The 110,482-nt window shown below is 41.0% G+C and overlaps 1 protein-coding gene and 1 long non-coding RNA gene across 2 annotated transcripts; both read left to right on the top strand.

Annotated features, from left to right (window-relative positions):
- Positions 1-4,909: 4,909 nt before the first annotated feature.
- Positions 4,910-58,232, top strand: LOC117819468. The gene is made up of 3 exons (XR_004632553.1): positions 4,910-5,096; positions 7,182-7,234; positions 58,174-58,232. It is a non-coding gene; the product is annotated as an uncharacterized LOC117819468 (long non-coding RNA).
- A 9,669-nt stretch (positions 58,233-67,901) lies between these two features.
- On the top strand, positions 67,902-108,207 carry ank1a (ankyrin 1, erythrocytic a). The gene is given in 48 exon segments (XM_034692857.1): positions 67,902-68,029; positions 76,071-76,172; positions 79,185-79,283; positions 80,563-80,661; positions 80,941-81,039; positions 81,213-81,398; positions 81,555-81,653; positions 81,733-81,831; positions 81,928-82,026; positions 82,250-82,447; positions 82,535-82,633; positions 82,721-82,819; positions 82,942-83,040; positions 83,269-83,466; positions 83,578-83,676; positions 83,766-83,864; positions 83,966-84,163; positions 85,203-85,301; positions 86,005-86,103; positions 86,691-86,789; positions 86,879-86,971; positions 87,103-87,175; positions 87,353-87,373; positions 89,615-89,745; positions 89,931-89,993; positions 90,933-91,048; positions 91,144-91,368; positions 91,465-91,619; positions 91,705-91,913; positions 93,575-93,776; positions 94,012-94,108; positions 94,281-94,441; positions 94,444-94,508; positions 94,599-94,727; positions 95,112-95,231; positions 95,321-95,351; positions 95,354-95,404; positions 95,500-95,574; positions 95,903-96,034; positions 96,142-96,276; positions 96,279-96,296; positions 101,421-101,919; positions 101,921-102,067; positions 102,273-102,621; positions 104,879-104,903; positions 104,906-104,961; positions 105,289-105,441; positions 107,829-108,207. Coding segments are annotated over 48 exon segments (5,880 nt in total). The 5' UTR covers positions 67,902-68,002; the 3' UTR covers positions 107,883-108,207.
- Positions 108,208-110,482: the final 2,275 nt, after the last annotated feature.

Genomic DNA, 110,482 nt, shown 5'->3' with positions numbered 1-110,482 from the left:
AGCTAAATAATGGATCGTGATCCCCTTCGAGTCTACATCCTGAGCATTCTGTACCTGTGCCCTGGAGTTAAAAGCATGTATTTGGACCAGAGGAGGTGGAGTGGGTAGATTGTACACTATCAATGAAGCTTTCAGAAAATAATTTCAACATAGTACTGTCAACATTATAACTTCAAAGTTTTCTTAAAAGGTATACACTGTTGAGCTTTTGCAAATCCTGCATCAGTGTTAGGGTTCCATGTCAAATTTTTTTCAGTAATCATGGCTAAAATTCATTCTTGACCTCCTGCACAACTTCAAAGGTTGTGTTCATGATTACAGAGGCAGAGAAAGATTATTTCCAAATCAATGGTAATTTCTTTAGTTTCATCATGTTTAAATCAAACAGTTGTCTCACCATAGACGGCATTTACACACCACAAACATTTAATTGAATTGTAAGGAGTGATAGCTCTTGGTAAAGAAGGCTATTACTGTCTGTAACTTAAACAAATTAGGAAGGTCAACCAAAGATGCCTGTCTATTACCTGCTGTGTAAATACAGGTAAAATCATGGGTATTGTAGTGGGCGGAAATCTAAAAACTATCCAGGGAATCAGTAGAGGAAGGGAGACATCGATAGACCTGAAATCACAATGCTACATATATTTGATTTTTTCTCTCTAAGTTATAACTTTGAAAGTAAAGTAAAAAGCAAAAAAGGCAGAGGGTCTCTCTGAGTCCCCTCTCACCCCAAAAGTAAAAAATGGTTTAGCCCACCCCGCAATAGGAATCATCTCACAGCAGTCAAAGAGTCAAGTGAGTGATACTGGAGCGCCATGTCAGCACCCCCCCCAAAAAATTAGGATATCAAAGAGAAAGAAAGGAAGGAGAATGAGAAAGAGCAGGCTAGGGAAATAGGTTTTTAACTAGTTTTGTTTAAAAAGAAGGATGAGCACAACTCACCCAGTTAAAGAATGTTGAAGGCTAATACCAACAGCTTCAAATTAGGGCAGTCAGATCATATTGTAGTGTCTACTGAAGGATGACTTGCTTCTGAATTAAGCCAAGAGCATGCTTTTGAACCATTATTTCACTGGAAAATAGTCAAACCTGAACAAGTAGGCCTTTCAAAGCAGCACAGTGTGGTGCCGCCAACGCCTTACAATGAGGTGGCTGCTGGTTTGAATAGAGGTGGGGTTCATCTGAGAGTGGATTCTGCTCACTGAAGTCTGGCCAGTGGCCACACTTTAACCATAATGTACTGAAAAGTAACTAAACCTGAACAAGTGAACACTGACAGACAGCATAGTGATGTGATGGGTAGAAGTGCTGCCTCAAAGTAAGAAGGTTGTTGGTTCAAAGCTGGTGCTGTCTAACTAGAAGGGGGTATAGATTGGTTCCTCTGGGATGTAGCAAGAGTGAAGTGAGCCCGCATTGAGAGTGCAGGGCGAGTACAAGGATAAGGCAGAGAGAGTGAAGAGATGGGTACAGTGGCTTGTAAGTAAAACTGACTCATGTTTTTACTCTTGAAAAAGTACTCTGATTTCATGTAACCTGATTACAATAATACTTAAACAGTACATTAAAGGTCACTGACTGACTTTGATTATATTCAATTTAAATTCCTCATACTACTAATACAACTTTTGAGGCTAAGTTTGATACAAGATGAGCGGAGACTATAAAACAGTTTTGTTTTTTCAGCTGTAATAGTGCACCTCTCTTTACCTTGGTGAATGTAAATAGATAGTACTATATAAACATATCACATTTTTTCTTATGTTTAGCGATTCCCAATTGTCAAGATGTTGCACAAAAGTTAGTTATAAATAGCTTTTCATGGTGTCTTAAGTGCAGTGGATGTGTATTATACGTAGATACTGGGATCAGTGGCGTGTCCAGAGGGGTGTATTAGGGTCGTTCTATCAAAATGGTAGCTTCCTGTCCCTGCATTATTCACTGGAAAAACGCTCATAAGTGTTGGACAATGACACAAAATATATATGTTTTGTTGTAACCGAAGAGTGTTATTGTTATTAAACCATAAATATGGTTATATTTGAACTTAAATTAATGTTTTTCTCATTTTTTAAAGACATAATACAAATTAAAGTGTTATAGTTATTTAGTATATACTTTTAAAGATAAAATTGGAGCTTAGTGTATTAGTGCCCGCAAATGTGACTTTGAAAAACATCTTTTGTAAGTCCTTAAAGAATTAAGCTTAGAAGAGGTATGCCACTTTGTCATGTTTTTTTTTTTAAGTCAAAAGGAATATAACATCTGTTTGATACTTTAATGAATGTAGGTTGTGAAGACAGAAAAGGGTAAATGTCATTTATTTGTAAGTGCACTGGCCACCTCTGCCTATGTGAGAGCCTCAGTTGGGCCACCCCGGTTCAAAAAGTTCTGGGCACGCCCCTGACTGGGATATGATGGTGGGCCCAATGGATCAAGAATTCCTGGTGAAAACCCTTGGGTAAAATAAAGCCAGTCTGTGGCGCTCATTGTCAGTTTTTACTTATATAACATTCATGTCTTTAGAACTTTTTATTTATTTCTTCAGTCTTCGTTGAAGATAGAGTAAGATATTTGTACCTTTAAAATAATACCGTTTTAAACCCAGTTCTGTCTCATAGATCTAGTAGTCTGTTGAAAAGGGACTTGTTCATGTCGCGATCTTTCTCTTCCTCTTAGGTAGGCTACATATTGACAATTAGCCAAATTAAAGGAGGTGGGGATGTAATTTAGGCCAAACTCCGTATTGGCTGTTAGTGGCGCTCGGCGGTGTGAGTGAAGAAGGCCTCGCACTGGTGGATTAATTACAGCCAGGCCGCGTGACAGAGGTGGAGGCTCTCCCGGTGCTGTCTGCTGCCGACTTGGTGGGAAACCCAGCCTAGCTAAATTGACCCGGCTTCTGTAAGGCAATCCATCACGCGTGGCCCGAGTGGCCCCGTAAGAAACACATTATTCAGAGGTAAGTTAGTTAACCACTAGCACTCCTCCATTCATTAATGCTATAGAACTCCTGTCTGTCCTGTGAAATAGTTGCGGTGGACAAATTAAATCAAAAGGCAGCTTACCCTGAACCTAGTTTATGGAAAGCTGTGTTTTGTGTTTTATGGTGGCTTTGCCTGGTGTTTTTATGTTTTACTCTTAACCTCCCTCGTGGCCTCCAAGTTAGAAGGCCAGCGAAGCTACATAGTAATCAGCTATACGCCCCATTTTCAGTCACATAGGCCCAAATGAAACCTCTATTTCTCAGTTTGAGATGAAAGTCATTTCCCCATAGGCCTACTTTTAAAATATACCCTATCCTGTACAAATACAACATTCTTGTTCCATTAATCTATCTTTCTGTGATTATAAAAGCATTACATGCAACTTTTATGCCACATTTCAAAAGACATAAAACCAGGTTTGAAAATTCTTTCCTGACATTTTGTCAAGTATCAGGCAAGCCAATTCCTTAAATTGAGAAAGATCTGAACAAGTGCTGTAATCCCTGTCATGTAGATGTTGTAGTTTTGGTCAATCAAAGTAACATAAAAAAAATCTTTATAAAGAGAATACACCTTTACAATGTGTCAAAAACCACCTTTCCTGATGTAATGGTAGTTCCTCTGAATCCTTTCCTCACCCTGCCATTGAAACCATTACTGCACATAGGTCTGTGTGGTAACTGTCTGTCAGTCTTGTCTGTTGGATTTCTCTTTTCTCATTGCTAACCTTCAGTCAGTAGCAGAGACAGGAAGAACAGTGTTCAGATCAGCTGTCAGAGCAGAGTCTGGGTGTTGCAGTTATGGCGAAGTGAAAGATGGGAGAGACCCGATGACTCTGCCTCTTCACACCTGGTCAGGACCCACATGTGCTTTCACTTGATCTCCCTTACAGATATCTCACAAGAGAAGACGTGTATTAGAATCAGCAGGCAGCGAGGACGTTTTGGTTCCAGCAGGAGACATGATTTCTCTTCCCCAGAGGTGAATTGTCAACCTCAGTCTCTCCCCAAATATCCGGCCTCCCTGTGACTGTTACGAGTGCAGAGATTAAGTGATACTGGGTTTACATTTAGTTGTCACAGTTGAACCCTTTGCAAAGAAAGTTATAGCCGTGTGTGTATGTGTGTGTCCATTATGAGAGTAAGATGTCTGTGAGGGACCACAAGGAGGAAATTTCTGCTTTTCTACTGCTGCTTTAAACAGAAGTGAGTTTTTTTTTAAAACCAAATTAAAATTAAAACTATGGAAACTCTTGTTTTCAGTAATTTTCCTGTTTATGTCAGTTCAAAAACACTGCTCAGGATTATCTTTATTCATGCAAACTACTAACTGCGGCTCCTGTGTATATAGCAGCCCCATATAGCGCCACCTTCCTGTAAAAGAGTATGCTTCAATTAATTTTTCCTCCAGTGTTCTGCATCACACACAGCCTCGTTAGAGTCACACAGTCATTTTCTAAACATTATGTTTTTTTTGTTTGTATCTGTAAATTGAATTCTCGCCACATTCAGTGTTATACTTGTGGTATGCCAGTGGGTAGCAACACTGTGACAACAACCGCAAACAACCATTTCATACACTTCACTGTCCTCTGTGTACCAGCATACATAAATATGCAGGAGGATATCTAATCAAATAAATCCATTCATTAGGAGAGCTGCTGGTATTCTGCTTTTGCATTAATTACATAGTCATACCATATCAATTAGAGAAATCAGGAGATCATGTAATTAAGGTTTAACCAAAAGCAACCTGCTGCCTCTGAGATGTGCTGTGGCTTGTGTTTTGTGTGTGTATGTGTGTGTGTGTGCGTCAGTCCCTAATCTGATCTCTGGTCTCTGACAGGACTCCCCCCTCATCATATCCCCGAGCTGTCGGAATTCAGCTTCTTTTTTCCCCTGTTTTTTGTTTTTGTTTATAGGAGTTGGTGGCGGGAGTGGTGGCAGTGCTTAAGAGGGGGCGTCATATTAATTGTTGTCATGGCGATCAAATTGATTGGCAGGGACGCCTGATTAGAAAGGAGAAAAGGAGACAGGTGGAGGGAGGCGTGCTGTACAAACCAAAGGAGCAGATTGGGACAAAGTGGGGACTCGTTGGGGTGTCACAAGACGGGTAATTTGTGTTTTAACCTTTAAAAAGATACCAGTAATTACACTAACGGTCAACAGGGTCTGAAACTGTATTGACACATGTTCTTGTGTTTTGTTATGACTTAACTGATTTAAATATCTCACAAATCTGCTGTAGAATGACAACAAGTTTCAGAGTCCAGGTCAGAAAATGTGTGCAGGCAGGGAGTGTTTTCTTTTTTTTTTTAAACAGAGTTTAAAATAAACAAAAAATAATTAAATCACATTATACATCTTGTCTTCAAACAACATTACACATTTAAGTAAAGCATTAAGAGTGGATTACATGAAGACATTTACAGTAGAAGGAGAAGAGAAGGAAGAAGAGAAAAATTAATAAATAAATAAAATACATAAAACAAAATAACATACTGCCACCGTATCATACCAAACATCCAAGTAACAAGAAAAAAACAAAACCCAGCTGCCAGACCACTCCCCCCACAGGTTGATATCATGCATATTGCCATAGTAATACGTTTTCACATATCAAGTGCACGCAAATATAATACCTGATAAAAAAAAAAAAAAAGGCAGATTCCGACATTAGGGACTGAATATAAAAGAAAAAGAACAGGATGCTTATTGATTAGCGTTCTGCAGGTTTGACCATTTTATGTCATTTTGTCCCCTCATCACAAGTTGAGTCAGTTATTTCGGTAAATAACTGAACACAGGAGACCACATGTCAATGAAGTGCCTCTCATTACCCTCAGAACCGCACTGATCCTTTCATGAGGGAGGACCCTGAATTACTCCTGATACCACAGCGTAACAGTTGGCGGGAGTGTTTTCTAATGTTTGGCCACCTGTGAGGATAAGATGAATGGAGCTGAGTGGAGGATAGAATAATTCTTATAATGATTGGTCAGAGGAAGCCTTGTGTAAGGGATCATGGGAAGAAAAATACACAGAGGAAAGAGACAGAGGAGGAGAGGAGATGAGGAATGAGAGGAGGGAGGAGTGAGGGGAAGGGAATGGGACCCAGGGGGACTGACACCAGCCTCCGGTCCAAGCCTCCTCCTCCCCTACACTTCCTGTTTCATCTCTCTCTCTCTCTCTCTCTCTCTCTCTCTCTCTCTCTCTCTCTCTCCTCTCTCTCTTCTCTCTCTCTCTCTCCTCTCTCTCTCTCTATCGTCTCTCTCTCTCTCCATGCACCTACAGTAGGTTTTATTAATTCAAAGAGCTAATAAAACAAAGAAAGTTAAGGATAGATATATAAGGTGGTCATTATCCAACATTTATGGTTATGATTAGCAGGGGTTAGCCCAGAAAACATTAGCTTAATTAGAATCAAAGGCTTTGTTAGAGGGAAAGTTTCAGATTGAGTTTTGCACAAGGGTCCAATTACAAAATAATCATCTGTTTTGGCACTGCACAAAAACAGACACATAACCAATAAAACAATATTAAAAATAAATGAAGAATAAACAATGCAACATGTCAGATTAAAACCCTCTAAATGTGTTTTGTGTAACTTGTGAACACAATCTTTTTTGTAAGTCATAAATAAGACTTCACATTACTGCTAACCATTACGCAATTATCTTCTTTTCATTACCATCCCTCAAGAGAGCCATGTTTTCCTATATTTCTTTTACAAAGACACTCGTCTTTACAATTTTTGCATGTGATGTCATGGTTTCAATTTGTTTTAAAGCAATAGACTTTAAGCAATGCATTTTACAATTAATCCCTGATTGGTTCATTTGACTAGTTTATGGAAAGTCCAACATCCCATGCCTTCCTGTATCAAGCTTGTCTCAAATGTTTGCAAGTTTCTCAACTTCCAACATAAACAAAAAGCTATGCTTCTCCTAGAATTAAGAAACACATTTTCTCCGGGAGAACTTGACATAAATTTAATGAGAATTGAGTAAAAATGTATGTATGTGTAATCTGATAAACCACCCAACAATACAGTTCACATCCAGAAAGTAGAAGCTGCCTTATTTTCTGTGTTGTAAAAAGCTCACCGCATGTGTTTGATTGACAGCAATTCAGCAGTAACCCAGGCACATATAAACCTGTCCATCTGATATCTGCTGCAACTCTGTTCACTCCTCAGACAACCTTTGTGTTTACATCGTCTCTTCCTGTGTGTGGCAGCCCAGGTTAAAGGTAATGAATACATCTTTCCTGATATCTCTTTTCACCCTCCTCAGCACATTGCTGGATCCTTAGATATCAGAACTCCTGGGTTTGTCAGATTTTTTCAATGTTACCTGACATGTCCTGGCAGTACATTGCATTTTTTGTTAGAATTTGCAGGGGAAATAAAGCTCTGATTGCTAATTGTAAAACTGTGTGACAGGTGTTTGCCCATGTGATGAGTCAGTGTGCATAGTAGGGCAATTACAGTTTTTAATCAATTGTTTACACACAAATACTGGTCATTGAGACACAATGACCACAACATGTAACCCATGCACCAACCCCCTGAACCAATTCTGCCAAACTGCAAGCACAATTCCTGCTTTACACTCAAATTTCAGTTCTAAAACACACTCTTTTCAAAACACTACACACAATTCTCTGCATTGGCACAATTTTCATGAAGGAAATCTCAGAAGAAATAACATTGTTTTGATGTAAAGTTTCATTTTGCAGGAGAACTGAGGGGTTTTGCTCATTGTGTGTTTTTTGATTTGTGTTAGAGTTCTGAGAATATGAGGCATGCTTTCAGAAAATGTGTGTAAACAATCGAGAAAAACTGTAACTTTAGATTTTGAATGACAGTGTGTTCCTTGTGAAAACACGAGATTTTCTCATGAAAATTGTGCCAAATGCAGAGAATTGTGGGTAGTGTGTTTTAGAACTGCAATTTGAGTGTAAAGCAGGAATTGTGATTGTAGTTTAGCAGATTGGTTCAGGGGGGTTGGTGCATGGGTTACATGTTGTGGTCATTGTGTCTCAAGTGGCCAGTATTTGTGTGCAACACTGAGAAAAACGGTAATCAGACATTTGACACCACATTGTCGTCAGATTACTTGGTGAAGTCATGTTCACTGTGAACCCACTAGATGGCAGCAGTAAGCTGGATATGCATTTTATATTAGATGGTCCCTCGTCTGTTATGGCTTCATGTTTCCGAGGACAACACGATGCTTCCTCTGCATTTTGAGTCTAGACATTCATTCAGTGGAAAGATGTGTGAAAATACCCCAGTTATTATTTTGAGCATTGCGTAATGAGTCATCTCTTTGATTTTTTTCAAGAGGTGTTATATCACTGACTGTAATTTGTTGTTAAGACATGCTGAAAGATGAAGTAGTGCCTCTGGTCTTTTTATTCAGTTGGGACGGAGCAAGCTTTTATTATGTTTCACGTGCTTTGATTGTTGATAGATTGCCTGCATTTCTGAACCTGCAGCTGTTATACTTCACACTTTGCAGATGGCAGCTTCTGTTATTTATGGTTGGAGGCTCAACCAAATTTTTCACAGAGATAAGGAATTTCAATCTGAGCTATTTGTGTACTCTGATTTAAAAAAAAAAGCTGCAGACTCTCCCTCTCCCTAACAATAAGAGTAGAGGGCTGGTATTTAAATTTACGATCACTTGGCAATCCCTTCTTTTTAACAGCTAATTGAGAACAAAGTATCGTTGCCTACACACTGCTGCACTAGCTCTGACAGATCCGCTGAACACGACAGCAGCTACTGTCAATCTGCCTGAGGCCACTGCCATTCCCAGTTGGTATGACAGTATATTCATTGCTGACTCTGCTGCTTCAAGACCCCACTAAACCAATGTTCACACCACCAAGCTAGGGATGGTGCAGTGTCAGTTACGCTCGTAGCATATTTACACTGAGCTCTGGTCTACATACTTCCCTAGATTACAGAGCCAGATCAGATGAGCCTTTTAGATGAGGTGGCACGCTGCCTGAGCCACCGCACCGTGTGGACATGAAGCCTGCCCTTGGTTTGTTACCTGCCATATGGCTTTCCCAATCAGAGCTCGCTCTGCTGGTGCAGTGCCAGTAGAGCGGGAGAGAGGGGGAGTGGGAGAGAGTGAGAGAGAAGATAGATCTTCAGGTCTCTGAGCTAACCTGAAGTAACCTCCTTCAATGGTGTAGTGTCAGGGGGGAAACATGACCGCTACATTTTCCGCTGAAAAAAGATTAACTATAAGTGTATAAAATGAGCACAAGCATTATAATATACAGTATAACTGAGCAGGCCCGACTCATAGCGTATGATTTTATTTAATTTTCTGGATTGTACTTTTTAGTGTTGTTGTGTTGTTTTGCATTAAGTTAAGAATAGATGTTAAAAGAGATATAGCTGACTGTTAGGACGTGGATTTAAAATCATGCAAATCAAGATAGAATAGGCTTGACTGTGTAGTCACACATTTTGAGAAACGAGAGCCAGGAAATCTCGTCAGTTTGCTTCATATGTACTCATCCTTTTTGTTTCAAATCTGTGACTCAACTTTTACCCAGCTATCAAATACAAGTTCACTTTCATTGTGGCCATTAAAACATATGCCTACATGTGATCCCTGCGACCTCTTATCAGAGCAACACTGATCTGTGTAGCCCTATAGTGTTGCTCTATGGACATCTTGTTGCTGCACTGCAGTGATGAGCTCTGCCATGCGTGTACACACAGTGCAACCAGTGGTGGTATATTATAATCAGTTCTATGGATTGGTTCTGATCAGACTACACTTCATAGTCTTGTAAATATGTGTAGGATGTCACTGGTGCTTGTTGTTGCATCTATGATTTAAACTCTGTTGTTGAGGATCATCAGTGAAAACATTTTAACAGCAGATTGTTACCAAGATTGTCATCTGTTACAGAACATGCAGCAAATTTTAATATTCCTCTTCCTCTTCCTTGTAGTACCCCCTTCTAGTCAATAGAGGGTGCTGTCTGACCTGTATTCCTCACCTGCTCAGTGTTTCCTCTCCAATTGATCTTGTGTGACAACTAACCATAATCTGTTTCACGTGGTTAAAAGGCCAGTATTATGATCCTTTGATCCACTTTAAATCACAAAATGGTCCAGAGTATTTATCCATACAGAAGTAGCACACATACAGCAAGGTTTTTGTTCATCACATCATCTCATTTTGGCTCAGAGTGACTAACAGTGTTGCGAAAATAAGTCAGTTATAAGCCATGGTGGATAGTGCACAGGGTGGCACATGCAGGCCTGCAGAATACTGTGTCTCACTGTAGGCTGTGGACTTCTGCCAGCAAACACACTAGAGACTCTCGCAAATATTGAGGGGGATTCAACTTGAGCAGCATAGTAAAAACCAGCAGCACGGTTGGCTGTGTCTGAACAAGGGTTTTTGTTGCTGCTGATGTGTGATGAAAGTAATAAGAGGCATTATTAGCTTTCCTGTCATGATGACTGAAACTCTGATTTAATTATATTTGTTTGAGAATATTCTCCAGACCTGTGCGTGTCCCGCTGTTCTGTCCCTGATGAGGTGGCAGACTAAATTAAGGGAGAAAATGAGAATATTTTCTCAAGAGTTCCACCTGTGGTGTGGGTGTAAATTAGAGTAAAACTGACATTTACATATAAAAATGACTGCCTATGAAGTACATCTCCAGGATTGTGTACTTAGCATTTGTTAACACACAAATAACCTGCAGAATTTGGTTTACAACATATGAATGCTGGTCAGCTGCTAATGTTTCATGTAGAGATGTGTTACTGAATCTTATGGAAAATTTACTGTGTTCCATAGGTGTAGATTGGTAAAAAGGGGTTTTGTTGTTTCTTAACTTAAATAGTTGGTTAAATCTTCAGATTTTCCAATTTACCTTGTTGTATCAACAAGTCTGTTTTCATCTTCCCCTTTGGATTTCTGACATGGAACCAAACTATGGTCTCAAACTATGAAGCCCATGCGGAGGTGTTATAAACTGCAATTCATCGAGAATCTGCTTGAGGCTGGCTGCAGAAACACCGGAAACCACATAGACATGAATGGGAAAAAGATGATCATTGCAGCATTAATAAACATGTTTACAGCCTGGTTCAATAGCTTGGCTCTACATAGCTAATTTCTCTAACGGCACACACTGTACGGGGGGTGAATTTTTTCTAACTCGATGGTTCAGAAGATATTAAGATTACGAGTTTTTGTCCAAATAAGGACATGACTGACTCGACTCCCGGACGGGAACACATAGCTGTTGGCTAGGAGGCTCAAACTCCGCCTCTTTACGTAACACTATGCCTGGTTGATATCCGCATTTCCAATATGGCTGCCACTGTCAATTGGCTTCAAAACAGCAACAGGAACAGATGGGTGACATCACGGATACTATGTCCATTATTTATACAGTCTGTGCCTGGAACGCTGCTTTGAGTTTGTGTTTTCTAAGGTACCTATATGATATATCCAAAACACATTCTATAGGCCTTTTGCCATATATCTATCACAAAATGGTGAATGTTAGCTAACAAGTTAGCTGACCAAAGAAAGGGAAATACATTCTCTAGGTTTGTTGGTGAAGCCTAGATGGTATTTTCACGCTTGGAGAGAAAGACACATAGCAATTTAAGAGGTAATGTGAATATTTTATAGCAGTACTTGCCAACTATTTGCGTCCAATTTGCCTTAACTCTTGTCAACCCAGCCTCACTGGTCACTTGTTGGCAAGAATGTTGGAGAAGGGCAGCCATAGAGGGCAACAGCAGTACAGCCTAGGTGGTGATGTGCAGGGAGAACACATAACAAGGGTGTGAATGAATTGCAGCCATAGACAGTGCAAAGCATGGACATGGTCTCCATGACATCCCCGGTTAGTTTCTGAAGTATTGTTGTAGTCGCCATATTGGTTTAAATGTTTTTTATTGAGGTAGCAATAATAAAACATTCAATGTTACAGATATTTTCCTCCTTTTCAATTAAATGAAGAATAACAAAAATAACAAAAAACATACAAGTCAACAGATGTAGTGAGTAACTAAAAGAAAAACAACAACAACAACATAGAGGAAAAATAATATTCAAAACCACCCACCTCTCCCCACTTCCACCATACCCACCCACCCTGTTGAGACTTTACTTCCTGCCACTCCAAAGGAGGCCATTAATGTTATATCGTAATTAGTTTAGTTTGTTTTTTCAATATATTCAATATATTGAAGAAGGGGAACCCAAGTCTTGCCATATTGCCCTAGATTATTTGAAAGTGAGAGCCGAATTCTCAGTCGCCATATTGGAAATACTGACTCAACCTAACTTTCAGTCGACCTAACAAGAAGCAAAGAGGTGGAATTGAGGCAAGCTTCAGTCTCCTTGCAAACAGCTACAGCGTGCCTGCCTGTCACTCAAGTTAGCCATTCCCTTAATTATGCAAAACTCTTAATTTTGATATCTTCAAAAATAGTGAATTATAAAATATTCACCCCTCTTACATTGCAGAGAATCAGACAAATAAAAAAAATGTCTTTCAAACAAGAGTATAAACATTCTATTTTGCTCTAAAGATGGACTTTTTTGAATGAGGTATGTCTGTGGCTTCAGGTACCTCTGCAGCCAGCCTTGAGTGGACACTTTAGGAACTGCAGTTTTTGGCACATTCGCTTTGGCTTCACATCTCAAGACTTGAGGTTTCTGCTTGATTGTAGCCTGAGAAAATTTACACCAATTCAAGGTGTCTTGCATGTAGGCCTAGCTGCCACTTTTTAATAGCTTTTGTCATATTCATCTTCATTAATAAAACTATTCAGTGTAAAAGATACATAGAGGTGTAGACCAAGCTGGCGATGCCAATTTTGAACAACTTTATCCCTTATCATGTCATTATTGTTCATCTGGCAGTAAATATACTGTCAGCCAGCAGAATCTTATTGATTCATAGTGGGCTAAATAAAAACCCCTTGTGGGAATTTATTAGATTGAACATTTTCTATTCGCTAAGCAGAGCGGTCATGGGTTTAGTCTATAGAATGTATTGTGTAAGCCACATAAGTGTTGGAAAGCCAAACGTTTAGAGTTGCCTTTGCTGACTGGCTGCAGTATAGGTCATAAACCTTGCCTCCCCCATGTTGACAGATGGAACAGAGGTCAAACTGAACATTAAAATACATGTCAAATGATTTTTTTCTCAAACACTGTATCTGTTGTTATAGTTCTTATTGTGCTGATGTATGTCAAAATGATCATTGTTCTGAGAAGTTTAGTTTGATTTAGTTATTTGATTTTAAAAAGATGATTGACTGACAGTAGTGTATTGGAGGAATGGCGAGAGGAAAGAAGCAAACACCTACACAGGAGTTATTAATTTTCCTCAGCCATTTGTGTCAGCTTCAGATCAACACAAGACTCTGTTCTGCTGGCTGAAGGATCTCCAAAGTTCATTGCGTGTTTTGGTTAGTGGACAGGATGTCATGTCAGTCCCACGTCTCTTCCAGCCAGGTCGCCTCTGTGCATGCCTTAGCTGAACCAGCGCAATATGTCAGGCTTCAAAGCTCACAATGGGTGGAAATGAAGGTACACTGTCCAATCTACATACAGTCAATTGTTTAGAGCAATTGGTCACATTCAGTGGGCTAGAAAGGTTAGGTTGTAAGGTTACTGCAGTTACGCTGCAGTCAGACATCTACTGTATATATCATCAACGATGGGGCTTGTCAATTTCAGAGGGAAGGTTGTCGTTATTTTCTGTCATCCATAAGGTCAAAACTCATAAAATGTTGGACTTGGCTCATTTAACTTTAGACAACACTCCAAGAGGTACTGTAGGTCAGTAGCCAAAATAAGTCAGAGCTATACCAAAGCTTGTTAGTATATCAGCGTTTATGTTGTAAACCAAGGACAACTAACAATGAGTCATCAAACAGCACCGCTGCATGACAGGAACTGCAGTTCAGTTTTTGCTAGGGATAGACCGATTATTGGTGCCGATATTTGGCATTTTGACGCATATAGGCATTGGCCCTTTTAAAAATCTGACAGCTGATAAGAGATCAACTTAAAACTGGGGTATTTTTGCTCAAAATTCACTAAATCACGTGGCAGAAATGACACCGTCTGCAGAAACCTTAGCCTAGCTTGTGTTCCATTTCTCCCTGCAGTTTCTCATCACGGGGACGAGCTGAGCAGCATCTGTTGTGTCCCCTACAATTACTAGTGATTTAAAACTCATACAACCCCACTTCAAAAAAACTGAAATACCCCCATAAAACAAAGATAAGTGAAAGATTAACATTTCAGTTATATTTACATTATATTGACATTTTGAAAACTTTATTTACTGTAGAAAACTTTATGAAGCTATTTATTTGTTTAAGTTTTTCATTTCACTTTATTAGACATACTGCTGATCCTGGGAGCTCCCTGCACTTTTTGTTAGAATTTTTAAACAAAGATGTCTATTTTCTAAGATAAAAAACAAACCTTTAACATGTTGCAAATCTGAAAAGCTGTTTAATAAACATATGCTTAAAGGCATTTAAACAAAGTTAAGTGTTGGAGTTTGTCTTACTCAAAATTTTGACGACAATATTTTCCCTATTACTGTAAATGAATATCGGCTCCAAATATCGGTTCTCGACCTTCCTGACTACTAATAATCGGTATCAGTATTGGGCTGAAAAAAACATATCGGTCTATCTCTAGTTTTTACTGATTGTCATTTTACTTTTGTTTACTCTGAAATATCCATGGTAGTGATTACATTTTTAGAAGAGTTTTTTAAATTTGATTTTTCTTATTTCAGTGTTGATGGCTATCGATTAATGTAAGCATTACTGTGAACAACTCAACATTGCTATAAGATGTAGATAGTTTGTAGAAATGGGAACACTTAGCAGTTTTCTAGATATCAGATTGAAATGCTCCCTTGCTCAATCCTCCCATCAGTGAAGCAACAGTAGCCTTGAAGGAAAATAAGCTCCTGTGTTGTGAGATAAGTATGAACCTCCGTTTGTTAAGATGTAATCATCCAAAATGTTGGACATTATAAATTATTTTGCCCCTCTCGCTGAAAACAGAAAGAGTGTTTGATCTTCTCATCTGATACTTTGCAAGAGAGCCAAATTAGGTTTGTCCCAAAATGTCTAAATATTATTGAAGTTGTATTTGTATGCAGGTTACTTGAACTCTACAGTTCAACCAATATTTATCAAGTTGAATTTTGATCAGATTTATCATAGCTCATAAATCTTGGCTAATGTGGCTTAAATAAGACCAAAGAACAGGACTGACACTGACTTGAAGACAAACAGCTCATCCCCTGTCATAAAAGAGTTCCCTCAGAGCATTTGATGAGCTGTTTCAAACCCACATTGTGTTTAGCCTTATTTCAACCTAAATGACTCCAGGCCCCAATGCAAGCTTTTGTGCAGACAGCTGTTTACAACGTCAACACTGGGACAACATCTGAGACCCCCTAGTGTTTCTCAACCTGGGTAAAACTACTCCTCTCCTCTATTTGATTTTCAGGATTTGCTTGTACTTAAGAAAACATGCCTCTGTATCTCTATGAAGACATTTTCTCATCTCAACTTCAGATTGAAGGTTAGTTGGACTCAAGTCTTTCTGTTTCCAGGTTCTTTTTTCCTGGTTTTTAATCAAAGGGATCTGGCTGGCAGGATGTTGGGTTGTGAGTCCTTGAATGCGGGCAGCCAGTTTAACTCAATTAAGCTTTACCTTAGTTTATCACAGAATCACCTCACCATCAAAACACCTTGAATATGAACCAATAAAACCATTAGTGTGATAAAAGCAGAGTGATGCTGGCAGTGTTGCTAAATGTTAACATGCAATAAGACACTTTTTAAGTGAGTGAAGCTGAATGAGATGGATTACAGTGAAGAAAAGGTCCGATCCAGTTTAAAATGACTCTGTTCAGTACTCTAGTGTGCTGTTGGTAACTACTTTGTCGTCCGCAAGCCTCTGATAGACCATTTTAGCCAGTGTTGACATATGAACAAAGTAATGCAAACAATAGATAATAATATATCACTGGCCATAGGAGGCGGATTTGCAGTCAGGTTGTTTTTCAAATTGCACATTGTTCAGATGATGGTCTATACAAAGTGCATTTTCATTTAGTCATAGAATTATATGTAAATGTGCCCTGACTGGACAGACTGACCTTTACCATGCTTTTATCACTCAAAGCTGTATTAATAGACTCTTTAGATGTATACGTGCTACTATAATTGGTTTGCATTAAAAAAATCTGAAACATATGAATGTTTTTGAAATGAGCTAGAGTGCTTGATATTTAATGCCTGTTGTGACTGTACATACATTCTATGTGGATTTATGCAAACACTAGTTTTAACTTCATCTACTTGAGATGATGCAACACCACGTATTTTGCCTGATACACTTTATTGGTCACATGACTGAGTTTTTAACCACATACAGTAGGCTTCCATAGCTTGTCCCTCCTGTCTTTCTCTTTCCTGTGTGTGTGTGGCTCTGTCAGGTCCTGTCCACTGTTTTTAGAGGAGCACTGGAGCGGCTAATATGCTGGCGGGTGCTGGCCTTCACACTGAAGAAAGCTTGGACAGTGGCTGAGCGTTTCTTTCTGCCCCCCCAGGTCCACACAACCTGTCCCTTTGTGTCCAAGACAAGACCACCTCAGTGACAGTCAGTGAGGGCTGGGGGGATCGATCCAATGTAATTTCTAAGGTACATTCCAGTGGTTGTTTAGCTCTGCGTCAAGTGTTTACCCTGAACTGTATAGATGACAAGTTGTGAAGTACTTGAGAAAAAATAGAAACTGTTAATTTGAAAGTTTAATCACAGCAAGGCAGTCTTTATTAAGCTGCTGAGGCTTACCCCAACCAAGCCCTTCTCCTCACCAGTGTTTACATTCAGATTTCCAATTGTGCCAATATCAGGTCTCTCTAACAACAGATATTGTCAAATTATAAATAGACTTGAGTCCTATAGGGTTCTGGTATGTTTTGGCAAATTAGGGTGGTTATATTGGCTGTTTCCAGCTAAGCAGATGTTATATTATTTTTTCGTTCTTATACATTGTTTCCTTACCAACTAAGGGGTATACTACGAAGCCAGTTCAACATATCCAAGATATCTTCTCCTGATCCAGCTTCACTGAACCTGACAAAGGAGATTGCGCTAAACTGTCACACAAAGCTGGTTATCAACATGATGAGTCAATCCAGAATTACCCCGAGTGTGTTCACATGAACGGGGCGGAGAAGGCAGTTTATGACCAATCACATACACGGGCAGACTGCCGTCAGCACATCCACATATTTTTCAAACACTGCACTGTACTGTACTTTTAGAAAAATATGAAGAAGTTAAACACATAATCCAGATTAACTTCAACACAGCTGTGTTTGAAACATGAAGGAAGAACTGAGGGATAAGACAAAAACTGTTTGAATGCGCAAATTACGTCTTATTTCTCATCATTAGTGCAAAGTAACTGATTATAATAAACATTTATTCCCTGACCACGTTCTCTATCTCTGATGTAATCTTGCGTCGTGTGTGACAGTTTTAGACGTAATATTCTAGCTGCAGTCCTGACGGTATCAAACTGAGTGCTGCGGTTAGCCTATAGGACAAATAAAAATGAAAACATGATTCAAAGTAATAAGCACGCACAGTTTTATGTTGAATGCAGGACAAAAACTTCACCTGACTCACCTGTTTTAGACTCGATTTTAAGTATGATGTCTGGAAAGATAATCAATAACTGTCGTCAGTATTTTATATGTAAATTCATACAAGTTGACAAAAATAGTCCTGGCGATCTCTACCCCCTCCCCTCACGATCAGCTCACAGAGCTCTGTGATCGAGCGAGCTGATTGGTCAGTGGGTGGAGTTTTCTACAAACTGATCTCTGATCCGGAACATAACCTGCCCCGGAGCAGGTTAGGAGGTCAGCATGAGTAACCATGGTAATCTACCCAGGTATGGAGTGAACCACCTTCGTAGTACTGAAAATCCAGAGTTAATCCTGAAGTTACCTCCATAACCGCAAATCCAGCTTTGTAGTATACCCCTCTGGTCTCCGTTATTTTCAAGAACAGAGAGGTAAATGTAATTACAATCAACATACTCATTGAGTACTGTGAAAGTGTGTGCTGGTTCAGTAAAGTTTGACCATGAAGATACCTGTATAGATCTGAAGACTGTAATTTTGTCAGTCATTGACTGGTGTAGTAGGACATCATCCTCTGGATTCCTTTAGGTTACACCTCAGAATGCCCAGCTAATTCAATGGCCCCAACAGCTGTGTCAAAATCTGTTGTAAAACTGGCCCTCCATTAGTGAGAGAGCAAGAGTGTAGCTTAGCAGCACCAATCTAGATGGCTAAGCAAAAACCTCCTGATTACCCGTGCAGTCAGTCCCACTGGTGATTCATTTAGGCACATTCCCCAAGAGTTCAATATTGTGATGGATCTCTTGCCAGGGAGCTGTCAGCTCGTCAGTATTTGTGTTTGTGTCATAGCAGGGCCACATGAGCGAGTGATTTGTGCAGCAGCATTGCAGACAGAAGGCAATATCATCAGTCCTATTCATTAGTATGCTGCAGTATATGTGGAGAGAGCTGCTATTAGATCAGGGGAAGCCTTGGCAGGAGAGCAAACCAAAAACAGAACGACTTCAGTTCAGAGATTTGGACTAAAATGAGCAGCAGATATCGAGTGAAAACTGAAAAGATCCTGAAAATATGAATTGTGTTTACATAATTTTACTCTATTCTATTCAGCCCAGAACGGTTCTTAATTTAATTTTCTAAAGAGCTATTTTCATTCAATCAGGCTCAATGACAAGTCATTCAATTGATTACTGTCAGAAAAGAGCTGATATTCACTGGAAGAATTAAAAACGAAAAATCAAAGACTGAAGCAATACAGTAGGAAGTGAAGTTGATCCTGCTTGTCTTAGAACACCCTCCAGAGCAATGCTCTAAAATAAAAGACCAAGATGTGGCTGCAGAAATCTCTAATACAAGCCATTCACCAGCTTCTTTCCATGTGTGTGTCTGTGTGTGTTTGTGTGTACACGTGCACTAAAACACGTTTGATGGCATGTGTAAAGACTTTGTGCGTCTACAGTATCAATGTGAACTGTACGTGTGATGTATAGTGAGCCGGGCAAAGAGAGATGTTAAAGGATATTTTTTGCCTGCGTCAGCAGCATCGCAGGGAGGAGGAGAGGGGGTAGGGGAGGGGAGAGGGGGAGAGAGAGGGAGAGAGGCAGAGCAATACCAGTAAACAGGTGCCGACTCCATCAGCACCTCTCTCTCTATGCACCTCTTTTTCACTGCGCACATATTCAAACATGCATTCTTCATGAGCACAGAGGCCATTTTTACTGTTACACAACTGTTTATAGCAGCCTCTTGTCTTGTGTTGTGTGAAGATCAGAGGGGGAGAGAAAAGCAGGAAAACAAAAAAGTAGTCAATGACGCAAAGCATTTGGTGATGTTATTGTATCTCACTTCTCAGTCCTTGTTATGGAAGTGATATGGAATGGGACCACTTTTTGCTTACAGCCTCACTCTGATACACAAGCACACTGCACCAACATCCTTGCAGGGGTACCAATCCTGTCTGCTGCAGCGCCTAAACAGAAGAGAGGGAGAGGGAGAAGGAGAGGGGAGCGTAGAGGGAGGGGGAGGAAGAGGCAGTTTTTTTTTCCTCATGCATGTTTTAGTTCTCTTTTTTATTTCCTCTGGTTTCCTGGTGTGTGTGTAAGAGTGACTGCATGATTGGCTGCGGTGATGACGGGTTCCCTGTGCAGCCCAGCAATCCTCCACAGATGGACTCACAGCAAGACTATGAGATACTGAGAAATTAAATACAGGAAAAGGAAACAAAATCAATGCAATGTGAGGAGGGAGTGCTGACTTTGATTTAGAGCTGCTCAAGCTATTCCTCAAATGACTGTCAGTTCATCCCTCTTTAATCTTTGTTGATGGGAAGGGTATGCTGGGCTTGAAGCAGAATGCTAAAGCAGTGAATGGAGGAGAGATGCACAGAAGGTTATCAATTGAAAGGAAACCTAGTTTACTGATATTTACCCTGTTCTTATCTTTTACATAGAGTGGTAGCCTAAAGAGGGAGGCAGCAGAAGAATTGAAAGAGGGAAGTGTACGTGAGCGATAAAGAGAGAGAGAGTGTGCGAGCGAGAGAAAGAGAGAGAGAGAGATTGAGAGAGAGAGAGAGAGAGAGAGAGAGAGAGAGAGAGAGAGAGAGAGAGAGAGAGAGAGAGAGAGAGAGAGAGAGTGAAAGAGAGCTCCGCTGCAGTAGCATCCCACAGCAGACGGTGAGGACTGCTGGTGTGTGTGTGACTGCACTGCTGAAGAGGAGGCGGAGGCAGAGGGAGAGCACGCTTGCAGACTCTGCAGGGCCATACAGGAACGCACAACAGCAGCGGCAGCGCTAGTGTTGGCCGGCACCAGGTAGACCACCGGAGGATCTGGACCCACCAACACCGACGAGACCACCGCCATGGCACAAGCGGCCAAACATCTCCGCAAGAACAAGGATTTAGAAGCCCAGTTAGAGCAGGAGCGCAAAGAGAAGGAGGAGGAGAGAGTCAAAAAGAGGAGTCGCTCGCGGGATAAAAAGCGCAAGGTACTGGGACTATTCACAGGTGGGGTGGTCAGGGGTGGAGTGATGAGGGAAGGGGGGGAGGGAGGGATGGCTAGAGAGGGGGGCAGGAAGGTTGAGACGCCCCCCACCCCTCTTCTTTCTCTGTCATGCTAAGCTGTGATCAGGGGTCCCGGGGCACACATGGAAACTCCGTCATGAGAGTGTTTCTACTGTGTGTACACAGTCTCCCTGGCACCCATGTATGTCATGTGCATACAGACACGAGGAAACGGTACAACACACTGCATGCTCTCCTTCTGCTCTATACCTGCTTTATTGACAGTCCTGTCTAAGCCGACCGATAAGGCAGTGTTGTACTCTACTTCTCACTTTGTCTCTGTCTCTCTTCATATCTCTGTCTTGTCCACTCTTTCTGTCTCCTCTCTCTTTGTTTTCACACTGCGGTATAGTGACAGTAAGCAAAATTTCACTACATTACTAATAATCCACAAAGACTGCAAGCTTGCCAGTTTCAGCAACAGCCCGTTCTGATCTCTTCTCAGCTTTTTTTTCTTCTGTGTGGCATTGTAGTGACCGCAGAGCAAAACCTGCAGGCTTCTGTCTGACTGAGATGTCCCAGGCAGAGCTGGCAGGGCTTCTTGTACACCGTAAATCTCAGCTACGCTTGTCAACAACTGCAGGGATGTTTTATCATGCTGCCGAGCATACATTATACCTCGGTAGGATTTTTACTCAACTCATTAATGGAAATGAGTCATCCGCAGATTGTGCTATTGGTGGCAAATTGGTCCTCTGCAAATGAGTGTGAGTCCAGCCGCCCTGTGAGCCTGCACCGTGCCAGGCTGGCTGTAAACCAATCTGATGCTGATGCAGTAGAGACAGTGTTATAGACAGAAACACTGTACAGCTTCCACTTTCCCAGAGAGGGGAGGCAGGGCTGATATAGGGGCTGCTGTAGAAATGAGATTTTTCTTTTTGTTTATCTTGTATGAATAGGACAAAAAGAGGTTGCAAGGTGTATTTGAGCAGAATCAAGGGAGAATGAGAGCACAAGCGAAGAAATGAAAGTATGACTCAGATACCAGGTCGTTGTCTCTTTGAGGGGGTTTGCTCGTCTTTTTTTTTCTTTTGGAGGGTCAGATGAAAACCTCTCATCACAGAAACACACGAATGCCACCAGTCTGTTTATGATGACTGACATGAACCAATGCCTGTGCAGAGATACGTGTGTGTGTGTGTGTGTGTGTGTGTGTGTGTGTGTGTGTGTTTGTGTGTGTGTCTGTGTCTGTGTCTGTTTGTGTGTGTGTGTGTACATTAGGCATGTGTGTAAGTGCGTATTGTGCATGTATGGCAAGATGAGATCTGAGTGAAGGCCTGCAGCTCTAACAGTATGGATGAGGCAGGGATGGGATTTCTGGTGAGGGTACTAATGCAACCCAACTTTGACTGAAAGTGTATGGTTTCAGAGGATCCCATATCACTTACGTAACCATGCAGCTTAAGTCTTTCAAATAAGCTTCCTGACTCTCCTCCAGCTCCCCCTCCCAACCTCTCTTCCCTTTTTAACACCGGCTTACAGCCATTCCTGGTTTCTGGAGCAGATGTTGATGCTGGGGGAATTCTGTCTCTTTATCTCTCTTCCCTGTGCCCTCTTTGTTTCCTCTCAGATGTTTGCAGCAACTTGGTCAAATTCCACAGTAATTATTTAGTTGACTGATTTGTGTGTTCCCTATTTTGCATGCAGGTAAAACAAAAACAGAGGATTTCTTTCTCTCTCTATTCATTGATATACAATTCAATGCCTGCATTCCGGTGGTGGTCCTATTAATGGTCTTGTGTGTAGACCTGCACATCAGGAGTATCCCTATCCTTGTGGAACAAGGAAGGTCATTTCTAAATGTGTTACAATTACATTGGCCGTTAAACTACCATACACATTCTTTTCATACGCACAGACACACTCACACTTTTCTTTCTGCATAATTTTGTGAGAGAAAACCAGGTTTTGTTATGTAAGATTTTTCTGTCATCACTGGAGGAGTTTCTTCTGTGAATCATACACATTTGATATGCTTAGAGTTATACTAAGAAGAAAAGCTCATAACTTAGCTTTTTGACCTTTACATATCTTGTACTGATACTTGTTAAAATTTAAAGTGGATGAGTCATTGATATGGTAACAATAGCAGGAACACATGGCACCTGGTTCAGTTATCTTTTATACAGTGTGTCTTGTGGCCTTAAAGGGTGCTAGCGGACATTTGAGAGAAAAGCTTCACTCCCTTTCTCCCAATAGTTGAATAAACTAAGGTTTTTGCATTTGTTCAAGATTTTACTCATCCTCTTATTGTTTTAATCCTCTTAATCTACTGTGTTTCTACTGTGTCCTGGTGTTGTACAATGATTATTTACAGCCCTGTGGGGACCCAAGCTATGTCTGTTGATAGATGTCCAGAGTCATAAAGCCAACACCTCGTCATCAAAGGGTGAAAGTGCCATTTTAATTGGCTTCATGGTGTAGTGGTATTATACGGCCCAGGTCAGATGCTGAGCAGTGGATAATGTTGTCCTCAAATTACTTTTATTGATGAGTTTGCCCCTCTTGAAAAATGAGCATTGTCAGGATGTGAACAATGCCCTATTGTCCTAGTCAGCACCTATTTTCACCTCATTCTGTGCGTGTGTTTGTGTCTACATCTAAAGTGGTTTACCCGCTGAGAATGTCCCTGAAGTATGACGCCGTGCTGTGCTGTGTTGTTAGACTTTGTCTCGTATCAGCATGAGGGATGAAAATGATAAAAAATGTATCAAGTGCAATTTTCATCTCAACTGTTCACTTTTCAAAGATTTAGAATTATCCCAAAGTCATGCAAAATTTACACTCAACATTTATATCTCTAAAGGCTTTGCAGGATTAAAGAGTGATGAAACAGTGGGAATATTCTTGGTCCACATATTTTCTCTTGTTGTTCTTAACACATTGACCGACAATAGAGCCTGTTGGCGAAATAATTTTGAATGATTTCAGGCTTTTTTTTTAAATATACGACTTGAAAGAAAAACCAAAAATAAGAATAAATGCTTTAAGAGCTAGAAGGATTGCTATTAATGAAAGTTTGGAAGTAATGCAAGTCCAAATCAAACGTTTAAGAGGAAGCTCTGAAAAAAAACATTTCTTTTTTTAACAGCGATACAATTAATCAGTCAGATTCTATGACCATAAAACATAGATCTGATCCTCTTACCAAATGCTTTAGTGCCGCAGTACGTGATAAGTATCTGGTGAGCCCCCTGGGTGTTAAACAAATCCAATAGTCCAATTCAGGATGTATGTTAACGGCTGTATTTTCATGTGCAGCAATATAGATTTCTCTCTGGTGTCATTTGCCCTTTGCTCGTTGAGTTTTCTGTTTCATTCATGCTGTGTGTTGATAAATGGAAATGCATTCAAAGATCTCATGTGTGATGCCAATTAAAAAAGTAGAACTGTTATTGTGCCCCTTAGAGGAGAGCTGATTATTTCCATTATCAGCCTTTTTTCTTTAGATTTGCTTATCTTGGCCAAAGACTTTTTTTTCCACAATCATAGATGACTGAGAATACCAGCACACATTTAAAATTGACAAACTTGATCCAGTGAATACTTTGCTTTAAGTATAAAACATATCAGCTGATTGTAACTGTTGCATGTATTGTTTTTATTTGTTGACTGATCAATGTATTTACTGGTTGAATCAATGTTGCTTGTGGTTTTTGGGCAGACTGCCCAAATATTTTCAAAGATTGCAACAATTATTGCTGTCCACATCAGCTGTGGCTATTTTCTGCTCACAAATGAAACACTTCCTCAATAACAGGAGTTCAGAATAAAGTTGATGCTATTTATACGCAAGTTATGACATAAAATGGTGCAAAGCTGCAGCTAACAACGTTCTCCATCATTTAATTTTACAATATATTTCAATTGAATGCTCTCATGTTGAAAATACATTGTATGCAAGTCTTTTTGCTGGTGAACATGATATCTCAGGAATGCCTTAGGGAGGATGTCAGACAAAAAGATCGACTTAAACTCATTGTTGGACTGATTACTTCTTGGTAGTCAAGGTTACTGTGAATCAACATCTGCCCCAACATTGTGAAATAATTCCTTTGAGCTCCTCTCAAAGAAGTCTGTCAGAAAAGATTCACTTGAAAGTATTCTGAATAATTCTTGTAAATTTAGTGGAGTTTCCATTTTGCCAGACAATACACTTTTAATTTCCAATTAATAATTAAAAAAATCTGAAGAAAAAAGGGAAAAAAATAAAATGTGGATGTTGCAGGACTGTCATTTCCCTGGGAATGGATTAATGACTTATCTGCCTGTGCACTCACACTGTGCCTGGACAGTGTATCCCACAAGTTTAACATCAGAATGTGCACAATAATGACAGAAAAAGGTAATTAGGTGAAATAAGTAGTTTTGGTAATGATGACAAAGATGCATTTTGGTCCTCTCCCCAATACTCTCTCATGGACTCATTCTGCTGTAAAAGTGAGGTTGAGCATGTGGTTTTTTTTAGAGTGAGAGGAGTGGCTTTGATGTATCTTCAGTACAACAAGAGTCTTGACAGACATGGAATTGAGTTGAACTGGTGAAGGCATGCAACATGCATTTTCCTTAACATCTGTCACCATTTCCAAGAGCCAGATGTTTGGTCCATCTAATAATCCCAATATATTCAGTTTGCTGTAATGTAAGAGAGGGGAAAAAGTCTTACATTGGAAAAGTTGAGCCCCTAAAAGTTTAATCTAAACAGTGGAGTATTGATTTTCTTGACCTCTATGTTACTGTATTAATGTAAGTGTGGTATCATCATATGGAAACTGTGTGTCTGATATAGCTGAAGGCTGGTACTGATTCTGTTAAGTCATAGTCAAGGCAGCTGACCCATTAGTGCTGCTGATACTCAGACTCATCAATACAATAAGTCTGGTCAGGATGCACTATGGCTTCTTTACTCCTGTAAAATGGCCGGCACTCTGAGGTGTTGGTTGTTGATGTAGCGGCACAGACTTTTAAGTTCGTAAACAAAACATACCAGGGTGCAGGACTTCAGTAAAGCTTATAATGATTGCCAGTGAACATTGCAAAGTTAACAGTAGTATCAAAGTGCTATCTTTATATGAAGCAGAGGTGGCAGCAATGTATCAGGATTCTAGCCACGTCTCTGTCTACCCTCCAAACTCTCCTACCCTCCCTGCCTAAACAGCAAGCAAAGCCTTTACTAAAGTGTTGATGTCAGAGACAGATTGGTACTGTAAGGCTGTCCAGGTGTTAAGATAATGTTTATGTTTATGTATAACTGTGAGGATTGAGTGTGTCTACAGGTTTGGTGCAGAGGATTAAGTGTGCTGCTGCAGTGACTAAGCCCATCATAGTACCTGTCTGCAGTTCAGCCCTGCGTATCAGTATCCTCACTTTGACTGTTAAGATGTAGCAACAAGCTGCAACTTGTCTTTTTTTCACTGCTGTTTGTGGACTAATTGGATGTATGAAATATAATGTGATAATCATCAATTTTGACCTACTGATTTAAATTTTTGTTTTTCCATTTGACTAGGGTGTTAATGGTCAAAAGTCAAACCTGAAGTTGAAGGAACAGATTTTTCCTGATTTATTTTATCTATAATTTTGAAAATCAACTTTGCCTTCCATAGTACACCTGAGCCAACCTGGGTATAGTGATGGCCACAGCCCCAGTGTGTTTGCAGACAAATTATGACTTGATTACAAGTGAACTACCCCCCACGAACACTTTTAACCCTTGTATTCTTTCACAGGTAGGATCATACTGTAAGAAACACATACGGTGCTTTTCCACCAGAAGTTAAGGAACATTTAGTTCCAGGAACTTCTCTTCAAGGAACTAAATGGTTCCTGTGGCCCTATGTTGTCTACTTCTCCACTGTGGTCTGAAGTCCTGTGAAGATTCCTTCCTGTAAAGGCTTACTTCTGCATCGCCCCTACGCAGCAGGGGCGGATGCGGACATGAGCACTACATACTTGTGCGTCAATGTTTCCTTGCTGTGCAGCAATTCCCCGCCGAAACACTTGAGGGCAGTGTGGTCTCTCTGATAGTTGGTCGCCTGCTTCTGGCCCCGCTACAATCTCCGTTTACTTTTCCACGGCGACTCAGAGCATGTTGTGTTAATCTACAGCTGATACATGTTACTGTTTATCATACAGACATGATTACATGAAGAATAGAGGGGAGGAGATGAAATACACGGCCAATGTGTGGCCAACGTGTGACCAATGTACGGCCGATGAGCAGGGATCCCTGGAGTGCTGTACATTCGGGAAATACAAGCCGCCGAGCGGACCAATCACAGCGCTTGCGGTCCACATCGATTCTACGCGTAGTTACATTTTGGAGCAGATGCACGTCAGCTACTTGCGTAGGCCTCTGCGTAGATACAGGAGCTACGCGAACCTCCGGCATAGGCTAGCCGTCGATTCGACGAAGAAGTATAAATTAGACTTAAGTTGCATGGCTTAACATGCAACAGCTCATGTTTAATATTGACCTTCTTAGGCCACTACTTTTAAAGCTTGAAGTGCAGCTGGTTCTTGTCTTTGTCCTCTAGGACCACATTTGGTTCAGATCATTCTGAAACGCTGTCATGACTCACCTGCTGCTGTTTTCATATAGGTAAAAAACAACTACATTCAACTTACTGCTAGTGAAGGAAGTAAACAGGGCAGACAGACATAAAAAAGAGAAGAGAAGAGAGGAAATAGAAAAGGGTTGGTCAAGTTGCTGTCTGTGTGAGGAGAATTTCTGCAGGTGTGTGGGTGGGCGGTGACATCTTAACAAATCAAGTTGAGAACATCAAGTTGTCACAGAAATCAGTTGATCCTACCGATAAATACATTTTTGATATTGTTGGTGAAGTTCATGATACCCCATTAATGTTAGGCTAGGGGTTAGGGGGAACAAATTACCTAGCATCTGTGCTTTGTTCAGAGCTAGAACAGATGTTTCACCCAGCCTCCAGTATCACTACTACTAAGTCAGGTAATGTATCAAAGGAAACATTAAACACTTCCTCTGAACTTTAACAATCGTGAACAGACTGCAAGATGGGACCAGGATAGTGTGCCTCCAGGCCAGAAGTGGGGGGAGGGGGTGTTTGCAGCCCAGGTGGCCTCGTGGAACCCCTCAGACAGATGACTCAGCAGGCCTGGCATTGGTACTCACTCATGTTGATGGAGCCTGGAATGAGTCTCATTGAGTCCAGCTCCTGGCTCTACAGGAAGTGCTGCTAGGGCAGGTTGGATGGGAGAGGCAGCAGCCTACTCTCCTTTAATTAAAGTGAGAATGGAAGGCACACGTGTGGCCAGTTCCCCCCATTCCATCCCACCTCTGAACCAAGGTGATAGCAGGTCTTTAATTTATGGCCTAACAGCACACCCAGTTAAGTTTATTTGATGAGTGAGCTGAGACAGATCCCCTGCCGAAAAAAGCACTTGTCTCTCGTCTCTGAATTAAAAATATGAGGATAATAAATTAAACCAGAGGAAAATAACTGCAAGCATCCAGCAGGCACTTTCTCTCTGCAGGGTTTCGGCTTCCCTGAAACTCCAGAGCCAGAGGATATTTTTAAATTTCTGATCAGTGGTGAAGATTTCTCACCATATTTTCATTTTTATCCTTACTGCTGTGAATTCATTCTTTTATTTGAAGCCGGTAGTCAAACACGCTTGAGCACCTGCTACTTTTGTGTAATTGCCTCTATAATAACAGGAATCCTGAAAGACACACAATATTTGTTGGTGTGTTTTCTGACTGATGTTTGTAAATAAAGCTGATCCTACACACAGCATTGCAGTGCTTTCAGCAAAGCATTAGACTCCAAAACAGGTTTGTGTAAACCCCCCAAATACTGTATGAACAGTGGAAACATCCATTTGTGTTTGCCTCCCACTGCACAGTCAAATCTATTCATTTGAGATAAAAACACATGAAATGATGTGTCATACTGTGAGGGGCTTCCTTAGATTTCCCTGCTAGACCCCCCCCCTTCATCTTCCTCCCTCTCTCTCTCCTTGGCCGATTGCGCAAATCTCTCCTCCCAATTGTTATTCTAATGGTGCAGCTGTTACGTAACTCCCTGAATCAAGAATTGAGAGATCAGGGTTGTTGAAATGGATCCTCATCATGCCCAAACAAAAATGGAAGACAGAGTGAAAGAGAGGGAAAAAAGGGAGCCGATATCTCATTAGAAGAATTTGAGAGTTTGATATGTCATTGCTGGGCATTTCATTGTGAGAAAAGGAAGGCATTGGTCACCAAACCTGAGCTCTTTCATTTTAAGCTCCCTCTGGCTGATGAGGTAGTAGACAGGACGGGACAGGAGGTGGGATAGGGAGCTTAGTACAGTTTGATGTCCAGGTACAGTGAGTCCTGCTTTGATATTCCCCAGACTCTGCAGCATCCCATAGCTGATGTACGCTAGCTAAGAGCCAATACATGTGCGATCTCTTACTGTATTGATCTCTGGTTTTAACTGTTGTTTAAGATTCTGTGTTTGATATTTGGCTTTAAACCCCATTTGCTTTTTTAATGACTGCATATGATACATATTTTTCATTTAATCATACATAAATGCTGTTTTAATTTGTGCATACGTTTCCCAGAGGATAAATCTGACTTAGATGATCCACTGACTTCTCCTTTTTCCTTCCATTTAGGTTGAAGTTTCAGTTTTTTTGTGAAATGTCATAAAATACTTGAAAAGATTGCAATGAAATTGGGTTTCCTTCAAAATGAGGAAAATCTTACAAGGTATTTGTAATGTTAAGAGCCAAAATACAGATAACCTGTGAGTCAAAAAATCCATATACAGTATGTGAGCATGTATTTTGATCAATTGCGTGTTTTTGTTTCCCTGGTGAGTGTGCCAGCCTACATTTGTATGTGTGTGGGAAGCACCTTATGTGTTTGTGGTAGTGTGCAAGTACTTGGTGCAAAGATGAGCTCTCAGACTGAAGAAAAACAGCCTAGGGGAGGAGAGCGTTAGCAGAAAGGAGTGATGGGTGACCCCAGGGTGACTCTGCGGCCTTTTCCTCTGTATTGAATGACGAGTGTCATATTTATCTGATTGATATGATGATTCCTTATTTTCTGTCCGCCAGAGGAAAGAGGGATAATTCAATTCAAAACCAATAGTACAGTAGGTCATTACAGTAACACAGCTTCACAGCTGTAATTCTCAGTTACCGTTTTCTGAGTGCAGACAGTAGGGAAGGTCTGATTCATTTAAGGCAATGGGCAGGAGAGGAAGGTTGAATTCATAACTGGAGTCTGTATTTCTGACTGCATTAAACCTACATTATCCACAGTGATGGCCTGAAATGCAGTGTATAGGTTATAGCAGGCAAGTTAATCTCTTCAGGGAGGCTTACAGATCAAGTTGTCATCAAGAAAACACGCCTTTTAGGTGATCAATGATGCCTTTGCAAGGAGAGGACTTTGACCTTGGTTGGTGCATTGGAATGTCACTGTACGCCCCCTGATGAGAAACCTGTCTTAGTTGGGAGCAGATTTGTTGAGTCACCTAATCTCTATGTCAAGTGTCATCTCCGTGTCATAGCTTCATGGATCAGTTATTAAAAGCTTTGTAAACCTCTTCATATGAATCCCCTGGAACCAGAGGTGGTGTCACTTTGATTTTCTTCTCTATATGTGTGTGTGATTCCAGTAACAAGATGTACAAACAATGAAGTCAGTCTGCATGCCAGGGAAGAGACTGAGGCTTTGTTTACATGAAAACGGTCCCCTTAAAAACAGAAGATTCTTTCCTTTGCGTTTCAAGAAAATCTGCGGACACATGACCACAGAAATCAGAGAAAGCAAGTATGCGTGCCAGATAAGTAGCTGGCAGTACAACTTTGTAATAAAACACTAATAAAGAAACGAGACGACGGTTCGTATTCCGTTAACTTAGCCTCAGTAGAGTCAGCAGCACAAACACAGCTCAGTAGTCCTCCATTGTCGTTACTATACTCCTACTCGACCTTGGCTAATTGACTGGGAATGTAATTCGCGGCACCATTTTCAGAGGATCCACATATCGCTCATTTAAGCGGTGATGGAAGGGGTTGAATTAAAAAAAAGATACACTCGTCTTCAAAAGTTTGCGTTTAAAGTTGCCCAAAGCATTGTTTCAATGTAAATAAACGGCCAAATGCAACAATAGTGTAACGTTTTCCATTGAAAACAGATCTTGAGAATACTGTGCTGCTCTGCTTTCTAGCCTCCTGAGCCTAATCTGCTCAGGTGTGCTGAATTACTGAGAAGCTCTATCTGAAGACCTCACCTACAGCTACCTTAAACAACGAAAAAGGAGGCAGCAAAAGAGGGAAGACAAAAACAGGCAGGAAGGCAAAAACCAAAGCAATGATCAGCATAAGAGTCATTTGTTAATAATTAGCAAACATGCAGTAAGTGCAGCAAGATTTCATTCTTGACCTTGTTGTATTGGCATCTTTTAGAAAAAAAACATCTTTGCCACTTCTGCAGGATGTGATCTTTTGAACTTGTGCGTTGTATACATAGACTGTATAAAACATGGACGTAGCATCCGTGACGTCATCCATCTGTTCCTGAGCGCTGTTTTGAAGCCAATTGACGGCGGCAGCCATAGTGGAAATGCGGAACTCAACCAGGCAGAGTGTAACGTAAAGAGGAGTTTGAGCCTCTTAGCCAACAGCTTTGTGTTCCCATCTGGGAGTCATGTCAGTCATGTCCTGATGTGGGCAAGAGCTTGTAATCTTAAAATCTTCTGAACTGTGGTGTCATTTTAAAGCTTATTGTTGGAAACTAAACCTCACTAGATCTTTGAATGGATTTTATTGACACCTGACCGTTCCATATAAAAAATATTAGCCCTCTTGGGTCGTGATGTATAGCATGTCAGACATTACAGTGATGAATGAATGGCTCGAGTCCCCACTCAAAATGAAGCCGTTTATCTCACATCTGTGATTAAAGCAAGTGACCCTTGCCACTCAAGTACCTAATTGTCCAAGGTTTAATCTTATTCTGTCCCCAACATCTCTTTTTTCTGTGAGTATATGTGCACACATTCATTAAACAGAGGCACGTGGGTTGTCTTGCGGCGCAGAATTTACTAGGTAGCTGGGAGGACAGTGGTGTCATCCAGCCTCTAATTGGCTGACCCCAGAGATTTCTCTCGTGCAGATGCAGAGCCAGGTGCCCACCCCCTTCTCTTTCCTCCTCCATCCTCGAGCACATTCCTATGTCTCTCCTATAATCAATTCTCCTGCTTCGATAGGAGAAGCAGGGCCACGACTCTTTCCCATGTTCCTCTCTCTGCCGCAGTTACCCTGCTTTATGTTCCAACACTTGAAAGTCAGGCTTTTGATCTCATCATCTCCCTCTCTGCTCGGTCAGTCTCTGAGTTTTTTTTTACTACATACTATGGATCCACAATTGGAAAGGGAGAAACGAGGAAGATTAAGTGAGCAACAGAGAGAAGCAGGAGGAGGGGGGGTGGAGCATCAGTCATTCCGACTCTTGCGGCAGCCTTATGTTTTTCAGAAGGCAGGAGGAGAAAAAGAAAACCTGGAAGAAGATTAGGTGGACATGGAAGATCAATCTCATCACAAGCATTTAGAAAAAGCATACCATCAGAGATGTGTGCAGATAATGTTGTAGCTCCCCTCTTCCTCTATTCTAGTCAGTTTGGATTGAGGAGGGGGACGGTCCTCTGGGACTGTTGCGATATCGACACAGGATGAAGGAGATTCTGCTTGCATGCAGCAGCTTTGCAAGGTCAACCACACCTCGTACACGATCACATGTAAGCACACATGTATGTAGACCTGGCACGAGCACAAATACTGTCAGCCAGCCCTTAGTCAGCACTGTGTCGGCTGCTCTGTGAGAAAGCTGGATGTCGCCACCTAGTGTTTACAAAGAGGGCTTACTATCAATATATGAACACTGACGTCTCATTCTTTATTATTTTCCTCCTGTTTTTTTCATTCCTCTCCTCCAGTCAAGCACTCTGCTGAATGGACTCGTACATAAACCCTCTCTCTGTGCCTGCTTTCCTGCACATTACACATTAACTGTATGTAATTCTCTTACTCAAACGTCCATATTTCATTTCCTGCACAGTCAGATGCTGCTCTGAAAATCCATCTTAACCATGTAGATGGAGTCTGCTTGGTTTAGCATTGTGCCTTCTTTTATAATTTTTTTTCAAACTGAGGATTGTCTGAGGGACATGTTGAGACCAGCACACATATCAGTAAATCATGCGTTTAAATTGTTAGCCGGGGGAAGATCTTTACCACTCCACATTTGACTGCATTTATCATGTCCTCTTTTCCCCCCTGCTCCTTTTCCAACCTACTCATACAAAAGCATGTCCCTCCTCTGCTTTCTCTTGCCCCTGTGGCCACTATTCTTTTCAGCCATTTACCCTGCTGCCTCCCTTTAGAGTCCAAGTGAAGCAGAATATATAGAGGAGCTTGAGGCAGTGCAGGACGGTTAGTTTGCTGGTAATGGAGAAAATATTTGTCAGAGCATAGAGCAGAGTGACTTTGGCTTTAGCAGCCCCTAAGGCACAGATCTTTAATTGCCTACACACACTGGTGGAACACTTCTGCATCTGACATAAGTGTGTGTGTGTGTGTGTGTGTGTGTGTGTGTGTGTGTGTGTGTGTGCGTGTGCGTGTGCGGGAGAAAGTATCCATGCGTGTTCCTCTTTGTATGACCGGATTCCTTCAGGGTATTCTGTGAGACTTAAATAACCTCTGGATCAATATAACTCTTGGATCATGCCTTAATCCTCTAGATTGAAAATAAATGTGTGACAGAGTAACAATAGATAACCCAGCTATGATTTATTTTATGTTAAGATTTTAACTTCTTGTTTTCAGTCTTAATATGTATCTTTGTGAACTTTAATGTAAAGAAGTTAAACAGTGTGCAGACATTCTGGTCTTACAGGTCCAAACATATCCCTGTACTGTGAATACATTGTACACATTATTTGCAACTACAGCAAGTCCTGTTAAAATTTGAAATGTGTCATCCATTTGTTGAGCTGTTACATATTTACTAATTAATAGATTGTAATTTTTTTTTACGATAGCTGATAAATATATTGGATTTTGGTCCTTTTGAAGTTGTGCTAACAATGATGGTTATCTATTTTACTGCTCTCAGACACTTTTAGGCAATCAATCAATCAATCTAAAAACCGGGAGACAAATCTATAATAAAGGTAATCACCTGTCAGTTCCTCTCTGTTTAATGCCGTTCTTCGTCCTGTGAGCTCATTGGTTCAGTTGCCTTGTAAAGTTTATCATTAACATGGTTTCAACTGAACAATTTTACTAGAGGAACAAACGATACTATTATCTATGTCCCTTTATTGTTTTTCCCCTTCTTGCGTTTGTCCTTGGTCAATAGGCTGAAGGTCATGAAAATGCAACTTCCTTAAAGACTGCTGTGTCAGTCATTTATAATTTGTATGACCCTCACATCCCCTGCTGTCACTCAGTTTTACTTGTTTTTGCATTCTTCCTGCTGAGTTGATGAAACTGATTCCACTCCAACACTTACTCATGTCTTTTTTCATCATCACCCCTCCTCACTTTAACACATTCAAGTCTTTAAAACACCTTTATCCTGATGATAGGTGATTTTCAACATGAGTCATATTTTGCAGTGTCTGAACATCATACTGGTTATAATTTTTGATGTCAAAATAGTGCTTTAATTTGATTAATGACAGAAAAAAAATCAACAGAGCTTAATTACACTTCATTACGCTGAATACAACCATACTCAGCAGCTTTATGAACATGATGGAAACACGTGACAAAACATTACATGGCTTTTCATTTTAAATGTTTTCTTACAGGATGGCATCGCCATTTAAACGACATTCATGACTGAATAAATAGTAGACAATCTACCCTTGCCTTTTACTCATTCTGTATCTTTCACAAGTAAACACACTCTGCAGAAACTGAAATACACACAAAGACATAGATGTCCTTTGGTATTACCATACTGTAAATCCATTATTTTCATTTAAAACTATTCTAATGTACTTTTAACTTAAGTCCTGTTTCTGTTTGATAAACTTGTTAGTGGTGCCGTTACCAGTCAGTTTTTAACATTTTGATATGCTGCTTTATTGACAGCAAGCCTTCTCATGCAGCTGGCCTCACTGCCCTTGTCAGAATATGAAAGTAAAATCGTAATAATGTGAGAAGCTGATCTACATACAGCCCACACCACTACTGAAGTTTACTTGTAACTAAGTTTACTCCTTATTTTTTATTGCTTTTTTAAACTTGTGACTCACACTGACTTCCATTCCTGTATGTGTTGAAACTTTTGTTTTACATGGTTTTACACACGAGAAGAATCCTTGAACTTAAGCCTCTGTTATTATGTAATCTGCCCAGAATATCTTGTTATTGTGCAGAGGTGTATGCTTCAGTGTGAATATCTGGCTTTGTGTCCAGCAACCAATTTATATTCTGATGTTCTGATCTGTGGGAAAATTCTTTGTATTTGGTTTGAGATGTTTTGATCTTAAAATAAGCATAGTTTTGTGATTTTGAGTGATATACTAACATATCATAAATCCTGCACTTTGTGTACATCTTATTTGCTACTTGCTTGTTGTATTCCAGATAGTGAATTCTTTTTAGGCAAAGTTTGTTAAATGCAAACAGAAATCTGAACCCTTTTACTTTAATATTTGAATATGAAAACACTGAAACCTGATGCTATGTCTCTAGCACTGGAGATTTTTTCAAACACAGATTTACACCCTCATCGTAGCCTTATTATGAAAGCTGGAGCTTAAGATGACACTGATTCAAAATATTATCTTCACACCTTGTTGAAAAACAAGTGTATTCTCTGTAGCTGTGAGGATTGAAAGGCACTGCACACTCATTCATACATCTGTTTCCTCAGTAAGAAGATTCATAAGAACTCAAAGATGCAGCCAGGCAATACAGCATGGATAAGAGTGAGAACAGTAGCAATTCATGGAGATAAATGTGTAGCCATAACAAAAATGTCCTCGCAGCTCACAGATCATTAACTCAGGATGATGTGATGTAGAATATCAGACTCGGTGTGTTTTGTTTCTTTAAGATATAACATTGATAACAGAGGACATTTAAAGGTTAGGCTGGTCTTAGCTCCCTCTGCTGGTTGCAGCAGGGTCAGTTCTCATTTACATTCTTCTTCACTTTGACTTGGTCAGCATCTAAGAAGGTTGACACCACAGCATGATGCAATCAGCAGGCTGACAGTTGGTTCAAAGATCATCCACAAGACACAGACGAATTCAAAAGACAGTCAGAGGATAGAGGAGAGGAAGTGCTAGGGACGACGCACTGCACTGTTATCACAAGGAATCTGTTGTGTGGTGTTTATTCCAAACACACATAGTCACACATTGCCCCAGATACCAGTGGAATGTGCAACACTCACACAAGCTGTGTTCACACCCGCCTCTCCCTCTTATCCAGTGCAGCACTTCAACGCTGTACCGCAATACTGTTACGCAGAGTCATCAATTATTCATAAAGGATTTCTGCTTTTGTTCAGTCATAGGCTTGATAAACAGAAAAATGGAATTCAACGGGGAAAAGGTTAAAAATGGTTATGATTTTCCAAGAGTCTCAATGACACATTGTATTTAATGAATCACTCTATAAAACCATGCTTACTGTGGATTTTGTAAATACTATTCTTAACCTTGGATTGTGTTATCTAAGAAGATCAGTGAAGGGAGGTAAATCATGATGTACCATATAATCCTGAACCTCTGATTTATTTGTCACCTGGGACACATTTGTCTAATAGGATATAAAGCATTGCCATCTCCCTGCATCTGCTTCATAGGACCAGTGCATCTCTCCATATTCTTTGCATACTTCGCTTGGGTGGTTTCTATAAATAACTACACCGGTGAAGTACATTAAGCAGACCTTAACAGTGTGGGTTATATTAAGTACATTAACATTTACGTTCATTCATTAGGCAGACAATTTGTCCAAAGCAATTTAAAAGTAAAGAAAATCTAAGTCAGAGTAGATCAAAGAGGAGACTTTCAGTGAATCTGCCCCAGCACTCAGTTCTGTGTTCCTCCTCATGCAAATGCCACAAGGCTTGTAACTACAATCTATAGGTGCCTTGCTAATGACTATTTCACGAGTGTTAGATGATACGAAAGGCAGAGAGGGATCGTATTAGGCAAGACAATATTCTCAGAAGTGGTGGGTTCTGAACCTGATCTTCATAACTAAACATTTTCAAAGGTCACAATCAGTGGTGGACAAAGTACACAGCTTCATTACTTAAGTCAAAGTATAGATACTCCAGGTCAAATATAACTCCAATACAAGTGAAAGTTGTTCAGTCAGATTATTACTTGAGTTAAAGTACTGAAGTACTGCTTTTAAAAATACTTAAGTATTCAAAGTACTTTTTAAAATATCTCAAAACATATTTTCACAATACATAAATGCAGTCAAGAATACATAGAAGTACATTCTGTTACATTATGTTTATCTAAAAACTAAAAACCAAAACTTGAAATCTCTAAAAACTATACCATGGAATAAAAACAGCAACTAAGTTACTCCAAGCACAGACAACTTAGTTTGAAATGTTCATCTGGAATGAAACAAATGTTACGTAGCTAAACACGCTTTCTCAGGTTGGACAGTGAATGTTTGTATGTTTGGGCAGAGTGGGAAACAGGGAGAACATTTCAAACGATACATAATATTCTTTATTTCAAAAACCTCTAACACGGGCTGAAGATATGGCCATGGGTGCTCAGGTGGAGAATTAAAGCCATCATTACCATCTCTAAATTAACTGCCTGGTCTGAGTGAAATTTGCTCTGCGTTTTCTCCCTGTTCAATCATGGAGACGCACAATATACAGGTATGACAAAACCACTGAGACAAACAGAACTACACAAACACATTTTGCTGTCTTAGGGATCAGATTTCAGAAAAGAGAAGGACATTCATGAGCTGACTTCAAAGCAGAAGTAGTGAGTAACTAGAGCATTGATAGAAATGTAGTGGAGTAAAAAGTACAATAATTGTCTTCTTAACGTAGTGGAGTAAAAGTAATAAGTTTCCCCAAAAAATAATACTCAAGTAAAGTACAGATACTCAAAAAATGTACTTAAGTACTGTACTCAAGTAAATTTACTTTGTTATTGTCCACTACTGTTCACAATGCAGTGATCAATGAGACAAAGTTGTTCTTTACCTTTCTGGATGACACAGTTGTAGTTAGGACTTTCTGGAATGAACAGGTTCAGTTTTGAGAGGGATTGATTTAAATGTGGCAGTCCATCATCTTCTGTGATGCATCATTAGGGAAGGCCAGGATCAGTGCTGAGAGTCTTTGGTCATCTGGCAGAGTTGGGTTTTTTTCTCCTGGTAGTGGAAACATCTAAGCAAAAACTGTAATCAGACTTAATGAAATGATACATGTTGAGAAGAGCAGAGGATCACGATTTCATCCATGTCATATACCAGTGGCAAAAAAGTGAGTGTTAAACTCTTAAAGTGCCATGCCATTTTGATTAAGCTTTGTGCAGTAGGATTTAAACCAGTGTAGTGCTGTATCACAGATGTCAGTTTGAATAGGGTTGACAGGAAGTTTTGTGGTGCACATTATCATAGTGTCACTGTAACAATAAGTTGCCTCACTCCCAAGGCAGCTGCTGCTTGTTTGACGACTAAATAATAAAAAATATAAAAGACAGTGGAGCAGATGTTTGTTGACATAAAGGGATTTGAGGTTCATTTTCTGTTAAGAAGTGCAGGAACATTTTGGTCACGAGAGGGAAACCTGATGGGATTCATAAGGAAGCCCCACGGCCAAGGATAAGTACGCCTGTCAGACCATCTCCAGGGCTCATGAACATGGACACTAGGCTGATGGGTGGTGCGGGAAATGCTATGCAGAGAAAAAAGACTATCAGAGCAATGACAAGATTTGGGCATATTTTATAGATTGATGCAGTCAATGAGGTTAGCAGAGGACACAGGTGTATGCACCAGGAGCAAGAGAGACACAAATAAGTACTGACTACCTGAGTGTTTTTGAATGTGTGTGGCTGCTTGACTGAACATTTGTAGTAGCTGTCTGCAGAGAATAATTTTAGTGCAGGGTTAAAACATTGAGTCTTGCGTTAAGTGTGTGTGTTTACTGTCAGAGTGGAGACACAGATTGGCGGAGGCAGGTCTGGTACTGTGTGGTCCAAAGCACTGCAGGGTCATGAATGATTTAATGGCAGGAGAGGTGAGCTGCTCCGTCCTGCAGCTCTCAAGATGCACACGGGCATTTATAAGCAGCAGAAGTGATTTATTTTCATGATAGAACCAACTGTTCTATCAATATTCTGAATAAATTGGATTTCTTTACATTTATGATAATGAGTGTTAATGTTCGGCTCCACAAACAGTGCTACTCCTGTGTTTCTCAGCAGACAAAAAGAGATCACTCCTTCAATATCGTGATGATGTTATGCTTCCACATTTTCAGAGTAGACTTACGTAAGTTCCACATACAGAGGAGGAGGAGGAGGAGAAGGAGGAGGATGAGGAGGACCTGTACGCCCATTTTCTTGAGTAGTATGTTAAGGAACTCTTGAGTTATTCTCACTGAACAAACACTTTGTCATTCCTTTATGGTTATGAGTCTCACTGTGTGTGTTATGACACTCCAATATACTGCAGGCAACCCAGTGAGCATGGTCATATACATTCATGAGGACAGCTTTATTCATGTGAAAGGTCATGTGTTATGTGTGAGATCAATTCAGCCTCTCTTATCCCACTTGCTAAAGGATTATGTTAATTCCAGTTTGTCTGCTCACTGAGGATTCAGAGGTTAAAAACACCCTTTACCTAATTTAACTCCCCATTCACTTAATTACCGTCAGTCTGCTCTTGTTATCCCTGGTGATTCCATCTCTTAAAGAGAATGAAATAACAAATCCAAATGTTCCCCAAAGAGCTTGACAGCCTTCACAGTGTATAACACCTTCTGTCCTTAGAGGTGCCCTGGTTTAGTTATGCACAAAGACCCTTTACTACATCAACATGTTTATGTAAAACACAAAGACATTAATCCATTTACTCTCCTGCTCATCTCTACACACTGAGGATTATAATTTTGATCTGTTGATGTTTAGTTCTGTATGACTATTGTTTAAAACAACTTAAAGATATGGTAATGTATAGATTTGTGTTACATATCTAGGTCTGCTGAATGTGAGCAGTGGGGTCAACACAATGCCAGTGTATGCATTTGTTTGTGTTACAGACACAACCTGTAACATTTGAGGCTGTAGCTTCACAAAAGTTAGTCTACACTCAAAACAAAGACACTTACATTGCCACCAGAGGGGTATACTACTGAACTGAACCTGACAAAGGAGATTGCGCTAAACTGTCACACGAAGCTGGTTATCCACATGTTGAGTCAATCCAGAATTACCCTGAGCGCGTTCACATGAACGGGGCGGAGAAGGCAACATGTGACCAATCACAGACACGGACAGTCTGCCCTCAGCACATCCACATGTTTTTCAAACACTGCACTGATATTAGAAAAATATGAAGAAGTTAAACACATAATCCAGATTAACTTCAACACAGCTGAGTTGGAAACATGAAGAACTGAGGGATAAGACAAAAAATGTTTGAATACGCAAATCACCTCTCATCATTAGTGCAGATATATCTGACTATAATAACTCTGTTTATTGATAATTAGATATATCTGACTATAATAACTCTGTTTATTCCCTGACAGTGACCTCTCTCTCTGATTTAATCTTGTGTCGTGTGTGACAGTTTTAGATGTAATATTTCAGCTGCAGTCCTGACGGTATCAAACTGAGCGCTGTGGTTATAGGACTAATACAAATGACAACATGATTCAAAGTGATAAGCACGCGCAGTTTTATATTTAATGCAGTAAAACAATTTCATCTGAATAATCTGACTTCAGACTCTGTTTATATATGATGTAAGGAAAGATAATCAATAACTGTCATCAGTATTTATATATATAAAATCATACAGGTAGACAAAGTGTCCTGCCCGTCTCTTCTACACTCCCCTCGCGATCAGCTCACAGAGCTCCGTGATCGAGCGAGCTTATTGGTCAGTGGGTGGAGTTTTCTCAATACTGATCTCTGATCCTGAGCATAACCTGCCCCGGAGCAGGTTAGGAGTTCAGCATGAGTAACCATGGTTATATACCCTGGTAAGACGTGAACCACCTTTGTAGTACTGAAAATCCAGAGTTAACCCTGAAGTTACCTCGATAACTGCAAATCCGGCTTCGTAGTATACCCCTCAGATGGGGATATTTTAGTAACGGCTTTGCTTGTATACAATGCAAAGCGCAGTGAGCAGTTTTTCACCTTTTTTGATTTGTGCATGTATGACCTTTGTTCTTGTCTCAACTCTCTTAAACTTCCTCAGCAGTATGCAACAGTATGCTTGTTTCTACATTCAGGGGAACAACAAAGTAAAATGTCACCCTCTGCAATGTTGTTATAATTGAATCATTTATGGACAACAGGGTACATACAAAAAAATGCAGACATCACCAGACCTATACTTGTATAGGTTTTGAAAACACATATACACATTTATGTGTATATATGCTCTTTAACGCGTATGGAGCTCTGATGTTGGAACCATAGACTGTATAATGGACGTAGTATCCATGACGTCACCCATCTGTTCCTGAGCGCTGTTTTGAAGCCAATCGTCGGAGGCAGCCATATTAGAAATGCGGAACTCAACCAGGCAGTGTGACGTAAAGAGGCAGAGTTTGAGCCTCCTAGCCAACAGCTATGTGTTCCTGACCAGTAGTCAAGTCAGTCATGTCCTTATTTGGGCAAAAATTTGTAATCTTAATATCTTCTGAACCGCTGTGTTAGAAAAAAAATGAATCCCCCGTACAGTGTGTGTCGATAGAGAAATTAGCTATGTAGAGCCAAGCCATTTTTTTAACCAGGCTTTTAACATGTTTATTAATGCTGCAAAGATCGTCTTTTTTTAATTGGTGTCTATGTGGTTTCCGATGTTTCTGCAGCCAGCCTCAAGCAGATTCTCGATGAATTGCAGTTTACAACACTTCCGCATGGGCTTCATAGTTTGTGGAGTTTGCCACTTGGTTGTAACACATAGAGCACTATATGTTTTTCATGCCCTCTACATGTTACTGAAAACTTGAAACATGGCTGAACAGTATCTGTTTGAGATCCCATGTCCAGAAAGACGACTATGACAGATTATTAACAGCATTCAAATATGGGAAAGAAATGAACACAAAGAAGAACAAGAAGAAGAAAGGGAGAAATGGTATGTTAAGTGTGCTGGTAGCAGATTGAGGAGGGCATGGGGTGGTGGGTATCTAGTCTAGCTTGGCATTTCTTTGGCTCTTCATCCCTCTTTCATGCTCCATTTATTCAAATAGAAGTCAATGTGCTGTCTGAGACAGAAACTATTTTCAGGCATTGCTTCTGGATATAGACTATTTTTTAATGTGCTGATAAAGCCATTTTTGTGGCTGTTGTATACATTCAGCAGAGTGTGCCCCCTCGTCCTTTCAGGTAAGAATAGTGCAGTAAACATTTTCAATACAATAGGGTGCCCTTCATGGTCCTACCCCAATGTAAAAACTGAACCCTGCATCCTTCTTTATTCTATATTTAGTCAACTGTAAAGTGATGAAACTGCTGCACCACTGCTGGGTATTTTGGCTTTGTCCTCACATACTGAGCAGGAAACACTTGCTTTGATTATTTCAGTACTGTTTGTTTTGTTGTCTCTCGTCCTCCCTTGCTTCAGATGACAGGACAAACGGTTGATTTATCCGTCCTTTCTCCTTTGATCCCAAAATATTTGCACTCAGTAGCTTGCCTCTCACTGATGACAATTCATTTCTATTTTTTAAGTCTTTTCTCACGCATTGTGCCTCCCAGTACAAACATGTTCCTTCAGTAAGGCCAACAGTATATCACCTTTTCACATTCCGCTTTTTTCTTCCTCTTGACCCCTTTCATCGTGTACATCTTCAGTTACAATGTTCACTCTCATTGCATCCAAACCTTTCCGCTCTCTTCTTTTGTTTCTCTTTGTACTTCTTTTTCTCTATTTCTATCACGCTCTCCAGTTTTCAAGATGCTCACATTTCTTTGGGCTCTTCTGCTTTTCTTTCTTTTTGGTCCTTGAACTGACCCCAGCCTCTCCATGTTTGCGGCTTTATTTGCTCTCAGCTTTGACAACCCCCTTGAGCCACTCTCCCCATCAAACTTAGATTCAAGTGCTCTCTTCCTGTTTCAGAGGGCTGGGCTGAGGGTTAGGGGACTTTTCTACGTTGGTATGTGTCTCATTTGGAGGGGGGGAATACATTCTTTGTTAGAACAGAAGTGTGTTTTTCTCAGGCCACAGGTGTGCAGCTGTGGGGAGCTGGTATTGTATGTGCCTCCTCTTGCTTAAATAATGTGAGAGGAAAGTTAATTTAGATGTTGAGTAACAGAGAGGGTTGAGACTTTGTAAGGTTTATCCCAACTGAGTGTGTCCCCACTGCAGTTTCTCTATAGATGAACTGTTTGAGCACCAAGAAGAGGATCTCAAAGGTGTGTTGGCTGCTTAATCTTAGTTGGCATGTTTTTCCTTGAGGCTACTATCCTAAAGACATATTCCTATATAGCACAATTTAAGAAAAGACTCAAGAAGTCACAACAACTCATAAACTCTGCAGAGTTTTCCAGGATATTTTATCCATACCTTCTAGACCAGGGGTTCCCAAACTTTTCAGCCCATGACCCTCAAAATAAAGGTGCCAAAGACTTGTGACCCCCACTGTCCCTCAAAGTGATTTAATGTGGCTTCATTTAGCTGGTGTGCAGAGAATTACCCTACCTATATGAACATGTGGCTGTGTTCCCTGTGCCGTTATGAAGTAACCTACTGCTACTGATGCTTTTTGATCGTTAACTGTTCAATAACTCTAAACTTAGGAGTCATCTGGCAAAAAGAAAGGCAGAAAACTCATTACATTTTCTATTTTCAAGGTTTTATTTCAAGTTTAGCTACTGTTTCTGTAGATATTTTTTACTATAATGGGTAAATGTACTATTTTTAGATAGCTTAAAAGAAAAAAAACATTCTGGATGACATCTCTCGAGACACACTTTGGGAACCCCTGTTCTAGACTGTTGCTCTGAAACCATAAAGTTGGTGCTCTTTGTTTTTTTCTGGACCCTTTAAAACCTTTTGTGCGCATTCAAATCAAAAGCCAGCTCCATGAATCATTTCTTGATATTAAAAGTGGCTGCCTGCCTTCCATATTTTGAGATGGAAATATATAGCTGCATAATAGCCAATGTTTGATTAACCTTCTATCCCAGCCTAACATAGATCTTATTCATGATGACTTTTGAGCTAAGATATATATAAAGAAAATGTCCCCCAGCAGGTCATTCATCAGAACTAGAACTAAGATAAAGGATAATGTTTACATGACTCACTGCTCTGCTCGGATGTTAACTGTTTGTGATATTTGTTTTTAGGTTATAGTCGTAAGTAGATATTAAAAACAAACAAACAAATGTCTGTTGAAAATACAGTATGCATTCCATGTTAGATTATGTCATGTAGCTAGTTAATATTGAATCATGCTTTCTCCAAGTTATTTTAGTGTGTGTTCACAAACTACTTTACCTTGCACAACGTATTATTTTTTCAGTACTGTTACACACACCAATGCTGCATAGACAGCTTTCCTCTCACTATACACAGCAGCTTGTTCCTCCCACTGTTTCTCCTCTCAGTCTGCATCTTTTCCTATAGTTGCTTCTAAAAGAAGTTAGTTCTATTTTTGACATCTACTGTGATACAATGTAATATAGATGATTACTCTGGAGATTATCCCCTGTCTTATCCCCAAATCTTCACTTAATTTCTCCTGTTTTTTCATCATCCCACCCTTCTTATTTCCTTTTTTGTCTTTGCCTTGTATCATCTCATTTGGTTTTGTTTGTGTCATGGCGTCTCTGTTATCAATGAGCTTATTATTTGAAAATAAAAATTCTTCCCTGAGAATTTGCCCAACTGCTTGCCTTCATCTTTCCTTCTCCATCTTGTGGAGGGTTTCACTCATCAGTGGTTCCACCTGAGAAGGCAGAAAAAGAGGGAGGGAAAGAAGAAGAGGAGGGAGAGAGGGGGAGGGACTTGGAGACGCATGATGGAAGTATTAGAGGAGAGAAGAAGGACAGAAATTGAAAAGAGGGTATGAGGAGGGTAGTGTGTTGTTGGTGTCAATGGGGAGGCGAGGAAAAGCTCCATGAAAGCAGCTTGAATGTCCACCAACTGAATGAGCCCCACACTGCTGATAAGGAAGATGAAAGGAATAATGATATCAGTGGGGGTGCCAATAGGATGCTATTTTTAGACGCATCAGCTTTCCTGCTGTGTATTACTGTGTATGATTTCTTTATTTGGAACTCCTCGTCTATGTGCAGGTCATTTGTGAGGCAATGTGCAGAGCTTTAAAGAGTGTACGGAGGTATGTCCAAGGGTGCGCGCGTGTGTGTGTATCTGTGTGTCTCTTAGCCTCCGTCCTAACGTGCACATGGGTATAGATCCAAGCCACGTGCCGTAAGTGCTGACTACAGAATCAGGCGAGAGCTGCAGTGAGGAACTCAACGTGCCCTCTTCACGAACATAGAAAATGGCTTTGCAACAGCTGGGCTGTTTTTTCTGTGTGTGTGTATGCATGATTAAGGTGTCTCAGGGCGGTGTTTGTCAATACTGCAGATGGATGGGAGTGTAAAAGGGATTGCAGGTTGTGTGTGTGTGTGTGTGTGTGTGTGTGTGTGTGTGTGTGTGTGTGTGTGTGTGTGTGAAAAGCGATAGAGAGATTTATATAACTACATGTAGAGATGACCTGTAAGTGTTTTCCTTTTCCTTTTTCATCTGATTCATATTTGTTAGTATCCAGCAATCCTTGGTTCTGCTTTGTCATTGGTTGTGAAAATATAAGAATAATATAGGTGGAAAATCACTTAATCTTGTACACTTGGCCAGCTGAGTGGTCGTTCATTATTTTCACATAATTAATAACATGATACAGTTTTTTCTTCTTTTACAGGGGTTAATGAATGCTATCAGATTGTTTCATTTACATGTGCCTTTACTGACACCCAATGCTGCATCGGAGGCTTGTTCTATCGGCTGCTGATACCTACTCCAGTATTATTGAGACTCAAATCTCATGAAACTTTACATATAATAAAGGTTGAGATCATTGTTTTGACAAAATTATATGTTGCAGTTAAACAGTTTCACCATAAACAGACCATTGGCTGCAGTGGGAAGTAAAAACTTACCTTGAACAGGCAGACCTTGTAGTTCAAGTAGGACATCATCTGGTTTGACAACAGTCCTTATCTTCTAGTTCTAACCACCTGAGATTTTCATACCAACATGTCTGACTTCAACCTCTGATCAGTCTTCAGTCAGTGTCCTGTGAAGAGGAGTGAGATGTAAGATGGCCACACACTAATGTGTCCAAGCTTGATATAAATGTGTATATTCAATATGGGCTATTAAGTATGGTGCAGTGCTAATTGCACATTTGCATGTGCAAATAGTTTGCATACTCTCTCTGTCTTTCTTTCGTCTGTCTCTCTCTCTCTCCTCCATATGCATACACAGACACACAAACTTCTATCATCAGCAGCAGTACTCAAGCCCCTCTGAAACCAAGCCAGGGCTGGCCTCATGGAGGAGTCTCCCTCAGGGCTGAGTCAGCAACAACGGGAGAGAAAGAAAGAAAAAACAAAAGTGGGGAAGTGCATGAGGGAGAATTTTTATCTCAAGCTATAAACATCAACTGAACCGTGTTTTTCCTTTGTCCTGGTCAGCTGAATAACACGTATAAGCTTGTCATAGTGGTCCTTTTCTTTGTCCTGATCTGTGCGTCTTTCGTGACAAGACAGCTTGCCTCTGTCTTTGTCCTCATTTTGAGCACATGCTGCTTGCATTAATATGCAGATACTGTACTCTATTTAGCATAACCATAAGATTGTTTTGAACCCTGTTGTACGAGGCTTCGGCGAGTAAAAGTATACTTTAAACAAGCTAGTGCTGTTAGCAGGTGTGCTTGTTTTTTGTGAATGAATCAAACAGAAGACGGACTAAAGTTAATGGTACAACCCTCATACAGCTTGTATGTGTTACATGAAACCTTCCCTAATGTAATTTTCTCTCCTTATCACAGCTCTGCTCCAACACAAGAGTTCATTCTGTTTCCTAGGCCTTTTAGGGGTCTTTCTTTCTTTAAAGGTCAGGAAGACAAAACCATTTTTCTTTGTAGTTTGACATGATTCATAGCTCATCTCTCACCATCACAGCTTGCTGACTGCTGTTTTTGTCCCCTTTCCTCCAGAGAATATCATCCTGCAGATTGAGTTTCCCTGCTGGGAATCTAATCAACAATACTGGCAATAAAGATATACCTTAGGAGCTTTGCAGCGGTCACCATTGGCATTTTATCACCTATCCTTAAACGAGCACTGCACTGTAACAGAACAGTTACAGAACAGATTCTCTGAAATTGCATAGGTTTGTTGTAAAGATAAAATATGATTAAGTTGTATTTATATAACACTTTCAAAGCACTAAAATAATAAAAAATGTTCACACAGGAAAAACAGTGACTAACCACAGCATAGAGGCTTTAATAGGCTCTACGTGTAGCAGTGAGAGAGAGGGCATCTGTCTTTGTGTCCCAGGAGGGAGCTGGAGAAGGTGAGAGTACAGCTCTGATAGATGACCACCTGACTGCATCTCCGCTCTGCCAACTGCTGAGCACACACATCCACTGTATACATCACACACACAGACAAAGCCAGACATCCAAATGAGATTTGTTATTTTCCTTATTCAACCTGTTTTATCCAACGTTTTTTGCCACTATGAGACAGGAGGAGTTGTCGTAAATATGAACGAAATGTTATTGCTAGATTAAGTTAATAGATGGTGAACTCTTTTATCAAATGGCTGCACAACATTCATCAAGCTGAATACAAGCAGCATCAGCATTAATTTGTGGTTCTGTTTATCTTCACCTGATAAATATAATAATAATAATAATAATAATAATAATAATAATAATAATAATAATAATAATAATAATAATGATAACTGATATTTATATAGCCCCTTTAAAAAAAAAACAGGGTCGCTTCACAGGGTCAGCTAGGGGGTCTGTGGTGTAGGTGGGGATATCTAATGGGGGCTGCCACACTGAATGCTCTGTCCCCAAAGGTCCGCAGCTCAGTCTGGGGGATGAAGAGGAGACCCAGGCCCGAATACCTTAGGTTCTGGGATGGAGTGTGTTGGTGGAGGAGGTCAGCCAGGTATTGGGGGGGCGAGGGCATGCAGGGATTTGTAGGTGAGTAGGAGGAGCTTATAGGTGATGCAGTACTTTACAGGGAGCCAGTGGAGGTGAATGAGAGTGGGGGTGATGTGCTGCCAGGGGAAATGTACACACAATGGTCTCTCAATTTTATCATAGTATTTGGTCTTTACCAACATTTACTGAAAAATGTCCCCTTCCTAGCAAAATACTCTGTTTTCACTAGTTGCTTATTTTGTTGGTCAGCTGTTAAGGCTGGATTTGGTTTTGTTTTTTTGTTCCTTTAAGATAAAGTTTGTGAAAGGGGAAACATTATTTTCAGACCATACATCCAAGGAAACATGATAAAAGAAGCAGTAAAGCTGTGAAAGCTGGGTGACCTAATGATATTTGTAACAATAAATATTCAAAATGAAAATGACGTCATTTACATCAAAATGATCTCATAATAAGAGATTATATGATTATTTAATTTTATTTTTATATAATCATTTTATAGTCTAGGAGAATGTATTCATTAAACTTAGTATTTTATATAAATTCTAAACCAGCAGTTTGTCTTGATAAAAAGTAATACATAATGCATTTTTCAAACAAGTAATGTTTGAGTGTACTTTTACAGGCCAAATGTTAAGCAAAGAGACGCTTCATCTCATGTCTGCTTCTAAAGCAGATGATGACCTCAGGCATGTCAGTGACAAAAACATTACATCCATCACCTTTGAATGTAAAATCCTATTGGCGTTTAGTTTGATGCCTTGTGTGGCGAGACTATACACCCCATGCTGAATATCAGTGGACAGCTATACATTCTGTCCAGTGTCATGATAGGCGTGTCCTGGTTTGAAGCCCTACATGTATTGTTCATATTGATGTCTGCAGCACAGCAGCTGTTCTTGTTGGTTTAGTCCTGGCATGGTTGTTTGGCTACACTTATTTGAGCATGTAACGTTCATGCTACACTTGGCAGGGGCTTTCCCTGGAGTGGTTGGTGGTTCCGTCATGAGGCTGGGTAATCCACCGGGTGCTCCACTGTGCCCGTGCATGGCTCTGGGCTGGCCCAATACAAAGGAACAGACCTGAAAAGCGCCATAATGAGGCACAGGCTGAATGAAAAGGCATGTCTCTTTCCATTTCTCTGAGCGAAAAGAAAAGAGCAACATAAAAGAATAGGGGACAAGAAAGAAAGATGAAAATAAGCCTCCCAAATCCAGGTTTTTGGCTTCGCTGTCTCTTTGAGTTTATCTTTTTTCATGCATGTGTTTTATTATGGTAATGAAATGTTAGATAAAAATAGTCTGGGAGGGAAGAGCAACGGTTTTCAATGGAAAGAGGAGAAAAACAGGAGGAGGAGGGGTTAGAGGGTGCAGCCAAATGTCATTGATAAAACACATAAAGATTATAAGCCGGCTGCTCTCTTCTTCATATTGCTAGTTCTCTTCTTTCCTTCTTTAAACTAAGTCCCTAGAGTCCTCCAAAACATGAAAACATTGTTGACTATCGTGTCATAGTTCAACACCATGGTGTTCCAAATAAAGAAGAGATTTTAATACATTATTTAAACTGAACCATGATTGAATTATTGCTACCAGGTGACAAGTATTTGAGTTTTTTCTCTTATTTCCTGGTCATGTTAAGAACTTTTCAACACTATAGTTAGGATCAAGGAAAAACTAATACACATGCTGCATGCCTATAAATGTTTACATCAAATGTTCTAGTGTCAGTAGGCACTCATACTCAAGCCCTTGAAATGTCTTTTTGTTAAAACAGACTCCTCCACTCTCCGCCTCTGCAATCCTCAGATAAATATCCTCTGAAGATGTTAAAAAAAAAGTCCAAGTAGAGCTGAGGATCAGAAAAGGTTGTACTGTCTTTCCAATGCAGAAAACATCAAAGCTGTCTCTCTTCAGTGTATTATTATGTTCATCTCTCTGTTTTAATGACCTCTGACCTCCATAAGCTTAGAGCTGAGGGTGGAACAAGGTGGAATCAGACAGGGTTGGCAAATAACAGGAACGTGTTATCCTGCATAATGCGACCAATTTTAGCCTGGTGGTCAACTTTATAGTTTGCTGAATGTAAGGAGTGTAGTTTCTTGTGTAAACACCCTGTGACCTGTAGTCAATTACTTACTGTATATGATGAGGTTTATTTGTGACTGCTGTTCCATTTTTGTTTGTCTCCAAAACTGTACTTAGACTTATTTGTGTTGGTTCCTTTGGGATTACAGTCTTTAACAGTGGACAGTACTATTTTTGAGAGTGTTTTTTGGTCATAAAAGACTAAAAATGTTGAAATGCCAAGCTCATAAATCACTGCAGAAATTGCATTGCCACAAATTGAACTTAATAGTTGGTAATGTTGTATCTGCCTGGTTTGGACAGTGTAGTGTAAACACAACGTCAAGCATCACCTTAGAGTTTATACATAGAAACAATAGTGAGGCAAATGCATAGCATCACAAGCGATCCCTAGGTGTCGTGTTTGTTCATGTGGCAAATGAGGTTCCCATATTCACTCTTCTTTTAACGCTGTTTTCGGCATCCACTAACTCTTAAAGGAAGTATGTGGTTTTTAGGAGCTAAATGAAATGCATTCATCAGTTACTGTAATCAGTAAGTTTGTCTTTCTGTTTGTTTAGTGTGGGGCATGCAGTGTGTAATGAGTTTTTAGAGCTAGAGCGTTGGAGTGATGAGAACCAAAATAACTAGAGTGGGTACTGAAACACCAAGGCCAAAACTTGTACCACTCATGAAAGGTGATGCCATTTGCAGCCTCATGCAATCACTATAGCTTTTTATGGTGTAAGTTATTAGTAATGCACAGTTAATTTATTATTTTAATTCAAATTTACATTTTGGCTGCTTTAAAAAAACTTCAAACTGTAGCCATTGAGATTAATCCACAGTGGTAGACACAATGTAAGCAATGTCCTTTAAGAGTATTCATAGTGGTATTTATTTCTTGACTGTTTACTGTATACTGGATTCCACAAACATACAATGAAAGTTTCTCCTGAGCCCGCCCACTGCTTACACCCCAGGACCTCACATTACACACTGCTGGGTGGAGAGAGAGTGGACAGTTAAGGATGAAAAAGGTGGCAGTGCACATGTTCACACACAAGTGAGCAGTGAACAGGTAGACAGTGAATGTGAGCCCAGATGGGAAAGTTAGCCAGCGTAGAGGTGTTAGGTGAAGGTGACTGCACCATCCTTCCCTTTCATCCCACCTGCAGGTTCCACCTGTGCCCCTCCAGAAAGCTCCTCTGCTGATGGAGCTCAGGCTGGTCGCTGGCAGCTCTCTGCCATGAATTATTTATCAGGCTGAGATCTGCAAAGCTCTCCCGCTCATTCTCACTCTGCTGTCTCTTAACTCTCACTTACTTCAGGAGTCTCCTCTTCTATATCTGCACTCATTGACGTCTGCTTACATGTAAAACCTCTCACGCATTTAAAATGTTTCAGACAGTGATGTTTTATTTATTTGTTTTCGGGGAGTTAACGGGTGTCTTTTTTTTATAAGGCAGCAAACTGTCTTATTTGACTGAGTATATTTTGCACGCAAGCATTAAGTAGTTCACTAAGAGTACAACACCAGGGTTTTGTAGCAAGCATTGTAATTGCAGTTATCACAAGGACATTTTACATTTATTGACTGTCAATAACAGCGAGCATGGCCACTGATGTCGTTCTGAGCACCCCTTTGGGTTCCAGTTGCTTACAAAAACTTGCAAATCAGCTCCAATTTAGCTAGTAGAAGGGGAGGGCTTCTGGAAAGATGTGTTTGCTGGCAGCTCTGTAGAAAGTGTTAGGACTCATGTGCAACAGTCACGTGCCATTTTATTCACATCTAGGACACAGCCTGGCCCACCTCAGTGCTTCCGAATTATGCATGTTGGAAAAAGTGTCCACGACAGCACCATGCAGTGATATGGTGATAAATGATAAATGAATGTGAGTACTCAAATATGAAAATTATGTGAAGCCAATGGCTTCTCTCCTTCCATTTGACTTACTTTCAGTCATGAAAGTCATTCTAAATTCCACAATAAGTAGTCTAAAGATGAATTAAAAGATTTAACGTTACAACATACAGCATATTATAGTCAAGTAGCTGATTATTAGTGTTTTAATTTCAGTTTGCGTTGAATCAGTATTAGAGTGTGATGAAGTTATATGTTCTGAAGATTTTAACACTGATTGAGTCTAGTGAAAAATGATAAATGTCAACCACTTTTTTTATTTTCAGTCGTAAGTTTCATGTTTGTTTCTCAATTAATGTACCATTTTTAGAATGAATTTTAGCTGAAACTCAAGTATTGTATCAGCACTAGTTCCTAAAGTTGTCTCACAATACTCTCTAGTGCTTATTCATCCAATCCTGATAAGTTTCCTGAGTTTGTACGTGAATATTCTTTTCTAGGCTGCTCTTTGGCTGTGTGCATATATGCAGTCCCGAAATGTCTTTCCCTTGTAGCCGATCTCTTTTAAAGCACACCCCATTTGCTGTTCCCAGGGAAGCTGTGTTTAAATAAGAACTAGAGACAAGATAAATCAGGTGTCCTATTTGATTTTGAGAAGAGCTCTTACTGTTCAGCACCTCGGTGGTGATGCTGCGTTGCTATAACTCCACTTGATTTTTTTTTTTCAGGAGTTGAATAATTTAGTAGGGGTCCATTTAGTTTAGACACTGTGTCAGCTTTTCACAAGGAACTAGCCTGGCATTGGCCTACTTTGACTCATGGCATTAGAGCTTGATTACCTGATGTTCCTGCACTTGAGGATAATGGACTGGAAGGTGGGTGATCCAGAAAGCAGCTGATGCACTGCAGTGCTAAAACAAACTGGACTGATGAATAGGTATTTTGAGGAAGGTGCTTGGTTCTTAATGCTAAAGACATTTGTATATCAGAGCTGCTCTGTAGCTTATTGTTCTCGCTGAGCTCACAGAGGGAGTGTGAGTTATTGAGGCAGTGCAGGTCCATTGGGCAGCAGAGAGCTGTTCTCTCCCAGTGGAGTGCTTATTGTAATGAAAGCTCAGTGCAGCCTGCAGCTTAACCAGTTAAACAGTATTCTGCAAACACCAATAATTAACCCTGCCTTGATTTTTTTTTTCCACACAATACATCCTAATTTCTCTGTCATGTATTTATCTGAGAGATGAAAAGAATCTGGTTCACCGTGAAGTACAGGCCACTTGACAAGTATTAATAAGCATCAACAATAATACCTCCTAAGCATTCATTGATTTAGCTTTGTAATCTATTCTATAGCTAATTTCTCTGCACTGCCAATGTTTCACATCAATACCAGAAATGATCCATGCTGTTAGTTACCAGACGATGGCCTTTCTCAGTCTTCTTCCTTTCTGCTTACTTGTGGTTTTCTAGCTTATTAGTCTGTTGACTTAACTGCACTACTGCCTTTTTTCTATGATTATAAGTATATAAGTCATGTTTGTCCTCACTTGTCATCAGTCCTTACAAGAGCAAGAAAAGAAGCAGTTTTCATGTTCCAGTATCTTACCAAGTGAAAAGTATTTCTCAGATTCTGTGATCTACCAGAGGTCACCTGTGTCAACGTTGTTATGTCCTATTTAAGAGGTTCCTCTCTCTAAGTGTATAACTCTCTATTCATTCTCCCTCTCACACGTTCCTCTTTGGTTAATAGAAGTCTTTCTCTGACATGCACTCCTATTTCTTTTGACTCCTCTCCTCAGCTGTATCATCGACTCTGGCTCTGCAGCTGACACTGAAAATGATGAGCTACAAATGTGGAGAGGTAACATCCTCCTGAGTGGCCCCACTCTGAGGGCCATCAGGGAGGTTTAAAAGCACATAAAGCAAACATGAACAAACCGATGTGTCCTTTTTCTCTCCACCTCTACATGACTCATACTGGTTGCCGTATGCCTGTCTCTGAGTTTGATGTAAAGTATACTCAAATGCCAAGAGGCTGCTAGTTAGCTGTCTAGAGACTTCAAGTGTTATCCCTTTATCCCCATAATCTACAGCATAACAGTTTGAGTTCCCTCTGCGCGTCTGTTCGCAGCCCCGAGGCTCCCAGAGGCTCTGCAGCAAATGGCCTGTTACTCTTATCAGCACCCCCCTCCTCCTCCTCTTCCTCCCGCATCCCTTCGCCTCTCTCACTCTGTCATCACTAGCCGTCTGCTACTTAATCCAATTATTCGTTTAAGCTGACACGCTCTGTAACTCACCACCAAAAACTCTTACAGATGACGCCCTGTGCATCACATACACACCCACAAGCACCCAGACTTAAAAACACACACACACACACACACACACATAAAAACACACACACACACACACACGCACACACACACACACACAGTGCTACTTAGCCCTTTAACTGCAAATATTTCCAAAAGATGAAGGTCGTGCAAAGTGTTCATTCATGCTCAATAAGTTAAAAACACTGTACAAAATGCTGCATGTGTGTGACAGTCCCGTCCGGTGGTACATCGTAGTCCCCCCTGCTGCTCCTTTTGTCTGTTTTTGGGTGTCCTAACTTAGGGCTTTGGCCTCTGCTGTCACCCTTTGATTCACTGTACCCTTGAGGTGACTCCGTCTGTTTCTGTGTGCTGTCCTCCACTTCCCTGCTTTGTGTTTACTAGCTAATGCATCTGTCTTCTCAGACACAACACCTCACACAAAAGGTCCTGATCCCTCTTTGTGTAGGGGTGTGTGTTGTATCTTTGTCCTATAGGAGGGGATCAGATGTCCCCACTTGAAAAAAAGATGAGGAAAATGATCAGAAGAATACATTTCATCTGTTTCATACTTGTTCAAAGGATCTCTTCTCAGGCAGTGACCTATGTTTGCAGTAAAACAGAGTCAGGATTAATGTTACTACTACAGTGAAATGTAGAAACATTATATTTAGGAGTGCGTGTCTGTTATTTTTACATTAAACGTAAGTTTAAAGAAGCAAATTATCTACATTAGAACTTGTTGTCAGATGGTGGAAAAGCTATTTCTTGCCCGCAAACATCTTACAGGTTGTTTCTGTGAGTGTTATTTGCACCAACCATCCACTGAGATTGCTAAATTGTGCAGGAGAGAGTAGCTTTTTGTCTTCTTTCTCTAGAGCTGTTTTCTATTAGGGATGCACCGATCCGATCCTGGTATCGGATATCGGCTAGATTGGATATTGGTGACAAGGGGCCGGTATATAGTGCCGATCCATATGGCAGATCTATTCATCTCAGTTCTATGCTTTTCTGTGTTTACAACAGCCATCTGCGTCTCCTACGTCATCAACACCAGTCGGTCTGTGCATTTTTGCCTGGTGGAGCATGATGGAAGACAACTCCACCAGAAACTTGCAACATGTGCAGCGCTAATGTTTCAACGGATGGCAGTCGCGCTGAAAAATATAATGGGAGCCCAAAGGAAGAAGTTTACGTCAGCTGTAGCCTACTGCAAAGAAGCAAGAAACCTTCTATTAATGGATTCAAAGTGTGAAAAAACGGACAGGTTATTGGATTTAATTGTTCCGGATCCTTGAAATTAAGGGGTCCAGCCTCTGGTTTAGCACTTGGAACCCAGGTACAGTTCACCATCAAGTCAGAAAAGCCTGAAGTTGCCAAAACATGATTCTATCCTCACATTAAGGAATAGAGATTGTTAAATCAATACCGGAATCGGATCGGCTAGTATCGGCATCGGCAAATACCAAAGCCCAGGTATCGATATTGGTATCGGGACCTAAAAAGTAGGATCGGTGCATCCCTATTTTCTATATGAGATCTCCAAACAATATCCAAAGAATCAGGTCCGATCATTGTCTGCTCTTTCACACATGTAGCACACCTCAGTAGTTTTCACCAACTGTCTTTAAACAAGGGTCGGAAGCTTTTTCTATCAGTTAAACATGTCACTTATTGTGAATATTTGATTCTGAAAATATAAAGAAGTGCTGTTTCGTTAGCCTATCAATCGTCTGGTCTGACGCCCACCCCCTTGCAGCTGTTTCCGGTATTAAGAATTACAATATAGAAATCATCAATCTTCTCACTGATAGTCTTGTTTGCTTTTTTAGGTCATAAAGAGTCATCACTGTCAGTTTCCTTCTTTTCACAGACAGTTAGAAACTCTTCACAGGGGCTTTAAATGTCATGTTTAAGTATTTCAGGGATTTGCTTTCTCACATGCAGCTTTTCTCAGCAATTTTTTTTTACATGTTCAGGATTGCAGTGCCTGTGTCAAAATGTTTTGATTTCTTCTTTCATTCTTGACACAACTTCTTACCACAGTGAGAACAACCTATGCAGCAAAAATACTTCCTGGAAGTAGTCAACATTTCAAATACGAGTTCTGAGAAGTATGCAGTAGATTCTTAGCACATCAGTGCATCAGTGTTTGTGTGTGTGTGTGTGTGTGTGTGTATATGTGTGTGTGTGTGTGTGTGTGTGTGTGTGTGTGTGTGTGTGTGTGTGTGTGTGTGTGTGTGTGTGTGTGTGTGTGTGCGTGCTTGGATCATCATTTTTTGCAGTGTTCTGGTTTAAAATAGCCAAGCTACAGTGTTCTTTGCCTCAATCAACAGTTTGTCGCTAAAAAGCCCTTCAGTCTAAAAGGAACCCTATTTTGTGCTGTCATGGTACGACAGCCTGCATCACTGCATCTTAAAAACACTACACGAAAAAAACACATGTACTGCAAAACTGCTGGCATAAAATAAATAGTAAATGTGCAGAAGCCGCCATGACTGGATTGTACAATTTCCACCCGTGCAAATCTTGACAAGTATTTCTGCCACAGTGGGGCTGCTAGCATCACAAAAGGAGCTGCGTTAGGTTGTTTTTGGTGCTGACACAACAACAGTCAGGAGTAACAGATGGGATTTGTTGTGTGTGAGTGTGTGTGTTTGAGTGTTTGTTTCATGGTGACCGACACTAGAGAGTGCTACAGTATGGGTTTGATTTTAATCTTAGAGGCAGTGAGAGCAGACCTGATCTGCAGCCATCTGTCTGTCTGTCTGTCTGTCTGACTGTCTGGAGGAAGACATTTGGGAGACAGTCGCCCTCTTTATCGTCTGTCTAATTCCCTGAAAGAAGCAGATCTGTAAGACTTTCGGGTAAAAAAAAAAAGTGCTATCTGGATGATGTCTGGACTTAACAGGCTTCTGGTGAAAACTTTTTTTTATGAATTACTGCATTCTTGCTTTTTTTCTTTCACTTCTTGTGCATTTATTACTCGCTGTCTGCATACATTGAATCAAGACAATTTTGCTGATATTATATGTTATCTGTTTCTCTGACAATCTCTTGGCCAGACTCTGCCTTACTTTGTGTTTTTATCTGTCCGTGTTATAATGTGAAAATCTATCTCTGTGGTGTTTCTGCACAATTGTAGTTGCACATTTCTGTGTGTGAATTTTAGGTAAGTACACTCAATATTGTGTCTGGTTGCCACTTGCACAAACGTGACACAAAGGACTACTCAACTACCTCCGGCGTGTAGGTTACAGCTCTCCACAGCAACACAGCCGATCCATCCGTGAGCCACAAACCATCGACACCAGACCCTCCTCCATCGCCATCAGCGTGGTGTTGCCCGACGCTCACCACTGTATGTGTGATGTTCTCATGTCGTGCTGCACCGTGCTTTCACACTCATACCACTCATTCTAACCTTACCTGTTTCCCACTGGGAGAGTTTTCTGGGGGGGGGGGGGGGGGGTTGTGTGGGATGGGATAGGACTGGGCGGGGCGGGTGGTTCCTATTCCTGCTCTCTTCTTCCTCCCCCTCCCTCCCCCACCTTGTTTTCTACCTGTGTCTCAGTATAATGTTCGCCTGTTCCTCTTTGAATCTTTCTCATTTCCTTGCCATTGTTTTCTGTCCGCTCTGCTCCTCTCCTCTTCTCTCCCTCTTCTTTTGTGTCTCTCCATCTCTCTGCTTCTCACTGTTGCGATTAACTGGGCTCTGTCTTTATGTCGTATGTTCTTTTAGGCCCACGCTGTGCATCGCTGGCTAATCGATCAGGACAGTAGTGTGAGCTCTGAGATGCCCGATGGCCAAGGAGTATGGCACTATGATGATGAAGTAAATATCTGCAACACGTATATCTGGCTTTTCCTATTTCTGTATATCTATATGTATATTTATATTTATTGTATTTATGACCATCTTGTAAGTGTCACTGAAAGTGTATGTCACTATTGTTGCCCTGCTGTTGTTGTTGTTGTTGTTTTTGTTATCTTTATCTCTCTTGTTTTTGTTGTGTGTTGTTGCTTATGGTACTGTAGTTCTGGTTCCTTTGACTTTCTAGTGTTGCTGTTGTGCTGTGAGCTGATTCAGTCAGGTGTCGTGGGATCAGGCTGGAGCTTTTTCTTTGTTCCTGTCCTTGCTTGACGTATCGTACTAACTGGCTAAAGTTTTATTTATTTGTTTGTTTTCACTTTATTTTTCTATTAGTGTTTTTTTTTTTTTTTTTTACATATGTAACAATATGTGTATCTGTATTTACATTAACTTTTTATCAATGTCTGTGAGTTCTCTGAAATTAATGTTCTCAAGCAGAGCATATTACACGGCAAGAGTCCACGGGCAAAATATAGACGAGACATATTTCCTACCGACTCAATCCAAGTTTTAACACGTATTTACGATTCAACACAAAGTTCTTCACACCACACAGGTTCACACTAGCTATAATAGACAATTGTCCAACTATTTTTCCTGTGGGTTCTTTTGGTTTATAAAATATGCTTGCGTCATTTGTGCCACTGTGTTCGTGTTTACGAATAAGTCTAGATGTGTGTTTGTGAGAGAGAGAGAGAGAGAGAGAGAGAGAGAGAGAGAGAGAGAGAGAAAGGAACAGCGGAAGTGTGTGAGAGATGTGTTGGTGTTATGGGGTCAACTGCTTTATATATATGTCAGTGTGCTTGTGTGCATGCTTTTTATCCTTCTTTGCATGACATCAGTCTGTGTGTATGTGTTTGGATTTGATTTGAATGTCTGTTCTGTTGTGTCAGTGCTTCAGTCTGCATCTGTCTGTTGTGGTGGTCGTGTTGTAGATGTTGTGGTTCTGCCTATGCCTGTGCCTTTGATGTGTTAGTGTTGTGTCTTGTGTATTGTGGCTGTTGTGTATTTCCTATATCTCTGTTTGTGATGTGCAGTGCCTGTGTTTTGTCTTGAATTATCTGTTTAACCAGTCTGGGATAGGTTTGCCAAAGGTTTCATTGCATCTCTCTAATAGATGATCTTGAATCCATGTCCACTTTGTGGAGGAGAGATTATCTAAATGCAATAAGGCTGCTGGTAAACTTGTTCCAGACAACTCTTGCCTATGATTATTTCCCTTTTATCCTGGCTCTCCCCTTGCTCTCATGTCAGATTCCTGAACCCACTCTCCCGATCTCCATATTGCTCCCAAACACTCTGGAGCACCATTTACTGATCTTCAGTCAATTAATCATTTGGACTCAAAGAGACATAAAAAAGACGAGAACAAATCACTAAAATGATCAGTGACATTAAACACAGAATAAAGGTAACGCATAGAAGGCAAGTGGAAGAGAATAAAAGCCATTAACCTGACTTTCCTCTTGCCACTGGCTCAAAACACAACAATATGGAGTATTGACTTTCCCTTGGTGATGCTCTTGAATGCATATGCTCTTGGAAATTGTATTTTTACTTTTTCTTTTGAATTTTCTTTTGTGTGAATGGTTGAAAATTGTATTTTATTTTTTTAATCTGTTGAGCAGGAATATAAATATTATCCTATTAGATCTAAAAACTCAGTGTAGCTGATTCAATAGACCAAACAACAGAAATGATAAAAAGAAAAAAGGGGAGAAACAGAGAACCTAGAACACAGTAGTGATCACTTGGTGGGATCAAAAGCAGAGGAGCCCTCAGTGGCTCTGAGCCAACACAGCAGTGGGAAGTATCATAAAGCATCATAAACCAAATCCCTGCCACCGTGTGTCTGCTTCACCAAACTGTGTTTATTCAGGAGTGATACAGCGTTGCTCTCTGCCCACAACTCCTGAGTACCTCCTTTAATGCCCTAGTGTTGCACCTTATAGGAAAAATATAGTTTACAATGTATGCTTCTGTAACTCCATTCAACCCAGCAGAAATCATCATAATACTAAAGAGAGAGAGATTTAAAAAGGTGCTTTTTTCTAAAAGTTTGTAAAAAAAAGGGCAACATGTGCTACAGATTACAAACAAGCCAACAGCATAGCCAGATTAACCCAGGTGTAACAGTTGGGCAAAGTTCACTGGGAAGTTGGAATGTAAACAACGTAAATAAGTTAGCATGACCCTGCTAATTTGTCTTAATCCCAGAAAATATTTTCCTCATAGGTTTATGGTCTCATGTGCTTGTTTCAAGTCCTCCTTAGTGCACCATAATGCTCATTTTGTAACCTGGTGTCTGAAATAGATGAAAATGTAGGTTAAGCTTTAGGGTGTAGCTAATTTGTGACTGATGTTGTACAATATACCGCAAACAGTACCCCCTCCCATACGTCCTCCAGTAATGTTCACTTATGACTACAAAAAACCTAAGATGGGGATGGCCAAAATGATAAAGAGTGCTTCAAAATGCCAGTCCATTAAACCAATGGGTGATGTCAAGGTGGCTGTTTCAACATCTCATACACAGTTAGTGCAATTGCTACTCAGAATTTTCTACCAGTCAGTGAAGTTACAACTCCAAATATTTCATTCATAGAAGTTTAAATCCCTCCAAACTTAACTTTATAGCTCTTGAAAAACTGTCAATATAAAGTCTACAGGCCAAGCAAATCAGCCAATGGACCAAACTTTTTGTATAAAGCTCTTTGGTGATCAGTTTTACTGAAATGATTGGGCACCATCAGTTTATGATTTCACCCAAAGCCTTTTATTACTTTCAAATAGTTTAACTAGCCATTAGTAAAGTTGTGTGCAACATTGTCATAACTGGTAGACAGATGGCAAAGTAAGTTAGAGACCATAATACTACTTAAAGTTCTTCCAGGTTAAATGTTGTTGAACCAGTTTGAATCATTCAGATTGGTTAGTAAAAAGCTTGGTGATACAAAGCTCTTCTCCTCAAAACTGCACTCATGCTGTTTCCCAAAGGGCCGATTTAATTTACCCAAAGTCTAACGCTTCATCAAACATCCCATCCCACCCCACTCCCTCCTCAGGACAGAATTGTTAGATGTCAGAGGTCTGTGTAAAGGCCCTGTCCCCTTTGCCACCATTAATAGTCAGTGGGTTGGGGAATATTCCATATCCTCCCACAGCTCTAATTACCCCTCAGTGAGTCCTTGGAGACAGATGCTCGGGGGAGCCAAGCCCCATTCGTCACAGTAGGGCTGCATGGCAGACTCAATATGAAAAAAAAACAAAACTGTCACACTCTGCACTGTCACATAAATTCTCCCCCGTCTCAGTTTCTCTGTTCCAGCTGCTCCCAAACCCACTGTAGATGCAGACTACATTAGGAAGCCCATTCATGTCCAGCCACCAGCAGTTGGCTGTAATTTGTTTCGGCTAGGGGGGCAGAGTTTAATTTACATGTGAAAGGCCATGGCCTATTCAAATATTGTAACTCTCATTTTTGTCCCAGGGTTATTGATACCAGCTTCACAGAATGCAGATTAAAGGTAGAGGAGGCTTTACTGCTATTGTGCAAAACTGCAGAAGTCGTGTAATAATGTCTCAGTTGGCCAGATATCAACTTTTGGAGGAAGAGAGGAGAGCAGGATTCTCTTCGTCTTGCTGACCCATTAAGAACTGATCTTTTCTGGCTCTTTGCAACAGTGAGATGACTCATGGGAAAAATCTGGCCTAAACAGGGCACTTTCAATGGAGCCATCCCAAATAACAACAACCTAAATGGCTTAATAATGCAGAGCACAGCTACAGAGGTTCACTGTAGTGGGCTAAAAATACCTAAACATGAATTGACCTTTGAATAGGGAGGACTCTGAGTTTGGGAAGACTTTACTGGCAATGGCAAAGTCATCACAAGATGAATACAGCTAGATTTATTGTGACCCTCCACTCTATTCCTCTGCACATTTCTAAAGTCAGATTAAAACAATTATATTAGCATAAAGAAACTAGACTGGCTTAAGTTGTAATTGTCCCCTAACATTAAACCTCAGGGCTGAAATGCAAAAGTGATGTTTTGTTGAGAGAATTCTTATTTCACCTGTTCAAACTGAGCAGAAATATATTTTGTTTGTAAAAAATGTCAGATACTACATTTAAAAAAAACAAATAACATAAATACAAAATAAATAAAACTTTCCAATAACGGTCAATATTTCCACTTTTAAACCTTCCAAAAGTCTACTGTTCCAACAAACTTACTTTATTAAGAAACATTTAGCTTTTCAACATTCCCATATTTTTTAATCTTCAATTTAAATCTTATCTCCAGTTTGAAATGTATTTGTTTATTTATTTTACTTGTCCAAAAACGAAGAGAGAAACTGAACAACAATCAATGTGCATGCATGCCTGCATGTGCATGTGTTCCAGGAGAATGCGCAGAGTGCATGGTAAAAGTGGAGGTATACTCCAGAAGAAGTGCTGGTCGGTAAGTCAAAAAACTGTAGATACGCCCCTGTAATACACAACTACATAACAAGTTTTCATACAGTCAGTGTAACAAAATGTGCATAATTTTGAGACGAGCACAAACTCCCTCCAACACTCTGATGGTCAAAACTGCAAACAAGAAAACAAAAGGTCAACAATGTTAAAGAGCCTGCTCGGTGTTACACCGGCAGACCTTATGTCTGGAATAACAGTTAATATTATTTTAGACATCAGCTTACAGCAGGTGACATTTCATAACATTCTTTGGTTCAGATGTAATATCCAGTTTTCTTGTATTTCATACAAAATATTGATGTGGTATTGTGATCATTTACATTCATGCAGTAAAGCAATATCAAAACTCAATATCAAGTTAGTGTTAACACCAGTAGTTTATGATTATTGGTATTACTTTTCAATGAATACCCAGAATAGACCTTCCACAACCAGGAGTAGACGGACAGTGTGGAATGTAATGAATACATTTAAAACCCTACAGTTAGTTTTAAAGTTATACAATCCTGGATTAGGATTCTGCTACAGACTGAGATAACAAAGCACTGGATGTAGGATTGTATTTTAATTATTGATACTTATACATGTGCTTTAAGCTCACTTTAATCTGACCTCTTATTAGAGCCTATCAGGCTTTCTATGATGACCATGCACAATCTTCTTCAAATACAGTATAAACAACCTAACCTCCTCAAATGTTAGGATGAAGAGTTGCACGGCCTTGTTCAGTCAGAGTATACCACTGCCTGAACTGAATGCCAGCATATGGATGGATGCTGCATATGAGTGTGTGATGAATGTAAGTGAGCGTGTGTTATGCACCTGCATGTACTGCACTGTAGGTGAATGCCTGTGTCGAGTACATGAGTGTGTTGGTGAATTTACAAGAGAGTGTGTGAATGTGTGTGTGAGGCAGCATTAAAATAGGCAGGCAGAGGCAGGGAAGTAATTGACATTAGTTTTATAATCTGTCCTTTGAATGCCCTTATCCTCACTGATGAGCGCATCTCCCTTGATTGCTGATGTTTAATATTTATTAACAAGTCAATCTCTGATACACCAGGCAGCTCAGGATCTGGCCCATGAGGCAACACGTTAACCGCTCAAATGGAAAGCATCTGGCTAGATACATCCGTTATGGATTCATTTGTTAATTAAGAGCTGTCAATATATTGAAGCCTGTATGGTTCTCACTATGCTTTAGGCAGCAACTCTGCCGCTTCAGTGTAGATAACATGATGGAAGGTGGTTGCGGGAGAGGAGGAGAGGTGGTTGACAGAGAAATAAGGGTCTGACTCAGCAAAGCAGTGCAGATGAAGCTGCCTTCATAGTGTCAACACGGCTGTGGAAGAAGATACAGTATACATACCTGCTGTAGCACGAGTGAAATGAAGCTCCCCAGGCCCGTTATTTATCATCACAGTTCCCACTGGGGCTGAGATGTCCTGCTGTCTTTCAGTACTTTTTGCTCTTTCCATCCATCTTGTTTTAATCTTATCAATCCCAGCCTGTTTCCTCGACATTTCCAATCTCTGTTGTGAGAGATGAGATTGGTGATAAACAAAGGCAGTGAAACAAATGTGGAAATGTCAACGTCCTCATGCCAAAGATAATGACTCACTGTCAGCTGACATGCTGACATATCTCAAATAAAGCACACTGAGGACAATAGGGTGCACAAAAGTGAACAACTGTAGGTCTTTATATATATATATTTTATTTTTTATAAGAGGAATATATTTAGGCCATTATTCAGGAAAGTTTACATAGAACGTTACCTCTATCACTCTAACCAGCGTCTCACACTGAGGTCAACAGGAATGTTCTGGTGGGCTGTGAGTAAATCTAGAAATTGTGAAATTGTCATGTTTGGTTGAGGATGAATTTGTGCAACCAAAACTTAATAATTCAGAATCAAACAGCACAGGCTGATCATTTGAAAAAACATTAAGATGGCGTCTTTATTTTGCGGTATCTGTCCCTCATAGACAGGGTACAGTGGTCTTCTCAGGGGACCTTTTAAAGGGGTGGCAATACATCTCACTTAAAGAGAGTTCTCTTGTCAGGGGCAGGTGAACTCAGCCCTCCTGGACTTTTTATTTTGCAGTTTCAGGACAGTCTTTTCTGTCTGAATTGAGTCTTAAATCTTTAGTCCTGTGTCTATTTACCAGAGTGATTGAATTACTGTCCCAGGCCCAGTTGTGACTTATGGTTGAAGTCTTTGTTTTTGAATTATGGGCTAAGTGTCCCCAGCCTGTGCACATACAAACAGTGGAAACATGGAGAGATGTGTGGATTTTTTTCTCCACAGTGAATCTCTTTCTCTCTTCTCCTTGCACATCTTCACTCTATATTTCCTCTTCACTACCTTTCCACTTGTGAAGATTAATGGGGGCCTGACCCTGCGCTGACTTATCGCTGCTGTCATTCCCTTTCTATTGCCTTCATTTTTTCATCCCTCTTCCATTGTCCTTCTCTTATTTCTAACTCTGTCTTTGTCTTTCACAGGTCAGTCTTGCTTTAGCACATTGAGGCCCATGTGCATTTTCTGAGGCATCTGTATGTGCTACACATATAATAGTATGTATATACTGACTCAGTAGCATGCTTTTACTTGTGATATGTAATCTGTCTGCAGAGTAAAGGCAGTTTTAACACCCCTTGCTGTTAATGCTCTGTCAGTTCAGAGGCCAGGCGAGCTTAATGTAGCTACTGAGAAGGAGCTGGGGTAGGATAAGGAGTTGAGCGTGTGTGGTGTGTGTGTGTATGTGTGTGTGTGAGGGAGAGAGAGTGTTTGTGTATGGGGGGGTAATTTTTTGCCAGGGCTGCAGTAATCAGCCCAACCCAGCCCAGACTCTCTTTGAAGCTGTTGCAGGCCAATACTGCAGAGCATCACACTGACACAAGAGGGCCGATTTACCAAACTGAAGTAGAACAACCTTTTACAGAAGTATACATCATGTTTAATTTCAGCAGCATTAACCTGACTACATGTTGCATGGCTGCTCCTCCTGTTTGCTGAGGGAGTGAGTAGAGGACCATGTGCCCTTGATGATTCAGGTGTTTCTAGCCACTTCTTTTCACCTGTGACTGGGGGCGCTATATTTACACAAATATTATCCATCTGTGTCAAATGAATGTTTCAGGTTCATTTTTCAGGTTTGAATCTTGAATGTATACACATTTTATCTATGGGTGATAAGTGGGTAAGTGTCTGTGAAAATGAGACCAGACAAAGGCTAAGAGTGTGTCAGGTTAAAGAAAGACAGCTGACAGACCATCAGTATCCATGTTTAGTCCTCCCCCACCTTTTCAGCTCTACTCAGTGCTCTGTAAGACATCAGGACACGGGCAATAAACCACCACAAGCTCCACACGTGGACAGCTGTAGCCCTTCATACTGCCAGCAAGAGGGACTTGATCCAGGGTGCAGAGGGCACGTCAGGCCCAACCTAAATCAACCCTGTTACAAAACAGGAGTGTGGTCATGGCTTTATAATGAGCCTCCATGAGCCACACACTGTGAGTCAGTGAATCTCTTGCTTTTGCAATAGTTTTTAGACTATCCAAGTGCATATTTGCACTCTTGCAAACACTTGCAGAGCCGTCTCAGGATGCAGGTCCAATGTGGCGTGTTGTTTCACTAAAACAGAACAAAAAGCGTAAAAGGCCAGAAAGTATCTTGGTGAGGTCATGATTAGAAACTTAATGAGACCTCCTCAGGACATGTTTAAGAGATTTTAAAATTAAGATGAGCACAGAGAAATATTATATCTCTCTTGTTGAATGCTAAACAAAATGGTGTCAAACTTTTCCTGGTAAAACTCAAACATCCAACCTTGGGACAAAAAACCCAACTAGAAAAAATGCCTGTCATCACTCACTTGATGCTTCCACATCTTAAGGAGGTGTTATCAATAAGGCCTGATAGGTTATCATTCCTCTCCTCAGAGTTACTCTCTGCAGTCAGAAAAGGTCAAGGCCAAAATAGTTTTAAGTCAGTGAAGAGGAGCAGTCCCCTTTTCAGGGAAGACCACAGGATAATTTGTCATGTTTTCATGGACATTAGTGACCATAGTTGCCTGTATTTTTTGGCAGAGGAGCCCGAGTCACTGTCCAAACTCAATACTGTGGACAGGAGAGAAGTCCCACGTGATGTTTTTGCCCAGGTCATGGTCCAGTGACACTGAGTAGTGCGTAGCCTTCTTTCTACATCGCCCCCTCTTTCCCCTTTCGTACCAGCATTTATCTCTCTGCATGGTTTTGGCAGCGATGTGCTTTTCCCAGCATTTAGCCAGGAGAGGGAGAGAGGAGGGGAGAGGAGGAGAAAAGGGGGCCTTTTCAAGCAGGGAATGACGGACGCTTTATTAAAAGAGGCAGGGCTTTTTGAGAGGCTGGCCCCTCTATGCTCCCCCCGCCCCGTGTGTCTGGCCCATTGTCACGGGGCGGTGGCAGCAACCCCCCCGTCAGGCGCTTTGTCACTGTAAGTCACCTCACAGACTGAAACAGACCCACTCTGAAAAAAATACACCCATTCTCCACAGTAACTCTACGCTTTTCTGGTATCGCCTGGTCCGTGAAAAAAATAATTGTCTGGCTGTCACAAAATATACAGGAGACGTAGAGATGAGCGTGACGTGTGAAGAAGAAAGGACAGGAGAAAGGAGGGATAAAGTTTGGGTGACACTGGGTGCTGGGGTGCAACAAAACCTGAAAGGTGGAGACGATAGATGAGGTAGAGCTGACCATGGAGACTGATGGAGGTTGAAGAGGTGAAGAAGGTGAGGAAAAGATTGAGAGAGAAAAAAATATTTAAAAAAAGTTGAGAAAGTTAGGAGAGACAAGTTTGAGAACTTTTTTAAGAAGTAGCCAAAAATAAGCCAGGATACAGAGTGTGGGGTACCCATTTGTTTTTGTGAAATGTGCGTCTTTAGATACAGGCAGCATTCCTCTAGAGATAAAAAACCCTGGGCCCCCCATCCCCTCAACCCCCACCCTCCCCAGTCTCTCCACCCACCATGCTTACTCAAGTGTGTGTGTGTGTGTGAGAGAGTTTGGGTGTGTGTATATGTGTGTGTCTGTGTTCGTGTTTACGTTTGACGGGGGTCTGCGTGCCCGGCGCTGCAGCACTTGCAGGGGGCAACAGAAAAGACAGCTGTGCGTTTGAGAGAAGCAGAAAACGTAAGAAAGCGAGAGTGGAGGGCCAACAGGCATGCCAGTCAAGACCGTCACTTTTGGAGTGAGTACCACCATCTCTGCTGCTCTCTGTCTCCTCTTCCCCTTCCTCCTTTCACGCTCTCACTTCAGCTCTTCTCCTGTCACTCTCTCTCTACAGCTTTACGCCTCTCTGCCTCTCTTATTTTATTGCTGTCTTTTTTTTTTAATGTTGTGTTCTGTTACAAAATACTTGGTTGCATTGCTTTGGAAGTAATGCACCTGCCAAAGCTCCCCATCTCCCACTTTTACATCAGACAGAAGTGGGCCAGTACCTTTGCTACAAGCGTTGTTCACATTTTGGTTTAATTGAAAAAGTTATGTACACTGATGTATTTGTATTTACTCTTTGTCTGTTTTGTTCAAGCTGCTTTTTAATTCAGCTCATGCCTCCTTGTTTGCTCCTGCTTGCTAAGTACAGTCCCTGTGCTCCGTCCATACACATTAGCAGTTTAAAGAGTTTTCAAAGTTTGCTCTTGTGTGCAGTCCTGAGGAGGCCTCGTTTTTAGAGTTTGGAATGACAAAAAAAGAAGGATGAAAGAGAAAGACGCAGATCATGGAGCTGTAAATATTGGTCCTGCTTCATAAGAAAGTGTTACTTGTGTTATAACTACTGGTTTCATTTAATGGAAGCATCAAAGACATGATGGGGTCCAACACATATGTCATTGCTTATTTGCCTGAGCCTCCCATAGCAACAAGGGAGAGAGCTTGAGTATCTTTGATAGTTGTCATGTATGTGCGTCCAAGATTAGCGTAAGTGCGTATGTTTGGGTGTGTATCTTGTTCTCATTTCCTCCTTAATCTTGTTTTTGAGTTCATTTGGTCTTCTGTTTGAAGTTCAGATTGTAGGATGTCAACCAGGATTAACGGTGGTAAGTAAACTGGAGGGCAGTAAACTGATTAGTGGGTCAATTAATGGGATTCTTTCATAGTGGCTTCACTAAAGACTACCGATGTAGTTTGTTTCTGCCTGCATGTGTGTGAGCACTGCGTTAATTTTTTCAGCCACTTTGCAGGAGTGAAGGAAGAAGATATTGTCAGGTTTTAGTGTAGAGGATGCCACTTGCAGAAATGTCCGGTATTAGTTCATCCGTCTGAACTTCAGTCAGTTAAATAATGTAAAGTTTTGTCACTACTTGTAATCTGTCATCATCATGTCATTTATCATTTACTTCCACCCTAAAAAACAAGAATATTTTTTCTTAAAGTTCATTTAAACCTTAAAATACTTTTTAACTGAGAATAACTTTGATCAGTAAAGGAAGAAGAGTTTACATCATTTTAATCACAGAAAAATAACGAAACAGCAAGCATAAAATTCTCAAAATACAAGTCAGTTCCTGAATTGAAAGTACACAAGTTAGAGTACCTTAAGTATCATACGTACTCATCATCCAAAATATGTTTTATTACACTTGCTACATAGTAAAATGCATAAACAAACAAGTGACAAAGGCCAAAACAACACACTATGTTAGTAAGTGTTGTTCCCGCTCATTCTACAGCTCTACCGTGCCTCGCGCTGATCCACCAGTCTGTAATCTCTACTGGCGGGATGAACACTGTTCTACAGAGATATTCTCCCATAGGTGTTAGACAGTGTTGTTTACTGGTGACTACAAAGACCATAGTGTATGAGTCACATATTGTTGTGGATGGATGCTTTCATCCCATAAGGCCTTTCCCGTCAGGATATAAATTATTGGGATAGAAATGATTGCTCAGAGTTTGTAGAGATTAGTGATTACCAGTATCTCTAAGGGGACAATTGGAACCAAACCATGCATGCCAGTAAAAAGGCTCCTACAGCATACTGGTGCCTCCAGATCCTTCCATTGTAAGATTCAAGCACTTGAGCACTGTTGAGAATTTACTCAATGTTGTCTCATCTGGCCATTACTGTCTCTACATCACTGTGCACACCATTGATGTTCATTTGGCCCACTGAGCTCTGTGTATCATCTTTTAAAGAGAGGTTAATAAATTGCAACTCTATTATATCTCTCTCTCTCTCTCTCTCTCTGTAATTTTAATCTGATTCTTCTTGCTGACATAGACTGATTACATCCTGCATTCACACGCTCATTTAGCTGAGATTGTGATGCTCCTCTATGTTTCTTTACAGCAGTCATCAGATGGGATCTTTTTTTTCCAGCCCTCTTTGCTGATAACTTCTCTATACAGTAGATCTGAAGGCAGATGTATCTTAAACCGAAACGCTTAGTGATACACTGATCAGTCAAGCAGACTACAGATCAAACAATCCTCACACCTACAATGAACCCTCCGTCAAAGTCAGTGAAATCTTCATATTGATGCATCAGTAGATTAACTGAGCACAGCAAAAATTTGAAAGCATGCCACAGAATATGGTTGATTTAACTGTTTTATGTAGCAAAGTTTCTTTACTCTTTGCTCAGGTTTTTTCTCTACATTTTTACGTGTCATTAAGTATTATTAAAAAAACAACAACGTAATTTGGATAGTTTGATCAATACAAAGCAATTGGAAACCAATCCTATATTATACTGGGAAAATCTTATTTGGAAAATAGGAGTAATCGAAGTCGATGAATGCAGTGGAGTAATAACTGCAATATCGTACTCACAGATAAAGAGTAGTGGAAATTACCATCTAATAAAACACACAACATTTCATTAACAATGAAAATATGCCTTTATTTAACACAAATACATAATTTTATTAAATGATTATGACATATTTTTTTTATCAATTTCAGGTTAGTCCCTTGTTTGGAGTAAAGTTATTTAAATTCTTCACTTTCTATATACTCTCTCTGTCCCTCCAGACTGTTATAATCTGCATATAACTGATGCGTTACTGTGCAGTGAAACGCAGGATGTTTACCATATCTTGATCCTCTCCTCCATAGGTTCCAAAGCCCATCTCCTCCTTATGGCTTTCACCCTCTTTGTCACCCTCACAAAAGATCACAATAACCATGACAATCTCATCTTCAGGCGCAGAGGCTGCAGCAGGGCACGATATAAAAGACAATCAATGAGTGCAGCAGGGACAAACAGAGGGATCCAGAGAGGGGGGGTGGGGCAGGGAGTGTGAGAAAGTAAATAGTAAAAATGGGACATGAAGCGTCACCACATTCAGGAGCAGACTTTCAGATTTACATACAGACAGACTGACAGCCTCGAGTGGGGGGAATGTAATAGCTCCATCCTAGTGCCTTGCTAGCTTGCTTGCTTGCTTGCTTCCTGTAAATGTGTCCATAGCTGAATGCTCCCAGGGGTCTTAGTCTGACTGACTCCACACTTACTATATCACTGTAGCCGGAAACAGCCCCGCTGCCTGCTCGACCTCCTTAAGCAGCCGGAGAGATGAAGGCAGAGATGGAGGCCGGAGAGAGAAAAAGGGACAGAGAAAAAAAAAATCAATTTCTAGAACAAATGCAAGTCAGCAGAAAAGAGCGATGAAATGGTTGTTTAAGCACTCTGCAGTATTTACATATCCGCCTTTCAGTGTATAGAAAAATCTACAGAAACGGCCAAGTGCTCGGTTAGCGTAAATACATCAAGATATTGAGTTGAGCAGGAAAAAAAGCAGACATTATCCAGAGTGTGGTATATGCTTGCACGGTTAATGTTGTTTACTGTTTAGGAATTTAATGCAAGTGAGGGAGGACTCGTGATATGCTGGACATATGTTGCACCTTATTTCACCTCTCTGCTGGGTGCACAAAAAGCTGTGTTGGCTCTTAAAGTATTTAGGATTTGCACCTGGTGCTGTGTTTGCAAATTCTTGTTTGTGTTTTTTTCCTGAGTGAGAGAGGAAGGCTATCAATCCATGTGTTGTGAATATTCTGTGAATTTTAATAGTTACACCGAGACTTTCTGATGCAGATTATAATTCCAAGTCCAAAGAAAAATCAACTTGAATCTTTGGCGGACAAATTGACATTCTGTGGAGGTGCTCTGGGATTTGTCTCTTGATTGCATTAGCAAAATACTCTTGGCTCTCTCTTCAGTAGCATTGAGACCTGTTTTGGATGTCAATCACCTGTCTAGACTATTTGGAAGGAAATGAGATACTCAAACCAGTTATCCTAAGGTAACTTTTAGGGGTCAAACAACAACAAAAGGAATAAGAACAAAGAAAAAGATGTTCCTGTCAAGTTAGTCATTAAAATACAACTCTGAAACAGTCTGAATGAAAATCTTAGAGAATGGAAAAGAAGATTTTGATTGAGGTGATTGTATTAAGACCCCAAACTGCAGAGACCTACAATGGGCAGTGGTTCAATTTAGTGGTTAAAAAGTTAAGAGTCATTTGACTAAAACCGAAGATGAAAGTGTATTTTCTTAACTATTTGTAGTTAGTGTAAAACTGTAATTCCTTCAAGTAATCGATGAAAGCATCCGTTGCTTATTCCCAAAATGTGTCTCCTTGCTACTGACTAAGAAACATGTAATTCACAGAATGCAGAGATGTAGGGATTCTACTGAGTGGGTTGTTTACACATTGTTATGAGATGAACAAACGTAGATGTGATTGCAGTTACTGTGATCACAATAAAGCCTTACTGTGTCTGATGTAATCCTGCAACTGTGTGCACACAGCCACTGCAAAGAGACAGAAGGGAACCGTTTGCACAGATATTTACCTCAGATGGAGAGATACCAAACACATGTTATATCAGCCTTTTTCAAGTCCACTGTAGACACATAACAGCATGTTCTCAAATCCTGGTCTTTACCATTAGATCACACACACACACACACACTCATTCAATCTGATCCCATTCAGGTTTCACACACGCACGCACGCACACACACAAACACACACAATCGACCTGTTTTGAAAAGAACGATTCTTCAGGCGTAGTCATCCGTTGCAGAGGGTCTTTGTGGTCAGGATGTCAATAACGGGTATACCTTCTTGTGTATAGGTACACACACACACACACACACACACACACACACACACACACACACACACACACACACACACTTCCACAGATATACATTGAGTTTCTGAACACTGCAGTCCACCAGCGAGGGGGTGATGTCATTTCTGTCTGCTGCAGCGCCAGCAGAGGAGGCAAGTGAGGTGGGGGAGAGAAAAACGTCAGAAGCAAAGGGATGGAGGGGGGAAAGACGGCAACAGGGAAGAGAACACTGAGATAAAGAGGATGAGAGGGGAGTTTAGGGCCGAGGATTTTCTGTGATGAGATAGAAGAATAATTTTACTTGGTAATTTTCTAGAGTCATTATTAGGAGCCTTGTGCCACCTCAGCCTGAGGACAGTTGCAAGCACGTTGCACGACAGCGTGTGTTGATATTGCTTGTGTTAACCATGGAGCTGCTGAGCAGGTTACTGTCTGTTTTTCACTCCCAACAGTTTGATTAATGGGTTTGCTCATTTTTGCTCAGCCCCAGAGCCCAGAGCTTGTCCTCTCTCTTAGGGGAGAAGCAGAGGCACACACATTCATCTAACTCCTGCCGCAAGACGTAGCAGAGGAATTACCAAAGACCATTTTTAGACTGGTCCTTGTGTGTGCGTGTGTTTGTGTGTGTTAAAGCTCTACCTGTTTACGTCCAAGTTAGGGGTTGGGTGCGGTTCCCCTGCCCCCTTATCTCACCACAACACACACTCACTTCTTGACGCAAACAGATAGAGAAACACGCAGACAGACAAGTGCAGAACTGATCCAAAAATGTGCCGTAACCAGCGTTTTCCAGGCTTTCTGGACTATTTTGGTTATGGTTTCGGAGGTCTCGTAAAACTTGAGCAGGCCGTCTTTGGGGGTCAGTGAACTGAGTCCAGGGGAGGTGGGAAGCCAGTAGTTAGGGTCGCCATGGTGTTACCGTGCCACCATTTGCTCAGGCAGCATGTTTATTGTGCTAGCTTGTGTGGGTATCTGCTTCAGCTGTATTTGCTCATACTTTGATGACAGGATTCTTCTGGTGGTACCATGGAACAGTCAGCAAACATTTCATGCCACAGAGAGTAGATACTTGTAGAAAAGGATAAATCCTCATATGTCCAAGTTTATCACAAAGATAATGTTTAAGTTTTACATTCTGAAACTTTTGTTAGTTTTTCTACAAATACAGTACATACCAATTGTGTGGCACTTACTCATATTTTCATCGTACTGTGTTAATTATAAAGTTAAATAGACCCAAAAACCCAGGCTTCAATTCAGATACAGCTCGTATGTGTCCCAACAGAACTCATTCACACTGGTCAGAACAGTCTTTATGTCGTCTGATCAGAGACAGGTGTGTTTTCATGTGTCTGTGTGTTGGGGTCAGCTAGTTGCTCTGAAGAGGTCAAAATGGAAGAAGTTTGTGGGGTTTTAAATTTTTCAGTGTGAAAGAGAAGAGAGAGTGGGAGAAGTGAACATGGCTTATTGAGACAGCTCAGCATACAAGAGTAAATCAAAGTGTTTAGCCAAACAGTCCCAGCTGTAGACTGTCTTATGAAATGCTCATTTATGTTTGTGTGCCTTTCTTTTATCACTGCTAATATCTTATTATGTATTAGTTTTATCAAGTATTTTGCTTTACATTACCTCAAATGTTGTTTTATTGTGGGGGAATGTCTGGCACATCTGTCAGCATGTTTGTGTGAGTGGGCTTTTAACTGAATAGTAGTATGCCTCTCAGCTATCTGTTTTAAAAGTGTCTTTAGGAGAGAATGACAATGACTCAGAGGCAAGTGGTTTGAGAAACCAGGATTTTTGACTTACAATAGAGGATGCTGCATACTGTGAGAATGTATCTGATAATAAGCTTTGCTGCTGTATAGAATTTCATCTCTGTGCCAGATTCAAGGAACAGGAATCCCAGACAGTCAGATCCTGTTTTCCCTGCTTGAATCAGCTGGAGTTTTCTGTTTCCCTGCCATTGCCCCAGCCTTTCTTTAAGTGACCTCTATCTTTGCACAGCGCTGTGCCATTGGTGTCATGCTGAGGGTGTGTTGTGTCATTTGTTGCTATGCCTCTACTTCAGGCATGTGGATCCTTTTTCTCCTTTTAACTCCCTCGCTCTCTGTCAAAAGAAGACCAATGACTATGTCAAAACAATAGACAACCCAGCTGAAAGCAGCCTGTTATGTAGTTCAAGAAAGCGTTTCTTTGGTGTATTTGATGTTAGCAAATTGTGTTGTTCTGTCGGATCAGAATTGCTTGCGTATGGGTTTGGGACATGAATTTATTCTCTGTATTTGTGTGAAAACATGACCAGCATGTTGAGATAGCAGGTTAGATGGAGGGAGGAAGTGAGGAAGAGAGAGAGAGAGAGAGAGAGAGGGAGAGGAGATTATGTAAATGTAATGAAAAAGTGCAGGGTTTGCCGCAGTCGAGTTTTCTCCCTGTGGTTCTCCCTCGATTGCTCCTGCTTCTCCTCCTCTCCTCTCCCTCGCTCCCCCCTCTGTGCCGCATGAGTGATCCTGTTTCAGCAGCACCCCTGCCTGCCTGGGAGAGGCATGAAACCCTCACAAACAAAACACAGACAAAAACACAAGACGTGCCATGCGCTGCCGGCCCGTGAGCCAGGACACACCAAACCCTCTTTCACTCATTTCTCCATTCACCTTGTGTCTCTTTCTCTCTTTCATTGACACACACAAGCTCAGAGTCCAGACAAAGAGCCAACAGTCTGCTGGCCATGAAAGGCACTACATTAGCTTTAAGTATTATCACACTTGCCTTATCACCTTCGTACAGAGCTGCAGAAAGACTTGTGGACACCTCCTTAAGGGTTTTTATTGAGCCAGGTGCCCAGTTCACACACAGAGGGGAGTGTGTGTACTCCACTTCTTCACCCACCACCACCTAAATTTGAAGGTGCAGATGCTGATTTTCAAACTGCACCGTCCAAAATCTCATGGGCAGAGCAACATGAGAGTGAAATGGGTGGACTGCTCCTTTACGTTTTCAGTCACTTGAATGGCTTTTTACGAAACGTTAACCAATCTCTGTCTCCCTCTCTACTTTCCCTCTCTACTCCTCCTTTTTATGTGCCTCTCGCTTTCTCTTATACCCCTTATCCCCTCCTCTTTCCCTCTATCTGTTCCGCTTGCAGGCAGATGCTGGCAACAGTTTTCTCCGAGCAGCCCGGTCTGGCAACTTGGACAAGGCCCTGGATCATATCAAAAATGGCATTGACATAAATACAGCCAATCAGGTGGGAGAGCTGCACATCACATTCTCTGTTTAATGCTGTAGTATCTGACTGGCAAGCTCTTCAAACAATAAGCCAGTGATTTACATATAAAAGGCTTATATTCACGCTAGGGAATTTGCACATCTGCAACTGTGATCTGCAATTGTACTGCGCTTTAGTGTTTGGTGGAAATGGAAAAAAAAAAGATATTTGAGCATTTATGGCTAATCATGTGCAATTGATGGCTCTAACTCAAATCCCTATGTGCATTTTAACTCATTAGAATAAAATTCAGGAGGTGGGTGTGATACCTACCAGTCACTTAAGAAAAGCAACAATCTTTTAATAGAAGACAACACAAATGAGCAATTAGCAACAGTGGTATGAATAAACAGATAGATAACATGCAACACTTTTATACTGCCCTTGCAGCACGACAGCTAGCTAACAAAAGTTCCAAAAGTCCCATGTCTTCAAATTAAACACTCAGGGCTTGCTTTTCCTGTCTTATACTTGAGTTGTGACTGTTGGGCCAATATATTTTTTTAGTAAAACTGAAACATTACAGAGAAAATGAAACAGATCAGTATACAAGCACTGACATATTTATATATTAACATTGTACTGCAACTGTGTGTAGTTTCTACCAACATAATCTGCAATATACTGCATAGGACACAGTTAACCGCTTAATAAAACAAAAAGAACTTCTAACATGGCATTTTCTAAAAAATGCATGGTGCTTATGTACACATTTTACTTACAGACAATAATCTCCAAGGCAGATGACAAGCAAAGATAGGCCGACAGAGGGCAGAGTGGTGAGAGCGCTCACTCTGATGCTGTTTCTAAAACCCAACAGAGAAGAGCTTGCTTACTTTTTAACTTTTTAATCTACGTTTAACTTAACTTATTGAACTTATCACTTACTAACTTATTCAAATGTTTCACGTAACTTTAGAGACAGCTCAACTTGTACATTTCCCCGCAGTTTATACATAAAACAAAAATGTATATTTATTTTCATATGATTGTTTTTTGAGTGTCCAGTGTGCATGTCGTGCCTGACTTGAACCCTGTGCTGTTATGTATTCTCATGTCTATGCACTCAGTCATGTTTCAAAGTGTACATGCATGCTCTGCTAGACTGTAAATCAGCGGCTGAAGGTGGCAGGTGGAGCCTACAGGGTCTCCTGGGAAGGTGATAAATGGGGCAAGGGGCCTCTCCTACGCCCTGTCTCCTCCATCCTGCCTCCTTTACTCTGGCGGTTGTTCCCTAAGTGTCCAGGAAGAGGCAGCATTAGTGTGCTCGGACAGCTGCCCTCAGGCTTTTAAAAGTTGGCCAAAATTGTGTGTCTGGTGTGGTTGTGTGTGTGTGTGTGGTGTGTGTGTGTGTGGTGTGTTTGTGTGTGTGTGTGTGTGGTGTGTGTGTGTGTGTGTGAGAGAGATAGAGAGAGAGAGTGTGAGAAAGAGAGAGAGAGAGAGAGAGAGAGTGGTAAGAAAGAGAGAGAGAGAGAGATTCCTTTGCCTCATTAATCTAACTTAGTCATTGGTTTCCCCTCTATTCACTTTTGCTTGTCCTCAACATTTTGTAATTATTGCTGGTTATGCTTCTGTCAGGGTTTCTATGAGGCCATTTTAAGCCCCATAACAAACCCTGCATAACAACAGATCTCTTATGCAAAGTGACTCTGTACAGCAGCCATTACTGGCCAACTCCAAGATAAGAAGAGGCTCCGCATCAAGTAAAAACATAATCACTTACAGAAATACAATCTGATAGCAGGAAACGTGTGAGTGCAAGGAAATTTCTCCCTGAATCTCTAATTTAATTCGCTGATTGTGATAGTCATAATTTGAAATGGTGTTATTCACATTGTTTGGTGTCTACTTGTGTTTGAGTTGAAATAACAACCACTCAGGTTGTCAGTTAAATTAGGTGACACTTTTGCACACACATGTCCATGTGGTGGTGTAAGCATACTTTCTAATGAGCAGCTAGCATACTTTTTGTATTCACAAGAAGATACTCAGTAACATTTCTTCTGAAAGTCGGTGCAGTGTACAGTGTGTGTTGCTTTCCAGTCAGTGACCCTATCTTATTTAGTGCTACCACTGGATGGCAGCAAAGTTAGACACAATGTGTTAATTTACCTAATGGTTCAAAGACTACAGCCTCTAATATCAGTAACACTCATATTAATTATTAAATCAGTTATAATACAGAGTGACGTGATTTGTTGATAATCACTGTGCAATGCGTTACACCTCCACAGTGGTGAGGGCAGTGTTGTTCTGATTGTTGTGACTGTTTGCTGTAAACACAGTCTGATAAGACTTTGTACATGTGGCCTGCCCTCTTCTTATTGTTGTTCTCCTCCTCTATCCTTATCAGTCTAACAACGGCTCCACTCCCCTCTCTTCTCTTGTTCCTGTATGATTTCCTGAGGTCATCTTCCAGTTTTTTTGATTTGTTTTCCTTCTTTCCTGTTGCATCCCTCCTTTTCTCCCTCTCTCCTCTGTCTACAGTAGAGTGATGGTGTGCTGTGGTCTCCACACTCAGAGGAATAATATCAGTGGTGTGGGAAAGGTCCAACCTCACATGTCCTGTGCGGCTGAAGGAAGGCTGTGTGAGGTCAGACCTATCCCACACGGCTTGTATTCTTCCCAGCCACGAGACCAGCGGCCTGCCATCCCCCTCCCATCCTCTTCCCCTTCTCCTTCTCCTTCCCCACCATCATTAATCAAATGAAATGTTCACACCCCGATTTTCATTCCTGTCAACATTGTTTTTGCTAATGACCACTCTGAGAGTACTGCATGCGTGGTGTCCAGTGTAAGTATTTGCCTGCTTTGGTCTGTGAGTCTTTCAGCCACTGTGAAAAACATAACAAGATTGTTTCAGTTTGCATGACCTTTGTGTGTTTGTGTGTACTGTATATTTGTGGTTATTTTTTTAAAATTAGGTAGTGTTTATGTTCATAGAGTGTTAAAGACCCTTCAGTTTGAGGTCTACTCTGCTCTCTCACTCAGAATGGGCTAAACGGGCTGCATCTGGCCTCTAAAGAAGGCCACGTTAAAATGGTGCTGGAGCTACTCCACAATGGAATCGTACTGGAGACCACCACAAAGGTAAAAAACAAACAAAACACATCTTTACAAACTCACAAGATGGTTTTTAGGCTCTCAAACTGTCCGTACCACCAGAAGTGTAAGAAATGAATCTCATTTTCTGTATCAAGCCCGGCCATGGAAAAAACCTTCACATTAATGCCTCCTGACATCCCAATGTGTTGGTTTGTTTACATATTGAATAAAATGAAATGTAATGTTTTAAGAGGTGATGGTCATTAGACCGTCTTACCTGAGACTTTGGCTGTTTTTGATACCTCCTACTATACTAGCAGTGCTTACTGATTTGGCCAAAATTCAGTATGTATTAAGTAGTATGTGAACAAGAGCAAAATCTGCAGTATGCCAAAACTCCCTGGATGTCTACTGATTTGGGAAAATTTCTCAGTATGCATCGGATCAGTCTGCCTCGCGTACTGTTTCCCACAATGCACAGCACTAGTTACGCTTTTTCTTTTCTCTTCTTTTTTTGACGGGGGAACTCAGTTTTTAGGTGCTGTGAAAATTATTAAATTCCATATAAACCACTTCCTAACTTTTTGAATCATAAGTGAATGCTAAAGAAGCAATTTATCTATCAGCTTGGTCATTGTTTACTTCCGCTTTCCGAAACCGGAAATTCAGTGACGTCTGGCCCAGCGTACTGCAACACAGATTGAACAGAACAGTCATACTACATACTAAATTCAAACGCATTATGTAGTAGGCAGTACCTACTGCCTACTACATTAGTAGGTAGTATGCAGCAGGCCGTTTCGAAAAACAGCCTTTGAGAGGCTAACTGCTAACTCAAACTAGCTAACAAGCTTCTAGCCAATACTGTAGCTTCATATTTAGAGTACAGACATGAGAGTGGTCCTCTTAACTAAGTACTGGCATGATAAAAGTGTGATTCCCACGATGTTGAACTATTATTTTAGAATAGTCCTCATTAAAACACCAGTTTAATTTTTAATCATGTCTCGGATCTAAAACCTCAATTATTTATGAAGCCAACTACACTAAAATGAATAAATTAGTCTTAGTTAAAACTTAAGAAGTATGTAAGGCAATATACATACCCTTCCATATGTTTATTAGAGAATTTCTTACTAAATTTTTCAGCATTAAACCTACTACAAAATTTGTAGAAACATGGAACTACATTTATTTGTATGTGAAAAACTATTTATTCTGCCAATAATACCCAAGTCTTTAAAGTCTTTGTGTAAAAAATACAACATGAAAGAGCTGTTAATGTGAAATGTTTGAATGATCTTTTGTATGTGTGTTACATCAGAAAGGGAACACGGCCCTGCACATTGCAGCCTTGGCAGGGCAGGAGCAGGTGGTCACAGAGCTGGTTAACTATGGGGCCAATGTCAACGCTCAATCCCAGGTGAGATTTTGTTTTGCCCTCCTCCTGGCGGCGATCGAAGGAAACACTTCATGACCTTTACTGTGAAACCATTGTAGGAACTATTGCAAATCCATCTGTTAACATGTGTGTTTGTTCCTATATTTCTGTGTGCTGCTGTTTCCTCTACGTGTACATCCTGGTGTGTGCATTTGTGACTGTCTTCCTATCTTTCTGTTGTTGTGCATGTCTCCTCTGCTGCTGTGTGTGTGTGTGTGTGTGTGTATGTGTGTGTGTCTGTCGTACGTCTTTCTGAGACAGAAGGGTTTCACTCCACTCTACATGGCTGCACAAGAAAACCATCTAGAGGTTGTGAAGTTTCTTCTGGAGAACGGAGCCAATCAGAGCATTCCAACAGAGGTACTGAAGGACTGAGAGAAGTTTTCAAAGACGAATCTCCCAAACTACTCAATCCCATCCTTGCTGATACAAACTCTGTGTTTCCATTCTGTTTTGTTCTCATAAGCCTCTCTCCTCTTTCATTTTCTCTCCATGAGTCAGCCAGTCTTCTAACCCTCTCCTGTGTGTTTCAGGACGGATTTACTCCTCTGGCCGTGGCTCTTCAGCAGGGACATGAGAACGTCGTAGCCCTGCTCATCAACTATGGCACCAAGGGAAAGGTTCGCCTTCCTGCGCTGCACATTGCAGCACGCAACGACGACACACGCACAGCCGCAGTGCTTCTGCAGAATGACCCCAATCCTGATGTACTCAGCAAGGTACACATATGTGTGATTGGCTGTAAATATGACTTCACACTGGGTCAGTAATTGTGAAATAGGTGTAGAAATCTGTGTTTGGTGTCCTCTGTTTACTTCAGTTTAGAACAAGTAAAGGTAATCATAGTGAGCAGCTCTCCCTCTATGTTCCTGCAGACTGGATTCACACCTCTCCATATTGCTGCACACTATGAAAACTTGAACGTAGCTCAGCTGCTGCTCAACAGAGGAGCCAATGTCAATTTCACCCCAAAGGTAGTGTATCATTACTGCAGTTTGAAGGTTAATCTGTCATTTCCATATTTTCTCCATGAGCATCTGTTTCTCTCTGCAGAATGGTATCACTCCCTTGCACATCGCATCCAGACGGGGGAATGTGATCATGGTTCGACTCTTGTTGGACAGAGGGGCTCAGATAGACGCCAAAACCAAGGTACTGCAGATATCCATCCTGTTGTGTCACAGGCCTTTACTCTTTGTTTTAATTTTATGCATCATTAGATAATCAGTAACTATCCTTTCTTTTCAGGATGAGCTGACTCCTCTACATTGTGCGGCCAGAAATGGTCATGTCAGGATTATAGAGATCCTGCTGGACCATGGAGCACCCATTCAGGCAAAGACAAAGGTAACCCACCTAGAATGAAGCAAAAGAATCCTATACCTCTCTTTGAACTTGAACTGGAAACTAACTTGTTTGGTTATGAGGTGCAAGTAAATAAACATGAGTTTGTGATTTTTAGCCACATTCAACCTCAGATTCCTCTTGCTGCTGTCTGTTTTCTCTTTAAGACAAGTCACTTCCTCTTTAGCAAGGCCTGATTGAATAAATACATTTTATTCCTTTGCAGAATGGCCTGTCTCCAATCCACATGGCAGCACAGGGGGACCACATGGACTGCGTCAAGCAGCTTCTGCAATACAATGCAGAGATTGATGATATCACTCTGGACCATCTTACTCCCCTGCATGTGGCAGCGCACTGCGGCCACCACCGTATGGCCAAAGTACTGCTGGACAAAGGAGGCAAACCCAACTCACGAGCATTGGTCGGTGACAAGCACAGACACAGTTTATCAGTTTTGTCTAGGTAAAATTAATTTCTAGCTGTGGTAACCTTTCCTTTGTTTTTACAGAACGGCTTTACTCCTTTACACATTGCTTGTAAAAAGAACCACATGCGCGTCATGGATCTCCTGCTTAAACATTCTGCATCATTAGAGGCTGTGACTGAGGTGAGGGTTCAGGAAAAGGGTTGAGTTCATTGTTATATTATGCGTGATTTGTGGTCATTTATTGAATTCTTCTCCTCCTCTTAACAGTCTGGCCTGACTCCCTTGCATGTGGCATCCTTCATGGGTCATCTCAACATTGTGAAGATCCTGCTGCAGAAAGGAGCTTCCCCCAGCGCCTCCAATGTGGTGAGTCTCTTTCTAAAATCTAAACAACAGCACAGAAAACTAAACCATCTCTGTTTTAACAATGCTGTTGTTGTAATACTGGTAAGTCTGAGTGTGGGATTTGTTGTTCTGTGTTTGGGTAGAAAGTGGAGACTCCTCTCCATATGGCATCTCGGGCAGGACACTTTGAAGTTGCAGAGTTTTTATTGCAAAACGCAGCACCGGTGGATGCTAAGGCCAAGGTAGAGATTCTATGCACCACTTATGCACTTATGCACTTACTGTATGCATAAGTATTCCTTATACCAGGAAAAGATGGTTCCTACACATAAAGGTCCATTTTACTTTTGATGTAAAACGTTCAGGTCATACTAAGGAGCCTGAGGAGTCACAGAAAGGATGATAAAGATGCTAGAAAAAAGGTTTTTGCTGCTTCATATTTAAGGTTAATCCCTTTTCTACCTCCCTAGGATGACCAAACACCTCTGCATTGTGCTGCTCGTATGGGACACAAGGATCTGGTAAAGCTGCTGCTGGAGCATAAAGCTAACCCTAACTCCACCACCACAGCAGGTCACTCTCCCCTACATATCGCCGCCCGGGAAGGTCATACACAAACTGTGCGCATCCTATTAGACATGGAAGCTCAGCAGACTAAGATGACCAAGGTAAGGCCTGCCTACTTACTCTTAGCTGCATTCTTCTGTTTGCATTTCCTGAACCTTCAGTTTCCATTCCCCAACCCATGGTGTGTATGCATTCTCCTGGTGTCTCTGCAGAAAGGCTTCACTCCCCTCCATGTGGCCTCAAAGTATGGAAAGGTGGATGTAGCAGAGCTGTTATTGGAGAGAGGAGCCAATCCCAATGCTGCTGGGAAGGTAAGAAAAACAAGACAGACATTTGAATAAGAGAAGATTTGTTTTTCATGTACAGCACTCGGATTAAATGTTTGCCTCTGTTGTTCCAGAATGGTTTGACTCCACTGCACGTTGCTGTTCATCACAACAACCTGGATGTTGTTAACTTACTTGTCAGCAAAGGAGGGTCTCCACATAGTGCAGCCAGGGTAAATATAAAAAGACCTTTGCACACATAATCCATGCTGGCTGACTACAGTGGGCTCATAACCGTACTGTCTTCTAACCACCTCTCATGTCTGTGCTTCAGAATGGGTACACTGCCCTCCACATAGCATCCAAGCAGAACCAGGTGGAGGTGGCTAATAGCTTGCTGCAGTATGGAGCATCAGCCAATGCTGAGTCACTGCAGGGAGTCACACCTCTTCACCTGGCCTCCCAGGAAGGAAGACCTGACATGGTCTCCCTCCTCATCTCAAAACAGGCCAACGTCAACCTCGGAAACAAGGTACACTGGAAAAAATGCCCCTCCAAAAACAAGAAAAATAAACATATTTAAAGTTAACTTGAAATAATCAAGCATTTCTTAAAATAAGACGTAATATTTAGAAAACTGTGATCTTAAAATTAGCAGGAAAAACTTATTTTAAGCAATATTGTACCAGTATTTTAAAGCTTAGTGTCTTAGATTAAGCCAGAAATGCTAACAATTAGTATTTTTTCACTCAAGAATTTTTTTTGCACTAATAAATTTCATGTCAACTTCTTTATTTGAGATATATTCACCTTAATTTTAGTTGTATTATAGCGGCACTTCTTTAGGTTTAAGACCATCTTGTACTTGGAATAAGATTACAAAGTTCAAATTGAGCATTTTGAGATATAATGTCTTCTCATAGTGAGCTGGATATACTAACATTCAGTCATGTTGTTTTTTAGGATAAGCCAGCTATGCTCAAAAGTAGGTGTTTCATTGTGTATAGTTAGTTTCAGGATGTATCTTTTTATCTGATTTAGAAGAAACAGTGGCTGAAAACTGTAACCCACCCTTAAAAAAACAACCTTTCTTTCTTTCTTTCTGTCTTTTATCAATGGAGCTGTTTTCTGATAGATTCTCCAACAAAATGCATTTACTTAAATCAAGTAAAGTGTTTGTCTGAAATCAAGATTATCCGTCTTCTACAAATAATGTCTCAGCTTGAAAAATGTCTGAAATGTAAAATAAACCTTGTTTCTTTTAAATTACAACTCAAAACATGATAATTTCAAGATTGTTTGACTTAACAAAATATTTAAGATGCATTGTCTTAAAACAAGTCCCTCTATCTTGCTCAAATGTTACTTGTTAAGTACATTTATCTTAAATAAAGTAGGATCAGACATTTTGACCAAAAGTGAGACAATTTCACTTCGTAAGATTTTGAGTTTTTGCAGTGAAGATACACATCTGGATTGAAGGCTAGATAATCTTTGACTTGGCTTTGTTTTTATGTGTTTGATGCATTTTTTTTTTTTTGTTATTTATCCTTGTTCTGTTTTTCCTCCAGAGCGGATTAACTCCACTGCATCTGGTGGCACAGGAGGGACATGTAGGCATAGCAGATATCTTGGTGAAGCAAGGGGCTTCAGTATACGCAGCTACAAGGGTAAGACCTCTTCAGTCTCAAGGAAGACTCATTTAAAGAATTAAAATTTGCTCAGCTCAGGTTTACAGAGATTCAGAGAGTGTAGAAACTACGTGTGACGCTAGCCTTGAGCAGATAGTGTCTTAAGTGCTTCAGCATAAATAGTATGATGATCTCATGGTAGAGGGTTATGTTACCATCAATACATGACTGACCCTTGAGGTAGTAAGATCCAGGAGACCTTAATGGCTCGAGAGGGAGCTATTGACCAGATTATTATGGTTCATAGTAAGTAAGGTTGAATTTATACATCAGCATATCTACAGATCATCATACAGTTGAATTAGCTACTATGTAATTATGGAGGCAAGATTTTAGACTGGACATTGTGGCATTTGTTTTTGGTTCCTTGTATCTTAATTTGTAGAAATATAGAAGTTAAATTCTATTAGTATAACTCCCATTCTGGACACAAGCAATTATTGAGTAGCTTCTTGATTCTATATAAAAAGCTGCCTGAATGTGTTCTTTTAAGAGCTTATCTTGTCTCAAGCATCATTCTTATGTGTGGATTTAAATCATTAGTTAACCCTATACTTTTGAAACATTCACTCCACAAAGGACATAATCCACATAAAGTACTCAGATTAATAGATCATTGAGACTTTTGACTGCTGTGATTGTTTTGAATTAAGACTTTTAACTTTCCTTCTCTCACTATCAGATGGGATACACCCCACTCCATGTAGCATGCCACTATGGCAACATCAAGATGGTTAAGTTCCTCCAGCAGCAACAGGCCAATGTCAACAGTAAAACAAGGGTGAGTGCCTCCCTCTGGTTTTAGATAAAACTGCAACAAAATCATAAGAGGTGTGAGTCATGCAGTAACACCGTGTCAGCTGTCTGGGTCTCATTTATCAGGAAATACAATTACTGCACATTACACCTTTAAAACACGAGTGGGTTTCAACGTTAATAAGAGCTGTCAGAACAAACTTATTTATGTTAGGAGTGGGGAATACCTCTCCATGCTGTAATGCCTGTACAAGAAATAAGCATTGCATTTCCTGTGTTTCCTCCAGAGAGTGGAAGTAGCTCTGATCAAAAATGTGCACAATTCATTGATTGAACGTTGTTGTTTTCCTTTTTTGCTTTTAATAAAAATAGGAAAAATAATTTAATGTCGATAAGTTGAGTATTTCAGATATAGAGGCTGTAGTTGTTGCTTTGTGCCTTTGCTACAAGTGTGATACATAAGACAACTCGTGTGCAATTTGAAGCAGTAGACTGATTTATCACACAAATTAAAGAGGGCGTACTGTGCTCAGAAAAAAAGAAATGTAATCATTATTAAATGTATCAGATGTCTTTTAAACATGAACAAAAAGAGTATTTTGTCCTTTCCAGCTTGGTTACACTCCTCTGCACCAGGCAGCCCAGCAGGGACACACAGACATTGTGACATTGCTGCTGAAGCACGGAGCTCAGCCCAACGAGACGACAACAGTGAGCACGAACAACCCTTTTCTCCTCTAAATAACTCATGCAGTGTCGTCCTCAGAGATTTGATAGATTTGATTCTCTCTATCTAACAGAATGGTACATCAGCCCTTGCCATTGCGAAGAGGTTGGGCTACATCTCTGTGATTGATGTCCTAAAGCTTGTCACTGAGGAGACGGTCTCAATGGTGCGATGTTTTGAAACACTACTTTGTCATACACTGGCATTATGTGGGCATAATCATATAGATGTTTCAAAATGTTTGTATTGGCTCCTTTTCTTATAACTGGTTCCTCCTCTTGTTTCTGGAACCTGCAGACAACCACCGAGAAACATCGCATGAGCTTTCCAGAGACAGTGGATGAGATTTTGGACGTGTCTGAGGATGAAGGTAGAGCATCACATCTGTTACAAACCACATTAAATAGTGCAGGGGAGAAGAAAAAAAAGAGCTAGGTTGATGTAATCCAAATGTAGTTTTTTCAAAAGGCTAATTTGATGCTGTTTGAGCTGGTCACATGGGTATTCCTTTTTTCCAATCCCTTTTTTGCTTTTTGCTCTTTTTTAGGAATTGCACAGCTAACATTAGGTATGAATGTCTCCTTCTTTCTTCGTGCGGCATTCATAGGTCTATGTTCTATATTGTCTGGCTCCATTTCAAGCTCACTCTCTCAAGTCCTTATCTCTCTCTCTCTCTCTCTCGTTCCCTCTGTAGTGGCGCTCACTGTGATGGTGGCTCTGGTTTCTCATTGGCATGCACCCATAGCACCCATGTCTGTAACCTTTATATGTCCCCCTCTGTGTAACACTCTCATTCTCTAACCCTCCAGGTGTCTGTTTTCCTCCATGTTATAACAGCAGTTCTTAAATACAATTACAGTTAACGTTTATATATCCCATATTATTATTATTGATAACAATAGAATGTATTGATAAATCTTAATTTGATTCAAAGTATTTGAAACCTGCTCTGTGACCATAGATAGTTCAGAACAAAGAAGCGTTGTGTTTCAGATCATTGCTTTCAAATGTGTGTGTCTATTGTTGTCTGCATTCAAAATTCTTTCCATTTTTGTCAGTCTTGTAAAACATAATTTGTAGCTATTTTCTGCCACAGACACTTGAAGTGTATTTTGTTGGAAAGGTCAGAAATCTGAGGGGAGTGATTGTTTTAAATGTTGATTGAAAGTGTCTATATTCCAAACTGTTGCATTAGCATTAAATCATGGGACTACTTGTATCAAAGGAAGTGGATCGTAGTTAACACCTACAGAGTTGTCCCAACCTGACATTTACTGAAGGCTCTGTGGAGGCTAATCCCAACTTACAGTCAGTTATTTTGTACCTTTTGGCTCATGCTCGCCACACTCAGTGGTTATTAGCTGCTAATGGCAGAGCTTTACACCAGAAAACATCTCTAAAATCAACTGTAAAGTTAGCCTCTAGCTACGGGGCATAGTGGAGTGTTTAGAAGCTAAAGAGCCAGAAACTTCCCTCAGGAGTAAAATCAGACTTACATTCATCAAATGAACAAAATGAAGGGCCAAATAAAAGCAAATGTTTCTCTGTTTATGTCAACATGTAATTAAGCAGCTGTTTGCTAACAAATTTGTCAAGCTGCAGCTTGTTTTGCTGCCCCCTAGTGGCTCAAAAATCCCTTACTGCAGGTTTAACTTCTAATTCCAGAACTTAACAACATCACTAACAGGGATGCTAGAGGACTTTATATCTTGATATTTTTAGCCTCCTGATAATTCAACTGACAGATTGTCAGTGTTGCTCTAAATATAGAGAGAAGCTGAGTCGCTGTCTTAAAGACACATCTCATATCCGGCAGGGTAAAATGATACTGTGAGGTTATCTGAAACGCACCTTCACAACACGACGCGGTACACAAGACAGAGAACGTATGGGACATGGGCTGCCTCATTGAACCTTTGGGAAGTGTACTCAGTGAGTCAAACATGGGGTAATGAAACCTACCACATCACTCTGGCTCTGGGACTGCAGACACCCACTCGCACGACGCTGTGCTGATACAGTCATAATTTAATACACACAGGGAAGACTCCTTTTGTTGCTGTGGATCTCTAGAAAACTACCGTGTGTTTGGGGGGTAAGTGGCAAAGCCATGTCTGCTCATGTCACAATGTGCTGTAGTGTGTACAGGAGAGTGCAGGACAGTGTTGTACTTGTGTCTTTGTGTGTGTTGCAGTGACTTATGCAGTTCATGTGTTTGTGTTCATGTGTTTTCTAGCAAATCTCCTAATGTATGGCTCTGTTAGGTAGTTATTATCTAAAAGAATTACAGCTCAGTGGCTGTTTATTTAGCAGACAACACATTTTGGAGTGAGATTACGCTGCTGCATGCTCTCCCCTGAGACAGTGCACTGTGCACATCTATGATGATGTTGCCTCTAATTTGATGGGTTTATAAACACCAGACTACATTAGTAAGGCTTCCTGGCTATTAATCAAATGTTCAGGGGATCTTGAATCAGTACTGTTGGACTTAGTTTCTAAGAATACCGCTGATTACAGTGACAATCTGTGTGGTTTCAGCAGTCGTTCCCTTTTGTAAAATGTTTTTTATGATGGTATTGAAGTGTCTGATCATCTTCTTAACAGCAGGAGTGCCCACTGTCACTAATATTTCATCTTACCAGTCTAACCCCTTAATCCCAGAGCATCTCCCAGACCCCGGTCTGTCATGTTCTCTCTAACCCCTCTGGTTAACAATCTTTGTTCTTTTCTTTCTCCTTCTCTTCTTGTGCTGTTCACCAACCTGACCACGGTCCTGTTCGCTCTCTTTGGCATGTTGTTCTCTGAGGAGAGGAGCTCTTGGGGACAGAAGGGCCAGTACATGAAGATGGATGAATGAAAGACCATGATGAACGATTTCCTCTCCCCCAAGAAATCACTGAGTACGAGAGAGGGCTGGAACAGCGTAAGGGGGGGCTGGTTGGGAAGCAGCGAGAGAGCCAAGCTGGTAGCCACACATTATAATAGGTGGATGGATAGATAGAGGGAGATGCACCATAGACACTCTCTTCACACAGGGATGAGCACGTGGGGTGGAGATGTGAGGAAAACTTCTTCGATCTGACTTGTTTACTGCTCTTTTCACACAATAGAACTACTCCCAGCCATTCCAGATCCCCCGAGTTTCCCCAGAGACCGTTATCCTGAAAGAGCATGAGATAGATCAGGTACTGTACTTCTCTGAGCTGAGGTATATGCCTGAGAACTATTTAATAAAGGATTGATTTACTAAAGGCTGAGAGAACCGGACTTTTAGTCCTCAGTACTTTATCAAACTCTAAAAGGCTGGCTCCTTCATTTCCAATAATGCAACCTGATCGTAGTAATTCATCTGACTCCCTGAACTTGAACTAACTGATTTAATTTGAAGTAAGTCCCCAGTTTGGAGTATCTTGTTCTGGTTTAAATATGATGCCGATACATTTGTAGTTTAAAAAGCTTTTGATGAAATAACTCAGACGATAACATTTGGATAAATTGATGTGAGTGGGCCTTTAATTCAGGGTCTGCTTAATTAAAAAGCCCTCGTAAGGATGAAAGCTTGAAAAAAGACAGTTATGGTAGTAAACTGAAGTAAACGTTAATGTTTAGTCCTGATACTTTAGTCAACTGCTATTTCCAATTCACTTGTGTGAACTTATCTTCACAAGTGTCATGCATCATGCAAAGTTCTTTTCTAAATATTGCAAGGTGCAATGCTCATGGTGAATTAAGATGGGAGTAAGGCTGAGTCTTACCCTGTCTTGAAGTTGGGTCTCTCCATAATTTGTCTAGACCTCCTATGTTTGTAAAAGCATCTTGAGATAATGTGTTGTGATTTGGCGCTTTACAAATAAAGATTGATTGATTGATTGATTGATTGATTGATTGATTGATTGATTGATTGATTGATTGATTGATTGATTGATTGATTGATTGATCTATAGACTGTTTAAATAAAAAGTTGTACAAGATGCAGTTATTCTCAATCATCCTCATTATGATATCACCTAAAATCATGTGGTGCCTCTAATCATGTTTCCTCCCCTGACTCCACAGTAATGTATATCCTGAAATACTGTCCTTTTGGGGTTGTAATGAACAGTTTGTCTTTCTATCTGTTGTAGCAACACACTCCTCTTCCACTGCCCAAAGAGTACGATGAAGACTCGCTGATTCCCAGCAGCCCTGCGACAGAGACATCAGACAATGTCAGCCCCGTTGCCAGTCCCATACACACAGGGTCAGAGAGTGATAAACACTAAAGGAATTTAATTTAACTTAATCTCTGTTAAATCTGATCTAGCACCTAAATGTCACATCTTTCTCCATGAACAGGTTCCTGGTCAGTTTCATGGTAGATGCTCGGGGCGGCTCAATGCGAGGCAGCAGGCATAATGGTCTGCGTGTCATAATACCTCCACGGACCTGTGCGGCACCCACCCGCATCACCTGCCGCCTGGTGAAGCCGCAGAAGCTGACCAGCCCCCCTCCACTGGTGGAGGGAGAGGGGTTGGCCAGCAGGATCATCTCCCTGGGTCCAGCAGGAATGCAGTTTCTAGGGTGAGGAAGAAACTGAAACCATCAGATCAACAGTCAACTTATTTCTACAACCAGTTTACATTTGTACATGTGTGCTCAATGTGTGTTGTGTTGCAGGCCGGTTATAGTGGAGATCCCTCACTTTGCTGCCCTCGGTCGTGGTGACCGGGAGCTTGTGGTGCTGAGGAGTGAGAATGGCTCTGTCTGGAAAGAACATCGCAATCGCTATGGTGACGAGGTGCTAGAAACTATCCTCAACGGGATGGATGAGGGTAAGAATTTCAGTGCTTCATCTCAGGCAGATGGTCCATACCACGGGGAGTATCACTTTTTAACCTTCTTCCCTTCTCTCCTCAGAGTTAGAAAGTCAAGAGGAACTGGGGAAGAGAAATTCGTCGCATCATCTCGACAGATTCCCCCTTTACTTTGCTGTGGTATCACGAGTCCAACAGGAGAGCGACCTGATTGGACCAGAGGGAGGTTCACTGACAAGTAAACTGGTACCATTGGTCCAGGCCTCGTTTCCTGAGACAGCAGTCACCAAACGAGTCCGCCTGGGGCTGCAGGTGAGATGGGACGAGTGGGAGAAGGAAGGAGAAAAAAACAGAATCGTTAGTGCCTGTGCTGCATGGAAAAATGCATGTTGGATGTAATTTGATCGTGGAATGACCTGATCAAATCAGCACTTGTACCAGTTTTTTTTCTGATTCATAATCTGTTGCCTGATTATTTTGCTATGATATTTTTATAGGACCTTTTTGCCTTTGATTTCACACAGTGCATGCACCTCGTACCTTTATACAGCCATGGACTGCTTATAAAGTGCTGATTCATTGTTAATTGTCTTTGTAGATTTCTTTCTCAATATCTAGTTACAGTATGTCCCCAAACAGGACCTGTCATTTGAGCTTCCTAAGTGCAGTCAGTCACACATAACTTAATATGAAATATTCTGCTATCTTCCTGTAGCTAGGGAATACTGAGTTTGGCTGTTAGACTCATTTAACTGAGTTTGGTATCATACATTTCTGAAAAATGTACTCAAAGGTTTTTCTACGAGAAGAATTAGTGTTTCTAAACATTTAAAGGGGTTTTACGTGCACTTCATTTTCAAAGCTTTTAATTCTATCATCCGTTGTTTAGGCTGTAGCTCCACAATGTCCATAATATCGCCCTGAGATGAACTGCCCCGACATCTTGTTTTAAAACTTGAACTTAAGGAATTAATGAAACTGTAGATTTTACTGGTCTAAATGTATCCAATCACCAAAAGTAGCCTTTTTTAAGCCGTAACAGTGAAACTTATAATTCACCAATTCCAGTTATTCATTATTTTAAAAATGTATCAAGGTTTCTTGAGAAAAAGTACATCAAATGTCATCTTGTCTTTCTTCTTCATTCTTTTGTAGCATGTTTTTGAATGTATGTACCTTTTGCATGTGATTTCATTCTTGAGAGATTATATTGTACCACATATACGTGTTTTTTAGACACATCTTTATTCCAGTTTAATGGGATTGTTGGCTAACTTTGACAGTTAAAATTGAAAGTGAGCAGCAATGAAATTTAAGTATCATATAGAAACTTAGGATTCCACTTTCAAAGTAAACCAAAATGAAAGAGAGATACAGTGTAGATGGACCTTCTGCTGCATGTTGATAAGACATACTAATCAATAATTATGTGTGTAAACTAACATGCTACTATGAATGCAGTACATGAATGTAACCGAATTGAAGTCAAATAGACATTTTCAGAGTTTCTTTATACAGATTCATGTTATCTTTTTTATAACCTTAGGAACACTTTCTGACTAAAATGTTGCAGTAAAGTGTAAAACCATAGTGCCTTTAATAAACTGTTTTGTACTAATGATTGTAAAAGCTTCATGTTAACACACTTTGTCACATTTTAAAATAAAGAGGAGTTATTAAGCCCTACAAACACTTTGTGTTCGAATTGTGTCTCTAAATTTATCATGAGCTTTTTATTCATTGTGGACTCTCTTTCTCTCTCTCCTATCTTTTACTTTTTCTTTGGTTGCCCGCTGTCACCGTCATCCTCCTCCCATGATTTCATTCTACCTGCTTCATATCATCCCAACATTTTTTTAAATCTCTAACTCATGTTCCTTTGTTTTCATCCTCTAATTTCCCTATTTTGACCCTATCATGTAACCGTCATGTGTTATGTACCCCCACTCTCCACCATTTACCTTTAACCTCAGGCCCAGCCAGTTCCAGATGAGCTGGTTGCTAAGCTGCTGGGCAACCAGGCTAACTTTAGCCCCGTGGTCACTGTGGAGCCGCGACGGCGCAAGTTCCACCGACCCATCGGCCTGCGTATACCCCTGCCATCCTGGAAGGAGAGCCCAAGAGACTCTGGGGAGGGCGACACCACCAGTCTGCGACTGCTTTGCTCTGTCATAGGTACTAAAAGCCACAACTGGGAGTCGGTGGGTGGGTGTTTAAGAGTGTCTTTGTGTCAACATTAGTTGTTGTGGTCCATGGTGAGAAAAGAGATGAGGGGCAAAAGATGGTGAAAGATTTCACAGCTGGATCAAAGTGTTTTGTTTCTTGTTTTGTGCAAACATTGTCATAGATACTCTCTTTCACCCTGTGCAGAGATGAAACATTTTGTTCTCTCATTCTATCTGGTTCTCAGGAGGCACAGCTCCAGCCCAGTGGGAAGACATTACTGGAACCACCAAGCTTGCCTATGCTAACGATTGTGCAAGTTTCACAACCAATGTCTCAGCACGGTAAGTTCAGTTTGCTACTCACAATTAAGCCATTATAAAAGAAGCTCGGTTTATTACAATTCTTTGCCTTTCCAAACGGTTCTAGTAAGCAGCTCAATTGTGTTTACAACAGGACGAAGAATGGACAGATTTATGTCCAATGCTGTGATTACATGTCATTTTCTCCTCTCAGATTCTGGCTCGCAGACTGTCCTCGGACAGCCGAGGCCGTCTCCTTTGCCAACCTCCTCTACAGAGAGCTATCAGCTGTACCATACATGGCCAAGTTTGTGGTGTTTGCAAAGATGAATGAGTTGCGTGAAGGCCGCCTGCGCTGCTACTGTATGACTGACGATAGATGGATAAAACCCTGGAACAACACGAGAATTTTACAGAGGTGGCTCGCAGCAGAGACATAGAGGTCAGTTCAGAGAGCTGCTTGAGTTAAATCATTTCCACTCAGTTCCTCAGTAAATCAACGGAGACTGACGTGCCTGGTTTTATTTTGCAGGTGATGGAGGGAATGCCTCTTCACCTGGAATGTTCAGGGAATCTTGTGCCAGTTAGGAAGGCCACCCAGCAGCCTCGCTGCTTCAGCTTCCAGGCTTTCAGAGATAACCGACTTCCTGTCTCTGTTAAGGTATCATCATTTAGGTTTTTCCTATAAATATTTAGCCCGTTTTATAATCGTTGTCCCTCATAGTTACTTCCCCAGTTCTCTCTCTGCCATGAATACCACACAGTGAATATCAAAAGTCTACACACCCCTGTTTATACTTATGCAACCACGTTATTTTAGATTTTTGTTTTTATTCTTCCCCCTCAAAGATAAAAAAAAAAACATTTTTAATTGAATTGTTCACGTTATAGGTCACATTCAAGATGGAAAAAGGTCTCACATGATTTATCTTGGTCTCATTTCTTTACAGCACCAAACCTGACATTTTAACAGGGGTGTGTAGACCTTTGATATCCACAGTATATAGGGATCTTCATTATTTGTGCTTGTGTCCTTGTGTCTAAGGTGAGAGACAGCAGTAAAGAGCCCGCTGGATTTCTGTCTTTCCTGCGCAAGTCCACAAAGTATGAGGACAGCCAACATGTGCTCTGTAATCTCAACATTACCATGCCTCCATGTATCAAGGTAAAACTCCCATAGGTAGCTAACACAATAGGTCACGTGTCTCTCTATATGATGATAGACTTTAAGTGTTGATTGCATTTGACCTACAGATCATTGGGAGTGAAGACAGGAGGCGGACTCTGACCCACTGGCTTTAAGAGAAAGATACAGTGCCCTTAATGAACCTGCCATGGGTATGCTTCTCTATGTCTCCTCATGTGGGGCTATTTTTGTGTTACACTGAGTAAAGTGTAGGTGAGAATGGTATTTCTGGTCTTTTTTTTTGCAGCATCAATGACTGCCATGGAGAGGACAGAGCTGAAGATGGCTGTCATTGCAGAACAGTTAGGACTGAGCTGGGCTGGTAGGCGCACATGAATATACCCGGTCTGGTTTCATGTGCTGTAAACCATCCATGTTTACCTTATGTCTGACAAGCTTGCTGAGCTCACTGCTGATTACACAAAGTTATTACATGGCCACCAGCCAACAAAACTAATTATTTCCTGTTTCCTGACAAACGCCATAGCTGTTTGATAGACTGACTGTTGGGTCTCTTGTGGTACAGCTCCTGTGAAGCTTTGTACCATCTCAAAAATAAGACTCTGTATGCTGTGACAGCATGACTCACAAGAGAAAATGATATAAATATTTCCCTCATTTACTTGAATCTCTGACTCATCTCTGAACAGAGTTGGCTCGAGAGCTGCAGCTCAGCGTGGATGACATCAATAAGATCCGTGTGGAGAATCCCAACTCGCTGCTGGAGCAGAGCTCTGCTTTGCTCAACCTGTGGGCCACCCGCGAAGGCAAGAGAGCCAAAAGTGAGTACAACACATCTCTGATTGCTGTTTTTCAACCTCTAATGTCTTTTTTTAATATCAGTTTCTTCCTCTATAACCCTTTTCTTCCCAATGCCTTTTCTCTGCAGTGGAGAGCTTGTATGCAGCTCTGAAGAGTATCGACCGCATGGACATTGTCAACATGCTGGAGGGCCAGCCCACTCAACCTGCGAGACAAGGCTCCCGTGATCTCAGCAGACGCCGACACAACGATAGAGAGCATCTTTCCCGGGTATGACCAATGGTGAGTTCCCCTCCCCAAATAATCTCACTATGCAGCCCCTGCCCCTTGTTCCCTTTGCCTTGACCCTGGACCACCTTTCCAATAAATATATTCCAACAGTCCCTATAACCCCCTGAAGATAAAGTGAAGGTTGTTTTCCCCCTGAACTTTCTCCTACTTCCTCATGTCCCCCCCCTTTGTTCCCTGAGATGCTGTTTTGTATGAAAGCTGCAACAAACTTTTGCAGGACTTGACCACAGCAACATGCAGAGGGACTCAGGACACTCCTACTGTACTACAACCTTAATGTTACCTCTATGTAATTATTCATTATTATGGAAAGTAAAGTATAAGAAATAATGCCATCAAATGCTGAATCTTCACTTTTTGTCAGCACCTACCTGAATAGCATTTAAATAAAACGCCACATAAAGAGAAGTCAAGGATCTTATAAGTTTCCATTGTTATTATTGTTGCAATTCTTTTTTTGTGTACTTGTGTCAAGCAATTAGAGCAGTTACCTAAGATTATAAAAATAGTTTATTGCCAGTTATTAACATTATAGTGTGATATTTTGTTTATGAAACAACACATTGTCATACATGGTCAGTCCACGTAGATCATACTGTATGTATAGCCTAGCTTTACTGACCTCCTTACCAAATGTCAGTCCTCAGTCTTTTACTCTTTTTCCTCATGGTTTCCCTCACACATGCATACCCTACATATTGACTCCATTTTCACCTCTGGACTGGTCTGAGCTCCCCTCTTACTTGACTGGCTTCTCTCCTCTGTTTACAGAGCAGATGAAGAGTCAGTTCGACAGGTGACAGGTCCTTTTCTGTGAAAACTGGAGCAATACTCAGAGATGTAACAATGCATACAGAAACGACCATGAGGGCCAAAGGGTGAAAAGAGAGACGTTCAGATCACAGCTGCAGTGAATCTGATAACTGTGTATCTGTCTTGTCTGTCTATCTGTCTGGCTACCTGCCTCCCAAAGGCCGTTCCTGCTTTTGATTTTCAGCGTAAGGTGGTGGCGCTTTTGAATATCTGGATATTTGTTCTCTGATAACTTCACAGTGACAGATTCAAGAAGTTGTAAAAGTGCAGTGACCGAGTGGAGGAACAAACCTGACTTTTAAGGCAAAAATAAAGTGTGACATGCAGTTGAACGGCCAGATAGATTGAGAAAAATCCAATGAATGGAAACAGGCAGGGAAATAAAAAGGTCATCTCTGAATGCTCAAATAAGTTGAAAATAAACACTGATTTTTATATTCTGTACAATAGATTTATTCATCTTTCTGAATTTGTTCATTTATGTCTCAATTTGGTATGTTGTGTCTGATTCCACTCTCATCTTTGGACATAAATATAAACTACCACTATCATATACAGTACTTGCTTAAGTTCTTTTGAACAACTGGAAAGGTTGGTTTGCCCAGCCCAGATATAGTGTTTTTTTATACTTTTTTCTTTTTGAAATTAAATTGAGAAGAGATAACATGCACAGCAACTTTAGAGATGCTGGTTTGAGGATTTTCCAGCCTTTCAACAGACAAACCCAGCTGTTTCTCCATGTTTCCTGTCTTTGTTCTAAGTTCCACTGTTGCTAGCAGTTACTTGAAATGTACTTTACACATTTAAGAGTGACGTAAATCTTATCATCATTACCAAAGGGAGAAAATAATTCTGTTTATTCGTCAAAATTTCAAACCTCTTTTGAGTCAGGTTCAGTCCTCCAATAAAAGACATTAAACAGCATTACATAGTTTTGTTTACTGAAGAATAAAACTCCCTTGACCAGAGATATCAGCAAAACTGCAGTCTTTTTCTATCCTCCTCTCTTCGCCTGTCTTTCCTTTTTTGTCAGATTTGTCTATAGGGTCTTGCTTATCAGTTTAGTTTGATCATTTTCAAGCACTTTCTAAGCGCGAGTTTCCAAGGTTTGCACATTAGAGGATTATTAGATTACTAGCTCACGAGAGAGAGACACCTCCTCTTTAGACTTCTGTAAATCTTCTTTGCCTGTGGTTGCATGGGGAGTAGTTTGAGTCTCTTTAGGGCTAATGTTGGTGCACTGAATGTCCTTTTGGGAGCCCTGTTTTCATTCCCTGTGAATCTGTCCCTCTCTCTGTGTTTCTCTGGACATGTCATCTGCAGCCTAGCCGTCCTTTCCTCCTTCTCACTCCTCTCCGAACTCTGACCTCATGCCGACCTCATGTTGACCTCTGACCCACATCTTTATCTTTCTTTTCTTTGCGACTAGTCGTGCATTTTTCTCTTTATTTTTGTGCTCTTGAAAACCCCACCTTTTTTAAGTGTACGCTCTGTGACCGATACCCTTCACACAGACTGTGTACTCAGCACCCACTGGGAGGGGGGAGGTGACCCTTGCTCTCTATCGCTGTTTCTGTCTTTTGACCATCACCCTCTTTTATATTCCTCTTCCCCTCTTGCAGCTCTTCTTTTCTCGTTCTCCCACTCTGTTATCTACCTCTTTACCCATCCTTTCTTCCCCGCCCTCCTGCCTGTCTGCATGTGCATGAGGCTGATCTCACTGTCATCTCCCCCTGTGTTTGCATGAAGACACACTGGCTCGTAGGAGATGACGACTCAAACACTGCATTGGCATATAACTCTGGTTGACCAACAGACATTATTCTTTGCATGGCATGCGTTCTTAGCATGACTCTACAGTCTGTCTCTGTTCCTCCACTGATCTGTCTCTGGGGGTTAAAAAGGCTACCAACCTTTTTTTGTGAACTCTGACTTGTGTTTGCTCTGTTCATGTATGAATGTTGTGGTTGTTTTGTATGTCACTGATTCTTTGTAAACTGTCAGTCTGATGGATTATTTGTGTGAAATACATGTTTTTATATCTGTGCGTGTTGTACAGGGGACATATGATACCAATTTCCCATAATGTCCTCATTATTTAATTTGAGTGTATCAGTGTGAGCGTCATAATGTGTGTTTTAATTTATATACTGTAAGTGTTTTGTGTCCTCCATATACATATGTATCAGTGTTTAAGTATATGGGCAAAATGAGTGTATTTCTTTTATATGTATTTACACAAGCTTCACTGCTTTTTTATTCTGTGTTTGTGTCTTTCACATCAGGGGATCAGGAAATCACTGACATATTTTCATGTTTCATGTTTCATGTTTCATACTGGACCATTCACCAAGACTGACAAACTCATTCATTAACAGGGTCATTGCAAATGATATTTCCCATGCTGTTCAAAGACAAGCAAATCCCTGTTTGACACACACACCTCAACTGGCACCTTGTTAACATGCAACTTTCTTTCCAAAGTAGACTTCTTCCTCAGATAATCAGACAGTCATATGTAAGGTCTGATTGTTTGTATTTTTTGTTGCAAGTTATTATGTAGTCTCTTAGGTATTTTACTGTATCAGACTATATTCTACTTACAGTGTGCCGGCAAATATAACTCAGTTTTACAGGTGAAGCCATAGGATGAATGTATATTGTTTCTTATACAGCTTTATAATTTATATATTTATAGACCAGTTCACATACACAGACAAAAGACAGCAGTCCAGAGTGAGAGAGAGAGCAAAAAAGTAGGACAAGAGGTCTCTGTGGCCGCTTGGTGTCACAAATATCTCCTGCACTCTCAGCAGGTTTATGAACAGCAGCACCATGCCAACCATGAATCAAGTTACACCCTGCACCCTGCTATGCTCAGTTTTATCATCACTGTACAGCATACACATACAGTCTGCCTACCTCTCTACCTCTTTCCTTTTTTTTTTTTTCTTTTGCACACATGATCATGTAGGAGGGAATCACCTCTTCTTGCTCTCGAAATACGTTGTGCCCTGCATCTGGTTAAAACCTGCTGGTTACAAGCTCTGTGGTGTTCAAATCATAGAGGTACTCACACTCACACTGCTTTACCTACATTCCCATTCATCAAGATTCTGACATTAACTATTAGCAGTCATATTCAAAATAATTCATTTATATGTTTAATAAAGATAACAGGCAGAGTCTATGTATATTTTCAGGGTTAAACAGCATTCTTTTAGTCTTTAAAACGATTTTCTCTCTTTCTGTTCCAAAGTGAGGTAGTTCAATAAAAAAAAAACCTTCCTGCTGCTGTAAAATTGGGCCCAATCCTCCCGGGTCTAAATTCTAGAATACAAGATATGTCCAATGGCTTTTGAGACAGTTGTAGGAGTGACCTGAGTCCATGGCACATGAATAATTGTGCAACTTCAAGTATTGAAAAATAGTGCATTTAAATTCAACTCAACTCTCTGTTTGAGGCAGCATCTGGTGACTTCACAAAAGAAGGAAAAACCAGCCCACTGTATGTGTGTTTTTTGTGTTAACATCACTTATAGAAGAGGTTTTGTGTTTATGCAGCTGTGTTATATTGAATTCATTATTCTAAATATGCATTATGTGTCATAAGAGAGCCAGAGACTGTGTGGAGTGAGCTGATGTGTGTGTGCACATGTGTGTGAGAGAGAGAATGAGATTGCCTGCGTGCATGCTATCCAGCCTGATAATAATATTAACCTGCCTGTTTTCTGAGTGGGTCTGAATGCATGCATATTCTGAGAGTAAGTGTCTGTGTGTGATGTGTGAGACAGACAGTGAGAGCGAGTTTACAGCATGTGTATGCGTGTCAAAGTGTGTGCCCCTGCCACACAGGTGTGTGTGGGGGGCAGAGGCAGTAATTCCTGTCCGTTCTCCCTGCAGGTGGCAGTCAGCAGAGCAGCATCAGTCACTGCTGGGTCCGAACCTCAGTGTCAGTCTCTCTCTCTCAGTCGGTCTGGCTGTGTCTGTTGCTGCTGCCGCTGCTGCTCTCACCATCAGCGCTGGCTGATCAAGCTTGAAAACCCTCGTCTCAAAGCTTTGCCCTTGCTCTCTAGTCCTAAGCTCCTTGCACTTTTATTCCAGTTCTATTGTCTGGCCCTCCCCTTTCTTCCTACCCCACTCCTTTCCCATTTGTCCCTTCAGCCTCCTCTACTCCTCCCCTGATGCCCTGCTCTAGGGCAGGGGCACTTACCCCCTCCGGGGTCCCGGTGCCTGTGGGGGTGAGGTAGGGAGCGAGGCGGGGGGCCGGGTGTCAGTGTGCCTCTCTCTGTCTCGCTCCAGGTTATGGGCTCGCGCAGGATGAGCTTCTCTCTCCGGCCTCCCTGCAGTACAGCATGCCCTCCCCGCTCGGCGCTGAGCCTTACTGGCAGGAAGTTTCCAGCCTGGACTGTGCACCCATTGCCACCACCGAAGAAGATACCCTCATGGAGATGTCCGATGTGCAGGTGTGGCCCTCAGGCAACAGCCCCTCCCTTGTGCCAGTGGAAGACTCCTCGCTGGAGTGCAGCAATGCTGACGATTCAGAAGGTCTTCTGGGGCTGCCGTATGGAAGTCTGGGTCGGCCGGCAAGTCAGGCAAGTGCAGCCAGTCCAGGGGGAGGGGTGATGAGCGGCTCCATTGAGCTTCCTGAAGATGATTCAGAGATGGGCGTTGACTCGCTCAGCACTGCTACGCCAGCCTCGCTTGGAGGCACTATCGCTGGGATGAATCTTAACGGGCTGAACAATGGTCAGGGGTCAGAGGCAAGTTCGGAGGTATCAGCATTCACCAGTACAATGGGGGGACGGAGCTGGAGGAGGAGGAGGAAGAGGAGGAGGAACTCCAGGCTCAGTAGAAGGGCTTTCTCTTGTTTCAGGACAGCAAAGGGTGTATGCTCGGCTGAGTGAGTCACCTGGTCTGAGCTGTGTTGCAGATCGAAATGGAGACAGGTGAGTCAGGCCTCATTCTGCCTCTCAGGTGACAAAACAATAGATCTGTTCTCACATCTTCACTGCATGTTTTTGGTGAACTGGGGGGTTTTCAAATAGTTGTTCAAGGAAAGCTAGTGGGTTGTGATAAGTTGTTTTCCTTATTTTAGAGCATGCATGAGACCTGCATGCACCTCCTCCACATTGATCTGTTCTCTGCTTTCAGGTCAGGTAATAGTGGAAACGGAGGTGGTGGTGGCTCTTTCCTTTCCTACCTGCAGGAGCAGACAGGCCCCGGCTGGATCCCTGTCACTGACCCTACACAGACCTGGGTGGGCAATCAGCCTAAATCTAGACAGGCTATGGACACCATGATGTCATCAGTATGTAACGCCGTGGACGGAGACCAGTCCCACATGTCCCAGGAAGCCTTACTTCAGCCTGTGAGGGACATGGGGCACTCTGAGATCTTACGAGGGCACTTCAGAGGTACCCAACCGTTTGAGAAGGGTTTGGGTTTCCCACACCGGGTACCAGAGTTGAGGGCCTGGGACGACGTTCGCCTGAAAGGCCAGGTGAGTTGTTGCTTCGCACATGCAAAATAACAATGTGGTTTGACACCTATGATAAGCAATCAATTATGTAGACATAGGATTGTGGCAAATAACCACCTTAGGGCCAAGTGATCTTAACCAGCGGCTGGTGCTAGCTGAAAAGTATTGACAACAAGTATGCACCAGGCAGCAGCAAACAATCAGTAACAAGTGAAACATGATAGTTAATATAATGTTTAATAATATTAAATAATAATATAATCATCATATGGAAGGCCTAAAAGTATAAATACACAAGTTTTAAATACATAGACTGGGACTCATATCTAAATCAATGATGGCAAGGTCGCTGCTCAACTTGATCCATTGCTCTGGCACCTATGAACACAAACGCTCACACACACAGACAAACACACAGGCACACAAACACACAGTCAAGGGCCCAAGATGGGCACATACAGCATGTCAGGCCAAATATAGCAAACATTCTCGCTGTCCACTCATGTTACATGATCCCCACCCCAACCTTTTTCACATGTTGACTTCCTGGCACAACACCACTGTATCACACTGTAAAGAACAATCTCTGCCATAAAAGTATTTGAGAGCAACAATGGAGTGTTGTTTTGTGGGTTGGCTTTTGAATGTTGTCTGTACTGATAAGGAAAGTGTACTTTAGCTTGGCTAACCTGTAGCTGTATTTGTTGTTGAGTGTGCTGTGTTACAATGTTGAATAATCACATTGTTTTTTAAGGGGAATGTGCACACTCGGCTTTGTGAATGAGAAGTAGCTTATAGTTTAAATACCTGAAGAGAGTCAGGGGGCAGATTTCTTTGCAATCTTGCCCCAGTGTACAGAGCCACAGTGGAGCAGCAGGAGGTATTTAAAGCCCACAGGTCACATGGTCAGAGAAGAGAGAGAGGTGGGAATAGAAGCCTCCCAAGGTTGTCTTTCCTTAGATTCGATGTCATTGAGCAGAGACTCCTGAACTGACAGAGGGAAGGAAAAGGAACAGAGACCTGTGGAAAGGGCCCACTGCCCCGACTAAAGGAGGACAGACATGAACTGAAAGACAAAACAAGCACAGCACGACTGAAAGAGTGAGAAAAGGCTGCAGGCCGCAGCTGTCACCTTTCCTCTTAGCTGAGAGAAGTGCAGCTTGGAGGACAGGAGTCACTGAAGACGGACAAGTAGGAAGTCGTGTTTGTGCTGCGTTGAGTTGCTGAGGTTCAAAGAGGGGTGATGTGGGCCTTGGTGACAGAGCTCCTCTTCAGCTTCGTGCTGCTTGCTTTCCTGGTAATCAGCTGCCAAAATGTCCTCCACATAGCCAGCGGCTCTGTGCGCTCTGTGCTCACCTATGTACACGCTCAGCTGGACCGTGAGCTTGGGGAGGTCGAGGGAGTGGCCGATGAAGAGGAAAACGTCACCACTAGAGTGGTCCGTCGCAGAGTCATCCTCAAGGTACAATGAGGGAGGCAAGGACAGTACAGAGATGATCTGGAGGGAGGATCTACAGGCAGGAAACAACAGGGGATAGAGAGAGAGAAAGGGTTTGTGTAAGGATAGTGACAGGATAAGTTTGTGGCTATTAGGGTAAATGATTTTTCACTGTTTGTTGACCTTGACTGGAGTGGATCAAAAGTAGCTTGGAGGATTAAGTTAGGATACAGAGTATAGAATGACACAATGTTATTGAATTAAGAGTATTTATGGTTCATGACTGTGCAGTTGTAACTAAAGTATCTTCTACTGTTAGCGATGTGAAAGAAGTCTTGGGCTCAACAATTTGGACTCCAGTTCTATTAAAAAGTTTGGTATCTCGCACTTTGTCAACTCAGGGCTCTACTGATGTTGTTCTAGCGTCAGTAGCTGCTGGAATATATTTGAGTTTATAAATAGCTGTGTAGACTTACTGCAAATTATGAGAGGCTTTAACAGCATTGTCCTGAATCTCATGAGCTGTAATTATGAGAGTCGCTAAGAAACATTAGTGAACATGATGGATCCCAACTGTTGGAATTATATGCTTCAACAAACAATCCTCCAACCCTCACCCATCTGTCACTCATCTGCCTCTCTCTGTTTCATTGTCGAAGGGGTTTAGCCATGCTTATAACTAAACAGCAGTATAATTACCAGGGGCTAATTCATTTTGATTTGAGTTTACGTTACTTTGTATCCTTAGAAGTCATATCTTATAGTGGTTACACCAAAGTTTAATTCAAGAAGATTATCAAATCAACTTAATTAAAGCTATAAATGCTTTCTTGTCCACAGGGCGATGAAGTTGAAGACCTACCTGGGAGCAAGTAAGCGAGGAGCAGTTCACTGATGAACATGGGAACATTGTCACAAAAAAGGTCAGACATTCAACAATCTAAAAACTCCTCTCTAAACTTATCATATTCCTTAAGTGTCACAAAATTCACCATCTAAGCAGAATGATTATAAATTATTATAATCATTGTATAGTTCCTCATTGTTCATTCTATCCAACAATACAATAGGGATGTACTGCATGCACCCTAAACACTCAAAGATTTCATTTTATTTTTCAAAGGACGATGTATTTTTTGCTCCATAACATTTCTTTATATTATACCAACTCTTGTCTTCCCACTGCCTTATTTCCACTCTCTGCTTCCATCCATCACTCTCTCCTACCCTCCTGTGTGCGTCTGTGATAGATTGTGCGCAAGGTTGTGCGCAGAGGGAAGGGTTCAGGTGATGAGGGGGTTCAGGAGATGAGCGTGGAGGGTTCTCTGCAGGACGCCAACGAGCTGGAGGTTGATGCTGAGCAGTTCATTAACTACGCCATCCTGGGCCGGGACAGCAGCAAGGTGGGCTTCTGATCTGCAGACAGCTCTCTGTGCAACACCCGAGGCTCAGCGTTGTTGTTACTATGAGACGCAGGGAGCATTTAGAACTGAATGGACTGAGTCAGATGAGATGAAGCAGCTGAATAGCATCTGATGAGTGCTTGTTTGATTTAAACCCCTGTTGGAGCTAGTGTATAGTGCACAGGGGACTCTGAGCTTGAGCCTAAGGGACTGAGAGCAGTCTGAAAATGCTTGTTTTATTATGCGTCGGTCTGAAATCACTACCAAAGTTTGAGAGTTTAGTTGGTTAAGTGTCTGATTGCTGATGTTCTGTTACTTTAATATCCACCCCAATATAATTGCTTCATGTTCATCTTCTGCATGCAGAGGGAACAAATTAGTCCACTTTGCTCTGTTGCTATGATGTCATTGCTCGCAGTTCACCGGCATTCAGGGTTTCATCACTTTAGTCCCCACTAAACTGCACCTCCACCTCCTGTGTTTGATTCTTGCGCATCTATGAGTGAATGAAATGATTGTGGCTCCTTGCAGTGGCATTATTCATTCTGTCCATCAGTTTCAGTTTCAGTTTCCTCAATGACTGACTACTTTGTCTTTTTGTTGCCTTCATTAAAGTTTATAGTCCTTCAACTGTGACTGTGTGCTGTATCACTCAAATATGAAAGACTTTAAATTAGAGCTGGGTCAAATATTGTTTACAAACCCCCTTTTTTTTTTTTTACTCTAAAGGAAAAAGTAGAGGACTGTGGTTTACATTAAATCATTACGTCCTCTGTGGTCAAATCACAGCAATTAAGTGTAGAAAATTTGTTTGGAAATATTATTTGACACAGATCTATTCAGAATCCCAAATACTGTAGAGATTTCTGATACCCTCTTATCTTCAACTGTCTTTTCCAACTGCCACCCATCACATCTATCCTTGCTTAATTGTTTATCTTATACATAATTACTTTCTTTCTTTTCTCCCCTTCTTTCCTCTCCCCTTACTTATTTGTCTTTCACTTTTCTATGTCCCATCGTTGCACGTTTTCCATCCCCTGTTGATCCATCTGTTACATTTTTTCCTTCCTGTCCCGTCTCTTTTTCTTTTCTCTCCCTGACTAATATTCCCTCAACCTCTTGTTCTGCTCCTGTCAACCCACCTCTCCTCAACCTCCTCAACCCTTGCACCTCGTCTGCCGCCAACCCCCTCCCCCCCTGATGTAGCCCGATTCTGTGGATGTGAAGAAAGGTGCTCAGATAGTGAAATGTGCCAGTCTGCGGAGAGTTAAGCAGTGAGGAGGTCCCCGCAGGTACGGGACTGACCCACAGTGTCTCCTCTGACCTGTGGGCTAGACCATTTAATCCGGTCTCTCTGGATTAAATGCATCCGAATGTAACCTTAAATCAATACTAATGATATGTATTATGACACTGGCACAGCAAAGTGACACTCCAGGTTAAAGAAATAATGAAAGAATAGGAGGATGTAAATTGAACTGATGTTGATCTGGACTCTTAGTGCAATGACCCGGTCAGTTCATTTTTACCTCATGATTTTGAGAAAGATCATATCTCTTATTCACAATAGGAACCAGCTGAAGTTAAGATATGCAGGATTTGGAAAATTCCTATTCATGTTTAACGTATTGAGTTCTATCTATTAAAAGAAGTTATATCCTTATGTGCATGATATAAAGTCCCTGCAGTACATAATAAATCTATGTTTCATTGCTCTAAATTTCCCATAGTATTCTCACAATTTGATGAAAAAACAGCAGGTCATTATTGCTATAGTTTATTTCAGGCCAGTTCCTTTCTTGGTGCATGTTTTGACAAGCAGGAAAAGGGTTGGCTCAGTGTGCACTCAGCAAAAACAAGCACCTGAAAATGATCTTGTAATGTGACAACTCTCAAGGTCAAAACTGTAAGGCCAGTTGTCTTTCGAATTGCTATCTGGAGCCACTGTAGTGTGTGTGCTTGTGTGTGTGTTTGTGTGTGTCTGTGTGAGCATGTGTGTGTGTGTGTGTGTGTGTTTCAGAGAGACTTGCCCTTTCTAACGTAAAGGCCATGACATTCCTGAGATTACTGATATTTCATGTGGCTCACCACTGAATGTTAAACCACTTGTGCCAACCATTTTTTGCTTGAAAGCTTCCGCAGAACTAACAAGTTGTTAAACAGAGAACTGATTAAAATGCAAGAGAACTTTGGGTCAGATAAGATAGTAAGTTTAACCCACCCCAGTTTAAAGCAGTGTGTATATATCTAGCTTTAAAAAACATTTGTGTTGAAGCGCTGCTGCTTGCATGAATCCTGCCTGTATTTCCCTGATGAGTTTCTTTCAGGTTACAAACAACGAGGTGTGGTTTGTCCTAAATCAGTGTGTTCTCCTCTCTCCACAGAGTTCCCCACAGGATTCAACCCCTTCACCAAAACCATCCTACATGGACACATGACCAGCAGCAGCTGACAGGAGGAAGAACACACACAAAATGCCAGACAAACAGAAATGAAGGGCAAGACACACCAATGACAACCACAGCGGCTCTGCCAACTATCAGCTCGCACCTGAAGAGAAAGACACAGATTATCTTGTAGTTTTTATTACTTTTTTTTTAAAGAAACCATGGAAAAAAAACATCTAATACTAGGCTAGAAGCATGATTTCATATAAAAGAAAAACCAAACACAAACAAAAAAAACTAGCAACCAAAACGTGCTTCCTGTTATCTGTATCAGCATGAGTGACTGCTGCCGCATGGCCTGTCTTTAACTACAAATACTGAGGGAATGAGAGGGAGGGGAAATAGGGAGGGGAAATAGGGAGGGGAGGGAGGGGGGGAGACACACACTGCTGTGTGGGACAGGCATGCAATATGGGGTGTGGTACATCGCTCACCCTGTTTTCTAAACCAACCGGGGAAGTTTATCAGTCAAAAAAAGGGGTACACAAATAAGGAGAATTACATCATCTCTAGGCAACAGGTTACCCTCCTCCTTCCTGTCAAACTCTTCCAGCTAACAGCGTCACGTCGTTTTAAACCTGTCAAAGTCCAGTAAAGCTACAATTATCACCCAAGGATATCGGTGTTGTACATAATATCGTATGCACTAAAATGCTCAACGTGACTGTGTGTTACGTGTGTTGTTTATGTTCTAAGATCCCTATGCGATGCCACTGATGCTGCTGTTTCAGGTACATAAGAATTTCCTCCCTGTTTTTCTCCTTTGGTTCGTTTGGTCTGAACCTATATATTATTCTATATATCTTGAGATCTTTGTGGGTACAAGAACATACAAACGTTGTGTCGCTCTGCCTGTTTTTAAACTTTGTGCGTCAGGTTGTTTGTTCCTTTGTGCTCTTTATGTGCTTCCACTCTTTGCTTTTGACGTGTTGAACTGGAGAGGGGGGACATACTGTCCGTCCTTCACTGCACTGTGGGCTTTTGGAGCTTTGTGAGGCAGATTTTTGTAGTTTGCCCTCCTGACCTTCCTCCAGAGTAGCTTGTTTTATGTGGAGGGTGACAACGAGATACATGAGAGATTACCAGAGATGAACGTACTAAACCATCCCACTCCTCTGCTTTTCTTGTCCCCAGTGTGCTGTATCCTCATGACGTTTGGTGTTAATCAAATGTCTGTCTGACAAAATCCAAATACCTGTATTTACCCTTGAATTTGCCCTTATTGCCCTACCTCCACCCTCACTCCCTCACCCTTCCAGTCAGCCTCTCAGAGTAGATGTAGCAGTCTTGTCCTCCTCCAGCAGGGGGCAGGATCTCACCTTCAGCAGTGTCTGATTGACCTCATCATGCAGTTTATGACACCACCAAACATGAGGTGCACTTACAAACCATCTCACCACCGCCAGAAGATGTCACTTGAAGCGGGTGAAGTAGCTGAAACACTGATAATAATGTAGCCCTGGTCTGATTGGGTGAAGATAAGGAGTTAGCTGGATGGAGAGAGGAAAGTGTGATGTTGAGGGTCGAGGACGTGTTGAGCTTTGATGTTTGTCTCCTTGGTAATCCTTTGGAGTGTAGCAAAGACAGACAGTCACCAATCACTGTGAAGAGAAACTGTAATACTGACCCGCAACTGTGAGCCTGACCCTTCCAGGAGCGCGATTCACCCTTTGCTTTATGTTTTCTTTTCATGTCTGTAATGTTCTTCAGAAGAAGCAATAACCGCTTACAAAAGGAGGGATTGATTGTGTGAGTGTGTTTTGGTGTGATCCAGAAGAGAGGATTTTAGGTTCATGTTATTTATAAACGCGGACTTCTAGTCCATTAATCGCAGCTTTAGGCTACTCCTCACTCCACTCAGAAATGATGTCAGTACATAAGTATCCCTTATTTTATCACTTTTCCTCTTGTGAGAAGAGACAGTAATACGTTTATGCTATGATTGGGCAGATATTGGTATTACTCTATAGCAGCCATCTTGTCTACAGAATGTCCAATCTCTGTTTTTGTTACTCATTGGGGAATGTAGGTGTGTTAGGACATAGATTTAAACCTTATTTACATTCATATGCACCTTAAAAGAAATCCTACTGTATGTGTGTCTGTGCGTGTGATTTCAATATCACATTCAGTCCTAGAAATTGGGATGTGTAAAAGTTGTCATATGAAATATTACTGAAAATGGACAACAAGCAGAAGCTCTGAGATTTCACGAGTAAATCTTACTCACATACTTTTTTAAAGTTGATTTACCTCAATAAGTGTGCCATCATCACATGATATACATGCGTGCGTTTATTTCAAACATGTACGACATTGAATGGTTTCTTATGGAAAAATATGTAAGTCACAAAAGACGTTGCAATAATCACTCATTAATAAGTGTTTGTTTAGTCCGGCTTCACAGCCAGAGATGATGAATGTAAGGTCCTGGTACTCTGTAAGTCTTGTTATAAAGTAGTCATCTGTGTTGGCTTTGTACTTTAGTAGAAGATATAGGATATTCACTCAACTCAGTATCTGCTGTTAAGCATCATCATTCATTACAAACATTCATACAAATCATGTGAGGAGAGATTCAAAGAGAGAAG

The sequence above is a fragment of the Notolabrus celidotus genome, chromosome 9, assembly GCF_009762535.1.
Source record: "Notolabrus celidotus isolate fNotCel1 chromosome 9, fNotCel1.pri, whole genome shotgun sequence".
NCBI lineage: Eukaryota > Metazoa > Chordata > Actinopteri > Labriformes > Labridae > Notolabrus > Notolabrus celidotus.
This window is presented reverse-complemented; position numbering and strand designations above follow the sequence as displayed.